The 144,179-nt window shown below is 41.4% G+C and overlaps 6 protein-coding genes across 8 annotated transcripts; 5 read left to right on the top strand and 1 right to left on the bottom strand.

Moving 5' to 3' along the window:
- The first annotated feature begins 5,043 nt into the window (after nucleotides 1-5,043).
- On the top strand, nucleotides 5,044-10,960 carry zdhhc15b (zDHHC palmitoyltransferase 15b). The gene is made up of 11 exons (XM_080901521.1): nucleotides 5,044-5,183; nucleotides 5,588-5,614; nucleotides 5,729-5,823; nucleotides 5,909-6,029; nucleotides 6,371-6,440; nucleotides 6,721-6,753; nucleotides 6,842-6,962; nucleotides 7,119-7,251; nucleotides 7,399-7,525; nucleotides 8,091-8,209; nucleotides 9,220-10,960. Exons 1-11 carry the CDS (start codon nucleotides 5,066-5,068, stop codon nucleotides 9,261-9,263), a joined length of 1,008 nt encoding a protein of 335 aa, XP_080757647.1. The 5' UTR covers nucleotides 5,044-5,065; the 3' UTR covers nucleotides 9,264-10,960.
- A 190-nt stretch (nucleotides 10,961-11,150) lies between these two features.
- On the bottom strand, nucleotides 11,151-23,635 carry uprt (uracil phosphoribosyltransferase (FUR1) homolog; the record flags this gene model as incomplete). Its single annotated transcript, XM_080901522.1, has 7 exons — nucleotides 11,151-11,517; nucleotides 13,476-13,574; nucleotides 14,273-14,434; nucleotides 15,351-15,413; nucleotides 15,607-15,676; nucleotides 15,759-15,801; nucleotides 23,409-23,635. The coding sequence occupies 7 exons, from the start codon at nucleotides 23,633-23,635 to the stop codon at nucleotides 11,411-11,413; spliced, it is 771 nt and encodes a 256-aa protein (XP_080757648.1). The 3' UTR covers nucleotides 11,151-11,410.
- Nucleotides 23,636-23,953: 318 nt separating this feature from the next.
- On the top strand, nucleotides 23,954-50,702 carry abcb7 (ATP-binding cassette, sub-family B (MDR/TAP), member 7). Its single transcript, XM_080901518.1, has 16 exons — nucleotides 23,954-24,113; nucleotides 25,397-25,480; nucleotides 25,569-25,646; nucleotides 26,812-26,931; nucleotides 31,660-31,792; nucleotides 34,985-35,253; nucleotides 35,859-35,947; nucleotides 37,167-37,254; nucleotides 39,363-39,537; nucleotides 40,074-40,231; nucleotides 42,296-42,459; nucleotides 42,633-42,762; nucleotides 43,227-43,398; nucleotides 46,809-46,912; nucleotides 47,615-47,722; nucleotides 49,042-50,702. Exons 1-16 carry the CDS (start codon nucleotides 23,964-23,966, stop codon nucleotides 49,258-49,260), a joined length of 2,241 nt encoding a protein of 746 aa, XP_080757644.1. The 5' UTR covers nucleotides 23,954-23,963; the 3' UTR covers nucleotides 49,261-50,702.
- A 12,897-nt stretch (nucleotides 50,703-63,599) lies between these two features.
- Nucleotides 63,600-115,075, top strand: nexmifb (neurite extension and migration factor b). Of its 3 annotated transcripts, XM_080900672.1 has the most exons (4): nucleotides 63,600-63,715; nucleotides 104,214-104,356; nucleotides 109,953-114,147; nucleotides 114,693-115,075. In XM_080900672.1, exons 2-4 carry the CDS (start codon nucleotides 104,263-104,265, stop codon nucleotides 114,931-114,933), a joined length of 4,530 nt encoding a protein of 1,509 aa, XP_080756798.1. In that variant the 5' UTR covers nucleotides 63,600-63,715; nucleotides 104,214-104,262; the 3' UTR covers nucleotides 114,934-115,075. The 3 variants fall into 3 exon arrangements, with proteins under 3 accessions (XP_080756798.1, XP_080756800.1, XP_080756799.1); XM_080900674.1 differs by having other exon boundaries at nucleotides 104,214-104,344; nucleotides 109,953-114,832; XM_080900673.1 differs by having other exon boundaries at nucleotides 109,953-114,832.
- A 5,253-nt stretch (nucleotides 115,076-120,328) lies between these two features.
- Nucleotides 120,329-128,651, top strand: rlim (ring finger protein, LIM domain interacting). Its single transcript, XM_080901147.1, has 4 exons — nucleotides 120,329-120,487; nucleotides 121,534-121,758; nucleotides 125,548-125,652; nucleotides 125,757-128,651. The coding sequence occupies exons 2-4, from the start codon at nucleotides 121,590-121,592 to the stop codon at nucleotides 127,559-127,561; spliced, it is 2,079 nt and encodes a 692-aa protein (XP_080757273.1). The 5' UTR covers nucleotides 120,329-120,487; nucleotides 121,534-121,589; the 3' UTR covers nucleotides 127,562-128,651.
- Nucleotides 128,652-130,855: 2,204 nt separating this feature from the next.
- glod5 (glyoxalase domain containing 5) lies at nucleotides 130,856-132,657 on the top strand. The gene is made up of 4 exons (XM_080901150.1): nucleotides 130,856-131,076; nucleotides 131,469-131,624; nucleotides 131,845-132,000; nucleotides 132,129-132,657. The coding sequence occupies exons 1-4, from the start codon at nucleotides 131,020-131,022 to the stop codon at nucleotides 132,270-132,272; spliced, it is 513 nt and encodes a 170-aa protein (XP_080757276.1). The 5' UTR covers nucleotides 130,856-131,019; the 3' UTR covers nucleotides 132,273-132,657.
- The last annotated feature ends 11,522 nt before the right edge of the window (nucleotides 132,658-144,179 follow it).

Here is a 144,179-nt window from a genome sequence, read left to right as displayed (position 1 = left end):
TTTTGAGGGCTTCTCCTGCTCCGCTGAGTGCCGTTTGCTGATGTCACACCAACTCAACAGCTTTCCAGACGTCTGAGCCATCGGTGGGGTGAGAACGAGACCTTGAGGCTGTGCAGTTGTCCTCTGAGTCTGATGTCAAAATGCAGAAACGGCGTGCATTATTCTCCCCGATTCCAACCTGGCTTATTCATACATGCATAATGCATCAGAACAAGTTTCTAGACATTCTTCACTGCAGTGCTTTGGTGTTAATAGGCTAATAGTGGACTGGATTAAGTCCTTTTCTGGGTTGTGTTAAACTAAATTGCAGATGACGTGCATGACCATGTTCTGTGAAGTCATAGCTGTGTTTTCTTGTACTGGTCTGTCTCCCTAATTACTCCTGTGCTCATGGCTGACTTTTGCACACATACCTTTTGTCTGAATGTGGGCAACTCAAACCAACAACTCTTCAATCACCTGGACGCACACTAATGACAATATGTCAAGATGAATGCAGACTTTCCAGTGTGCGGATGCACACATGATGAACTCCCCGTCCAGACGCTGAAGCATGCAGGGAATGAAATGGAAATCAAACTCAATACTGCATCATCTCGTCGCGTTTTAAAAACCGAGACAGACATGAAGCCTGCAAACACACAAAACTAATAATACCACCATTCCTCTTTCTCGCTCTTCCACACACACGCATATATGCAAGCTCTGTTGCTCCCTCACATACACATGGAAACACACACCTCCCAAATGAATCACCCTCCCAAGTGCTTAGCATCATCAGCATTCCCTGAATCAGCCGTGACTGCAGAGCACAACTGCATGACATGAGAGTCTCAGGGGTCAAATGAAATGCACACTCTAAGTGCCACTTCATCTTCAAGGCATAACAGTGAGCAGCGGCTCAAGAGCGAACTCGAATAACGCTGGATTGTGTCAGCCATTGTGCTCCTCTCGCCACTTAATAAGCCTGCATGGTGGCTCATTGTGAAGCGTGGTCCTTTAGCACTTTTCTCCAGCCATGCATGACTTCTCCCCAAATGGGCTCTTCTCCAGCCCCTACTGTCTGTTTATGTAGACTACCACCAGGGCGGCAAGGAATGCACTTCCAATACGATCTGCTCGCACACATCCTTAGATGAGGAGTCTGCTTCGACTTGCTGATATGAGCTGGGGGTTTTTTTGTTGTAACTTTTACACAGGGGTAAATGTTTTGATTAAAAGGTTGTTACTATTTTGCTAGTCACAATGACTTTGTAGTGGAGGGGTTTGCTGCCGTGCTGACGGATGGATGGCCGCTCCCTGCCTCCAGTGAGCGGTTGAATCAGAGAGGAGCTGTCATCACCGGGCTGCCGACGCTGTTGCTTGAACTGAGAGGAGGGCGGGGTAGTGGGGGGGGGGGGGGGGCAAAGAGAGCAGGAGTTAGATGGAGAGCCGGCTAAGGACGATGTGCGAAGAAATTTAGGGGAAGGAGAAGATGTAGGCCTTGAAAAAGAGAGAGGGGGAAGATCATGTGGGATGGAACAGAAGAGGTCAGTATTGGGTGCAGCTCACCTCACACCCCAATCCCAGAAGGCACTGCAGAGAGGGAGTCCGCATTACGTAAAAGGGGGGAAAGCAGGTGGTACTGTCTACGCAGTCCTGCTGTGGCTTTTGGTCCACAGTTAAATGCTCCAGTCATCTGGGGGTCCCATAACATGGTGAAAATGGGGAGACAATTACGCATTGTGCTGATCTGACACGTCAGAAGATGACGGCATGCCATAAAACCTGAGGCGAAAAGGCGTAAAGGGCTGAAGCAGCATCTCTGTGATGGGGTGGATGAAGAGGAGTAGATGAGACTCGCACACTCATAAACAGACATCAGTTTCTGCAGAACTTTCTTTCTTATTTTCATATCTCACAACGATGAGCCTAAAAACACAAATCTATGTTCAAACAAGTTTAATTCCTGGTATAATTGGATTCCTTGATGTTCACCCACAGTCATTCATTATAAAGCTTTAGTGCCCTTTGATGCCAAGACCTGCAGTCGATGAACACGACTAATGAGCTCCCATTAAACCAACATTTGACTACATGCAAATTTGAGCTTGTAAATAGAGCAATCACTAAAAGTTGTAGTGTAGTAAAACACACATATTATGTCTGCAGTTTTAAAGTAGTCGTGCAGTGCCTCCTATTGGGCACTCCTGCAAAGTGCATGTGGTGTTTGGTGCTTTTGTCCCATTTGAATTGAAAACCTCACCTTTATTTTCTGTGTCTTGCATATATTTCAGAGTGTTGCAACAACCAATCACAGATACAATGCTAATAAATAAAAGCCCAAACAGATGAGGTGCAGCAAGTTTCTGCCTCCAATACACTGCATTATCTTTTATTTTGGTTTCACTGCAAGAATGTGATGAAGAAGCTGTAAGTACTTAATTCCAAAACAGAAAAAACACCGGACATCTGTCAACACCTCGAGAAAGCTGGAGATGCCACACTCCTGTCCAGCTAATAAAACTATAAAACAGCAGCCTGTGCCCATCAACTGCACCAGTAAAGAGAGACCAGTGGGATAAACAAAGCAGTGGAAAGGCTGGCTCTTACAGGGCTAAACCTGAAACCCCTGGAGACAATCCTTTTTAACCTCCTCTGTGAGAAGCCAACGCAGTAAACCCTTACAACTTCCACCTCGTACCTTGATTGTGTAACAGGAAACTAAATTATGACTTAATGGCCGCACACCGAGGCAACCAGGGGGAGATCAGCGGGCTCGTATTTACTGGAATACTCCTCGGATGATTTCCAAAAATACACGACACGACTTTCAGCTTTATTTTATGTGAAAGTTAACACTTTAAGCAACACATTAATAAGAAACAGCAGGAGAAGAAGTCATTCACTGAGCCTTGTTTAGCAGAGAAGGCGAACATTATTCTTTATGTTAAAAGCTAATGAATTGCAGCAGCAGTCAGGTCTTACCTTCAAACAATGCAGGCTGACTCGGCCTTGGCAGGTCAAAACAATTAGCCTAAGTAATTTCGTGTAAGCATGTGTGAGGCCTGCAGTTATTCTGACAAAGATACAGCTGTTCTACACCCTATAATTGAAACACTTCGGAGTAACAAGGGGGCTAAATTGGAAGAAAGTGCTCCGTTAATGTTAAGTCATTCCTAAGGTGAGGTCCAGCTGGGGACCTGTGGTGTGTGTCATCGCACACTTCACTCCCTTCATTTCTACATCAGCTTCTATGACCTAATTTCAAATCAGGGGGAAAAGAAAAGTGTAAAATCATCCTACATCCTGGAGGTGTTTTCTGAGTAGTATTAATAAACTGATTTTCTGATGAAGACAAAGGTTAAATAAATAAAGGTTAAAAGCATACTGGCTTTCATTTTTAAGGTTTTCATATCAGGACATGAGGTCCTAAGTCATCTGATGTAAAGAAAGCCTCAGATGAACTACAAAATGTGACATATTACAGCATGTTGTTATTTATTTAAATTAAGCCAACATTATTTAAGCCAAAGCAGTGGGTGAAAAACTCACCCTTGCTGCTTCCATATGAATTAAGAATGTAAGAAGGTGTTGCTAATCTAACGTAATTGATTATCAGCAAGTGTAAGAAACTCTAGTCTGATCTGGAGCATTAAGGCGTGTGTTAAAAAATGCCAAAGAGGAAAGACACCAGGACTGATCTTAATGAGGCAACTTTTCCAACCCAATAGTCTGGGAAGGGTTATGAGGACACAGCGTCATGGCTTAGGTTCGCAAACCATATCTAAACAAATCCCAAGACTTCTGTGATAATGTCCCTCGTGGACCAAAGTGGAGATATGTCCGTATGACACAAAGCACCACATTTGGTGAAAAACAACCACAGCATATTAGCACAAATAGCTGACACCAGCTGTGAAGCACGGTGGTGATGATTTGGATTTGTTTTGCAGGTGCAGGATATGAACAAAAAAGAAGAGAATCAATGTACTGCAATAGTACAGTCAACGTCCAGGCAGCAACCTGAGTGAAATGCTGTGGTGGGAGCTTAAGAAACCTGTGCTCAAACAAATGTCCACAAACCTCAATGGGCTGAAACAATGGTGTAAAGGAGTGCGGGAACATCTTTTCCAAAACAAAGTGAGACATCGATGAAGCCATACAGAAAATGATTAATTTAAGTAAGTGCTGCTAAAAGTGATTCTATGAGCTACTGAGTCATTGGGTTTACTGAGTTTTCCACAACTTTGTTTAATTTTAAACAAAATGGTACAGTGTCACGTCACATGTTGTTGTCCAGCTCAGGTTCCATTTATCTCATTTTAAGACCCGGTTAAGCTACAGATGTTTTTTTTTTAATTGTTATTTTTTTTATTATTAATGTGAAACCTTAGAATTGACATAGCTGTCTTCTTTCCAAGACTGTACCTGAGGGTACTTTGACAGGATACATAAGGAAAATACATGGTTATGTATTTTTCCCAGGTTTTCTGAAGTGTGCTATTTTGAGCTTCGTTCTTTGCTTGCTTGCAGAAAATTTAGACCTTTCCAGACACTCTGACCTGTGACAGAAGTAAAAGTCCAGATGTTACTGATAACATTAACAACAAAAGGGCCCTGGAACCGAGACAACAAGACACAATTGTTTCATCATTATTTTGTACTGTTTTCAGCTGGGCCGGGTTTTTTTTTCCGAGGGTATCCATTAAAATGTGTGCTCTTTTGTATTTTTGCTTTTTAATGCGGCTTCTTATAATGGGCTTTATGTTCTTTAATTATTGTAAAACATTGCACAGTGCCAATAAACCAAACCTAACCCTGAGTTGACTGGAATTCACCATGTACAACAGCTGTTCCTTCCTAAAAAACAAAACAAAACAAAAAACATGTTAATGTGCCCATCAAGCATATTTGAGTAACTCTACAACAGTAAAAGTAATATTTATCTTAAAAAAAAGAAAAAGAAAGAAGGAACACTAGCCAAACGGTAACTTCAGTGCAGTGAATCGCTCCCCGATGCAACTGATGGATAAATCCCAGGAATAGTAGTCGAACGCGGAAGAGAGCGGAGCTCAGATGGAATATGGCTCTCTCCAGAGGTTTGAGATGCTGTCAGAGGGTTTTCTCGTGGATACCTGTTCTTATTATCACCGCCGTTGTCTTGTGGTCGTATTACGCCTATGTCTTTGAACTATGTCTTTGTAAGTATGGCAAACTGTGTTGGTTTCCCGCGACTTTGATCGTTTAGTTACAGACACCGCAGACTACCGCACAGCGGTGTTGACATAACGTTATAGAAAGAGCAGGAAGTGGCTTCGGGTGTGTGCGTTCATTTACTTAATATACAATCAGATTCTCCTTAAACCTAAACTAATTTCCCATCTTCCCCTACAAGCTCAGTGGTAATTCCTGGTTTTATACCAAAACTGTTGTGCTGTTATTCCTCTTAGCTAAGTACAACCTGACAGTCTGGCTAGTCGTGTTAGCCGGTAAATGCTGTTTCAGTAAACAATAAACAAACTAGTGTTAGCCAAAACAGTTAGCTAGACTGTTGTCAGTCAGCCAACTTGGGTGTATTTCTGAAATCATGTTCTTGTTTTAACAGTTACAATCACCAATACACTGGAAAAAGGTAAGCTACCCTCTCGTCTCAGTGTAATGTGCACTGTTGAACCATGAACTAGAATAACACCGGGCTTGTTTCTGATATATTATGTATTATGGTGATTATTTCTTGTGCTTGCAGTGGCCTATTTGCTTTTATTTCATGTTTGCTTTGTGATGTTCTCCTGGACCTACTGGAAGTCAATATTCACCCCTCCTGCGTCTCCATGCAAAAAGGTCTGGAGAGCTAACCTGAATATCACCAATTAACTGTGGCCTATGCTGAATATGTTGTATGCAAATATCTGTCTGTCTGCTTTAGTTTCAGCTGTCATACTCAGACAAGCAAAGGTACGAAATGGAGGACAGACCAGATGCTCAGAAGCAAATCCTGGTTGAGATTGCAAAGAAGCTGCCTATTTTCACTCGAGCCCAATCTGGAGGTAAGCAGTGAAAGCATGTGAAATCATGTGAAATGTTTTTTTTCTTCTAATTTTCTTTGTCCACCTTATTTGATATAGAGTTGTGGGGGGCAGCACTAACAATACAGGTATATTAGCCGCAATCCATCATCTCACACATAATCTGTGTTTGGTGAAAGGAAATGGGTGAGGGCAATTAGCTTTGTGTGCACTCCGGAGCATCTTCATCCAGAGTAATCAGCCAGTATATCTCTTTCATTAATGCTGATTGGTAAGACTTAAGTTCTGGGCTGCAGGAAGTATTTGAAGGGCAAGCTCAGCTCAAATGTCGTCCATTCAACTCGCCATCCTCTTGTCTCCAGCTATCAGGTTCTGCGACCGCTGCCAGGTGCTGAAGCCTGACCGCTGTCACCACTGCTCCGTCTGTGAAATGTAAGACACCCTTTCCTCCCCAATCTCTTCATCTGGAGATGGAGAGAGGCAATTAGATATTTGTTGGCCAGGGACTGTTGTGATAATTAGAGGATGTTGCTTTTGTTTGCCATGTCATGTCTTGAAGACATTATTCCAAAGATCAATCAGTGCAGAGGTTTAGCAAAGGGAACGAGCCGATAGCTGCCAGTGTACATGTTAAAGAAAGCTGTAAGAAAAGCTTGCCTAACATGAAACAAATGCCATTAAAATGATATAGAAACCTTGTCTTGCTTTTAAGGTGTGTCTTAAAGATGGACCATCACTGTCCCTGGTAAGTTGTAATCTCTTCCTCTTCGTCAGTGTTTAAATGGTGAAATAAATGTTTTGTTCTAAAACCAGAATGTCTTTTTCCTTTTAAGGGTGAACAACTGTGTTGGTTTTTCCAACTACAAGTTTTTTCTCCTTTTCCTTGCCTACTCTATGGTGTACTGTATATTCATTGCGGCAACAGTCTTTCAGTATTTCCTCAAATTCTGGGAAGTGAGTGTCATTCTTGCTTTATGACTCATATTCACAAGTTGTCATAATGTCATTTTGAAGTCCTTATAGTCAGCAGTATTGTATTTCCGCAAGATTCAAGCATTCTGTCATAGTTTATTCTCAGGTTTCTAGCACTCTCATTTCGCTCTTTCCCAGGGGGTCTTGCCAAACGGGCCTGCAAAGTTCCACGTCCTCTTCCTCATGTTTGTGGCTCTCATGTTCTTTGTCAGTCTCATGTTCCTCTTTGGCTACCACTGTTGGCTTGTGGCCAAGAACAGATCCACATTAGGTGAGAATTTGACGCATTTACTGATTAAACCCTCCTCCTTAAGAAATTGATCTCATTTATTTAATACATTAAGCACACATTAAATATGGTATGGAGAATTGAAAGGTTGACAGGGGAAACCTAACTAGTTTCATATCTGTTTTTTAGAGGCCTTCTCAGCTCCGGTTTTTGCCAACGGACCAGACAAAAACGGCTTTAACGTCGGCACGCGCAGAAATCTGGAGCAGGTATTTGGAGAGAATCGGAGATTGTGGTTCATCCCCGTCTTTACGAGGTGAGTTTGTTGTCAGGAGGCAACTCGTTGATTTCTATAATGAGGTGATGGCATTTTGGCATCTTTACACTGAAGTCTTGGCCCTATAGTTTGCAACAGAGTGTTGAAATACACAGAATTAATTCAGAGTGCAACGTGTGCCAAAGCCAGTACTCACAGAACATGATCTGGATCCTCACCAAAAGCTAATGGATACTTCCTCTGTTCACCACCACTTCTCCACCAGGTTCATGGAATTTGGCCTGTTAGTTCTTGCATAATGTTGTGGACAAAGAGGCTGAGCAAGTGTCTGTACCTCAGCTTACTGCCATGGTGGAGGAAGAGTTAGAGATCAGTATAATGATTTAAGTAGTAGACTGAATATTTGAAGTATAAGGGATATGAATAATTGATGGGGAACAATATGACATTGACTTCAGAATACAGAGTAGTTTTTACATCAAGCTGCAGTGGAGCTAATGAATAACATGCATAGTGAAGAATTTGATCAATGGTTGGAACTTATTTAATAGTTAACTGGATCTTTAACAAGCTTCCATCTGTTTCTGTACCTCTTATATGTCAGCCAAGGGAATGGCCACTACTTTGCTTTGAAGAACCGGAGCTCTGAATCCCAGAACCCCTTATTAGCTAACGAGGACATGTGGGAAGAGTCTGATGATGGGTCTGAGGAGGGAAGCTTGGGTGAGTTTATTTAAATTCTGTCATATTTAAAATACACAGAGCTGAAAACGCCTTTTTCTCATTAATGCCCAATATACTGTATATCCTATTCAACTTATATCATCCAGGACAGCTGTCATGACCTGCTGGTCAACATATCTTCACAGTAGCACCTGATCCATGAAATATATGGCTCTTGGCTTCTATTTACTCTAGATGAGATTGCTGGTGCTAAAGACACAAGTAGCTTCCTTCCAAAAATAATTGGCTCTAATACTTTTGCATTTTTTTAATCCATTAAAAACCTCTTAAGAGACTTAATGCTTGAGTTTTTTCCAGAATCTGTTAGTATCTAATTACAGTTATCCTTTGTGTCATTTTGACCTTTGTAGTTGCTTTGCACTGTGAAATTTAAAAACAAAAATAAAGGGTGAGTCATGCGAGTCACAGGCAAATGCTTGCAGGCATCCGGTGACTTTTACTGTATTTTCTAAACAAATATTTTACCTACTCTATCACCTTCAGGTCTTACAAAAACAAGTAATAGTGTCCAGTGAATACTTGTGCTTTATAAGTTATTTGTGCCTGTCTCTTATTTATGTTTTTTATTCCTATGAAAGTCATATTTATTGCTCGAGTGTAGTGACAGAGAAAATATCCATTCAGAGACCCCGACTTTTCCGTAACTTGACTTTCCAAATATGGAATCCCTGCACTGAAACATCCAAAAACAAACGTTGTTGGAGGTCACACAGTAGGAGCAATAAGATGGGCAAGGTTTGTAACCTTGGGCTAACGGCGGAGGGGATGGGACACAGTAACGACACCATGCAACGGCAGATTAGTTCAATATTTGTTCAGTTGAAATGACCTGAAGGCTTCACTATAAACTGCTGCTGTGTTTATATTTTGCTACCACCTGCTGGTCACATGAACCACACTGTTCACTACCAGATGCATCGTTTACAACAAAACCACAGAAAAAATTAATTTACATGCTGATTTTTTTTTTTTTTTTTTAATCATTCCAGCAGAGGATGTGGACCCCTCTGTTACCATAGAGATGGAGGAATAATTTACACTGGTGGAGACCTGGACTTGTATCGCACACACTGTGTATTGAGAGGTAAATCATTCCAAATCACAAGGACGTTCAGACACACCGAAGGGGCCCAAACAAGAGGATTAAGACCTGCGTTTGGACTGTCGTTGCCAACTCTACCCCGATGCTTCACATACTGATGAAAAAAGGAACTCATTGGATGACCAGTGGAAGCATCGCCTCTCATGTCATCATAAAATTTTATTTTCGGGGCAAGTCAAGTGTTTCCTGTTTTACAGAAAAGCAACTGATTTCTTTTTTTTAATTACAGAGAAAATATTTTGCCTGTATTTGTTATTCTTGACAGAGCACTAAACCTTTACAGCTTCTGTCTGGCAGTGTGCAATTTTACAGGTTTCTGTTTGAGAGTTAAGCTTACAGTGTTGCACCTTATGGTTTCTTTGGTGGGGGACGGGAAGGGAACTCGCACTTGTCAGGCTCCAGAAGTCTCATAGTGACTGAGTTGTCTACAAGTTTGAGGTTTACAGCATTTAAACATAAGATTTGACTTAAACATATTATTAAAAAGCTAACTTAACCTGAGCCTTACTAACAAGTATTCCTGCTTTTGGAGTCAGTATCTCCTCAGAATGTATCCTCCTGCTCCTCATCATCCTTTTGAGTACTTTGCACCAACATCTTGGGCACTTCTTCCCCCATTATGGAGTGTTTTATCCTCCCTGTTGCAGTTCGAATGTCATTAGCTCAGTGTCTAATCACAATGGTGACTGTAACAATAAGACAAGCATAAATTTGGTCATAGTTAGACCTGATTACATGTTACATCTGAGTATTATGGCAAACTTGATATGTCTATCTATCAGTGGAGTCATATTCTGAATAGACTGTATATCATGGCTTAAAAGCTGTTTGCTACATTGATTAAGAAGGATGCAGTGATTGGTTAGATTTATGTCTGGGGTTTGAGCATGAGATTTACTGAGACTTTTTTTTTTTTTTAAATCTAATCAGTCTTTTTTTATCATTAGCTATCCCTGGGAAGATAACACTTTGGATGCAGGGGATTAAAAGTTGCTTTTGTTATAGACACAAACATGCATATGAGAGGGCATAGGGTCTTCTATGTCTGTTTTTGATCTTTTTAGATAAATACACTGTACATATTAACTGATCCTCATCAACAGGTTGGTAGAGGGCAGTGATCTTCTGCAATATAATGTTCTGATTATTATTATTTTTTTTACCTGTGTTTATGTATTTTAATACCAATGAAAGCTAATCTTATTCAGACTGCTTTTGTGTATTTAGACAGCGCACCTGGCAGGAAACCACTTCTTTAACAAAGTAAACCCATTTATTCAGTCATGCATAAGAAGTTGGGTTTTCACCAGATGTGTGTACAGTTGTATGTTGAAGCTTAAACTTTTTGTCAGATCAGTTTTTTCCCAAGTTGAGTGACCTAAACTAAATGCTGCTCATATCTGAGAAAGGCTTCTGTTCATTCTACTGAAACTGTAGGTTATTTATCAGGGATATGTGAAAGCTCGTATAAAAACATTGAGAAGGATATGGCTGTTGAGTGTATCATTTAGTCTTTTGTCTATTTATTGTTATAAAAGTCTGCCTTTTTTTTTCTCTCGTGTATCGAGTTTGAACCATACCTGCTGCAGGCAGTGTCTGTATATTTTGTTCTATTACCGGTAAGTGAACTATTGAAGTAACATACTTTAATCAAACAGAACATTTACAACTTGAGAAGGCAGGAGTTCAATGTTGCTAGAGCACATGTGGTCCCCTCTTTAACCCGTCTTTGGAGTATGTGATTGTGGTGCTTCCCTTTTTCCATCACGTCAAAACTACCAATAGTTTCATTTGCTGTTCTTTGTAAACAAATATTCTTTATTGATCCAGCAGATGTTGTAACATGCAGAATAAAATGATCCAAGTTGAACTCTTTACATGGTTCTGTGTAGTCTTTTTATAGTATGACTATACACAGCATAGAATAATATATACATTTGATTAATTTGATATCAGTTTTTGAACTTTGTAAATGAGAAGCAGTACTTCGCACAATGAGGAGAACATGACAAATACATTGCAAAATATATTAAAAACCAAAACTATTTGCAGATCATGTTCCTCGGGTTGTCCTCCATTTAGTCGGTGCCAAAGTACCTCTGTCCGAAATGTGTTGGAGCCACCGGGTGGACTTCTGTGGTCAGAATTGTGATATCTGGGAACTCCTGGATTATAGATTTTGCTCCTAGAAGAAAAATGTACAGTTGGTTCACTTTCTGTCTGAAATCTAAGCCACTGATGTGCTGAATAAACAAAAGCAACTAGCAGCCAAAACCTGAAGCTTTTCTGAGGTAAGACTGCTATGCAATGCCAGTTCATGACCAGGATGGAAAAAAGCAACCATCTTATTTCCCACCATCTTCAGCTGTACTGTGGTGAGGTTAAGCACAGCTCAGGTAAGCTGATAAAGGGGCCTAAAGCTTAAGAAGCAACAACACTGACATATTCTCACTTTTTAGGTTTATACAGCAAACATTAAAAAGTAGATGCATATTTACATGTTCACCTGTTCCAAAACAAAATTATTTATCTGGCATTTGGCACTGTTTTTGTTTCTACCAACCCCCGAGGGGAATAATCTACCTTTAAGTCCACTATGTTCATCAGCTACTCCACTTGCTACCTACTGTGGCTTTTAAGTGCTTTTTTTTATTAAAGGCAGTTGTCTGCTGTAGCTGCAAATGGATTGAGAATGAACAAACACTAAACAATGAACTGAAACTCACTATAAAGTACTGACTAAGCAGAGCTGCAGGGGATCCTGTCAGTTCATTACAACTCCTTTAGCACTGTCAGATACACTGTTAGTATAAAAAATACTAATTATAGATTATTAAAAATAATGTAATGGTAACACACAATGGTCTCATTCCACATGACAATAAGATTACCAACATTGGTGTCCAGGAATCACTTGAATCATCTACTTTATTATTAGGTACATTTTGCTAGTATTAAGTTGGAGCCGCTTTTGCATAAGGTGCTGGAAAAATTCATCAGAGATAGGAGTACAGCTAACTCACTATCACTGTCTCTAACCAGCTTGAGATGACTTGAGCTTTGAGCTCCTGCTGTGTTATCCTGCTGGAAGCAGCCACCAGAACATGTGCACACTGCGCTTATAAATGGATGGAAAATGCTGACACTACCATCCAAATGTCGCTGCAAAAATAGAGACATTAGACCAGGTGATGTTTTTCTCAGACTTCTATTATCCATTTTTTGTGAACTTGTGTGAACTGTAGCCTCTGTTTTCTGTCCTTAGCAGACAGGAGTGGCACCCAGTGTGGTCTTCTGCTGCTGTAGCCTATCTGCTACAAGTTTTGATGTGTTGCACATTCAAAGATGCTCTTCTGCATACCTTGGTTCTAAAATGTCTTTTTTTTTGAGTTGGTGGTTCCTTCCTCTCAGCTTAAAGCAGTCTGACTTTTGACATCAACAAGGCATTTTAACCCATAGAACGCCTGCTGACTGGATTTATTACCTTTTTAGAACATTCTCTGAAACTCTAGAGATGATCGTGTGGAAAATCCCAATAGATCAGCAATTTCTAAAACACTTAGACCAACCTCCTTGACACCAACAACCATGGAATGTTCACTTACATCACCTTTCTTGCCCAACTTGACATGTCTACATGCATTGGGTTGGTGACGTGATTAGCTGATTACATACTCGTGCCTGTGAGTTGAGCACCTGTACCTAATAAAGCGACCACTTCTGTATATAGTGTAGACCGGGGTTTGATTACCTGGTAAAAGGAAATGTCTTTAAAAAGGCTTCATCCCCTTCAGAGGATTAAATAGCTTTTTATATTTTAATGGCAACATGTGCTTAATATATCAACGTTTCATATATTTAAGTGGAATAAATCCATTAAACATCAAAACAATCTGGCCCAAGCTAAAGTAGAGAAAACTATAAATGTGCAGAAGTTACCATAGTTTACTGATGACTGCTGAGCAAGACTTCAGATCAGCAGCGCCACAGAACCTCATTGTTGTTGGCAACAGTATTTTTTATATAGACACTGATGCAGCAGAAACATGAGTGGAGGAGCAATAGAGGACAAAGTGTGTGATCTGGGAGGTAAACAAAACCGAGCTGGTGGCGACTGCACTTGTGTTGAGCTGTCTGGCTTACCATGAGGTGTGGAGAAGAGGCTGAGTAGGATAATATGTTTGGGTTGGACCCTGTGCTCTTTCAGCACCCTCACAGCCTCAATCACGGTGTTCCCTGTACCTGCAGACACAGAACAAATAAGGTTTGCTTCACATTCCTGCTTATAATGACAAATTTGCTGACTCATCTCAAGAATATGTGACAAGTCGTAACAGATTCCCAAGACAAACTACATAATTGCATTTTTCCCAATTCAAATATATCCAACTCATGCATTATGAGCATCTTAAAAGGAAAGGAAAGTGATTGTGTGCTGATTGATGTGCCCATGAGTCTGGACAATTGACAGGCTTTAATTTCACATCCAGTTAGCATGCATCAATGAAACCATATGTTCCATCATTCTGACATTATAAAATATACCTTGAGCCTAGCTTGGTCACTTTTTTTTTTTAAAGCTGAGAACAGAAAAATGCTGCTTTGTGACACAGGGAAACCGGGGCTATTAAGATACTATTTTTGTTGGCACTCATTATGTTATTCAGCAGCCTGGTGGCTATCTCCCAGGCAATGTATAATTAGCCCCATGAGAACTATAATTATCAGAGCAGTGTGAATGGGCCGGCGTGATGTGGAAATGCAGACTTGGTGGTGAAGGTCAACTCAAGGGAGATTTTCCAAAATGAATAAATACAAAAAACTTTTTTTCTTTTTACACTTGCACAGAATTGAACATCTCTTGACATTTACGTGCTACTGAAGGTGACAAACTGGAGTCACCAGCAAGAAAAAACGAGCTCAGCCATCTTGTTACTTACTGAGAATGGGGTACATGAGCAGCACTTTTCTTCTATACACATCTGGGGGGAACTTGGCATAGTAGACCTTGGCTTTCTGTGTCTCTTCGTCACTCTGTATGAGGATCTTGCCAATGCGGATAGAGCGGCAGCAATCACGGAGACCCTGCTCCATGGCCTCACCTGTGAGAAAGCACGTGAAATGCAACTGTGGTTGAAAGGTTGAAATATATTTGTTGCTTAGGGTTAGTTTTGTCTTCATCAGCGGGGATTTCCAGCAGACCTGCACCTACATGTGTGTTGCGTCTCATTTCTCCAGTAAGACACGCTCACGCCATATCGGTTTGTTTGAAATTACAAGAATAATTATCAGCAGCGCTAATCATAAAAATACATTCCGGATTTTCCTAAACCCAAAGTCACCTAAAAATATTAAAGAAATATAAAGACATGGCTGGTGCCATTTAAAAAACAAGCAAACAAACAATGCTATATATAAATGCAGAATTGCCCGCTTTCCTCCACAACCACATAGAAAAGTTCACACACTGGTCACACTGTAAAGCATTCAGTCTTCATTACATTACAGCGCTCTACCATGACATGCTCAAAGTCAACCCACGAGGATGTCAAGACATGACTGTGGTATGGAAAACAATAGAACCGGTGTTTTGACTTAGCTGATGTGTTAACTTTAAGGTACAGTGTTTGAGTTTTATACTTCCTGTGTTTTATTCTAGCATGACTGTCAAAAAGGCAAAACAGGCTTTGCAGACAGCTATGGTAACAGTCTCATTAAACCAAAAGGATAGATAACAAGTGTCACTTCTGGTTGTGTGGTCTGCTGACAGCGAAGCCTTCAGAGACTGTGCTCTCTACAAAACTAAAGACAAATAGCTGTCTCAAATGCCTAACATAACGTTTACACAACGTAGTATTCAAACAAGAGAGTAGTTAGTCTATGATCCAGCGCAAACGATAACCGAGCAAGAGCAAAACAGATGCACAGTATGAGTACACGGTTTCATGGAAGACTTATGTGTACCTAGGAAAGACACAAATTTGTTTTGATAGGTGTGCTAGAGAAGGTTTAACTTACCACTCCTCATAATGCTGACTCCACAGTTGCCTCTTTCAAACTTGACACCCTCATACTTGTACCCTGAGGGAAAAAATGAAGCAGAAACAGTCACAAAATGTAGCTGTTCAGAAAAAGCCCACACAGTCATATAATGCTGGGAGTTAAAACACTCAAACACTGGAGCCCACTGGTCAGAATTCAGAACTCTGTTTTTGTCTAACCTAGTCTTTACACCTGAATAACGACTTTGTTATTACAGAGAGATCCTCCTCACCTGTCGGTGTGGTCACTGTGCACTCAGAGTAGGGGAGCTGGTTCAAGCCCTCTTCAACTACAAGCCTGATCTGGTTTTTTACAACACAAACAGACTTTATTTATAAAATCTTCACACTCTTACAGCATACTGTATTAAAGTCATGATCTTACCAGTCGGTCTGCACAAAACACAAAATCTCCTCTGCTGGTTGTCCTGAAAATGTAAATATGAGTTTGATTAGATCATTTTAGATCAGGGGTTGGCAAACTTTTACTATGAAAAGGGTCATTTTCAAGCAATTCTTAACCTGTAAAGAACATCTGATATTTGCAATGCCTATTTATTTAAGCCATTTGTTATACAGTCATGTGAAAAAGTAAGTTTCCCCATGACAATATGTACTTCTTTGAAAACTTAAAGGATACCCCATGATTCAATAGTTTATTATTTAGCAGTAATTGTTTTCTGTATGGCGTTTTAAGTCTCTCACATCATTGTGGAGGAATTGTCGCTCACTTGTGGCGCACTTACAGTGCTATTTGTTCATTGAGGTTTGCAGGCATTCATATATGCACAATATTTTTAAGGTCCTGCCACAGAATTTAATTAAGGCTGAGGTCTGGACTTTGACTGGACTGCTGCAACATCTTTATTCTTCTCTTTTTCAGTCATTCTGTTGGAGATCATTGTCCTGTTGTGTGACATCAAGCTTTAGCCCATGGCCTGACATTTCACTGTAAAATACTTTGGCATATGGTCGACTAAGTGACTGCAATATGCTTAGGTATATAGCTGCAAAATAAGCTTAAATCATCACCCCTTCTCCACCATGCTTTACAGCTGGTATGAGGTATTTGTGCTGATGTGCTGTGTTTTGTTTTTCGGAAATGTGAACCCTGGCCCAACATTTTGTGGTTTGTTCAGATCAACTTTGAAACAACCCCCTCTGCTAGGTTATTTTTAAAGAGAAGATGTATTCTCCTGGCAACCCTTCCAAGCAAACCAGACTTGTTCAGTCTTTTTCTGATTGTACTGTCATGAGTTTTATCATACTAACTGAGGCCTGTAGAGTCTGAGATGCAGCTCTTGGGAGTTTTTACAGATTATCTGAGCATTGCATGGTTGTTAACACACACCTGAATGCTCCAGACCAGCAAATTGCCAAAATGTCTGCTTTTACAAAGATCCTGACAGTTGATGATGATCAGACTATCAGCACTGCATAGTCCTGTGGAAACTCTTTTTTACATGACTGTATGCATGTCATTTTTTAATTCTTATCATGTGTTAATGAAGAAGGCACCAACTATTATTTGGATGTTTGCCCATCAAAATACCAATAACAGTAAAAATGCAAATCTTTTACTACATGTGACTACTTTAAAGTGGGCTATTCATAATTAGTATTTTAACTTTTCGTTTTCATTACAATAATATCATTTTTGTTGCATTTATAGTTCCTAATGATCTATTTTTTAAGATACATGCGTCTCTGAGCTGGTTGATACTCAGCACTGCTCTGATTCAAATAATCTTATTACTGCTTCAATTTCATCTCTTTTTGTGTGAACAGACGACAACTATTCCTGTTTGTATCAGGTAAAGTAATACAAGGTTATAACTACACAAGACATCTTAACAACTGTAAGATATGTTGGTTCTTTTGATACAATAAATTATTCTCTCCTTGAAAGGCTTAAAAAATGTTGTAGCTGAACCTGTTATGATAGTTACTATGACATTTCCTTGAAGAAGCATCACTTGTTTTAGTCACAGGTAGAGCAGGGCGATATGGCCAAAAATATTTATCACGATATATATTTGAAAATTTGCGATAACGATATAACTGACGATATAATTGATGCGAGACAAAATACAACTCCACAACATTACTAGCGCAAAAAGACAACCTTCCATTTATTTTCACTTAAACAAGAAGCTGGTTTTTATGTACATTAAAGCTTTATAAAAATGTAACAGTGCAAATGCAAATGCCTTGCTGAAAGTTTAACCAAAAGGCATTTCCAGTAGAAATGGGCTGACATATCCTGAGCATAACCATGTATAATATCCACTGAAGTTAAAAAGAGGTGCTTTGCAACATTAAACTGCAGTGTGCAGTACGTATTTTTCGGACCATAAGGTGCACGGGATTATAAGGCACATTAAGCGAAACAAAGCAGTCAGATAAATCAAACTTTATTAAACTCATTCTTCTTGCTTCCTCCACTTCTGTACCATTGATTCATTAATGCTGTATTCTATCACAGCTGCTCTGTTCCCATGTTGTTGCAGTATATAAAGGCGCTGGCAAGATGGCGCTGGAGTGACGGCAGCCTTTCCAAGTAGCTCTGCAACACCGCACCTTTTTTCTTAACTTTAACTTTTTTAGACTAGGTTTTTCAAAGTTTTTTTCACCTTCCTCTACTTATACCTCTTAGATATAGCGATACAAGATGGATAATGCACTTTTCAAAACTTCTGGAACCAGCTCCTTCATTTATTCGAGAGCGGAGCTGCTGGCACTAAAAACAAAGGGACAGACCGGCATGCGACACAACATCCCGGCCGAGCTAAAGAGGAGCTACAGAGGCTGCAAAGCTGGAGCGAGGAGAGCGGATCACCGGAGGCGATTCAAACCATCAATCCCGACAGTGATCATGGGCAACGTGAACTCGTTACAGAATAAGATTGACGAACTGTGCGCTCTGAACAACCACAGACTATACCGTGAGTGCAGCTTGTTTATCTTCACGGAGACGTGGCTAACCGAGCTAACGCCGCAGGCTAACGTAGACCTATGCGGTTTCACATCTGTGAGAGCCGATAGGGACACGCAGGCCAGCGGAAAAAGCAGAGGTGGGGGACTCATTGTCTACGTTAACAACAGATACTGTAACCCTGGACACGTCTCCGTTAAAGTTTCGGTATGCCGTCCGGACCTGGAGCTGCTAGCTGTTAGCTTGCGGCCATGTTATCTACCTCGGGAGTTCAGTCATGTGATCTGTGTGTGTGTGTTTACATCCCTCCGAGGGCCGACGCAACAGCTGCCTGTGAGAAAATACACACAGTCACAACAAGACTTCAGACACAAAACCCCGAGGCTTTCATTATTATATCTGGAGACTTTAACCATGCCACACTGGATTCTACTCTGGCTGCTTTTCACCAGTTTGTGAATTGTCCCACAAGGAGCAACAGGACAATTGACCTACTGTATGCTAATGTGAGAGATGCATACAGAGCCACCCCCCTCCCCCCACTAGGGAAGTCAGACCACAACCTGGTTTACCTACAGCCACAATACACACCCCTCGTCCAAAGGCAGCCTGTCACAACGCGCTCCATCCGGAGATGGACCCCAGAAAAGGAGGATGCTCTGAGAGACTGCTATGACACCACAGACTGGGATGTGCTCCTGAGCCCACATGGTGAGGACATAGAGGGGGCGACACACTGTCTTACAGACTACCTCAACTTTTGTGTGGACACAGTCGCCCCTGCTAAGACGGTACGGTGTTATCCTAATAACAAACCGTGGGTAACACAGGAAGTCAAAGCTGTCCTCAACATGAAGAAGAAGGCTTTCAGGAGCAAAGTGAAGGAGGAGATGAAAGCAGCACAGCGGGAGGTGAAACGCTGCCTGAGGGAAGCAAAGGACACCTACAGGAGGAAGGTGGAGCAGAAGTTGGAGAGGAACAATATGAGGGAGGTCTGGAATGGTGTGAAAACCATCACAGGCCACAACACCAAGAAAAGCACAGTGGGGGGGACTGTGGAGAAGGCAAACGAACTCAACAACTTCTTCAACAGGTTTGACCAGCCCACAACCCCCCCACCCTCACCTTCACTAGAGTCCTCTCCCCACTCTCCTGCCTCCCTCGCTTCCCCCCCTTCCTGACACCATGACACCCCCCTCCTCCAATCCCTCTCTCAGCAGCAAGACATCTCCCCCCCTCCCCTCCTCCCAAACATCTCCCAGTGTCACAGTGGATCAGGTCAGGAGGCAACTGAGGAAGCTTCGCCCCAGAAAGGCAGCAGGCCCAGACAAGGTGTGTCCTAGGATGCTTAAGGCGTGTGCTGCTGAACTTGGGGAGCCGCTACAACGAGTCTTCAACCTCAGTCTGCGACTGGGGAGAGTGCCCGCCCTATGGAAGACATCCTGCATCGTCCCGGTCCCCAAAAAGAACCGGCCCAATGAGCTGAATGACTTCCGACCGGTGGCACTGACGTCACATCTTATGAAGACTCTAGAGCGGCTCTTCCTCAACCTCCTCCGACCACAGGTACAACATGCCCAGGACCCACTACAGTTTGCATACAAGGTGGGTGTCGGAGTGGAGGATGCCATCCTGTACCTCCTACACAGAGCCCACTCACACCTGGATGGGGGAAAAGGCACGGTCAGGATCCTGTTTCTTGACTTTTCCAGTGCCTTTAATACCATCCGGCCCTGTATGCTTCAGGAAAAACTGAACAGGATGGAGGTGGACCCCTGCCTGGTGGCTTGGATCTCCGACTACCTCACCGACAGACCACAGTACGTCAGGCTGAAGGACATCACGTCTGACACAGTGGTCAGCAGCACAGGAGCACCACAGGGAACTGTGCTGTCCCCTCTTCTCTTCACCCTGTACACCTCTGACTTCTGCTACAACTCTGAATTATGCCATATTCAGAAGTTTGCAGATGACACGGCCATCATGGGGTGTATCTGGGATGATCAAGAAGAGGAGTACAGAAGTCTGGTGAGGAACTTTGTCGCATGGAGTCACACAAACCACCTGCAACTCAACACCTCAAAGACTAAGGAACTGGTTGTGGACTTCGGGAGGTCCAGAGAAGGTCCACTGCCAGTTCAGATAGAGGGGGAGGAGGTGGAGGTGGTCAACAAGTACAAGTACCTCGGGCTGTGGGTGGACAATAAACTGGACTGGTCATGCAACACAGAGCACCTGTATAAAAAAGCCCAAAGCCGACTGTACTTCCTCAGGAGGCTGAGGTCTTTTAACATCTGCAGGAAGCTCCTGAGGATGTTTTACCAGTCAGTGGTTGCTGGAGTACTTTTCTATGCTGTGGTGTGCTGGGGGAGCAGCACAGCAAAGAGGGACTCATCCAGGCTGGAGAAACTGATCAGGAGGGCTAGCTCTGTGGTCGGCATGAAGCTGGACACTCTGGTGACAGTGGCAGAGAAAAGGACATTAAAGAAACTGATGGACATTATGGACAATGCTGGGCATCCTCTGCACACGGCCATAAACAACCAGAAGAGTCTGTTCAGTGACAGGTTGCTTCTCCCCAAGACAAGAACTAACAGACTTAAAAACTCCTTTGTCCCACACGCCATCAAACTGTTTAACTCCTCTCTGGAGGGGAGAGGGAGGGGAAACAGGAGGACAAAGGAGGGGGGAACAACTAAGCTGTAGTGCCTCTGCACCTCACTGTACAATACCTTGTGCAATACTTTTTGTAAATAGTCAACAGTGCAATAGACTCAATACTTGAAATGTGCAATTCACTTGTATTTTTATTTTTTTATTCCTATTTATTCTATTTATCCCCTTTGTATATTTTATTTATATTTGTCTCTGTATTTATATGTGTGTGTGTGTGTGTGTGTGTGTATATATATATATATATATATAACAGTTCTGTAACTGTAACTTTGGTCGTTGCTGTGCTTTTTTTGGAAGTCGAATTTCCCAGAGGAACCCACCCGAGGGATTAATAAAGTTCTATCTTATCTTATCTTATCTTATCTTATATTAATGACTAACCTCGTATTGTGGATGGATTATCTCAGTTGTTCTTCTGACTGAAGTTTGGTCCGTTTACAGCATCCTGCCATGCGATTGCATTTGTCTCTAACTATCAGAAACCTTAACGTTAACTTTTTTAAGTGGAAAAGTGTTAGTGTTTGTCCTCCAGCTTCACTGTTTATATTATGCTAACATAGCTGTGTTGCTAGCGATCACGTAGCACATCATTAAATACCAGCTAGCCCAACTTCAGTAACCCTATAAACGTCACTGCTGTTTAGTTTCCTGTCTTCATTTATGTTGGAAGTGATAGCAGAGCTGTACGTTTGATTTTTTTCAGAAATCTCTCAGTCTCTCAGTCAGAACATGCTAGCGAAACTAGCGAGCTAGCTTCCTGCTAACTTCTAACTCCGTTAAATGTAATAAATTTTGTTTTCATGGATGCCTGGAAGTTAAACTTCATAGTTACACCTGGTAAAGCAGCAATGCTGATCGTTTTATTAAAGATGAAAGAATTTAGACAGTTTTTAACTCTCAGTGATGCTGCAGTGTTCGTTTGACCTGAAGGTTATGGAGTTTAGGACCCAGATTACTCCCAGATTTAAGAGCATCTTAGTCCGACAATAACGACGGCCGCTTGCATGTTCTGCAAAAAAATGTGCTTTGTCGTGTATCTGACGGACAAACACCAAACCAGTTCCACATCACTGAAGTTGCACCATTTTTACAAACCAATTCTGGTTCATTTGTTTCACTCAACAATCGGCCATGTGCGTATGAAAACAAAGCCACTGCGCATGCGCGTTTTACTCATATTCTATCGCGATATTTCATTTTCCTATCGTTGCCTAACATTATACTGGTATTACCGTGAACGGTATAATATGGCCCAGCCCTAGTCACAGGCATGGACAATATTGCACATACTGTAGTTTCTTTCACCATGTTGAGTCATCATTGAAGCTATATGGGTCATTTCATATCAACTGACTAAATCTGGAAAAAAATCCCAGCCTGAAAAATTCCCAGGGTGATCATGAACTCAAATTTGCTACATAAAGTGAAGGTCGGAGATATTTGGCCAAAAAAATATGATTTACATAATTTAAGTAGCTCTGTAGATATAGCTGGTTGAAAATGCCCCCAACTTAGATAGATAGATAGATAGATAGATAGATAGATAGATAGTCAGTCACAAAATATCTATATATCTATATCTATATATATATATATATATATATATATATATATATATATATATATATATATATATATATATATCTATCTATCTATCTATCTATCTATCTATCTATATATATATATATATATATATATATATATATATATATATATATATATATACACACACACATTTAAAAAATAAAAAATATTTATATGAAAAAATATCTATTTTATGAGTAAACTTATAACAATATAGAGGTAAAATGTTGCAGTTTCTTTAATAAGAAGCGTGCCCCCCCCCCCCCCCCCCCCTTCTAACATTTGAAAGGAAATTGGAGATGGCATTTCTCTGTGCGCCCCAGGGTGGCTGTGGCTACAATGTAGCTGCCATCACCAGTGTGTGAATGTGTGTGTGAATGGGTGGATGACTGGATATGTAAAGCGCTTTTGGGTCCTTAGGGACTAGTAAAGCGCTGTATAAATACAGGCCATGTACCATTTGGTCATTTGACATATGTTTAAAGAGTGAGTTATTTAAACCTCACGCTTTGTTTTTCTAATATTACATCAAGATCTGAGATGTGCTATACGTTTGCCTGACCTATCTAATATCACTGCAAACTCTTTGACTTCCCCTGGAAATTTACATTCCATAAAATTTTTGGTAAGCTGCCTTTTTTGGCATACCTTCCTGGTTTTCTATTATAGTTCCAGTTCAGTGAAATGAAGAACAGCTACGTTTTTCCATTTACTAATTATAGTTTTCTACAGAGACCATAAACACAAGTCTATATTTTATATAAGGCTCGTTACTTGCTTTTGTACCACAACCACTATGCATATGGCCTGTGTGTCAGTAAACAAGAGCGGGGGACTCACTTGTCTCTGATTATTGTCTGTAATTCACGGATCTGGTCATTCAGAGGAAGCAGCTTAAGCTGGGGTCCCAGGTTGTCCTGGCTGTCAGGCTGTGTTGTGGCATCACTTGGTTCGGAGTTGGATACTACTGCAGGCACGCTGCTGTTACTGTTTGCAAACCGAACTTGCTTCATTGGGTGCTCCTGGCCACTGCTCACATTGTTCAGCTGCTGATTGTGGCATGGCATCCTGAGTAAAAGCAAGAGATATCTATGCTAAAGTCAGCTAGCTTCTTTCCGCCGCGCCACACACGTACTAACGGTGTGTCACAAGGAACACAACGTGCTCTGCCGTTAGCTTCAACTCTTAAACTTCGAGTAGCTACTGCACAGACACCCGCGTTAGGACTTCACTCGCAGATGTACAGACACCGAAACAGGTCGTGTTAAAAACAATTCCTTGCCAAAACGCAGCGATTAGAAAACCTGCTTGCCTGCTAGCTTTGACACGACGTTAAAGAAGGCCGGATATGACGTACCCGGCGTGTTGACTAACTGCCCTCCTTCCTCATACAACATGGCGCTGATGTTGGCACCGCTGAAATGCGGCATTCACTTTCAAAAACGAAAACTAGCGCTTCTCATTCGGCAGACGAGCTCGTATCATGTATGGAATAAAAGTCGTAATGAGCCGGGGGCTGGCCATGCACGCCAAAGCACATATCCGGTGAGTGAGGACGGGGCTGGTCAGAGAGGACACGGTGCTTTTAGCCACCAGGCAAGGGCAGAGAAAAAGTCTTTCTAAGTAACTTTCAGGAATGATACCTAGATAGATGATTTGTTTTCTGGTTTGTTAGAGAAACAGGCGGTTGTCATCTGTTAAAAGAGCCGTTTGGGTTTGCTTTAAGTAGCTGGCTAAGTAGCTAACCCTGCATTAACTTAACGACTTAGGTTACTCACGTTATGTCATAACGTCGTTATTAGTTTTGAATGTATGTCAGCTGAACGGAAAGCACGTCAAAGTCAAACAGGCTTCTTAAAAATACAGTTCAATATGTGTGTGTGTGTGCGCGTGCAAAGTCTGACGCCTGTCAAAGGTCCCAGTCACGTGTTATCGGTCTTTACTGAAAACTTAGATAAGACCGTCCCACCCTGTCAAACCTAGGGTAACTGTCATGTCACGTAAACGCGCTGTCATAAATTATTTGGCACATTTACTGTTTTTAGAAGTTATTCATTCTTAGCTCCAACTCTTCCAAGTTGTCACATTCCCATTTAATGTGTCTGACACTAGAACGGTTCACTCTCACCTCATGTTAAGTATGCCGTTCATCTGTCATCTTCACATGGCAGGTCAAAACAGATAAGAGGGATGTTTACAGTCGTGCTGTGTCTTATAGGAAATGAAAGTATCAAACATGTTAACCTATTTCACTCATAGTCACTGGAGTCTTATTACAGGGTAGGTTTACGCTCAGTTTGATCTTAAATGAACCATACAGATGCTGTGTTTTTAAGCACTCAGGTCCTGCTTGATCCATTACTGTGCTTCAGTGTGGTATATCCTGTTCTCGGTGTTTCAAAACGTTTACCAAACCTTTATTTAAAAACCAGTTTAGGCAACTTCTCTTCTGTTTGTTTGGTTTGCATAACCTTTGAACTCCGACTATGAATGCTTAAAAAATTTGCTGAAATCACACAATGAATTAAATATTTAGTACTTATTTGTTTAAATGATGTGAGCGTAGTGGTTTACCCATTTGCCTAAAGAGGTAAAAAATCCTCCATTTGATTCTGGGAGGAATCGAATATAGAAGGGAAGTGCATCCGGAGTAAAAACTGTGACAAATCAAACATGCACAGCTGCTCTTTGTTTTACATGATGTGAATTTTGGGTTATTAAATTTTACTTGCTTTTATTTACTGCTTTACACTTTCTCTCTGTGTGGTAAACATGATTATTGAAACATTTAGGAACATTGGTAAAATCAGTGCTCTTGTGTGTTTCAGTCAAGTTCACCTCCACACCTACGAACGGCAACATGGAGCACCAACAGGAGCGAAAAAAGTCGTCAGATTTTGGAAGCTGCAAAAGTAAGTGTGTATTAAGAAATAATCACATATTGGCGTCCTGTTATTCAAATTAATTAATATAGGGTAACAGTGAATTCCCCTTCCACAGCACTTACAGGTGACAGACAAACGGACATGTTGGCACGGAAATGCAGGCGGGGGACTAAGCGCAGACCCAAAAAATGTGGTGAGTACGGTACCGTGTTTTAATGATTACTTAGTGAAACTTTTCATGCTTGGATGACATGAAACATTTAATTTTTTTTGTTTGAAAATGCTGACCATTGTTATTCTTAAGATGACAAAACTAAACAGTGTCATATCTGTGAATCAGTTTGGTGTTACGCAGCCTTAAAGCTGATTTAAACTGCTGCATTGAATCTACGCTGTAGTTACATCATAATTGCAAATCCCTCTGAAACCTTATGCCGTAATCTAATGTACACCTACCTGGAAATGTAACCGCATGTTGCGTTGACACAGACTGTCTTATTGCTGGTCAAATGAGTTTTCTCTGTCAAATTGGGTTAGGGGGCTGAACTCTTAAACTCTTAATGGCTTCATTGCCTAATGGGCGAAACGCTAAAATAAGACTCCTGAGAATTTCACATATGTTATGTGACTTGAATAAAAGAGACATTCGTTTTACAAGAACTTGGGTTAGGTATTAATATTAACTCCACATTGAAGAGTTTAACTGAAAGCTGAGTTACATTTAATATTTCCAGATAAAACGAGTAACTGTAACGAAGTTGGGCCTTACAGAAACTTCAGTAGTGCATTAAACTGTTCATTTTAATCCTCCCTCAGCAGTGTCACACATTGCTGATTGTATTTGATTAAAAGCAGGTGCTGGGCGCACTTTCACTGTAATTTGTTAGGAGGTGCTGCCATACAGCAGCGTCGTAACATGGTGCCACCATATTGAGTGGATTAGAGGAATTACTGCATATTCTCCGGCCTGTGGAGAGTCCCTGTGGCAGATGTGTGTTGGAGCGTGGGTAAACAGCTATGCTGGCACCAGTGGGCTCTCGGCCTCAGCTGGGATGACAGCCCAGGTATCTCGTGGGACTTGTAGTGTCAGACTGGATCCCCAAGTCCACCTGGAGACTCTGCTGTCATCGTGGCTGCCATATCTCCTTGGGGACTCCTGTTGACATTTGATGTTCTACGTGCGTGCCCAGAGAGCCATCTTTAGGTTACTGGGATTGTCAACACTGAATGCTAAATGTATGGTGTTTGCCAGTATTGCCCAGTGAGGCACATTAGACTGTTAACATAGCAGTTATCCCACATATTTTACAAGGTGTTCTATTGAATAAATAAAGTTTGCTGCTGTGTCTTTTACACAGCTGAAGGAGGTGAATTCAGCTCAAATCCTGTCTGCGATGCTGTCTTACGTGTGGCCGAAGGATAGACCCGACCTGCGAGCCCGTGTTGCACTCTCTCTGGGCCTGCTCGCTGGATCCAAGGTAAGCTTAATTTCTCTTTTATTTATTTTTATACATATCATATAAAGATAATTTAATTAGTTTGACTGGTGATTAGCCACATTACTTGGACTTACCTAACAACAACTGATATTTTTATCACATTACTTCTGCTTTATGCTTTGTGGATTTGTTCCACCCTGAAGAAGAAGGTTAGCTAACAGCTAATGCCCTCCCTTGTGACATTAGGAGCTAGAGCTGGGCGATATATCGAGTTTTAAAAAAATATCGATATATTTTTATACGAGATATAAGATGTGACAATATCTTTTATATCGATATAGTCTATGTTACGTTAAAGCTATACTTGTGGAGCCGCAAGTTTGCCTCTCTTTCGTCCACTTTTGTCTTTACGCAACGTTACTCGGCCTCGCCCCTCCTTCACTGAATACAACTCCCCCTCCTCCCCCATCGCTTCACCTGCAGGAAGCGACAAGACGGACACGGCAAATCTCCGTTAATGAGTTACTGCGCATCGACCCGTGCGTGGGGCTGGACGCCGTCAACGTGTTAGCTAGCTAACCACGCTAACGCCATGCAGCCCAGAGGCGCTGCACAGCCTAAAATCCTTTCATTTTCTCAAAAGTTGACAGCGCGCCTTATGTATGAATTCTGGTTGTGCTTGATGGCTGCGAACCGATTTTATGTGGTACACAGCGCTCAGCAATCTGTCAAAAAATGTTTTAGTACGACTTTGGTAAGCTACGGAGCTGCAGCGCTTGATAGACTGTCAGAGCATTACGGCTACCGAGGAGCCTCGCGGAGTGATACGTACTGTGCTTCAACGTAATATTACCCTACTGTGTATAAGGACCATAAATGGCACCTGTTAAGAGACGTGGTTACGAAGAGGATTTCAAACTCAATGCTGTCAGTCACAGAGTAGAAGTTGGGAACAGAGCAGCTGTGAAATCTGTCTTTGTTATTGTGCTCAGCGTCTTTTAGTTTACATTTTGACTGCACAATTGTGAGCTTTTTGTTATGCACAAAAACAACATTGTTTTCTTTTATTTATGGAGCATTATTATTTAATAAATGCTCATAATTTATTTTTGAGTAAATTTTATGTACATCTATGCTCTATGTTAATAAAAGTGCCTGTGTGACATCTGGGACACAGCTTTGACTAAGAACTCTCTTTTTGTTCTTCCTTTATGGCTTTAAAAAAAAAAAAAAATCGAGATATATATCTTATATCGCCATCTAGGTAAAAAATATCGAGATATGAATTTTGGGTCATATCGCCCAGCCCTATTAGGAGCCAGATATTCTTAGATGAAAGCAAGATACTTTGACAAAATAAATTCAGCTGATTGTAGACAGAGTTGTTAACTAGCACAAAACCCCTGCAGTCTTCACTCATCATATATTCCCACAGCTTCAGAGTCATTCTTGCATGTTGCTGCTCATTTTAATTTGTTACTGTTTTCAAAAGAGATGCATTTTAGAGAATTGGTAATTGGAAATGAGGATTATTAATTTCTCCCCTGGTAGATGTTTTAGGCAAGGACATCATCAGTATGTTAAGAAACAATTCGGTAAATCATGTACGTGGCTTTTCACAGTGAAACACAGTGACGAAGAGAGGTTATAATCCAAGGTTACCACTGGCTTCAGTTAAATCCACCATTATTAGTTATAACAGTCATCATAAAAATGTGTATTATATTTTACCAAAAAAAAAAAGATTAATCGAATTTGCAAATAATTTCAGCTCTGTTTAATTAAAAATGCTAAAGACAAGAAATCAGTTTTAAAAAGTGAGAAATTGTGTTTGTTTTGTTATGCATGCATGTGTCTTTTTTCAATATAATGTATAAAAACATGGGCAAAAACTTGAATGAATGCTAAAAATAATTCACACAAATACTAATTTGGCTTTTTGACAGCAGTTCAAGCAAGAAGTTTAAAAAAAATTTTTTTTTCTCAATATATAAAATCCAAAATATTTGATATTAAAATATTAACAGAACCTGGGGAAATCTGTGTGCAAAACCAGTGTTGAAAAGCCCTTTGTTTGTAAACCAATGTTATTGGTGTTACAGCAATGCTTGAACATTCTGATTGGCCTGGAGCGTTATGGCATCAGGTTAAGAGGGGTTACCAGTTACACTGTAGATTTCCTGCTGATTTCAGGCTTAAGAGAGGGCACAAGGGTAAACGTGCCATATCCACACTTTCTTTTTGAAAAGTTATGCTGTCATTAAACTAAAAAACGTTCACAGATTTCCAGAAAAATTGAATTTTTGAAATTCAGTACGTGCAAAAATGTAAGATCTGTGAAGCAAGTGTCATGAAAAAATGCCAGTGTCAAGCCAAGTCATTTGAATAGGTCTAACAAACTCTGTGTTAGGAAATGCTTGGTTTTATTATTTGCCACCAGCTTTTTTTTTTTGGCACTGTTGTTGTAGGATGAGACTGAAGTGAAAAGCCTGATAATGTGGATGTGAAGTGCTCTGAAGCCCAACAGATGAAATTGGGGCGTTCAGTATTGCATTCAGGACCTGCTTCATTCATTTTTAATGAAAACAAACCCCAACAAATAAACATTTACAACATGTAATTCTTGCAAGGGTGGCGTCAATTAGTCATTAATTATACCAGCATGTCATTACTTTGCAGAAAGTTGACCTGTAGCTTCACTTTTGTATACAGTGATTTTGCACATCCATTCATTTGCTTAACTGCTTATCCAGTTCAGGGTCATCGGGTCGAGCCTGTACAGCCTATCGCAGATGTCGTGCGACAAGGGGCAGGGTACACACTGAACAGGTCCTCAGTTTATTGCAGGAAATTATGCTTTTTTGTGTAAATTTGATGTATCGTCACTGTTTATATATCTTATTGCTTTTGGTTTTCTGTCATCCAGGAAGCAATTCAATTAATGAGTGTTAGGATTTCAAAAAAATTGTATCATTTTTGGCACACAAACAGCTGTACTGGTAGTTTTTTAGGATGAAGTTTTGCTTTGATCAGCTTGTTTTCTTAACTTTTTGAGAATTTACTACAGTGATGCTGTGTTACGAGATACAAGTGACTCTGTAGTTGTGTACTAAAAGCTACTTTCAGCTACTCACAAGGGGTCGCCACAGCAGGTAGCGCTACTGAAACACAAATTAAGCATATTAAAACGCTAATCTTTTTGACATATATATATTTATTTATTTTAAGAAAAAAAAATGTTCTTGCTTAATCAATTAACCTCTCAGCTCTGACCACCCTGTGTTTAAACATCATGAGTACTCACGATGGGTGATCACCTTTTGGTAAAGATCCCATGTGAAACTAAAACAGTCATGCATTTAAAACAGCGTCTTATGAAATAATTAATGGCATGCACCAATCATCGCGTGATGCATTCCCTCTTCATTTGTTGATGGTCTCTAATTTACACCCTGGAAAACAATCAGAAATTCACAGCTCCTCAATAACCGTGTCCTGCTGCCACTCAGCATGGCTCCCTCTAGTGTGTGCTAAAGAGGAGAGAGCTCATACATGCAATCCAATCTTCTCCTCCCTTTTTCCTGCTTGGCTGGAGTTAACCTGATTTCTGCAGTATGTCTGTTTGAACTAAAAGCACCAGCAGTGTGGATGCAATTTTTAAATCAGCAGAATAATTATGCGGTTAAAGTGCATCACACCTCTGCAAGGGACATTATCGGTGACATTTTCATTTCAAATAAATGATTATATACTAGCTCTTGTTTTTGTTGCCCTCAAAGAAAGCCTTCTCTTTCTGCATGCCTTGCTATAAGCTTAAGCTAATTCTTTGTAGCCCGAAGCCTTTCTCCGCTACTTGACACAGCATCTCTATTATGGGATGACATACTGCGAGGTACAGATTGACATAGTGTCAATTTAATCTCCAGCATTGCTCGTTAATGGATTTGAAGAGCGCATCCAACCTTATCATGTATTAGTGGTAAAATTGAGGACATGTTTTGGCCCTGTGATAATAGGCTCAGGCTATTTTTGTGTCATGTTCTGTTGTCTTGGTAGCAAAGTGGCAGATATTGTTTTTCCTTGAGGGACTCAGAGGACTTCTATTGTCTGAGCATAATACCCAAGAGTATTAAGCAGGAACCCTAGAGATGTAGCTTTTGCACTTTAAATGGGCCATTATTAGGTGTCCTTCATACATCAGAGGTGGCACAGGTTTATTTCACATATGCTGGTCATATTTTATTAAATTTATACCCCACAGAATTCGATGGGGTAAAGGAACATAAAGTAACCCCCGTGTTAGAGGTTGAGATGTTCAAATGAAATGGTTTTTAAAAATGAAAATGCTTTGCTCTGTGATGCCGTGTTTTCTGTCTGTCCTAATGCGCAGCGGACCGCCCAGCCTGAGTCACACAGCTGTCCCTGTGCTTTTAATTAGCCCTAATAACCATTTCAATTCCATTAGCAGGAAGCACCAGCCTCCTCTCCAGCACCAGCACAGCCAGTCACAATGAAAACATATGTATGCATGCACACTACCCAGCATACCATACCATGCATACACATAACTGAATGCACCTGAATGGTAATCTTGGTTTTTACTTTGTAACAGTGGAGTTTTACTTTCTAGACCTGTGAGGTTTGCACACACAGAGACACCACAGAAAGCCAGAAAAAGAAGACTCTGGACACATATGTCAGTTTAATAGGCTATTTGAAACTGTTTCCTCCTCTGAGTGTTTTGTCCCTCTCTCTCTCCCTTCCCAGATCACCAATGTGATGGTGCCCTTCATGTTTAAGTATGCAGTGGACGAGCTTAACCAGATGTCGGGACACATGCTGAACCTAAATGACGCGCCAAGCACTGTGGCTACCATGGCAACGGCCGTGCTGATTGGCTGTAAGTCCCAGACTTGTATTGCACTGGCAGGTGCCGCGCTCATCAGATGGGACTGTGGGACTGCCTATTATCTACAGGCTGACCTTTCTCATCACATTCATATCAATGCCACGGCACAACCTCTGCTACTCGCTCACATTATTTACATTATGAGCTTCGTTCTGTGTCTGAGTTCCTTTTAATCCTCACGACCCTCTCGTGAGTGCTGAGGACGATCATGTATGATACCTGTGAGCTCTCAAGGCAAACAGAGGTGAATAGATTTATAAAGCAGTGGAGAAGAAATTGCAATGTCCTTTGAAAGTGGTTAGGTAGTTATTTTTTTCGTGCTGTGGCGAGGCCAGGGTTGCTTCTTTCTAGAGCTGGGCGATATGAGATTTTTTCATATCACGATATGTTTTTTTCATTTCAGGCGATAACGATATCTATCACGATATAAGCCAAATAACTATATTTGTAAGATTTAAATGTGCCGTTGCTCACAAGTAAAATGTGAAATAATCAGCAGCTTGTTTTTATTTAAATATTTATTTCCCATAATAAGTTCAACAGGGTAGATGTACTTAAGGAACATGAGACTTTTTCAGATAGATAAAGGCAAATATTGCAAACTACACAAAAGGCAGCCGCTAAAGCGTCTAAGTTTCAAAATAGAACAAACGAAACAGACTACTAAATTGTCAATTCCACTTAGAAACAAAATATTAATTCTAAAAATAAATCTTAGTTTGTTTTACAGAAGAACAGACAAAACTGACTAACTTTTGTCAATATCCAATAAACTGAGAACTAAAAGGAAATTCTCAATCTCTCCTTGTTGTATAGCTGAGCTTTTCAAACAGTTTTAACAGTTACTTTAGTCTGACAAAAGCCGAATGACGAATTAGCGCTTCCAGTCAGAGACTGAGGCTACGTCCACACGTACACGGGTATTTTTGAAAACGGAGATTTTCCGTTTTCGTTTTAAAAAATAATCCCGTCCACACATAAAGGGAGAAATGAAAGAAAACGCTGCTATGAACATGCCAAAGCAGCAGGTGGCGCTAGATTCCTAACCGTGCAGAAATGTTGGCCAATCAGAAGTCTAGAAGCCTCGGTCTGAAAAAGTAAACAAAGCTGGGGCATAGAAGCAGAACCGAGTCGTGTGTGTGGAGGGACAGTAACTGTGTGTATATGTAAGCATTTAAACACTGCAGAGAGTACAATTAACAGTAACAGTATTGTAGAAGTTAATTTCACCGAAACAATAACGTGGCGCACAGTGTGACGCATGCACCAGTTTATTGTATTTCCAGACTTGCTTTCGGCACAATTTACAGTGCGCGCTACTCTGTTTTTTGTCAGACTTGAAATAGCCGAAATACCTTCACACTACGGAACTTCTATGGCTCTTCCGTTCGACAATCTCTCCGGCGTTGGAACCATCATCTGTTTTCTCTTCGGTCACGCTCGGTTGATTTTTCTAGTCGGCACACTCATTTCCTCCATTAGGCGCTGGCTCCATTACCCGCTGGCTGCTTCCCAAACAAACACACGTGCGGCTTGGCACTTGTGCTGTACGTAACAAGTCACGCGACGTGACGCTGCGGCTGTGATTGGTTCGGCTCTGCGCTACTTAATTTGGATTGGCTGACTTTTTTTTTTTTTTTTTTTAAGAGGACAAGAGCGGCGAGGTCTATCGCGATAGCTTAATTTCTCTATCGAGTAAAAGTTATATCGCGATACATATCGTTATCGTTCTATCGCCCAGCTCTACTTCTTTCACTTCTTTTTTTGGGGTCACCTTTTTCTTCTCTTTGTCTAAATGCTTCTGTGAGTACAAGAAAAAAGTCAGGAGTGAGATGTGAATGTGACGTGCCTTCCTGATTAGCGTAGGATTTCTGGGAACTGCTGCTGGAAAGCAGTATAAAATGAATAAACATGACAATACTAACAACCACTGTAAGTCACTGTGGCCTTCACTAAGATCAGCTTGTAAGCTCTGTATGCTAGCCCTGTAGCCACTTGTTCTAATAAGCCCACTTAGGTCTTATACACTAATACTACAGTTGAAGCACATGACGGGGGCTCAAGATGAGATGAATTGGGGTGACAAAGAAAAATGAATGAGGAAAGAAAATGAGGATGCTGTTACAAAAGGGAGATTTCATTTTTTTAAGATTCTTCTTTGTGACACAGAGGACACAGTGCTTGTAGGTTGCAGTGTCTGGTGTAATTTGGCTGAAAAGGGTGCACCGTGCTCATCCTACCTTGTCAGATGTGGACACATTGTTCATTAGATGAGCATTTCTATTTAACGCCACATTACAGCCCCACGAAGAGCGGCAGACAGAGCGATTATTGCCCTGACTTTGGTCTCAGCAGATGTGCCATGTATTCACACAACTCAGTGAAATCACCACAGGAAGACCACATGTCATTCAAACACAGACTAATATCAATTTGTGACAGTCATGCTAGCCATCTGCTTGTAAAACAATTTATGAGCAGTGTGAGAGCTCAGATGAACTGACTTTTCTTTTTAGTATTTAATTGGAGTTGCTATCGGACTGAACAGCTCAGTTTTCTTGCTGTATATTAATGATCCTTTGAAAAAAAAATCTTATTATTGGATAATTTCTTTAACATAAAGACATGCTTGCTTCCACTTCTCTCCTTCACTGAAAGTCTAGACGCTGCATTCAAATTAAGCCTGTTTATTGACAACTTGATCACACCTTAACATTTCATTCTTATAAAACCTTGTCTCTGTTGCTCTGTTCTGTCGGTATACACGCTCAATGCCTTGCTGAACACTCGGATACCCTCCCTCCCTTCAGTCTGCAGTGAGCTGGCCCGCTATAGTAGTGAGGCTTCAGACAGCATTCTGCTTTGTAATTACAGAGGGGAGACTGCTGCTGTAGCATTGCAGGGCTTGCAGACCAGAGATGATGCGAAAGACTTGTCTTGCCACCTCATACGATCCGTCTCCTCAGAGTAGTCAATGAGCCTAAAACCTGTCTAGTCTTAAGTGCCTCAATGTGCTGCGTTCTGTTTAATAGGACAAGACAAGTGTGGGTCATATTCTTGTTTTGCTGCCTTTTAACAGTCTCCCGTGCTCAGGATGGCAATAGTTTCTCACTTTCTGCAGTTTAAACCTCCCTGCTTTTCACAGCAGGTGTCCTAAACTCTCCATCTCCTCCGCTATCCCAGATGGTGCCTCACGGGCTTGTGCAGCCTTCTTCAACGAGCTGAGGAACACCGTGTTCGGCAAGGTGGCCCAGAGCTCCATCCGACGCATAGCAAAGAACGTCTTCCTGCACTTGCACAATCTGGATCTGGGTTTCCATCTCAGCCGACAGACAGGGGCGCTGTCCAAGGCCATCGACCGCGGCACGCGGGGGATCTCTTTTGTCTTGAGCGCACTCGTCTTCAATCTCGGTCCCACGGTCTTTGAGATGGCCCTCGTCAGTGCCATTTTGGTGAGTTATAGGTGTAAATGAAGACACAAACTACCACACAGTGTGCTTATGCATTCTTTTTCAGCTTTTACTTCTTATTGGTGTTGCTGTTTCAGTGATTGATGTTAACATCACCTTGCCACTCCTCATAGCCGATTTCCCGGAAATTAATTTCACAGATACTATCTCATTTACATTTTAAATGGAATATGAATCCCTGTGAACTTTTGGTGGGCCCATTAGTGCTAATGATGAAACCTAAAGCTTTCTTGCATCTTAATGTCCTCCTGTGGAGTGTGCCCTAAACAGATGCCCCTTCTTCCACTGAAAGATGGGCTCATCTTTTAGTTCGTGCTATTACTCCACTGTGGATGATCAGATTGCCTGTAACAAGTGCAGACTCCACTGGCCAAATAGCTAAAGCGTCATCATGAGTACTTCTTGTCTTTTCCTATTCATTTGTAACCATTGCTTTCACAGTGGAATGATCAAAAACAATACCCTCTGAAAGTACCGTGTGACGCTAATAGATTGGTCTGATGTGGTCTCTTGACTTTTATCACAGTGCTGTTGAATTACAGCATGTAAAAGATGCTTCTTCCTGCCTGTGCTTTTCTCCTCTGCAGTATTACAAGTGTGGCGGACAGTTTGCAGCAGTGGCCTTGGGTACCTTATCAGCGTATACCATTTTCACAATTCTCGTCACACAGTGGAGGTAGGATTGATGTTTTTTCTGCTTTTTTTCTGTGTCTGCCTGTTGTTCAGATTTGTAATTGCTTCAAAGAGATTCGGTTAACATTTCTGTGGCTCTCTGCATTGTAAAAATGCTCACTTTGAAATCCACAAATCAGCCACGATTAAAGCCATCGACAAATTACATAAGATTGATTACAATGCAGTGTTCTGCTGTGAGACCTTGGGTCCTAGCATCGATGTGGTTGTTTCTTAGAAAAGTCTCAACCACTTACAGAATGTTTTTGAAATTGGATGAATATGTTAAAAAATGTTTCTTGGTACCAGAAACTTTTTGATTTCCAATTACAACCAGTTTGTCAGACAATGTTTATCTATTTGCAAACAAAGTCTGCACAAATTCAGTTGGTTAAAAGGACTCTGACTACAAAGTGGTAATCAAAGACCAGAGCACACAACTGGAATATTTTATGGCTACACTGAAAGCTATGAAATATTAGCTCTTTGCTCCAAGAGGCTAAGCCATCAAACGATAGTCGATGGTTTCCCAAATTGCCTAAATTTTGCCACCAGCCAAGTACAGCCTCCTTGTCAGCACCTCTGTCTGATAGTAACGGCCTCACATTGTCCACCCACGTTGGATAAACTGCTCATTAACTGCTAGAACATGACAAAGAGCCTCTTTTTAAAACTTCTCAGAGCCCAGTCTGTTCGAATGCTCATGAGATGTATTAAAACAAGCCTGATCCGTGGCAACACCAACCCATTACACATAAGGATTCGCCAGAATTTGCACCAAACTCCCGTTTTCTATCATTTTTGATAGGAAAAAAAAAAATCCAATCACTGTTTTGATTTTCAGTTTGTCGATAATGAAATGCATGTAATAGCATTTCATTTTCAAAAGCAACTTCATCGTGGCAATAATGAGTAGACCAAATTTACAAGCTGTGCATTACTCACATTAAGGACTGGAATTACCAGTCACACTGAAGCTATTATTTCAAAGTAGGAAGATTTCTCCCAGGGAAGAGAGTCAGCAAGACTCTACTCTATTAAGAAAGAACTCCTGTGAACATTTAATTGATACTGTTGCATGTAAATTACTTAACCAAATAAATTTCAAATATTTACTTCAATGGAGCTCCAACTGCCAGTGTCACAGTCCGGAAAGGTCCATGACCCGGGTTTTTGTACTGATGCAAGTGACTGCCATGTTGTTCATGTGTCTGTGCACACAGGACTCGTTTCAGAATAGAAATGAACAAAGCAGACAACGAAGCAGGCAATGCAGCTATTGACTCGCTGCTCAACTACGAGACTGTTAAGGTGAGTTTTAAATGCCCCACACACACGCACCTGTACACACCTACCAAATCTGCTCCTTGAGCTGACTTTGACCAGGCACATCGATATTAACAAATGTGTATGTCACCATCTAAATATTTATATTATCTATTTGAGGTCTATAATACAGTGGCCCTGAGAGGCCAAACACCAGCAATAAGAAAAACGCTGCAAAAGCACTCAAACCTTGGCTTGGAGAATGGTTGTTATTATGTTAGACGAAATTTCAGGAAAATGATTTAAAGCATGCTTTTGTATATATGTATAAGGTCAGAATGTTTGTAAAACATGGATTAATTATTTCAGAATCATTTTTATCTGTCACAAAAACCTCAAATTATCCCAATTCATAGACTTGGAATTCTTTTGCATTTCTACTTGAATATATCAAAATATTTGATTAATTCTCTGTTGGTTATTCCATCAGCTATTTTCTTTTCAGCTCTAACACATTATAAAAGCATAATTTCCTGTGTTTTTACTTTTCTCATATTTCTTTGTCTTCATTTCTTCCTCTTAATTCTCTGCGGCACTCTTCTTCTCAGTATGAAATTGTCCACCATTTCTGTAAATGTCACTTCAGTAGCTACAAACAATGAGACATTTATCACCGGACACTCAGGACTATTTTCACGGTTTAGTCAATGGCCCAAATTGTGTCCCAATTATAGTTTTGGACTGAAAGGTATCTGCCACTGGGGGCTTTAAAAATATAATAGAAATGTCATCTGAAGTCCTGGGTGGTTTATGAGTGAGAAAGAGTCTCACCTGCCTGATGTGATCAGTAAAGATTACTGTAAACTTTTCTCAAGGTCACATTACCTTAAAACTCTATCTCGTTCAGTTTTAAATCTCTTTTTAGGCAATCTTTTAGTACACAGCACAAACACAAACATAATCAGTGTCGCGTTTCATTGCTTCGTTGGCCGTTGCAGATATATTTTGGATACCATGTTATTTTCTTTGCCGTATTATTTTGCGTCCTGTTTTTCTTAACGTTTTGTTCTGTGTTATTTTGTGTCATCTGTGTCAATGCGGCCGGATTTAGCATCACTCTGAGCTGTGAGTGTGCATATGTAATTAGATCTCCGCCCACTCAGAAATCCGTTCCACTTTCACAAAGGGCTGGATGAGAACCTGAATACGGCTCCTTGCACTGCTTCGGTTTGTCCTCCATGCGCTACTTTCTAGTCTCGCTTATTTGGTGCATTTCCTTATATGCAAATCAGTGGCAGGTCTGTGTCCGCACAGCACCACTGCCGTTAGCTAGAGAAGCAAATCGCCCACTTAACCAGAGCAGAGAAACAATGATGCAAGCTAAACAAACAGCCGTGCAGCAACAATATTAGGTAATTGGCAGCAGAGTTGAGGAGGATTGTTATGATTATATTGTTGTTTTATGTGCCGAATTTAAGAGATGTGCAGGAGAGTGCTGGTGGCTGAGGCGCTTTCTTTTTTCCCCCCCTTTAAACGATAGCTGTATGTCTTAATCAGAATTAGTGCTGCTTGTGTGGTGTAACACTTAAAAGAGCTATGTGCACTCCGTTAGTAATCTAGGTGTCTGTGTAAGCTGCTACAGATGTAAACACAGAGGATGATGACAATGTCGGTGATGAAAAAGCTGCAGCAATTCTTGTTTAACTTGCACGGGATGTTTAGGCTTTTCTCTCTCTTTTTTTTCTTGTTCCAGTTGTCGAATAGTTGTAACATTTGTTGTGATTCTGCTATTACTGTTTTACTGCCAAATCTTCACCATGCAAAGATAAGGCAGCTGTATTGCTTTCCACATCCTTTAAAATCTAACGGGAGCAGATTAAGAGACAGAGACATGAAAAAGTGCTTTAGAGGCCAACTGAGACCCAGACTATGCCCAGAGCGGTCACAGAGAACAAATGCAGCCTCGAGGCAGGCTGCGCAAAAGTGTCTATCTGGCCGACACGGCTCTCCATGCTTCCTTAACCTTTAACCATTACCATATTTGAGTCTCTCCCTCTTTCACTCTCGACTTACTCTTTCATTCCTTTTGTGAATGTTCTCATTGTCTCCGTGGCCTGTGCTCTGTGTCTTAATACTTCTCATCTCTGCTGCAGTATTTCAATAATGAAAAGTACGAAGCTGAAAGGTATGATGGATTCCTGAAGATCTATGAGTCATCCTCTTTAAAAACCACGTCCACACTCGCCATGCTCAACTTTGGTCAGAGTGCCATCTTCAGCGTCGGCCTCACCGCCATCATGCTGCTCGCTAGCAAGGGCATTGCAGCAGGTGAGTGTGGAGCTTGGAAAGGTGATACGTAAATGTCTGTTGTGGGCTTCCGATTTCTTTTGAGCCATAAATTGAATTGGATCCATGTGTAAAGGTAAAAAAAACCCCAAAAAACTTGCTAGACTGACTTGAGCTGAATATAACTCTTCATGCCAATGATTTGTGGTAAGAACACAATGGAAATAGGGTTTAGACATAAATAAGTTTAAACATCTCAAAACAAAATCAAATGGACCGATGAAACTGGAAAAGAAAAGTAAACTCTGCCTGAACTGCATAATAGAAACTAAATGAGAACAAAACACAGCAAGCATGAAAAAGTGGCATGAATAGGATATAAAATAGCTTTGATGCAGAAATTGAAATCACAGGGGGTGGAGATGGTTTGTCTACTTTCTCAGCTTGAAAGAAAGAGAAGGAGGAAAAAAGGTTTGGCTGTTATTTATTTTTTGGATCTTGCATCCAAAGACGCATACATGATACAGTAGAGCAAGAGCATGTGCATCGCTGTAAGCTGTTCTGTTGCTTTTCTATAGGTACGATGACGGTGGGAGACCTGGTCATGGTGAACGGGCTGCTCTTTCAGCTCTCCCTCCCTTTAAACTTCCTGGGTACAGTGTACAGAGAGACCAGACAGGCCCTTATAGACATGAACACTCTTTTCACTCTGCTCAACGTCGACACCAAGATAAAGGTAACTTATCGGCCTGTCACGCGCTTCTTCACATTTATTTTTTCTCCTCCTGACGGTAGAGAACGGAATAGGTGAATCAGAGCAGAATAAATGAATCTCCACAGAGTTGAATCTTAAAAATTGAAGATAAAGGCAAGTCCAAAATGTGATGAAGCCTGTTACCCATCCATTTTCTCCAGCAGATTTTTAAAAAAGAAGCGAGCGGTAAAAGATTTTAACAGCAGACTGAGTTTCTCTTATTGCTGCATGACTAACCTATGCACGTGTTGTAAAAAAAATGATAGGTTGCAGTCAAACATAGTAATTACGTGCTTCATGTGACTCAGGTGCTTCCTCGTCTATTGCCACTTGTAGTGCATGACATTGCTCGCTGCATTAATGCGATCAGTTTGGGGATATCATGGGAATTTCTTGTGGATCTATCGGCTGCTTACTTAGTGATTTATTCAGTGTTTTTTTAATTAGAGCATCCATAATTTAGTCTGAGTTTTGTAGTATATTAAAAGCTTTCTTTAAACCCCCTCCAAAAAAACTAGGCCTTGTTTGCCTTGTTTTTATAGTTAATTTCACTCCAGTGTTTCAGTTAATTTGTTGTGTTGCAATTATCTGTTGGACTATACAAATGATAAACTTGTTAACTTGCCTAATATTTGTGTTGTGTTCCAGCGCAATTATTGATTATGACTAGTGGTAGCAAAACAGACAGAAACAAAGGAGTGTCAGTGGGGAGAAATGAAAGGTCAAACTGCACTTAAGTGAATGGCTTTCTGTTAAAATTGCTACACTCATGTAATTTTGGTCATTAGTGATTACTGAGTGCGCTTTCAAAGCACGGTATTGGTCTGTCTCATCCTGTGGTTACAGGAGAGGTTGAAGAAGCTGGCAGCCTCTTAAAGTAAATTTTTTGCCTTGTTAATGTTTTTTTTGTTGTTAACAAAAGCCACTTCTGCCTGCAGTGCAGCTTTCTCAGTGTCTCCTTTATTGTTCCCCTGCCAGCTGAGGGTGCAAATAACAATTCTATCAGTACTTCCTGAAAAATGACTAAAATAATGAAATAATTGTGGGATTAATCTACCACCAGTGCACAATTTCATCCTATAGAAATTAGGAACGTTTAGACAGATCCTGCTCTTTAAATTATAAAATGCCCAACATTTGTACAATTTCTAATCTGCAAACCTCATATTTATTTGATTTTCTTATTTCATGGGATGTTTCATTGTATGGATCGTTTTCCTTTCTTTGTTTTAGACAGCCTATGTTGCGTCAGAAGAGTGCACTTAAGTGCAAATGGGCACCTCCTTCCTAACAATACAAAGGCCATTCTCATCTGCAGCCTGTAATTACAGTCAGAGAAATGAATCTGTCCAGTTACTTTTCTCTCATCAGTAATATTCCTCTCCATTGTAATTCCCAGTGGAATGGCGCTGCCCAGCAGGCCATTACTGTCTGAGTATGTGGGGGTTTTGTTGGGGTCTTTTTTTGGTAACACACTGGCCAATTATGTAGATGTAAAAAAAATTTAAAAGTCTCCCTCTCTTGAAGCTGCAACACTAAATAAAAGACAAATTATTTTGGCTTTTTTCCCATGTCGCAGGGTGTGAAATTATCATCTGTTTATACTAATGGACTGAGTTATTTGTATTAATTGACTGAGGTGGATAGTGTGTGATTATGTTGCTATTAGGTGGTATAGACATTGAGCAGAACATGCTTTTACTCTGAAGCTAAGGACAGCGTTTTATTCACTGCTGACCTTGGCTGCATCGCTGCACTGTGACTGAGCTCAGTATGTACCGAAAGTTTTCACGCCTATTGATCCTTCAATCACTGTGAAGGGCAGCGTGTGAAGATTCATACGGCCTTTTTGAAACGACCTCTCAAATTTGCTGTGAATGTCTCGCTTTATGCAGTCCATGTAGGCTCCGTGCTCCAGCAGTATGCCTCTTTACAAGGTGTTGGAGTAATGTTGCATCATGTTAAGCCTTCTCTGCCAGTGGCTGTTCTGGATCCTTCCTTCTTTTTCCATTTTGCCTGTCTTAACCCTCTGATGGTGCGCTCTAGGAGAAGGATCTCGCCCCACCATTAACCATCACACCACAGGAGGCCACCATCCGCTTTGAGGATGTCTATTTTGAATACCTGGAGGGCCAGAAAGTCCTAAACGGAGTGTCCTTCGAAGTACCTGCTGGGAAGAAGGTGGCTATAGTTGGCGGCAGCGGGTCGGGGTAGGTAACCTTTCCAAGATCTGCGCTGTACGTTAAACCTTTAACCCAGCCCGTGTCATCTTATTTGCATGTCTTAGACAGTCTTATCACATATCATCAGTAGAGTGGGGGGTGTAGCTCCCCCAGCTCACAGACAGAAGGATGCTGACGATTGGTTCCATGTCTGGTTGCAGGAAGAGCACCATTGTGCGGCTTTTGTTCCGCTTCTACGAGCCCCAGCGGGGGAACATCTACATAGCGGGGCAGAATATCCGAGACGTCAGCCTTGACAGCCTGAGGAAGCTTTTGGGGGTTGTTCCTCAGGTATGAGAAAATCCATCACAGAAATAAACAGAAATGAAAAAGTGTTTTTATCAGCCACACAGAGATTTTTATTTATTTTATTTTGTGTTTTTGGCGGGGGTGGGGTGGTGGGGTCGGAACCTTCTCCTCCTCAGAAGAAGCACATGGACCTTTTGTCTCTAAGTGGTAAAGGTAATAATATATTGTTAGTGATTAAGCACAACAAGGGGGCAGCAAAGAACAATGTAACATTAACCATTAACAATAGCATTCAGAAATGAGCTGAATTCAGTTTGGTTTTCACTGCAGTGAGCTCAGAGGCTGATCTGAACAGATGGTACATGCACATATTTTTGTCATTTGCTTCCTTCACGTTCTCCTTCTTTGTAACTGCAGTCTTCTGTTTCTTTCACTGCTGCAATTAAAAAAAACCAAAAAAAATAATCTCTGAAGCCTTATTTTTTTCTTAACTGTGTTTCTGTCAGGATGCCGTTCTGTTCCACAACACCATCTTCTACAACCTGCATTACGGGAAAATCAACGCCACGCCAGAGGAGGTCTATCAAGTAGCTCGTCTAGCAGGCCTCCATGACGCTATCCTCAGGATGCCCAATGGCTATGACACCCAGGTTGGGGAGCGGGGCCTCAAGCTGTCAGGTTAGCTGCATCATTATGCCTGCTGTTTAAGTACGCTCTTTCCATGCAAGCCACGGAAAAGCCTTGTTTTGCTTTTTTCTGGATGGTATACTACACTGGAAAAAAGAAAATCACACCCATTCTCTTAATAATTTGCGCGCTAATAGTTCCACATTATAATATAGTAGTTATACAGAAATCTAAGACTGGCTGTTTCTCTTGTTTGTTTGCTTTTTATTATTTTCACTGAGGAGTATCCACTGGTTCCATTCATTTATTTTAAAATCACACAAAAAAAGAATGATTCATGACAAATGGAATTTTCTAAGAAGAAAAAAAATGGGCTTCTTATTTAGTTATTTATGTTCAAACAGCTAAAAGTCCAAAATCAAAACCATTGTTGAAACCATTTGTTGGAAAATGTTATAACAATACATGTTTTGAGCCCTATTTTGCTTAATCAGTTATCAACTACTTTTTGTTTATGTTATTTCACTGGATTGTAAATTGTATAACTTTATAAATGTTTAATTAATAGCGAAAAATAGATTTTTTTTCTAAGATGAAAATATAAACGTAACACAGTTTAACTGACTATATACACTTAGAAGCCACATCATTAGGCACGCCTTGCTAGTACTAGCTTTGACCTCTTTTTTTGGTCTCAGAACTGCCTCATTTCTTCATGGGATGGATTCAGAAACATGCTGGAAACATTATTTTGGTCCATATTGACATGAAAAGATCTCACAGCTGCTAAAGATTTTTCAGCTGTGCATTCATGATTGGAATCTCTCGCTCTACCACATCTCAATGGTGCTCTGTTGCATTGAGATCTGGTGACTGCGAAGGCTGTTTAAGTGCAGTGGAATCACTGTCGCGTTCAAGAAACCAGTCTGGGATGATTTGAGCTTTGTGACATGGCACATGTTATCCTGCTGCAAGCAGCCATCATAGGATGGATACAATACGGATACAATAGGGATGGGTATCGTTTAGGTTTTATCCAATACCGGTGCCAAACCGGTACTTTTGAAACGGTGCCGGTGCTTAAATGGTGCTTAAACCGGTGCTTAAAGAATGGAGAACACAAAATCGGTCCAAAAACCTCTCATGTTCAGCTGTTTTTTTGTAAAAAGATAACAATGTTAGCCTTTTCTGCAGCTATGGGGCATATATGGTATCACTCTTGGCTGGAAGCAGTGCTTAAACAATGGAAAAAACGCAAACTTTATCCAAAAACCGCTCATGTTTAACTGTTTTCCACTTTTTCTTTGGTCATTTTAGCCTTTTTGGCCAGGGTGAAGGGAGTATCTGCCATCAAACAAGAAGACAGCCGCATGTAGCTATGATGATGTTTGCTAGTTCACCTTACATGCATTAATGTAATAACGTGGTTAGCATACTCAACGTAAATTACACACGAACAACATTAAGCTACTCACGCAGAGAAGAACGGCTGCTGCTGCTGCCATCATCATCTGTCATCATTTCTGCTACACTGGCAGGGCTAGGGGCCAGGACTCTCCTCTTCGTGTTTTTGGGGGATGTTGCTAACTCCGGGTCCGATAACAGGCACCACACCCGCAGCTCGGTGTGAGGTCTCACAGCAAGCTATCAAATACGGCGCATTTCTCGGCTTTTAAAAAAAACGCTATGCGTCGCCAGGTGTTTCATCGGATTTGAGGTGTTACCTCCTTTGACAGTATCACAGTATCAGCTTAAAGCACTTGTTGCTGCTGAGTTTGCATATTTTGCTGTGAAGTACAGCCAGACTTTTGCCCGCTTTGCCGTGGTCATTTTTAATCTGTAGCTCTGCTCTAAAAGAACGTACGTACCTGGCCCCGCCTACTAGCCTCAGAAACGTAAAATGATTGGCTAGAATCTAAAGTGTATCACAGCTCAGGAAAAAAAAGCACCGAAATAAAGCACCGAAATGTGCGCTGCTTTTCGGTCTGGTTACCGTTTATGTCAGATGGCACCGGATACCGGTACCCATCCCTAGTCAGCAACAGTACTCAGGTAGACTGGTGGCTTTAAACCATGCTGTGTTGGTATTAGCAGGCCCAAAATCTGCCACCATTTCACCCCATCACTAGCCTGAACTGTTGATACGAGTCAGGATTGTGCTGCTCTTCTCTTCGTTGCCTTCCTATCAACTCAGAGCAGTCTGACTATTCCCCTCTTATCTCTGGCATCAACATTTTCATCCAGAGAACACAGGATATTCTCTCTCGCTCTTTCTTTTTTAAGATCATTCTCTATAAACCCTACAGATGGTTATGTGGGAAAATTCTCAATATATCAGCAATTTGTGACCAGCCCATTTGACACCAACAGCCATGCCACGTTCACTGTAACGGCTGCTCAGTTTGAACTTCAGCAGGTCATCTTGACCGTGAAGTAGGGCAGAATAAAGAGATGAAGCAATAAGTTCTCATTGTTATTTAAGAGTTGCACATGTTGTAGCTTTTCTTTCAAATAAATTCTGTTGTCTTTGTTATCAAATTCAATGAAATGAGCACATTGTTAGAGACATTAGTTTCAGCATAGTATGTTTATATGAAAGTACCATGAATGAACCAGGAGCATTGTATCATATAGCTGCTGAGCTGACTTTCCTGACATGTCGCCTCTGAGCATGGCTTTTTGAAATAGTTTTAACTGTGATTAATCTCTCGCTGTACTGTCATTACTTCAACATTTTCTTCAATTTAGAGTCTGAACTTGTTTAATGGCATGTTGCCTTACAGTTAGTCACCCTCATTTGATCTACACATGACTGTGTAGTATTAGGTTCCTAGCATCACTGTGCAACTCATTTAGCCCACGTAAACACACATAGTGTGAGCATTTTCACTCAGCATTCAAGATGCAATTACTGGCAGCACAGATTTCTTTATGTGGAGTGACAGAGTGAGTGAGAGAATGGACAAAATAAAGACGTGACTAACTTCTCATTAATTTCACTGCGGCTGTACGTGACAGCTGCCTGTGAGTTTGCGAGAGGAGGAAGGGAGTGGGGGGTGGGGGACGAGGAAGGAGGCAGTCTGGGCTCTCAGACTCCTAACTTTCTTCATTTCTGTTCTCCACTGCCAGCAGTATTTACTCTCCCCGAACACCGCTCGCTTTCAAGTGGCCGCACACGGCTCATATGTAATAAAGGCAAAGTCAGGCACAGCGGGAGAAATCTTTGCGTCCTGCTGATTTTTCTTCACAATTAAATCAGGTCTGGTTTTTTTTCCTTTCTTTTTTTTTTTCTTCTTCCTTTTCTTACCAGACTGAAATGTGTAGCATTGGTATAGTCTAGGTGTTGGCCCTCAGTTTGAGGTAATTATCTAGCGAGAAGGGTCAGACAGAGACTTGCAGTAACGCGTATTTCAAAGGTTTTGGCATTCGCCTTGCTATTTATGACGTCTGGTTTGTTCCAGGAGGGGAGAAGCAACGGGTCGCAATCGCACGGGCGATACTAAAGAATCCGCCCATCCTCCTGTATGACGAAGCAACCTCCTCCCTGGACTCCATCACTGAAGAGGTCAGTCTGACAGTGACAGACACTAGCACCAATTTCTAATATACCCACAAATGCCCGCTCCTGGCTGCACGCACACATTAGCATGTCTGCATACACATTTAACAGAACAAACACCCACTCAGTCACCTGCTGTAGGTACACAATAATTCAGCTCATTCCTGCGTCACATACCTGCTGCGACATACACCCGCTGCACACACACACACGCACGCATACCACCCCCATGTTCTCCCTTGCCACCTGCCACTGTTTTCTCCTACTTAATCTCCAGCTCAGCTTAAACCACACAGTCTTTGTAAATGTTACATTTAATGAGAAAGTTCAGCACGCCCTCACTGAACTTCAGGGAAAAGAGTGGGGCAGTAGACGTGGTTGTTAATTGAGTTTTTTATTTCCTCTCTCTCTTGCTTCTCGTCATGATGGTGTTTTTAAATTATCATATGTAAACACTGCAAAGAAAAAAGCATATGGAGGTGGATGTTGCTGAGCAACATTGTGTTGACTTAGCTTCTCTTTCAAATCAAAGTTTGCGAGTACATTTCATATATTTCCTGTCATTCATGCTCTCTTTTTTCCCCCCCTCCTCCCTTTCTTTTCAGACCTTTGTTATTGCAAACTTGGAAATATTTTCCTTTGGATTACGGGGGTACTCTTGTAAAGCTTAACAGTGTAGTAATGTTATTTGTCCTTGTGTGCATCCAGAACATCCTGACTTCAATGAAGGAGATGGTGAAGGACAGGACGTCTGTGTTTATCGCCCACAGGCTTTCCACCATCGTAGACGCAGATGAGATTATAGTGCTCAATGAGGTGAGAACTCAGCCATTTATTTTTTTTACTTGATCTCATTCTGCCCTGATTAACATCTTCAGGTGTAATGCAATTTCATACGACTGCTGAGTGTGCCCAAGTATAAACACACAGTGTGTTAATTGCCAGTCCAATTAGACGATTTTACATTGAAGGATGATGACCCGCACTGCGTGACCCCCAGTGCACCGCTTGTGCCAGCAACTAGAAATAAGTTAGCAAGTCGTCTGTCTCTCTCCTTTCTTTTTCTTTTTTTTTTTTTTGGCACTCATTTATTTACCTTTCTTGAATGTACGTGATAAAAACATGCTTTGTTTAGCTTCTCTCATTAATTTCAACAACAACAGGACACTGTTGGTAGAAGTGAATGTATTATTTTCTCCATAAGGGCTCATTAAACCAGTCAGACTCAACTGGGTGTTTTGGTCAGATGGCGTGTCTTGTTTGTCTCGGTGACTAATAATGTATGGGCCAGCTTCCCAGACACTGATGAGGCCCTATCCACGACTAAACATGTCTTTCCGCGGCGCTCGCCATACAAATGGCTTTATGCGGTTTTTCGGTCAGATGCGTTTAAGTCAGGGTGGAGGTGAGCAGCGATACTTGGTGTGCTTTGCTATTGTGTGCTGCATTACAGAGCTGTCCCAGCTGCTTGGGCTCGGAGACGTTGCAGAGCACAACACAGTGAAGTCAGTTATTATCTGGAAAGAAAGATTTCAAATAAAATGTAACACAGGTGAAGTGACATTTTCCGCCAGCGCTCGAGTCAGATGGGATAAAATGAGAAGAGGCTCTCTTTGAACTGCGGCGAGTTGAGCCTGTGCCGTTCGTGTTTCCCGAGTCAGATGGCGGGGATCAGAGGGTCGTGGCGAGGAGGCATGTTTGCGTGTGATGTCGCCACGGCGTTTGCTAGTGTCACCAGCAGAGGACTGCCTGGGGTGCTCATTAAAATAACGAGCGGAAGCAGTCACATGTTCATCCTGGGTGCACTAAAGATGATGCCAACACCTCTGCATGCTCATGGGCGGTGGGGGGAGGGGGGTGCTTTCATTTGTGTGTGACTGTGTGGGAGGGCTGTGTGGCATGTGTGTGGATTTGCGTGCGTGTCTGCGTGTTTTGCAAGAGGAATGCAACAGTTGTTGGGGAGGCGGCAGGGATTCTTATTGGAGGGGGGGGGGTGTCTGCAAAGAGAGTGGCCGTGAAGAGATGCTAGCTATGATTCTGTGTTAACAGCCCTTTTTATTGTCCTGTGAAACCCCCCACCCCACCATTTAGACTTTATTTTTTCCATATAATTTGGTTTCCTTTTCTCTGCTTAGGGTAAAGTGGCGGAGCGAGGCACCCACCAGGCTCTGCTCAGCACCGCTGGCAGCCTATACGGAAACCTCTGGAACGCTCAGAACAGCAGAATCCTGAACAGCAGCAAGAACTCGGCCGAGCCGCGGGCCGAGCGGCTGTCCCAGAAGGAGGAGGAGAGGAAGAAATTGCAGGAGGAGATCCTCAACAGTGTGAAAGGCTGTGGGAACTGCTCCTGTTGAGAGAAGCTGCCACCCACCATGTTTGTTCATCCCTCACAGATGGCCTACACTGGAATCCCTGGTCTGCGTGCTATTGGGCAGGCGGGTACATCCCCCACTACCCCACTACCCACTCCAGCCAAAACCCTGTTATTATGACTATCTCTCCTCCTCTCCATGGAAATAAAGGCCAGCGCTCGCCAAAATGGAGGAGGAGGAGCAGGAACAGGGAGCAAGAGTGTTTAGCACTGGCTGATGTCCAGAGAGAGAGAGAGAGAGAGCTTATATGCCAGTTGTCTCAGCTGAAGCAAAGCATAAGAGACCTTGTATATCACATACGTGCGTGCAAGACATCTGTTAGTCAACATGGTTGCCCCCTCCTCCTCATTTTTTTTTTTGACATCAGGTTTATTGACATCTTCCTCTGCTCTGGAAACAGATGAGCATACATGTAATGACTTTCATATGCCTTGATAATGATGCAGTTTGTATTGATATGATTTTTAAAAACAATTCTTTACAAAAGGAATGAAACTTAGGTTTGGTTTTTATATATAAAGGGTGTATACGTGCAGCAGGCTGTGCTGCAGTATGTTTGCCCGTCACGTTGTTCTCGACATTTATTCTGAAAATGTGAAGATGTGCAGATGATCTGATCCCAGTAGAAGGTGATATATGTATATTTTTTATCTTGTTTGCACGAGTTATTTTGTGCAAACAAGTTCATTATCCTGTTCACACAATTATACGATAAAACTGACTTGTGGAACGTCAATGCCTTTGTACATCATTTAGATGGCGGCACTCAAAAAAACACTGAACAGCTCCCCCGTGAACTGCTCGTATGTCACGGTCACTTTCATGTAAGCATAACACTGAGACTAAGAGGAAGGAACTCTAATAAATCATGGACGGGTCTCACTACAATTTGAGCTTCATTTACAGGTAACATCTTAAAAGCATTTTTTTAACCATCATATCCCTTAGCCTTGGTTGACAAGCCTCTTCTGATGCAGTTATTTGGGAAGATTGATATTTTTTTGAGTGTATGACCAAAGTAAAGACTCTTTCCGTGTGAAGGTTACGTGTAGATTTGGAAAGACGGACAGTGCACACACACCCTCTCTTTCTGAGAGTTGCTTTAGTTACGAAGCATTTTTTTGTTTGGACCATTGCTATAATTTATCTAAAAATGAAGAAATTTATCACTGGGTGTCTTTCACACTCTGCTTCATAGTGCTTTGGACTATGTTGGTGTGTTGGTACAATTCAGATTAATAAATGTTGGCTTTTCTCTAAATAACAATGATGTCGGCTCCATATGCTTGTTCTGTTTTTAATTTCAGAGCTATGACGATGTATAAAACAAGATTATAGGCATTTATTTTTTCTATCATGGTATCGGGGTTGACACGTCTAAGAGCGATCACAAGATGACACTCAGAGCAGTGCACATTTCTTAGTCATTGATTTTTACTTTTTTAAAGGAATAGTTGTGAAATGTGCCTGTTTCCCAAAAGGTTTAGAAGAGACGTTTAAAATCATATGTGGTTTAAAGCTACAGCAAATTAGCATGTCTTGTCTAATTAGTACAAAATATATACATGTGTTATATGTTTTGTTTAGCAGCTGTTTTTATGCCAGACCAGTTCTCAGTCGTGCAACACATAACATGAATCTAAGTGCAATACCAAACTGGAGTTGATAAAATCTGATCATGAATTAAAATCTAAGGTGTCTAAACTCATTAAAGGTGGTGCTGGGTTGAGATTAGCCGACGTTCATGTACAAATGTGACAGAAAATGGATTCAGGCTTTTTGTTCGTCTGCCAGAAAGTGAAGCAGGCTATTTACAGAAATATTCAGCTGTCTTTATTTTGCTACTTTGACCTCCAAAAACATTCAGATTAATGAGAAATGAATGAAATGTTCGCCTTAAACGCTCACTGCTCGATTCAACGTGTCAGCTAGCATAACAGTTGAATTTTATTTGCATTAATCTATATTTATATTTGTTTTATTTGCCCTTCAAGACATCAATGTATCACTAAATTGTCTCAGTTCAGCAACAAAAATCTGGTATATCTTAAAATTGCATTTTTAATTGACATAAACCTCAGTACATTCAGCACCTTGTGATCTCGACATAAGGTTGCTAAACAATCACATTTCTGACAAAGTTTGGTTGCAGCTTGTAAAGCTGGACTAAAAATTGATTCCATGCTCATTCTATACATGTGTGCAGTTCAAAAAAACAGCATCTGTGGTGGCGTGTGGGTGTAGTGCACACGGCATGGGTCACTTCCAAGTGTGGGAAAACTCCATTAATGCTAAAGAACATTAGTCTGTACGTTTTGGAGGAACAATACGCTGCCATCTGGATGACATCATTCTCAGGGAGCGCTTTGCTTACTTTAAGACAATATCACTAAATAAAAGACAAAAAGGCGTAAATCTGCCGCTACATTTTTGAAATGAGTTGCTGGCTTTCATTTAAAATATTTATTTTCAAAAACCACAAAAACTTTTAGCATATAAAATATTACAAATCCATAATTACAACATAAGGCCCCATTTTTGTAAAGGCTCAAGATTAACAAGGAAAACTGATGTGATCTTAAATATAAGAATTGCTTTTAATACTTGGATAGAAATCAATCTAGAACACATGAATATCACAAAATGCTGTGTTTCCTCCCTTGAGATACTCTGTCAGGCACTTACTGCAGCTGCCTTCAATTACTGCTTGTTTGTGGCCAGTTTTATACATAGTAGTCCATTTTCAGAGGATCAGAAATAATTGTAATTAGGCTTACTAGCAGGAATATCAGATTCACTGCTTGTGAGTGATGACGTCATTAGGTTTAAAAACAATAAACCTACTAAATAAGACACTTTAGGAGATTCCCCAATGATTGTGAATATAGAGGATTTACAGCAAAATACAAACCATTAGTTGCACCCAGATCGGGCTTTTCCAGGAGTACCAGCACAGTTCTGGAAATAATTCTTTGGACAGCTCGAACTGAGATGACATTGTGCCAGAATAATGGCAAAAGAAAAAAAGAGTGCCGCATTATCTTTGAAACATGGTGGAGGTGTTATCATGGCATGGCTGCCTGTGGAAACCACTGGTGTATATGGCTGTACTCTGTTCGGATTCAGACAAACACTGCAAAACTGACTGATCAGCACTTTACTGTGCAAATGGTTAGCCATCCAAAGCACGCCGCAAAAGCAACCCAAGAGTTTCTTAAGGTGAAGAAATGGGATATTCTTAAATAAACAAGTCACCTGATCTCAGCCTAATTAGAGGCCAGTTACTCGAGATGAAACGAAATCATGAAAAACCCATTTTTCACTGATTTAAAATTGACTGTGTTAATGTTTCAGATGAAAAACTATAAAAATTGTGTCTTTGTCCAATAAATTATGGATCTAACTGTAAAATGACCCATAATAAATATCTCTGCGTTACATACTGGATCTGTGTCAGCCACAAGAGTGGTCAAAGAGATTGTTTCAGCTTTTGCATTTGGCCCCACTAAAGCAGATACGATCTGTCATTAGGAGCGAAGCATCCAAGCTTGGAACGCAACAGTGGCACTAATACGCTCTTCTTGTGTTCATTGTCTGGTGGACAAAATGACACTGGATTCCCCTCAAGAACCCCTGCAGCGTTCTGGATACTCCTCCGGGACCGGAGACATCAGACAACATTTTTTTCTGTGAGGCCTTTCGGCAGGATTATAATTGAAACTGACAATAACAAAAACATTCCCATAACGTGACAGACCAAGCCCTGCTGCGCTGCATTGTGAGGCCTCCGCCACCTTCTGAGGAAGTCACACATTACAGATGAAAGTAGACTTTGATAAAGCCCTGCTTAAAAGGAACCCAACTGGATGATTACTGGTTGGATGGGTCTTCTTTCATGCGTCAGATGTCCAGGCAGTCGAGTTGATGTTAATGGTGTCCTTCTCATCTAACCTAGGCAGATGAGATTATGAGACTATTCATTAGCGGCTCCCAACAACGTTCAGCTGCTGCCCCTAACAGGTTATTCACTAATTATTCAGTGAACATAACTCGCTATGATCTGCCTGGGTTCTGTGAAAGAGCCTTAGATATAACACCGACTTTTATGTTTTTTCCCTCTTCTTTGCCGAGGCAAAGCTTTGTGTGTGTCTGATACGGTCAAGGACATAACACTCTCAAGTATTGAAGTTACTAAGCAATCCGAGATGGACTTACACAGGCGGGGTGTTTGCTTTCTCGCTTTTTTTATGTTTAGAAACTGAAAATCCTAAAAATCTTTTCTTCGGTGACCTTTAATTGTCTGCATGCTGTGCATGTGATTAGCACTGTTTTGAGCTGTTTGCCTGCATGTTTTAAGGAGGTAATAATATGGGAAGGCATTCCCCTCTTTACTATGCAGCATTCTGCAAGCGTAAAGGAAGGCAGGCGTAAAAAAGCCTCTATTAATGACCTTAATGTGGACCGAAGCAGGCGAGTGAGCCTGTAACGCAAAGCACGACCTTCTAACTGAAGGAGAGATTTTCAAAGAACATGCTGCTGATGTACAGATAGGATGATGTCTTCTTGTTGCGCCCACTCTTTCTGCCTGTACATGGTTAGAACATATTATCCTTCACGGTGATTCAGTGCAAAATTAATATGTAGATCTCTTGAACATGCCCAGAGAGCCACGTCTCCGGTCCCACGACAGCCACCCAGAGCGCACAGGTGATAAAACGCATTCAGCCACACACGTCAAATCCCTGCTGACCCTCCCCTCGGCCTGTTGCTGAACTCCTCCATGCTTATTTTCATCGGGATGACAGGCAGACCAGGCTGAGACTCAGGGCGATCCCTCTGCAGCAGACAGTTAGCTCGCTCCCATCCCACTACAATGGAACCAGCATGTGGCCAAGGGCGTTTATGCCTTAATAAATATGCATCGATGCCTCAGAGAAGATGTAGTTATTTCCACCGTTTTGTGTGGGAGTGTAAATTTATGTGCGTAATCCCAGTGTACTATATCAATGCTCCTGGTCAAAATGAGAATGAATATTCACACATGCGCGCACTTGCACGCATGCAGCTGCTTCTTTTAAAGTCAATAAACACACATACGACGGCATTACCATCTCTGCACAGATACAATGTGCTGCACATGACGCAACCTCTGAGCAGATGATCCAGGACACACATTTTGCATGTGCATGTGTGTGTGTGTGCAGTGTTTGCTGCAGATACCACATTTAGGAATGTATTTGGAATTTCAATATGTTTGGTCCTCACAGACAAGAATAATTCTCCATTTTTAGCATCATATAAACAGCTGAATATTTTCCAAATCTGATCATGCAAAGTTAAATAGCTCCCTTTTTGAAGGCAGTTGTACTCCTTTTGTTCTCTCTTTTTCTCTCTTTTTTTAAAAGTTTGGTCTCCATTGGTTTGCAATAATGTTGTTACTTTGTGTAAGATGCTAAAGGCTGGCAGATAATAGATGGAGACCCAGTAAAGTGACTACGGCTGCTGTCAAGAAATCCCAGTGGAGTTGTTCCATTATTCACAGTGTGCAGAGTGGCTTCAGGAGGGAGGGGGGGCGGCTGTGTCTAAATGACATCATCATCATCAGTAGCGTGGATCAGCAAAAACAAACAAAAAAAACAACAACTCGGTCAAAGCTACAGCACTCTTCTGAAAAGTAGCGCAGAATTAGTGTCTACTTTAGGAGAGATGATCTTTTCCGAGTTTCAATCTCCATAAGAAAGGTCATGTCTAGAACTACTTCTGGCATTAAAAGTTTGCTTCCTGCGAACGTAATTGGTCGTTCATTTCAAACTTTTGAAATGACACGGTAATAAAACTTTCTGAAATCTAGTTGTGTTAAAAAAAAAAAAGAAATAAAAATTTTAATGTAAAATAAAAATACAAAATCAAAGCTCCATATAACACGGCTTTGAAATCAGACACATGAGAGCTGCATGCGCTTCTTCTGATTGTGGCCTGTTATTGTGATAAAGACTTAAAACTGATTCACAAGATTCACCTGCAGCCTGATCGCACATGTTCAGTTCTGCTATTTGATTTGCAGCCAGTGCATCTCATACAGAGGCGGCAAATTAAGGTCCAGGTAGCCCCCCACCCCCCACCCTTCTTAGACTGCTTGGTCAGGCACGCTGATGCTAATGCAGAGATGGATTCACGCAGGTTACAACTGTCATAATCTTATTGGAGATTTCACACCGACTGTCAAACCTGGTGAGCATCAAAGCCTGAAATTTCAGCATTTACTTTCCCCTCTCAGTGAATAACAGCCTTTAATTTTACATTGGCTCGAATGTCAGAATCACCCCCTGTGGATTTATTTAAACTTTAAACTGTGTTAGGTAGAAACTGCCCATTTTTCATATTTAATTCAGGACGGCCTTTCAGCTGCTTAATGTGATAAAACACTATAAAGTTACAACAACAAAAAAAAAAAATCTTTCAGGGTGTGCTGGCCACTCGTATTTACACTACATGTGATCACCTTGTTATTAACTCCATCCTTCATTAAATCACTTTAAATTGAATAAAAAATAATGAACCACACAAAATAATAACAGCTGTATAAATGGGGGCTATCTGCTCAGCCATGAGACTGCTAATATGCTTTTTGTTGGAATATATGCTTCTTTGTGAAAGCAATTAAATGAGAGCCCTTGATTTACAATCTAGTAATAAAGGGAGATAATCCTGTAGAAAGAACAATGCCACTCTCTGTAAGAAAACACAGAAATAGCATGATGCTCCCACTCCACACCTGTGTAACAAGAGTTTGGACATGTAAAGCTTCCAGCTGTGATGGGCAGCTGTTTGGGCCTTCCATTTAGAGAGCTTGTCAGTGAAGCTGTTTCTCTGAAATACAGAAATACAAATAATATGTCATTCTTCTTCTGGTCCCTACCCATTTTTCTGTGATTTACATCACTGTGTGCTTTTTTTAAAAAAAAAAAATTCTTTAAAGCTGCTGTCAGCTGTGCGTGTATGCATGTTAAATGTTTGTAAGGAGGCTGGTTTTGGAAAGAGGAAATACAAGTTTTTAAATCTGGGTGCAGATTCCAGTTTGCTCTTCTTGATCTTCATGTCAAATCTTTGCCATGCACTCAAACACTACATGTACATTTGCACATTGACCAGTGTGCAGCCTTTGGCCTGTCTCACCTGTCTCATGAAATAGATATGTGAAATGTTTCTTTGTGCTCTATGATATGTTATTATATTGTAATATCCCATATCATCTATGGGGATGCCCTGCAACAGACTGATGACCAATCCAGGATGTGCCCCACCTCTCCTCCTGACACCAGGGATAGGCTCCAGCTCCTCTTTGACACTGTATGGATGGATCTTCGGTGATCAATATTTATTTCTGCCATCATCGCTGATAAGCCAACATTTTCACGTCCTAATTTAAATGTTTAAATTATACATTATATAATTACATGTTCTTCTGACACTTTTTTAGGTACGCCTTGCAAAAACTATCTTGGACACGCCTTTCCTTTTAGAACAGCCTAATTCAGCACGGCATCGATTCAACAAGGTGCTGGACAGATTCCTCAGAGATTTTAGTTCATACTCACATAAAAGTATCACAGAGTTGTTGCAAATTTATCAGCTGCACATCCATAATGTGAATCTCCAGTTATATCACATCCCAAAGGTGCTCTTTTGGATTTCGATCTGCTGACTGTGGAGTTCATTTGAAGACAGTGAACTCATTGTCATGTTGAAGAAAGCAGTTTGAAAAGCTCTGAGTTTTACCACAGAGTGCGTTTTCCTGTCAGAGGATGGTACACTGTGGTCATGAAGGGACACACATAAGCAGCAAAGATACTCAGGTGGGCTGTGGTATTTAAATGTTGCTCAGTGGGTAGCAAAGGGGCTAAAGCGTGCCAAGAAAATATCCCTCACACTGTGCAATCTGATGATTTGTCCTTAGCTGACAGTAGTGGCAGCTGGTGTGGTCTTCTGCTGCTGAAGCCCATCTTTGACATGCTGTGTGCTCTTCTGAATAGATTGGTTGTAACAAGTGGCTATTTAAGTAACTGTTGCCTTCTGTGAGCTTGAAGCTTACAGGGCTTTCTCCTCTGACCTCTGGCAGCCTCTTCGCCCACAGGACTGGATGTTTTCTCTTTTCTCTGCAAACCCTAGAGATGGTTATGTGGGAAAATCAAAGTAGATCATCAGGTTCTGAAATACTCGAACCAGCCCATCTCATACCAACAACAATGCCAAGGCACTTAAATCTCCTTTCCTCCCAATTCTGATGCTACCTTTAAACTTCAGCAGGTCATCTTGTTGATGTCTACATGTGTAAATGCTCTGAGTTGCTTCAATGTGATTGGCTGATTAGAAATCTATGTTAATGAGCCGTTGACCACCTACCTAATACAGCTGTTTTCAGGTGTATTTGTTAGCTGTATGAGCAAAATGTAAGTTTCAATGTGAGTCTTTACAGCTGAGCACATTTTTCACATTAATTCCACTATGGCAGTATTTATTACCTCTGTTTACTGTAAAGACACAAAGAAACTCTAATTATAGAGGAATGAAAACGTTTCTCTCCTGGCAGCTTTGAGTTTATTTAATAACTTACTGCACTGAGAGAAGCTGTAAGTTAATTTGTCTCTTTCTTAAAACACATCTGTACTGATGTATGCAGTTGAAAAGGTATTTTAAGAAGTATGGATATAATTTCTGTTACTATGGAGTCACTATGGAGATCATCAGCGCTTGTACTTTACTTCTACAGTGAAAACATAGGTAATCAAATAAATGCTATCTATTTCAAAGGTAATTTGCAGCGTGTGTGTTTGTGTGCGCTCTCTTTGAACGCGTTTCAAAGGGTTATAGATAGACATGGTTATGAGGATCTAAGAGTAATATCAAATATTAAAGAATACCAATCTGTCCTTGTGTGTGACTTCAGTAATAATGTGACTGGACGAATTATATTGGAGACATTACAAATTGATCACACAAGAGGAAATAAACTGTTTAGTGTACAGCTGTTTGCAGACAGACATCGTGCCATAGGACAAGAATCAGCATTTAAATCTAAGCTATCAGGGTGTAATTTTTAATAACAACCTAAACAGCAGTGTTGCGTCTTGTTTAATATGGATACAGATTTCATCTTCTCCAAATGTAAAGATGATTATCCAAAGCCTGCCATTCCACAACCAAGTTAGCTTGTTGAGTGCTATGCTAGCATGATCTGTTGAGTTATGACAGTAGCATACTGGTCCGGACGGGATTCCCGGCCGCGTCCTCAGGTCATGCGCGGCTCAGCTGGCTGGAGTGTTCACGCACATCTTCAACCTTTCCCTCTCTCTGTCTGTAGTCCCAGCCTGCTTCAAAATGGCCACCATCGTCCCTGTACCCAAATCCTCCACCATCTCCTCATTGAACGACTGGCGACCTGTAGCCCTGACCCCCATCGTAAGCAAATGCTTCGAGAAGCTGGTCAGGGACTTCATCTGCTCTGCACTACCCGACTCACTGGACCCTCTACAGTTTGCATACCGCCACAACAGGTCCACTGATGATGCCATAGCCCTGACACTACACACTGCCCTGTCACACCTGGAGAAGAGAGACACGTATGTGAGGATGCTGTTTGTAGATTACAGCTCAGCATTCAATACCATCGTTCCCTCGAAGCTGGACAGGAAACTGCAGGATCTAGGACTGAGCAGCTCCCTCTGCAGCTGGATCCTTAGCTTCCTGTCTGACAGACGCCAGGTGGTCAGACTGGGCAGCATCACCTCATCCCCCATCACACTGAACACTGGTGCTCCACAGGGGTGTGTACTGAGCCCTCTCCTGTACTCACTCTACACCTACGACTGCACGGCCACTAACAGCTCCAACATCATTGTGAAGTTTGCGGACGACACTACAGTGGTGGGTCTTATCACCAACGGTGATGAGACGGCTTACAGGGAGGAGGTCAGCGCCCTGACCCACTGGTGTCAAGACAACCATCTCACCCTCAACGTCGCAAAGACAAAGGAGTTGATAGTGGACTTCCGGAGGTGCAGAGAAGTACACACCCCCATCACCATCAACGGCGCTGCTGTGGAGAGAGTGAGCAGCTTCCGGTTCCTTGGAGTACATCTGGCTGAGGATCTTACGTGGTCAGTACACACAAACAAAACAGTGAAGAAGGCGCAGTAGCGCCTCTTCTTTCTCAGGAGACTGAAAAGATTCGGCATGAGCCCCCGCATCCTCAGGACCTTCTATCACTGTGCCATTGAGAGCATCCTCACTGGATGCATCACCACCTGGTATGGCAACAGCACCGCCTACAACTGCAAAGCTCTCCAGCGAGTAGTGCGGTGCTCTGAACGGATAATTGGAGGTGAGCTTCCCTCCCTCCAAGACATCTACAGGAAGCGGTGCCTGAGGAAAGCGGGGAGGATCATCAAGGACTCCAGTCACCCCAGCCATAAACTGTTCAGACTGCTTCCATCAGGAAGGAGGTTCTGCAGCATCCGGTCCAGTACCAGCAGACTGAGAGACAGCTTCTTCCATCAGGCCATCAGACTGCTGAACACGTCATAGACACCTCAGCTTCACTACTGGAACTTCAACATTATGCACTCCACACTGTATATAAATGCCACTTGTTTTGCACATATTCAACTCTGTATATTTTATATATTTTATTATTATTATTATTATTTTTTTCTTTTTTTTACTATTTAATTTGTAAAAATGTGTATACACACACACACACACACACACACACACACACACACACACACACACACACACACACACACACACACACGTAGGAAAATATTTAGTATACACATCCAGAAATGCATACACTATTATATATTGTACATATATTTATTAGTTTCAGGTTGGCCATTCTTGTATTTTGCTCGTTTGTGTTGTTGTGTTTGCACATCTCTGTTGCTTGTGGGGCTCGCACACAAGAATTTCACTCGCATGTGCTGTGCCAGTGTGCCTGCACATGTGATGTGACAATAAAAGTGATTTGATTTGATTTGATTTAGCATTTCTTTGTAATGACAGCAGACTGACACGGAAAAACTGAGACATACCGCTGGAACTGAAATTTCTTTGGAGATTGTAAGTTGAATACTATGTATTCTTATGCTTATTTGAAAAACAAAACAAAACAGTGTTTATAGCCTGTATATGAAAGGTTGACGTGGCTTTAAAATCTAAGAAGACTGCACTAAATGTCAGACAGGAAAATGATCCAAAATGAATTAAAGCTGGTTTTGGAGTGGATAAAGCAGGCTAACAATTAGCTTCTGGAATGACCCTCCCAAAACCTTGACCTCAGCCCTATTTAGAATTTGTGGACTATGCTTAAAAGCTGGGTGTGAGCCAGGAAAGTAACCGATTTAAATGAACTCTACAAATTCTACCAAGGAGAGTCGTCAAATTTCCTGTCAGAATTACGCCGGAAGCTTGTTGATGGATTCTAAAAGTGTGTGGTTCAGGTAAAACTTGCTAAGGGACATTTAATCAAACATTAGTGGGGGGTGAACGTATGGACTATGGATTAGATGGATGAGAGAAAATTTCAAATATATTAAAAGTCTTGTGCGCCCAATTCATGTTTAAAGTTATTAATGATATACGCTCTACAATTATTCCACTCTGTAAAAAGAACAGTTCAAAGAAATCATTAAAATTCCAAAATGACCATGACATTCATGGCCATGATGACTATATATAGGCAACAGATAGCTATAGACTGAATACAACAACCTCCTGAGAACTGAAGAAAAAACATTTTTCAGTTTAACTGTTTTGTAATTTCCTGCCTCTTTGGAGCTAAAAGAGGACACCCAAGCATGTGAGATATCTTTGGAAAGGCCAGGACGTCCTCTGTTTAGTACATCAGGACTTAGTAGAGTAGTTGAAATAAGTCAAAAGATATAGACCAAAAACAAATGTCCATAATAATCCACTGTATGTAAAACTGTGACCCAGTTTAGATAAACAGTAATCGCTTTATTTGGCTGACAGAATACCTTTTAGTTATAACCTGATTATTCAAGTTTAACCATGTTAAATACAATGGGAAAGACATTTTTAAGCAAGTGAAAAATGAATCAATCGGAGACGTTTTGTTTGTAAAATATTATAAAACAAATAAAAATATCCACCAGAAGTTCTCGAAATCAGACCCTTTATTTTTCAGACTATCGTCAAATCATCATATTTCAGGGGTTGAAAGAAGAAATGTTTAGTATTTGTTATTCATTAAACAGTATGAAACCATAATTGTCATTATACCAACCAATTAATTTAATGACTAACTGTTTTACAAACTGACAGCTGACACTTCATGTTTCAGTCCGTTGTGCAAAAATGTTGAACATTTGCTTTTTGCTGCCTTTCCTTGTTGTGCACATCTGATGGAAGTCTTTGTCATTAGCAATAGCAAACTCTAATTTTAGAGAGGTGGATGTGAAACACACAGATTCTAGATCTGACCAACAGTCACTGCTATGTACAAAAAGACCACCTCCAGGGAAAATTTTATTCTATTTTATTAGGCAAACACTACAATCGAAGATTCAACAGATCTGTCTGCAGTATACAACTGAATATAAAGTTAAAGCGGGGAAGGGTGAGTCCTTTGTCCCACCTGTAAAACTGTCAGAACCCAAAGTCCAAGACTAGAGTCAGCAGTACTGTGGGTCATCTAACCTATTTAGCATGCTGACAAACTTGCATAGGGTTTGGCAGTCATCCTCCTACATCTTCCACCCTGTGCAATCACCCGCCTTCAGCCTGAAGCATGTTGTACGCCCTGGCCTGCACAAAGAAACACAGGAATGAGAAAATGTGAACAAGTGTTTAGGTGGATCTTAACTGTGCAGCTCACAGACCCTCAAAAGAAATATCTATTATGGAAGTGTTGATTTCTAATAATAATCTAAGCCTGGACGGTGTAACACACATGCACTAAACAGGTCCCTTACCAAAAGAAAAAAAGTGACAGTGTGGAGCAGAAGTAGACTACAGTAGAAACGCAATCAAATACCGTGGTCTACTGGCTCACAGCAACTGTGTAAGACACGCAGAAAACCACTCCCAAATCAGTGCCACTTACAAATGTGGTGAGTTAATGATGCCTGTCTACCTTGTCACATGTGAAGGATGCACTTTGGCCTCTGAAAAATGAAATCAGGCTGTTGCCACTTTTTAAAATAACATTTTATGTTTTCAGTTTGACAATCGATCAGTATTCAGGGAAATAATTAAATAAAACATTTATTTGTGAACATAAGCTGAAAATTGGACAGTGACATCTAGCCTTATACACACACACACACACACACACACACACACACACACACACACACACACACACACACACACACACACACATATATAGGATTGTTTTTGTTTTACATCAACCTGTCCACCCGATGACAAAATTACTCTAACATATGATCTTAAATCCATAAAAATACTCAAAAAACACTGTCCCCTCTTGAATAGACGTTAATAACACAAAAATAATCATGTACATGCAAAACACGTTTTTTTTAAAGTAATGGTTTATTGAGTTTTGCTAATCAAATTCATACTGAGAGAGCGAGACAGATAGAGAGAGAGAGAGAGAGAGAGAGACGCTCAAGTCTCCCCAAATATCGCTTCCAGTCCGGTACGCATTGTGAGTGGGCCTATCACACAGCACAGCAAACATGAGTAGCCTATTCATTATTCATGTCATTGCAGTTGCCCTGTTATGATACAGTCCTATTTGGAGTGGGCTATACCTGATTTGCTCAGCGCGTCCGTCAAAGCAGTGCGTGGCCCTGCGTCGGCTGGCTGTGCGCGCTCATAGGTCGGACCAAGAAGAATCGGAGGGGGAGCAAGTAAAGTGCGCGCCTACGAGACTGCGCGTCGCAAGGAGGGGTAGAGGTTCAGCTGAAAAAAAAAAAAGAAAAAAAAGGAAGGCGAAAAAAAAAATACACCGTGACAATGGCAACATCAAGCATCTCGTAAAAGGTAGATAACAGGCGAGGGGGCGCCACGAATCGGGAGTTTGAGAGGCGACGGCCCCTGTTGGTCCCGAGAAAAGCGGCGATATTAGGACATGCTGGCTGCCCTATAGCGCGTTTCCTGGAATACGAATTCTTCCGTAATTGAAAATGGAGCGGCGGGGGAGAGGAGAGTCGCGCTGTCTCCATCATTGAGAAGCGCGTCCACCTGCTATTACTGGAGGCCCGGGCTGCTGCTGCTGCTGCTGGTGGTGGTGCTGGTGGTGGCGGCAGGGGAGGGAGGGTTGGGGGACATGCAGGGGAAGTGTTTGCCTTTCGGGGGAAAGACGCATCTCTGATACTGTCCAGGGCAGCTGAGAAGGATCCCATTGCGACGGGGGAAAAAACGCAGTTTGGGCGCACACGCTCTGGAGGTAGGCAGAGAAAACGCTATTATGCTGCTATTCAGCGTGCCGTGTGTATTTGAATAGAGAGCGAGCTCTATTTGGTATGCACAGGACAGCCTGATTTATACACACACACACACACACACACACTGATTTATATCCCTGCCTTCTTGATTTGGTCTGATCGGACATTTTATTCAAAGGGGGAACTCACACCATGCATGCGGTGTAGTAGCAGCCCTACCTCCTTGGGACAGCTGTCGTAGCCTACATTCATTCGTCTCTGCTCCATCGATTACCTTCTCCCTGCGAAAAAAAAAATACCCCCACTTACTTAAAGCACAAGCTCCGATCTATTCGCTTAAGGCTCACAAATTCAATCCAAATACAGATGCCACGTGTGGTTGTTCGCGTTGATGCCAGTTACCTTGCACTGTTTGCATGTTTTGAAGGCAAACACTGGCCTGTGGACGTCATTTTGAAGCAACGTAATGCATCCCGAGCAGTACACTGGCCCAAAATGAATAAGAAATGAATAAAGGGGGAATAATCTATAGTCCAAACTGATGAATGATTCATGAATGAGCTATGGAAACCTAATGGGATAACACATCATCTCTCTAGGCCCCTCCACTGTGATGGCGAATAAATGATTCATAAACGGTTTATAAGCACAAATCCTTAAAATTGGCCTAAACATGACGATAGCAGAGGCTCACACGCAGGTGCACCAAGGCATGTGTGAATGCCTGCACTGTGGGGTCACTGGATCAGTAGCTTACTGTGTCTGTGCTCCCCTGTAAGGATGCTTCATGACAGATGTTTACTGGATGTCCCAGTCTACCACACTGTCAGCCAGACGAGCTGCTCTGAGAAATAATGAGCTGCAGCCCAAGATAACAGCCTCTGTGCTTGGTTGTTGTGGAGGTGTAACTTTGTTTTAAATAGGGATTTAATTGGATTAAATTTTAACGAGCTAGAAATGTGCCTGCCTGATATTTATTGGAATGCCTTGTAAGATGGGATTTTCAAATTTAAAAAGAAGAATAAGAAGAAAAACTTGGCAAATTTATCGCCACAGTTAATGATCTGTTCAGCTCACAGTTATTGACCCGACATGACTTGGTTGTTGATTTGTGTTTGAAGCCTTTGTAGCCTACTTGACAGGGTGCTTTTGACTTTGCTGCACGTTCTGAGAACATTGTTGGATTATTAGGTTAAGGAAAATATGTAATATGTGATGTTAAACTGCAGATGTCCAAGGGTGGGGAGTGGGGGCAGGTTTAGTGAGCTGTTAGTAAAATGTCTGTCCATCCCCACTCCTCTAATGTGAGGACAGGAGTGGAACCCAGATGGAAGGCCATGCATTGATTGAGTCAAAGAGAGCCTATAAGAGGGCCAAATTGAGTTGACACGTTGATGTGGGTGTCATTATCACGTGTGACGGCACAGTGCGCCATTGGACCCGAGGCTATGTGACGTGTGGAGGGGGAGAGGGCCTTGTTTGAGGATCATAGATACGGAAATGATGATAGCTATCATAACAGCCGTGCCTTAGTTCGGCGGCGTGCCACCGAGTGCGCCGTGGAGATTCGTCTTTTACGGCATTTGCCACTCACATCTCCTTCTGGTCAGCCTCATTGCTGTCACCAAAGTGCCATTTTCCGTTCGGTTGAAATTGGGTGAGAAATTGAGCCCAATGACACATTTCAGCACCGTGGCATGGTTCCACGGCAGCGAGGACGGCACTGGCAGGTTTTCTGAAAATGTGTTTAAAATGCTATCCGAGCGTTATGTTGCAGCAATAAAACCAGCAGCTTGTGTACATAGTCTCTTATCTTCCCCTGTCCATGTGTGCACCGTGTCTTCTCCTCTGCTCAGCCTAAAGGCACATGTTGGGCCTCTACTCTCATGTCTCTTGAATGGGAAAGAATCTCAATTACACACAATGAATGGCTCCTCATCAGTAATCCTTTTCCCTACAAGTGCTCGCATTCTTCATATCTCAGGGTCTTGCTTCTGGTTGACAGTGTGTGCATGTGTGTACCGAGCAGCAAACATTTATTTGTGTTATTGATCATTTTTCCGTAATTCCCCAGTCGCTTATGTTGCATTATCCTGCTAGAGCACAGGTGAGAACATCTCATTAGGCATACAGAAAGGCCATTCCTAGCTCGTATGGAGCCCTGCTGTGTTTTATGCTTGGAGCGCTGTGGTTTTCAGTATAGAAGCACCTTAGCCGAGTCTCGGTCTGTGCAGAAGCACGCTGAGCTCACCGGGGCCGACTGCATGTTTAAGCACACTGTGCTTATGTCAGGCCACTGTATGCTGAGGCCTGCTGTCTCGACCGCAGCCCTGTGCTGGGGTTGTGACGGGCTGGCTGTGGCCCAGCGGAGGCAGTCTTTCTCTGTGCTGCTGCTGCTGCTGAGTTCTGTAATTAAAGGCAGAGGTAAGTCCAGGAGAGAAAGCTGAGCTCTGATTGCTTTTCATGGCCGCGAGGAGAGAGCTGCAGTCTGTCCTGAGGGACTGAGGCGCTGCTGAGCTCTTTCACCGCCAGCTCCGCTCCCCCCCCCCCCACCCAGACAGGAGCTGTTCCAGGGAAGACACGCACATTTGTTTTCGCATACTACTTGCGTGCGCACAGACGTAAACATACTCCAATGCAATCTGCAGCACGCACACAAACACACCATGAAATGCACAAATACTGTACACATGCACTGGCTGAGAGAGGGAAACATTTTCCCCTGTAGCTGAAAGTCAAACTGTGCTAAACTGCTTTAAAGAACGCCCCGTTTTAAAGAACTCAAGTGTCAGTGTGAGGCGAAAACTATTACAGTGCCGTCATGTAATGAACTAGAAACGACGCAATCAGAAAGACATTAAGGAACTCACCTTTTCATTGGCTGCTCTTCAGCATTGACGGAGCAGTTCATGTGTGAGTGGGCTTAGTAAGTGTAGAAGTGAGCCCACCCCTCCCCTCCTCTTTCCCTTCCATGGCAGCAGCCAAACCTACTCTGCACTCGGAGGGCAGAGCAAACACGGCCATGGGTCTGGATCTGGGTGGGCCCCAGCGCTTTTAAAAAAGATGAGAAAAATGGCCTCAGTGCTCTCCTCTCCTCTTTCTGTGGACTCATTCATGACAGCTGGCTGGTTAAAGCACACTGAGGGTTTAAACCATCACATGCCTTACAAGTCGTATCAGAGAGAATCCCATGGAAAGCAAAAGCAGAGTACTTTGAGGATAGGAGCTTTAAAAAGAAAGAGAGAGAGCGAGGGAGGGAGGGAGGGAGCGTTTGGATGCCATTTAAATGCTAAGTCCGGCCACATTTTTTTCTTTTCCTACGTGTTCATGAATTAGTTCTGCCAAGATAATTAAAGTAATGCATCAGGATTTCAGCCATTAACAAATAAAAGTCCAATTAAACTGGGGTCTATTAAACCACTTTCCACATTGCCTACTTGATCTCAATATGTAGGCTGGTGGCCACTGGGACCATGAGCATGCAGGCTTGACGTTCATAGCTCATTTCCTGCTTCCACATCACACTCTTATATTGCAGATAGACAGATAATGTGAAATTTCCCCTGTTCTGCTCTCACACACTCTCCCGGGCCCCCTTGTATTTTCAGCTCGTGGGATTCTTGAAACAGATAGTGAGATGCGATGCTGGAAAATTTGAGAAGGATACTGAAAGAGGCGGAGATCTAACGCAGTGGACACAGGTGCGCCGTTATGAATGGTGTAAAAATGGCATATTCACAACGTGACTGGAAAGAGAGGAAGGTATATGACAGGGTTGGATTTTAATTGGTTTCACACAATGTGCTCCTATGCATTGTTTCCTTTGTAATGGTGCACACAGTGGCAATAACAGCTCAGTTTTTTGTTATATAATAACAGTAATAGATTCCTCTTGTCTGCAGTGCCCCTGGTCTAATTCGAACATTTTTTTTTCTAACTAGATTCCTCATGTTTGAGCCATTTGGAGCTCTACATTCATGGACACGTACTGTCAGTGTCCCGAATACTGGATAATAGGCCACATTTGTTAGCCTTATTTTTGATTTGGTGGTTGAAAATGAGTGGATGTGGGCGGGTTGAAAAAAGAAGGACTGATAAAGTGAAAAAAAGGGACCAAAACATTAGGTAGGATGCAAAAAACAAACAAAAAAACAACCCAAAACAAAACAGAGGAGCTGCCTAGGAGATGGGGGACGGACATGGTGGGAAGATTAGAGGAAGGGCTGGATGGACAGACGGAGGGAGAGGGGACAGAAACAACAAGAAAGACGTAGTTAGTGTTGGTGGTGGGGGTTCGGGGCACGTCTTTCCAGTACAGCCAGTTGGAACAAACAAACGGTCGCGAGACAGACAGTGTTGTTTCTAATGGGAGAGAAGCTCGCTGTGCCCTGGATGTTTCCCTCCACCTTTCATTTTCTAAATGCTGTTTTGTCTGTTCACCACTTAACAAGCCACCAGCGCCTCAGAAAAGAAAACCACGCTTTATTTGCTGCTGTACATAATTACCAGCCATTCAAGACAGACTTGTTTGCTACTCTAAACGATGTTGTGAATTTATGTACAAATAAGAGACAGGCCATATTTTGCTGTAAATCTTCTTCTTCTTTTTTTTCTTTCTCTTCTTTTCGCTCCCCAAGTCGAGTATTTAAAATTTATGGCGTGGCCAGCGTTCGCTCAGAGATCTGCTGCAATTCACTTCAGTTTAATTGTGCTGCTGTTTGTGGAGACTGCGGCATTTGTGCCCTAATCAAACATTAGAGGTAATTGAATCAAATGGCTATTTTTAATCATAAGTTGTGGTTGATGCAGGCGAGCATGATGGGAAGAAGCGAGAAAAAAAAAAAAAGGTCTGTGGAGCAGATGCAACGGTCTTTCTGTCAGATGGAGTCAGCTGACGGATGGCGCTTTACTTTTCATTTACCATAGCGCGCCAGAGGCAAAACATAATCCATGCATACTGCTTCTGAGCAGAAGTCAAATGAGAAATGTTTTTGAATATCTTAACACAGAGGATGTGAATTGCGTTGCATACATGAATTTCAAGTTGGATCTGACCCTGATCTGTTGGATGATGTTGCTGATGATACAACAGCATGACTGCTATTCTACTACGGGTAATAATTATAATCATTCACAGCTAGTGGTCCTTGTCACAGGAGTGGGACACAATGGAAATAATAATTAGGACTTCTCATTTCAGATGCATCGCAGGAGAGTGTATGAAGTGTGTACTTTGACTTCTAGGATGAACAGCTGTGTGTATACTCGCCTGTTTATCAGTGTGTGTGTGCTTTAGCTCTAGCAAGGCCCAGTAAGATTTCTCAGTCTCCTGGTTCTGGGTTTTCTTCTGCTTCGGGACTCCTTTTGTCTCTCGCACACTCACACTTACTGTATATTTTCCATCATGACAGTGACCCAGTCTCTGCTGTCATAAACAAGCAGCTAATTGTAGCGTAAAGATACTTGAAGGGCCAGGATGTCAGCTTCACATTTATTCTGGGCTCACCCCTGACAGCAGCACTGGGTGACGTACCGAAGCTCTGTCATGCGCAAATAGACATTTTTCAACTCACTATCTCTCGGTGCTCTTCTAACCTATTTCCCCAAGTCATCACTCAGCAACACTGACAGAATACGACCCGCATATATCACAGTTGAGCCAGTAAAATGCTCTCCACGAGGAGTCAAATATGCACCTCAGTGTAGCCGCTTCTGATAAAAGGGCTAATTCATCATTTAGTCACACAAAGCCTCAGAGATTCTTTGTAATATTGGTTCAAATTCAGCATTGCTGCATTTCAATGAATAATATCCAGGTTTTCCAATGCAGGTATTTAGCTGCGATTTTGAATAAAGTGCCGCATTTATTTGTTCCGTTTATGCATCTCTTTGCATTTTGTACTTTCATTATGATTGGTTGTGCTTTTGTATGAATAATCACTGAAATTTGTCCATCGCAACAAGCACCAGAACCAGCCAGAAGGCGGGCACCGAATGCCTGTGCTGTTTACTCTGTCTTTTCTTTTTATATCATATACACTGATTAAAATTGTTCTTTAGCTCATTGTAGAGCGTGTAATTTAATTAAAGTTGCTGTTTGGTGGCTTTGGACTTGGGCTCAAGTAATTAGTGAGTCAATCATTTTCTTGATTGTTAGGAAAATAATCTGCAACTAATTTGAGATCTGTTTAAGACATTTTTAAGCAGAAATTATTAAAAGAAAAGAAAGAAAAATCCTGCTTCGAGATAGTCGTCTTAATTGAGCAGATCTGCTGCTTTTCTTTTAATAATTTAAGGGTAAATTGGTGCGTTAGTGGCACAAAAGGGGGGAGTCGGTAAATAACGACAAAAAAAATCGGCGGTTGCGGCTTGTTTAAGGCAAAATTAAACTCAAAATTTATGAGGATTGCTTTGTTTTTTACAACTCAGTGGAAGGAACAGTCATTATTGTGTGATACAAGAATACAGTTTTTTGAGGGTGGGGGGGGCTACAGATGTAAGTGTAGTCACTAGTGGGGAAGTGAAGTGGAAAAATTACATTTAATAAGATGCTACCAGTGATGTCAAGGACATGCTTGGCCCTCATCGCTGTTATTACTTCCAGTGAAAACACATTTTTGTTGCTCCTGTCGTCGTTCTGTTTCTGTCACTTTCGGCTAAATACTTCGGGAACATCACAAGACCAGGTATCTCCCTTTTATATTCAAATAACTTTGTGTATTACCTGCTCCTCTGAGATCTCCCTTTGAGGCGTGAGTGTGTATATGCACTTGCATGAGTGCACGTTTTTTCCTTTTTGCCTTTTGTGTGCAATATTTGGGATTTGCTTATGGTTTATTTATGCGGGTAAGTCCACTGAGAGAAACTCTTTGTCACGGGAGAGCCGGTGTACAGTCTGTATGCATACTTTATAGCCATATGATCTAATAGGTTTAAAAGCTTATTTTAATCACTCTAATTGCTGGAGAAATTGTGGGGCCCAAGGAGTAAAACATTTTCAGCTGTTCTGGTCTTGCCCAAGGATCAACATTTTTTGGGTATTGATCCACTCTGAGTTGCAGATTATTTTTGGTATGCAGCTTCCCTTTAATTGGGACGAACTTTTGTTTGGATATTTATACTCAGTAAATGTAGATAAAATGTCTAAGCAGTTGTATGGTATCCTGAGTTTGGCTGCCCGTAAAATTATTACCAAGAAATGGCTTAGTGTGAAAATTCCATCACTGGGTGATTGGCATGAGACTGTACATGGGATGTTTAAAATGGAAAGAATTACCTTCATTAAAAGACTCCAGTTTGATATATTTAGTGAAATTTGGGGTAAATGGAAACACTACATCCGGTTAAGGAGACCCGATCTTGTTTGAATCTCTGTAACTATATATGCCACATTTCTGAATCGTTATGTGTTTATATGTATATGTTAGTATGTATGAGACTACAAGTGAACACATATGTAAGTAGGTATGTGTATGTATGCTTAAGAATATGGGTGTGTGAGTGAATATGTGTGTGCGAGTACATACACACTAGAGGGTACACCCGTCTGTTTTTCTTATTTTTATTTATTTATTTATTTTTATTATTTACGTCTGTTCTTGATTATATGTTTATTTTGGATTATTTGTGTTTATATAGGTTGTTTAATAAAAAGAGAATAACAAAAAAAAAAAAAGCCGCTATCAAAGATGTATGCTGCTGCGGTGTTTTGGCTCGAGTGATGAGGCCTCTGGAGATGCGGGTTCTTCGTGTGCATTGTGCATGCTGTACTGTATGTGCTACGTGCTCAGCGTTCGTGTGTGTATGAGTGGGTGGTTATTACTCATGTTGTGGGGACCTAGATCTGTTTACACCGTCATATAATGGGGACTTGTCTTCCTTATGGGGACAAGGCAGGTCCAGTACTTTAAGGTGAAGAGCTGTTTTAAGGATAGGGGGTTTGTAAGGTTAAAGTAAGTCTCCAGCAACTGAACTGTAGTCAATATAATGTCCTCTGTAGTTATAGAGGCACAGAGCTGTATATGTGTGTGTGTAGATATATAAATATTGCTTTTTAGGGGCTGCCTGTTCTTTCAGAAGCCCTCTGTGCTGACTCTTAATACCAGTGTACCGTGAGTCTACCTGGACTTAATGACCCGACTGAAGATTAGGAGTAACAAACAGTATAACACACCGTCTGTTTTTCTCTCTTGTGCTCTTACAAATCAACCCACCACTATTCAGACTCCACGGTGAATGCAGTGACAGTGTGCCAAGCATTCAAAATATGAATGTGCACATGCACGCATGCGCACATGTGCACATGCTTAGTCTTGGCCCCTGACTTCTATGTGGGCACGGAAGTTTGTTTGTTTTTCTGTTGTATATGCATGAATCGGTCATGTAGTAATAAAATTAGTTGTGTCTTTTTTTCATCGCGTGCTGCACAAAACGATAACGGGCGAGCACAGTTATTTACCGAGTGCCTACAAGGAAAGCGTATTCAGAGGACAAGGGCTCCATTGTTGAGAGAAAAGCAAAAAAAAAAAAAAAATGGTAACAATTTACACTTTGACTCCATCTCTGGGGGCCTTACCAAATGTTAATTTAAGTTCCCATTATAAAATGTATTTAAGTGAGACTAAGAATTAATTCCATTATTCTTGGAGGCAGCTGGGGCTTCTGGATCCGTTGAGATGGTTTTCTGCTCCCTCCTGAGACCTGTGGGTTTTCCCATCACTTTTAAAATCAATTACCTTTCTACCTCCCTCGCCTCTCCAACTCTCTCTAAGTACTCTTGTCATATTCTTCATTAGAAAACCCACCACTTCACCTATAGCTCACTATGAACACCTCAAGCGGAGCGCTGTGTATTTTTAAGCGTTCGTGGCACATGTGAGTGGCTCACTGTGATTTATTAATATGTCTTGCACAGTGGCATATAGGTGTAGGACCGCGCAGCTTCTTTCACAGCATATAGACAGTGTTGCTGCCTCAGATATAAATAGGAAGACAATCTGTGGCTGGGTAAGACCTGTTAGTCCTATTTGACACTAAAGCCACAACAAAGGTATTGCTGTGCTGCTGCTGCTGCTGCTGCTGAGGAGCGTCTGCAGCCCTTGGGAGAGATCATGTTATTTTCCCTTGTGCGCCATCTCACAAACATCTCACTGCACTAACTGAGGGGAATGAGCATGGATGGGCTTGACGGCTGCTTCCTATTTTAGTCATCGGCAGGTAGGCGGATGAGTTGAACTGTGGAGGATCTCTGTGCAGCGAAGTCTTCGTCTAATTAGTTTGTCTAATTATGTCTTTGTGCTGGAAATTTCTCAAATTAGTGGTATCGTGCTGAATGTGAGCATGCTCATTATGGTTGTCATGAGAATTGTTGCGGCAGTTGGAAAAGAGACGAGAAAAGGGAGCGCGGGAAGGAGTGTCACTGGACCCAACAGCTCCCCTTGGTCTAAATCCCTTTATCTAACACAAATATCTGGTAATGGGAGATGCAGCACCCTAGCTTTGTCCCAGGAATTCGCGGGGGGAATGTGACACCCCTCCCTTCCTCCGTGTGCAGGAGCTGCACCTATTTGTGGTAGACCACAGAAAGGTCCCCTTTGATTTCCCTTCCTTGTGTGTCAGCTGCAGGAGTGTCAGGGAGCATCAGGGATGTAAGTGTCTCACATGAAGATGCTTTTTGATTTTCCCTCCTCGTGAGGTGCCACTGCATCGGGAATGAGGACCCCCCTCCCTTTTTTTTCTCCTCGCCATCAGCTACAACACCAGGGTGTTTCTCCTGGTGACCAAGTGGAGGGAGGGGGGGACGAGCGTCCTGCATCACCTGCCAGCGTGCGCGCTATTTTCCCTCTGCATGGCTTCTCCTCTTTCTTTCCTTACTTCATTTTTCTCTCCCTCTCTTTCTCTCCTTTTCATACAGTCCCTCTTTCTCTCTCTCATTCACTCTTCCCCCCATCTTGGACCTACAGTAATTGGTATTCCGAGTGGCAGCTGGGATCCATACAAACATAGCAGACAGAGGGAGAGAGCGCGAGCGAGGCAGAGTGTGTGCGAGGAAGAGAAAGACATGCAGGCAGAGAGAAAGAGAAAGCCAGCAAGTCAATACGCTGGTTCATTAGAGCACTGAGTCACAGTGGCCGCTGCCTCGTTTGTTTGTGTTTGTCCAATACTCTGTCTTAAGCAGAACCCACCGCCTCTGTCCGCTCACACTGGCAAACCTGACAGCAACACACCCCAGGCTGCCTGGTCGCCTGTGATATGGGCTTTTCGGTGCCTGTGAGTATTTGGACATAGCGGCTTATGAAATAATTACCAAATCAATAGCTCTGAATTAAGCAAAGCCAGGCCTTTTCTCGTGATTCTCAGCAGCCGCCGCGGCCAGGGCTGCAGCGAGGCCATTAAGGCTGGTGGGAGTGATGCTGTAAGTGTTTGCTGTGTGCTCTTTAATAATCACGCTGTGATTGAGTTATGTTTAGCATAACTGATTATGTGTCAGCAGTGCAGATATTTTTGACCGGATTACCCGAGGTGTTGATGAGACTCGAAAAAAGCCCCCAAAAAACCAAAATAAAACCAAAAGCCTTGCTGATCTTGTTATGGCAGCGAACGTAAAGAAGGCAGGCCAGTTCTGTGAAATGGAATTTAGAGATGGGGGAAAAAGGAGAGGGGCTCCATTAGGAAACAAAAAATAGGATTCTGCAGTTATTGAAAATATGAAAGTGGATGTTCCGAAAAAACAAGAGAGAGGAGTGTTCTCTGGTCACGGCGAGCTGAGAGCAGACCACTTGTCAGGATATTGAAAGAGAAAGAGAGAGCGAGAGAGAGGGAGAGGCAGGTTAAGAGAAAGGGCTGAAATGACCTGTTCCTCTCTTCGAGGCCTGTTTATTTTGGAGGAAATAGTAATATGTCGGTGGCTATGTGTTGTCTGGCTGGGCTGCTAGCTCCCAGGGCCCTCATGGTGCACAGTGACCTCTCATTACCACTGCTTGAGGGAGCGTGAAACGGAGGAGATCACTCCAAAGGGCAGCTGTGTAGATGCGCCTAACCTTTTAAACCATCAGGATACGTCAACCATACAAATAACTCATTAACCTTATCCATTTAAATGAAAAGCTCCCACTTTTATCCCACACCCCGTTTTCTACTCTGTATTAGATTTGTTTAATTGGCCATTGCACATGATGAAAATGGCAAGTCCCTTTCCAATGTGGTATGGTCAAGAAAGCCTTACAGGAGGCCAATGGGGATTTGTCCTCCTGCGCCCCAACACTTAATGAAGCTGGTTTAAGATTTGGGGCAAACAGAAGAAAAATACGGGGTTGTGAAGGTGAAAGCGTGTTAGCATGTGTGTGCGTGTGTTTCTATGTTACTTAGGAAGCGGCCTCCCACTCTGTCCAATAGCATAGGAGGGTATTGATTGGAGGAGCTCAATAGCTTGGGCCTTTTAATCACCTCGCTCAGAGGCTGCTTTGTCCCACAGGCTTAAAGAATAAGTGCTGTTAATACCCCTGTGCATATGCACACAGCCACCCTCTCCCAGCTCCTCCCAGACTCACACAGGCTCTAATCAATAGGCCTGATTAACACCACTTCTCATTTGCCCCCCCCCACCCCCCCCACCCCCCCCACCCCACCTCCCTTCCCACCAAACATTTTGCCAACTTTTGCTTTAATTCAGGCGCAGTCTGGTAACATTTGAAGCCCACAGCCGTGGAGTTTCTGCTATTCTGACGTGAGATTTAACCTGCGGCACCTAGAGCTGGATCTGAGCGCATCAAACGACAAATGCTTGTTCAGTGAGTCTAGAATAATGTGCTGTTCTGACCCAGTTGTAAAGAAAACATTTAGACTTACACATCAGGTTTCTAAAAATGGCTTTTCTCTCACTCTCACTCTCTGTTTTGCACTGTCTCCATCCCTCTCCTCCTCTCTCAGTCTGTCTCTCTGCCTTCTTGGCTGTCATTTCTCTTTATATTGTTTAGAAATGCTGTACATTGTGTTACAGGGTTGTGACTGATAGCCTGCCAATTTCAGCTGTGGCACATCAGAGAGGCTACCCCCCCCCACCCCCACCCCCCTCACCGAACAAAGAGAGAGACACATTAAAGCCGTGACAGTATGCTCCTTTTACTGCTCTCGCTGATTCCATACTGCCCGATTAAGTGTTTCGCAAGAAAGCTGGGTTTTTATTTATTATTGGGGACGAACACTGAAAACACACAGTGGCCAAAACTGCAGCGCAGAGAGCGTCTCGATACGGGAAAAACACAGAAACTCCCTCTTGGCGTGGTTTGCGCTGTAGACGTGCCGCAGCTTTACGGGCAGCAGACAAGAATTATTGTTCTTTCTCATCAGCGATTCCGAGGCCATTAATATTTCCATCTGCGCGGCCTATCAATAAGCCTCTAAGCCGGGTTTCGAAAACTAATAACATCAATGACTTTAAAAGGGAAAACAAATATCAAAGAAAGGAGGCGTATTAGCAGCCAGAGATGGTGAATATCGAGATTTGAGTTAGTAGACGGAGCGGTGTTGTTGTTCTGTCCCGTGCCCTTCTCATTATTAGCCCCAAACACATACAAACACATGACTGACACCCTTCTCTGCATTTTCCTGCCTTGTCTCCCTGGCTCCTTTCCCGCTGCCCTCCCTTTCCCATTGCCTCATTCGCTCTCTTTTTCTCTGTGTATCTCCTTTCTTCTCCTTCTGTCCTCTGCTACCCCCCTCCTCCCACCCCTCCTGCCCCTGTCCTTTGGTTTTGAAGCCAAGTAAAGGAGTCGCTTTCTGAAGCAACGGGGAAATAATTTGTGGCTCCGAGAACAAAGGGAAGTCTTTACTGTGAGAGTAATGGAACGGATTTTTGTGATGTGGATGGAACCGTCTTCATTTTAGCCTCTCATTTTAAAAAACAAAATACTCGTAAAAGATTAATTTACTGAGAACAATAATAACTCTGTTATACAGACAAAACAGATTTTTCTTTTATATCAGGATTATGGTTGGTATATTTAAAAAAAAACACAAACACATAAATATATATATATATTTGTGCTACAGTTGCATTTTTGGTGGTTTCAGCAGAGTTGTAAAAGTTTGCATCTAAATTCAAGCTACTGCAATATCACCACAGTTTTAAAAAAGGCCATGTGCAATCCATTATCATCACATATTGACTGCAAATTCCTCAAAGCCCTTAGGAGAGCCCCATACCCACTTATTGAGCTGTTATCAATGAGCTGCTTTTGTCTTGGCTCAGAAGACTGGACATATAAGCAGGACATTTATTGTGTTGAAAATAAGGAGTTACGAGGCCAGAGATGCAGTGGATGTCTGCTGAAGGCTTACTTCAGGCTCCTCAATGTGTATTTCCTCTTCATTATTCAGGCTTTTTAATCCAGTAACTGATTTTCTGCTTTCACAAGCAAACTTGTATCTTTCTAGTATCGTAGATGTGTTGTTTTTTTCTGCAGTACTCTTTCCTGGAAGTAAAAAAACAATAAGCTAACCGAACACCAGCATGTAGAGGACGGAATAGAAATTTTGTAGCTTTTAAAAAATATGCTGGCATTAGCGAAGTGAGGGAATTAGTGACCCTTTTGTATTCAAGATTCTCGCAGTAACTTGAAAATCCACCACTTAATCATTAAAGAAAAAAATATGTATACATAAATAAGATTTGAAATAATTTCAAATTAAGTAAAGTAGTGGGTTTAAGTAGAGCCCTACGATTTAATGACCCTCCTGACCTTATTGCTTTCTGGCTCTCTGGTAGGTGCTAAAAATCTCCTGGACTTTTCGTTTAAGGCATAAAGATGTGTATCTGGGCATTCAAAGCAGATTAATGCTGGTAGAAGACCACAGATTTTGTCATTATAATTGTCGGTCTGCTCTTTCCCTTGGATCTCTGTGTATGACACACTCAAATAACTCTATCAGTTAGGACTATCAGATAGCGTGCTATTATAGTACCCTGGATTTTATAGTAGTGTAATGTTTGCATTGTTTGCAGGCTGGACCGTGGCTAAACCTTTTTTTCTTACTGAAACTTAATATATATCTTAGTATACATACACTTACACTTACCTCAACTTGCCATATTGTTCAATTGCTTGATAATGTAGATATCGCAAGTTCAAATCGAATAGGGAGGAATTATCCAGTGAGCAGCAGTTCTCTGGGCAACAATGCCTTTTTGCTGCCAGAGGTCAGAGGAGAAGGTGTTGAATGCATTAACCTGATAGGAAGGTAACAGTAACTTCAATGAGCACTTGTTACAGCCAAGGTATGCAGAAGAGCATCTCTGAATGCACAACACATATCTTGAAGTAGATGAGCTACAGCAGCAGAAGACCACACCAGCCAGTCAGCTGAGAAAAGGAAACTGAGGGTACCATTAGGAGACAGCCACTCAGTTCGTTCACATTTATAAGTAAATTACTACAGCATGTAAACGTCCTTGTAATCCTGCCGTAAAAGAAGAGAGACAACATCCTATGAATGTTTCCATCTCCACACCTACTTAGGTTGTCAGTTTTGGGCCATTTGAATTGATAAAATAAACTTTTTTAAGCTAGCCAGTGTCGGCTAATTAGCGCTACCGTTACTTTAAAGATGAAGACTTTTTTCGCCCTGCACTTCTAATTTCTCTGCAGTTTTGTACATTTTCATCCTGGTAGCATCATAAAGAAAGGGATTCTCCACAAGCTACATCAAAGTTTGGGAAAGATGGGGTCTGGCAGGGCATAGTGATTGGAATACTGTGCTTGGATGCAGTATTGGAATCCCAAGTGCTCAAAACTGACAGTTTCTTCACAAATTTTTATTTTTTGTTCACTTAAAAGGAGATCTAAATATTTATGGCTTTTTAAAAAAAAGGAAGAAGAAGAAAAGTTGACAGGCATGTGCTACAGTTCTATCCAGTGTTTGGCTGGCAAGCTGCCCTCCAGCTCTCCGCGCCAGTCACATAACCGAAAGCTATGAGCTTAAGAAGTTGCTATTGTTAAAAAAAAATAACCTTCTCTCACATCCTGCAAACAAGGAGCAGTGTGATTGTTCTTTTGGAGTTGGGTTTCTGGCAAGATATGGTGGTGGTTGAATATTCACTCTTATTTCAGATTTGTCTGGTTTCGTCTCCACCATCTGGGTCCTTAACATGCTAGATGCTTGACTTTGTTCTTTTGATAGGTGCTAACTTTGTCTGCTGTTTGGTGCTGGGCAGGTACTGAGACATATGTGGTTTTAATGGAGCTTTTTATCTTCAAAAACTATGCCTACAAGGTTTAATGACAGCAGCTGTGGCAAAAGCATATGCTAAAACACAAAGGCTTAGAAGGTGTGGTGATAATTCTTGTGATTAAAGCGTTGTCAGGGACCCCTTATGTTACACAGTTTAGATTTATAGTAATTAATAATGCAGGTTTGAAGAAACTGACTGCCAACCTACAATTATAACTTAGTGAGTGATATGAATTGCTATCATGTCTCTTTGAAGACATGTCAGTGATACTTTCAACAGAGCCAGGTTAGCTGTTTTCTTTAGCTTTTATGCTAAGCTAAGCCAAGCTGATAACTAACTAATACCTGTTTGTTCAGCTCTATTTAAAACACCCTAACATAAATAAACTGCTTGTTTAAAGTCTTTCTGTGATGTTTCAGAAATTACTTTTTCAGCAAAAAACATGTTAAGATAATAACGCAATTAAATATATATGATTAGTAAGATGCTAGCAATGCAGTTTACAGTTTTCCTGATATTGCAGAAATACCTAAAAAATAATACTTTTTTCATCTCTAAATGAGGTTAAAATACTAAATGAGCAAAATATGACAATGAAATATTCAAAAACTGAATTTGCAGTCTAGACAGTGAGTGAAAGCGCTGAAATGATTAATGGTTTTAGCCAAACCAATATAACTGACAGATAAGGTGTGTTTTTTTAATGTTGTGAAACAGTAAATCCTAGTATGAATACTAATCAGAAAAAAAAGAATTGGCATGATTGGTGCAGCTCACGTCAGGCCACAGAGAAGAGGGAGATGTGTTGTTTTTGTAGCAGCGGCACAGAGTCCTTCAGCCTCCTGCCCCCTCAACACTGAGGGGAGTGACTTAGCTTCCTTTCTGGTAGCTGTTAGAGTCACAGCATTAGTCATCTTTAATTCTCAGCCATCAGCACAGTCTGCAGGGGAACAGACCTTACAGTGACACAACTTTACCATCCCTTTGTCACCAATAATTAGACATAACTGTCTAGTGATGTGCTGTTAGCGCACTGGTAACAATAAAAACATAGTCCAGGTTTGAAATGCAGTCATATTCATTGTGTTTAGCGCTGTTAAAGACTAGATTATTAAAATGACACTTACAAACAGTTAAAACATATTAAAACTGTTATCAAGAAAGCTGCAGGGCACACTTGATGGGGTTTAAATCTCCACTGTAGACAAAAATATGAGTGCTTATAAACCAAAAAAGTCAGTAGATTAATATGTTGCTCTCAATGCAGATACCGGCTCACTACACTACAGCAGTAAAGACATTTGGCACTGATTCTTCTTATTATTTTAAACGTCTTTGTTTTCTTTTCACACACAGCTCACTCCATATACATATCAGCTGTTCATGTGGAGACTTAATTATTTTGCAGTAGGTGAAAGAGATTTTATGGTCAGATGTAGAAGCTGAAATAAAAAGGCTAAATTGCAGTTGTTTATGTAACATATGTGCAAACAGCAGCTTTAAAAAATCGATATAGCCTCTGTTTGTGAAGACCGGTTTTGAAGCCTTGATTTTAGCATAACTGCCAGCTTGAGTTTTTGAGGCCAGAATTGAAGATATTTGTGAAAGTGTGTGGAGAGCTACATTATTCTCTAGTACTGCTAAGTTTGGATAGCAAGCCCCATCCACCGACTTTACAGGTAACTGGTATTAATGCTAAGTAGCAGAGAAATCATTTGACTGGCTGTTACAATTAACCACACAGCAAGCCATGTAATTAATTAAGTAACGGCATTAAAAATGTTCTAAAAGATGCCATTAGCACAAACACGGTCAAGAGGTCAAGCTGCATGATTTGTTTAGCGGCCTAGTCGGCACCCACTTGTCAACCAAAGCAGCCACAGTCTAAATAATGTATAACTTTGGCACGTTAAATGAGGGAGTAAAAATCCTCGTGAAGGGTCCTGAAGGGGCTAAACTGTCTTAAAGTTTTTGTACCAAGGTGTAATGACTGGTATTTTAAGATGGAGTAACTCACTTTCAGAGACAGCCTGAAGTGGCAGGTCGGCCTTGGCTTCATTTTTTTAGGTTGCTGCTTGTTGTTCAGTGAAAGTGCCGACACCCTCCAGTGGCTGCAGTGAGCGTACAAAGGACTTGGTTTTAAAAGATGGATCAGCAAAAAACTTTTCACTTTAGTACAAAAAGTAGTCATAGTACTTGGCTAAAGCTTACTAATTCTTTTCTTCTGTTCTTAATCCAAACAGTAATCAGAAACTGGCTTTAGAACTTCCTTTTCAGTGGTTTTCAAGATTCAGACTGATGTGCTCTTGTCCGACTGACAGGTGTTAGATGTATTTGCTTTGCGGGCATGAAAGAACAACAAACTTTGTCATTTGCTTCGTATTGTGCAATTCAAAATGTTCAATTTTATTCAGTTCAGTTTTATTTATATAGAAATCACAAGTCACAACAGCAGTTGCACCAAGGTGCTTTATATTGTAAGGACAAGACTACAATAATACAGGGAAAAGCCCAGCTATTAAGTGTCCCCCTTTGAGCAAGCACTTGGCGACATTGGGAAGGAAAAACTCTCTTTTAACAGGAAGAAACCTCCAGCTGAACCAGGTTAAGGGAGGGGGGCCATCTGCCACCACGAATGGTTGGGGGGGTTGAGGTGAGGAATACAGGGCGAAAAACACACTGTGGAAAAGAGCCTAAGATTAATAATAACTAATGGTTGACTGTGTAAGCACATAAAGAGTAAAAAAGGTGAATGAACAAGAAACACTCAGTGCATCATGGGAAGTCTCCCAGTAGACTACACCTACTGCAGTGGAACTAACAGAGGATTTAAGTAGAGAGAGTGTCTGTCTCCTGAATCCAAACTGGGAGCTGGTACCACAGCAGAGGGGTCTAAAAGCTGAAGGCTCTGCCTCCCATTCTACTTTTAAATACTCTAGGCACCACAGGTGACCTCACAGTCTGCGATTGATACGGTATTATATGATCTTTAAAATAAGATGCGAGAGCCATAATTTAAAAGCCAGAAGAAAAAAGTGTTTATCCTCTTAAGTCATGAAAGGTGACAGTGGCACACCTAGTGTCGTTGTCCCATCAGGTAGTAGCTTCAGGTAGATATTTGGTTAACCCTTTAAAGCCTGAACCATGAAATAATTGCCTGAAATGTCTATTTTACTGAACCAATTTACTGAACCATGTGACAAATTTGTTTTAAAAAATTAATGACATTTTAAGTTAATATGTGACTTTTAATTTTTAGCTTTTTTGCTACATCTGGCATTTAAAAAAAATTGCTTAAAAATGTATTGTGTGATTTATTTAGAGTAAAATCACCCTGATGATGCAGAAATCTCAAAAACTCACAAAGAGCTCTATGTATCAAATATGATGCACTATAGGCTTTAAGGGGTTAAATGGTAATCATGAAAACCCAACAGAATGTTAACTTTGAAATCTAACACACAAAAAATACTACCGTACAAATGAATCATCAATAGAAAACAATGTAAAACAGCCTGTAGGTGTTTGGCTCTCACTGCTGCATCATCATCATTCATTAAGCTGTAAAAACACAGTAATGGTGTTATCACAACAGGGTCGTTGAAGCTTTTCGTCTTGTGGTTTGATGTTTTTAGAAGTTTGGGCGATCGGGCCACATCCTAAAGGATCCTCGAGGAGCATTAAGAAGGATCCTCCATCATCATTCTGTTTGTCATTTTCTCCACATTACCTTTACCATGTTCAAGCGCAGGGAGCGAGCGTGTGAAATGGGACGTTGTCCGTGCATACAGCCATTAATCACAGGCGCAGAGGTAGTAAACAGTCTTTGATGGTCATTAGAAAACAGTTCTATTACAGAGGTTACTATGTCTAGTGGTTAACCTTCTCCTCTTTGATGTATAGCAGCATGGGTGTTTTAGAGCAGGAGAGGAGGAGGAGGAGGAGGAGGGGAAGCATCCTCACCTAAGCTTGGAATGTCCCCCTTCAGCAGCTTTTGAATCGTTGTGCAATCATCGTGCAACCTTTTGTTTCCCTCCCCCCAGTGCTGCTCCTGCTACCCCCCCCCCCCCCCCCCCAACCATCATTCCCTGCCACCCCTTGTTCTCCCCTCCCTCCCTCCTGTCATCTGAAATGTGCCCTGCATAAGTGGAGGCAGCTGCTTAAGTGCTGAGAAAGGGAGGAGAAGGGGAGAGTGGAAGTGGAAGGAGGGAGGTAAGGGCCGAAGAGAGAGAAAGAGAGAGTCTGACTCACAGTTAGCTTTGCTTTCCCTCCCTGAATGCTGCAGCATCTACTCCTCCCATTGCACTCAAGGTCTCTCTCTCTCTCTTGCTCTCTCTCGCTAACACACGCACACATCCACTGGCATTCATGTGCACAAACATGCGCACAGACACACGCACATTTGCAAGCATAACTAAGCTCTATTCAGTATTTTACTTGAGGTTCGGTGGTTGTTGAGAATAATTTTGTATTGTGCTGCCTTGGCGCATTATTGATTTGAGAGGCTTTATTGTCATCTTGTTTTTTGTTATGAAATTTTAATGCGGACCCTTGTAATTAGGGTGGCTGTATTTGATGCAGCTGCCAGCCTTATCTGTGTGCTGGTGGTGGCGGTGGTAGATGCAGGGCTACTGATGCAATACAATAAATATCACATGGTTAGTGACAATTGTCTCTGTCAATAAAATGTCAGATGAAATATCTCTGGAGCTTGAGGGCAATTTGGCAAGGGTTTGTGCCTGTGTCTTTAGTGCTCTTGTGACAGTGGGCTTCATAGCTAAAAGCACACTCCCCTGCAGTGGAATTACATAGTGGCGGTGACGCCAGCAAAAGCTCAGGGCTTTTATCAGCTGTCATTCACACAGGAGAAGCTGGATAGAGGCAAGGCCACCACGGCGTGGAATAGGACAAAAGCCCAATGCTAGGCTGTTATTGTAAAGGGAAAAAACAGCATCTAACAAGGTCAGAGAGGCACTGTGGTGAAGTTGGTGCATTGTTTCAGTGACATAACAGTACTGTGGCCTTGATTATGAACCACAAAATGCACTTTTTAAGGAAATGCTGATCTTCACGTCTCTAATCAGCTACTTAATTTGCTTTATAACATTTTGGATGTGTCACCTGTAAGGTAACATGTTGCACAGTTTTGCATATCCAGCAATTAAAACAAGGTAGGGTATTTGTTAAAGAATAAAACTGGACACTTGCCATGATTATTTTGATATTTGCATTTATATGTACTTTAAGTTAATGCAAAGATTTTACTTGAAAAAAATAACACCACGTGTTCTTTTATGTCAGTTGCTAACATTTGAGTATGTTTGTTAATAACAGTAATCTGGAATATGTTTGGGACTTTTGGTTGACCATAAAAAAACGTGAATACGTACAATAGGAGAATGGTAAGCAGCAGCTCAGTTTCTATTCTATTTGTATAGCACCAAATCACAACAACACTCACCTCGAGGCGCTTTATAATGTAAGATATGGACTGTTTAACAAAGCTTACAGTAGCTGCATTCTCAGGCAGTCTCCCATCCAAGAATTAACCGGGACCAAACCTGCGTAGCTTCTGAAATCGGGCGTGTTCAGGGTGGTGCAGCTGCAAGAGAAACTCATTTTGACTTTGACTGCAGTAGATTTTGTAATTGGTTTTTCACAATGTGACCCTCATTTGTTAGCTCCTGTAAAAAAAGAAAGAGAGAGAGAAAAAAATCACACAAAAGGTGTTAATTTTTTTTATTCAATATTTTTTTAAGAAAATGAAAATTTGAAATGTACATGGAGGCAGTCAGCTTCACTGACCTTGGGCTTGATGAAGTAAACTGCCAGTGCTGTTAATGTAAGCTATGACTTCTAGTGTTTTGGGTAAAGTGAATGTATGACAGTATCCCCTCAGATATACATCGGCATTTAACTACTGCTGTCCACATTGGTCATAATTTGCATATATATTCAATGCAAAAAATACACTTGATAATCACAGTGTCCATTCAGTAATTATCAAACTGCGTGTCATTAAAACGGAATAGTTCATTAAAAGTTATTGTAGTAAGCTACATACACTACCGTGCAAAAGTCTTGAGCCATCCCTGTTTCCTTTACATGTCAACCAAATCAAGACTTTTTTGGTAGTTTTTTGAGCAGTAGTTTGGGCAGTGGCTACTTTTTCACTGTCTTTTTTCAGTTCACTCCTTATACCAGACCATTTTCAGACAAATTATTTTTGTTTGTTTGAATAAATAATTTCAGCATTTTAAAAAAAATGCATCTAACTGGTAAAAAGGAGTGTTTTATTTACACATTACAGAAAACGTAGCAAGGAACCATTTTTAATCTGTGTCTTTAGGCACTTTGTTACTAACAACTTGTTGTTAAAACACATAATATTTCCCATTTTTTCTCAAATTTATGAAAAATGTCAAAGATAACAGTATTTTTGCACCAACAATATGATCCCCAAACAGCTATTTGCAAAACAAACTGCACATCTCAGCATGGTGTGCAGTGTGTCCCTAAAGAAATTGAGGAAACTACAGTGTCAGGCCTAAAACCTTCTAAAACAGATGAATGTCAGAACTATCAAAGGTAAATGAACTGGACTGAACATCGGCGTCAACGGGTTTTATGGCGTGATGAATCCAGATTTGAAATGTTTGGTTCTATAGATATGTAGAGAGGAGGTCAGGGGAGAGTGTTGAGAACTTGGTGGATGATCTGTCATGGTTTGACGCAACATATCAGTGGTGCTGGCGATCTTGTTAAATTGATGAAATTATGAACGCAGAAATGTAAGGTCAGATTTTGTAATAACACCTAAAAAGCATCTGTTTGGCAACAGCTTCATTTTTCACCATGAAAATTTTTTTAAAAGCACACCTGGACAGAAAAACATAGAATGGACGACCATCAGTTGTGGATTGGCCTCCCCAGATCTGTAATCAAGAATAAGGTGGTGATACCAAATACTGACTTTCGAGCTTGTTAAAATTATACGAATGATTTTCCCTTATATACTACATATGTTTGCGCGGTTAAATAAATCTGATCCTAGCAAAAAATACAGAAATAATAGATGGCTCAAGAGTTTTGCACAGTACTGTATGCAGCAGTGACAGTGCTCCTGCATTTTTGCTTGTTTGCTACCTGTGATCTAAAATCTTGTGAAAAAAGAAGAGCAAACGTTCGGTTGAGGGGGCTTTACATCTAGAATTACACAGTTCTTTAATCATATGATAAGCTTGTATTATTATAATTATGTGCTTGAAGCCCGTGTTCATCCTTTCACAACACTGTTAATCCTGATTTGGGAACAATGTTGTGGATGTGGAGCCATTTGGACTTTTGGCAAAGAGGTTTTATCCCAAATCAGTGGATCCTCTTGACCAGGGGAAGAAAACACTAAAAGAAATGAGTGAATGTTGCTCAAAGTATGTAAAGCTGATTTTTTAGAAGTTACTTCAATGATAGAGTAGAATAGAAAACAACAGATAGCAACTTACCAGCATAATAAGAAGCATAGTATTAAATGCCTTTACTGCTGCTTTATGTGGTTGGAGATGAATTCAGATCCTACATTAGCATTAATTGTTTGACCCAAGATAGTTAGAGTCAAAATTTCTGACTCTTAAAAACTGAACTGAGAAAAAGTTAACGGTCTGTGTGATATTATTAGGGTTGTCTTAAATATTCATGACCGGGGGCAGACCCACAGGTCGCTGTAGCTTGTGAGGTTCCTTTGTCAGATCACTTGGACTTAGAAAGAGGATGCGGAAAATATTCCTTCCTTATTATTCATACATCCCAATGATTATGACATGTGCAGAAATGTGGCTTTCAAATACTACACCAGCTTTTCCACCCAACAACGTGTTTTCATGAAATTGCTTAGAAACAAGTGCAAGCCTCAGGTAGCCATGGGAGCAGTGGAAATAAACGATAGGTCAGCTGCGCTCCATCTTAAGAGGGTGGGGTGCAACGTCAGATCAGCTCCTGTCACGACCGTCCGTGTTGGGGTTGTTGAGTCTAAATATACACTCAACAATCATTCCTCTTTGTTTGCGAGCATGTACACTAAGCAGTTTTTCAAAGAGAGGGATTCCTGCGCAAGTTTCTGTGTGTAGTTGAAAAGAGTGTTTGGCAGTCAGTGTTCAGTTTTGTCCAATCAAAATACTGTGTGTTTAGACTCCCATTAGGTTTTGGATCACAACAACTATTCTTCCTGGGCTGCATGTAAAAATATACATTGTAACAATACAAAGCAGCAGCACTTGGGCACAATTACATAATGACAACACAGCTCTCAACATCCACATCCTGTGTGAAAGCAATCGCCTGTTTTACTATAGCAATTTACATGATTGCATTTCTGCTACCCCCTATAACAATCTCATTCTCCTGTTAGAAAAATATTATTTTGGTATCCAAAAAAAAAAGAGAGACGCATCATTGGTTTGAAGAAAAAAAAAAATGCCCTGAGATTTTTTTGCTGGGTGAATCTGAGGAATGGCTTATTGCTCTGGTCTGCAGAAATAAAATGCATAGATTTATGTTTTTGTTAATTCTGCTCCCACCTGAATACTGCAGTAACCGCAAACCTCCCCAGAGTCTGCCTTCGTCTAATTAAAATTAAGCATGCAAGAGGTTAAAGAGTAAAAGCTTAACACGTAAGTGTATATGCGAGTAGGATAGGTTAGCATGTGCACAAGTTATACCAGTGAATGCCAAATAGCTTTGATAGCCTTGTGCTAACTTTAGTAAGACAGAGCGGGCAGAAACACATGCAGATTAATGCACAGTTCTCCAGTTCATATATACATACATATATATAAGTCGATCTAGCAAAAGTCCTGAAACAATAACACATGTCCTACTCAGTATAAATGGCAGGTAACAGTTTTCTGAAGTGTTGATTTTTTTTTTTATAAGTAAATAATTGCAACAGGGTAATTAGTTCCTCTTATGTGCTGTTTGGCTTTGAGCCTGCGCCTCACTAGAGTAGATGTGAATTTGTGACGTGACGGTTTTGTCATACAAAGTGAAGCGAGAATAGAAGGTACAAAAGAGGCAAATTACCAAAGACAAGTATAACATTTGTTTGTACAAGTGCAAAATTCACAGGACATATTTTGATGTCGCTGCTATGGAGAAAAACAGCGTTCACGTCTTACCTTTTATTACCACATAGTGCATTTTCCTCAAATTGACAAACACAACATTTGACAACAACGGTTCTGCCTTTGTTTTTTGGGGGTTTTTTTCTTCACTGCTTGCTATATTCAAAATGCCTACAATGAAAGACAGACTGCGTTTACACCGGTGTTGCTCAGTAAATATGACTGATGTGACTTTAATTATTTTTAATAATCAGAATTATTAGTGCAAAGGCTAGCTGAAGGAATCAGGATGAGTTGTTGTTTATTGTTTTTGGTGAATTATGTGTAGAAAGATGCTTTTTTTTCATTATCGTGTGGAGAATCAGAGCATAGACAGAAGTTAGGCTAAGCTCTATACATGTCACAGTAATTGGCAGGTAAGCCAGGGTAATCAGATTATTTCCACCTTAATTTGACTAACATGAGCCTGGATGTTTAGGTGGCAGTTGATATAATTGTAGTAACACCTTAATCTGGATGTAATGATAATGGAAGGAGGCTTACCTACTGCCCTGCATTTTAACATTGAGATCATTGCAAATTATAAAAGCAAAAAAAATTTGCATAAATAATAGAAGCTAGAGATGCTCTTTGAAGGGCTAGGTACTGGGGGGGATGTGTGCTTTCTTGAATTTCTGTGCTTTGGGTGTTTTTCAAAAGGCTCATCAACAACAGTGCCGTTCTGTCGTTATTTGGGATATGAAAGTCTATCCGTGCTGCTACTCGGGGAGCGTCTCTGAATGGCTGCCCTGGGCATTGAGCAGAACAAGGCACAGAGCGAGCTGCAGCAAGCAGCTCTGGAGAAACAGCAACACTCTGTTATTCAGCCCTTGGCCTGCGCTCTAGAACATTGTGTGTACATCTGTAATCTTACCTACCCCCTGGGCTCGCGCAGACCCCCACCACCACCTCTACCGCCATTTTTTTTCCCTTTATTCCTTCTCATTCACACTCATTCCTTCTGTCCATATTCTCTCTCTCTCAGTCTCCTTCTTACTCAGTCGCTCACATCATCGCGTCATTCCCTTTTCCTCTTACACAAAGATATAGTCAAGCAAACACACCCACACGCTTTCTCACACTGACACCCATACACACAAAAAACACCAAGGGCCTTGAAGATACGCCACGTGTGAGATCACAGTCTTAATGTGTCTGGGCCACTACAGCCTGCTCGATTTTTCTACTGATTTTTAAAATGACATAAAGACTTTTGGTGTGTTTTAAGGGCCGTCAGCAGCTTATATGTAATGCTGATAAATATATTATTTAAATGTAAAGTACGTGCTAGAAAAAAAAGTTTTTTTTAGCTGAAATTGAGCTGGAGCTGCGAGTGTTTAAATATACATGAAGGAGAGGGCTACATGAATACGATCCTGTCCTGGATGGTGAGCAGTTATGAGCTGTGTCATGTATCTGCGCTTTCAATTGCTCTGTGCGGGGCTTTCATCAGCCTTTGCCTCTGTCACTGAGACATTCCTCACTCCCTCCATGCTCCCGGCTCCACTTCACAAACTGTAATAAGGCATCGGTACGCTCTCTCTCCATTGCCTCGGCTGTTTTTGGTGCACCGCTGCATCGCAATCCATGTAAACGTACACTGTAGGTGCGCGAGAACGGCTCTTTTCTCAGCACTTCAGTCCTTTTCTGTGACAATGCAATGCTGCACAAAGTGATCAGCTTGTTGAAACAAGGCTATCTTGCGCATTGACAATCCGTGTGATATATTGTCATCGTCTGCCGGTTATTATGTACCGCTGTTTCCTTGGGGATTAGATGTGACTGTCATGCTCGGGCTTGAAGACATCATATCATGGTCCTGGCGGCACTTTAATAAATCTTTATTGCTTTCATTGCATTAACAATCAGCCACCATCTGACGCAATTGCACGTCTTTACTCCAGCATACACTAAGTCTACCCTTAACTATTTTTTTTTCCTAATGGGAGGCATTATAAAACACATCTTTTAAGCTCCCACAGAGTTCAAAACAACAAGAGTGTATTTTTCCCTCATGTCTTTTTCTTTCCTCAGACAGTTGCAGCTTTCACAACTGAATTTGAATGCCATGCTTTTAGTGCCAGGGTTTTTTGATTATCCACAGACAGGGAGCTGTGCTGGATTCCATTCCTTTCATCATGCTTTAACCAGTGTGAGCTGGCTCCCCTGTCGTATTTTATGAGAGGTGATTTTAGTGCCTCTCCTTTATGCAGATGATTTTGGCTGCTGCTCCCCAGTCTAGTCTTCAAGAGGTGGATATTGGTTTTGACAAGAGAGCTAACCTTGCTACCTTCGCTCTCACCGGGCTGTCTTCCTGACTGCCTCGCCACACTGTGTATTCTGGGCCATATGCTAATGCGAATTACACTTAGTGAAAAGGAGGATGCTGGATGCATCTACAGGTGTTTGCAGAATGAGGCTCAGTGACAGGAATATTACACCGGGCTGGAACCCTCATTGACCCTTTGCACTCCCACGGGGATGACAGCGTCTTTATTTATTGCCACTGGGCCATATATTCTCTTTATGTGCAGTAATGCTCCCAGTTAATATCCACATCAGATGACAGGGATCCACATGAGCGCATTCACTCATATATGTGGGTTACGGTGGATGCGGAGCTTGTAGACGGGATCATGAGCTGTCATATGCAGGATTTGCTCTCTTTATCAATCCACTGATAAGTGTGCATGCTTCTTTTTCCTAAAGCAATGAAATGTGTGCAGGTAAGCTACGCAAGGAGTACCCTTATTCAGTGAAGTTCCCTGGTAAGCTGCTCATCCTCTTCATGCCTTTAAAGAGGCACAGAAGGTTGCAAATGTAGTCAGTGGGGATAATGAGCGATCGGATAAGTCTGGTATATGCAGCCATATATACATATCTGTACAGACACGCAGATGCACTGCACTTTGACACGGTGACTGAACTTTTATTTTGTAGTCGTGCTTGCCTAATTCGGCTTTGTTGAGGGAAACGGAGCAGTCACACAGGATCATGCTTATGTGATACTGAAGCTTGAACTAAGTCAGTCATGCAGTGGGTGATAATCATGTATCTCTCTCGCTCTCCATTTTCCTGTTTCACTGACTAAGTAGAGAACTTTGCATGATTGCCTGGATGAGTGTTTCCCCTCAATGTCGCACCGCTATTGTCCACTTGCCCCTCCTTCATCTGTGTAATTGTATGCGTGAAGTTTCAACTGTAAATCCCAGCTGTTGGCTGATTGTCTGCTCTGTAGTGCTATGTATTCTGGGAAGCCATTGGCTGAGGGGTATTGGTTTTTTCTCAAGCTGGAAAACATAATGAAAGATAACACAACGATGAGCTAGGTAGTTTGTTTTTTCCTTTTTTTGCCTGATTCTCCAGTCGAATAGATTGCAGGGGGAAAAAAGACAGCATTTGTCCCCCCACCTCCCCCACCCCTTTCTCTCTCCCTTGCTCTGCTAAAACAGATAGAGTAACTGTGTGGAATAAAGGAGATGCTTTTCTCTCTATCACACTCCATCAGCATTATTTACCAGACCTGCCAGTTGCTTTGTACAGCACCTCTCCCTGCCAAGTAGGCGACTGGCGTACGACCAGGGGCTAGTGACAACAGGCTACAGTGGAAAGCAAGGAGAGCTGTGTGGACGAGCCAAGTCTATTCATTCCCCTAGGCCGCTGAGTGAAGCGCAGAACTCTATCTGCTCTCACTGAGGAGAACATAGCACTTTATGGATTTTTTTTATTTTATTTTATCAGACGCTATGCTGGAAATTATCATAAACCCAGCCATCTCTTTGAATCAGACTAGACATACCGGTGGAGTGTGGTGGTATTAGTAGGTTTGTAATGGCTGTGAATAACCACATTTGTTAACCCTGATCTAAAAGTTAAAGGCTCAGGAAAAAAAACTGCGAGGCTTTGAAATTGTTGCGTGTGCTGTGTGTGCTGAAAGTGAATCACGCGTGTCAGAGAGGCTGTAATAAACGCATGTTTCCTTTGTCATTCCCAGCCACAGTCCCATCAGCCCTCCCTGCAGAACCTATGGAAACATCAGCAGTCGGGGCTTGGAAACAGAAAAGTGATTTTTCTTCTTCTTCCACAGTGTGTCACAGATGGTGGGAAAGCCTTTGTAATGCTAATATAATATCACACTGTGTCGGCCTAGCTCTGCAGTTCGCTCTGTGTACCAAGCAGCCTGGCTGTGGAGTGATTTACCAGTATGGAGAGAAAAAGACCTCCCTCGGTTCACACTGAAAAGGCTGTGTGGTTGGCGGGTCCTGCTGCGACTGGGTCCGCCTTGACTTTATTGATTCCTTGGTCCATCTAGCGCTGCGTACTGTTAATTAACTGTGTTTCTGAATGTTTGTAACATTGTGTGTGCTTATGAGAAAGGATTTTACAAAGAGGGTCCGGGCATTAACAACAGTTGAAAAGGCTATAGAAGGTGATTTTTTCATAATCATCAGAGACAAGCTGCTTATTAAGGCCAGTTATTTTAGACAAAAAAAATGCACATGGTAGCACAATAAAAGCTTAAATGTTTGCATCTGGCATTCTTTCAGCAAGTATTTGTAGTAAAAATCAGCCTATTATCTAATATAGTGCCTCTTACTACCAATGTTATGCCACCTCCCAACAGCTAGCCAATGGCAGGCCACTTCCTCAGATAGTAACCAATGACTCTGTGGCAGTGAGTCAGCTGCTGGAGAGGAGGAGACAGGGACATTGATGTCTCTCTCTAGCTGTGCCACGTCACACTGTTGTCGATTCGATTTCCAGCCCTCATCCCTGGTATTTGAATCACAAGGGGGAGCGTTTCATATCCTTGCTGGGAGAAGAAGGGGGATCTTGTCTATCTGAAAGAGCATGTTGGATTAAGGGGGTTATTTCCCCAGAGGGGGGGATATGAGTGTGAGTGTCACTCAAGACAGCACTCATTCTCACACAGCCTCTGCCTCTGCATGTTGCCAGGGAGCCCCAGCTTTGACTTCTTCCCCTCTCCCCCTTTCCTCATGTAATCCTTAGCGTTTTCTTTTACCCCCCCCCCCCCCCCCCCCAACAACTCCTCTTCCTCTGTCTTGTATGCACCCTCTTCCTCATCATTGCGACAATCCCTTCACACTCCCTTCCTTCTTCCCCTGCTGGTTCAGTGCTGCCCTACAGGGAATGGAGAATTGCGTGGTTCGGTGGATGGTTGTTATTCCAATCACACCTCTGATGTAGCAAGGGTCCAGTAAAGTAGAGAATAATTGGCAGGTTCCAGCAGCCTTTCCATTCTAGTAGCGTGCATGTGTATTTGTGTGTGTGTGTGGCAGGGATGAGAGGGGCTTGCTTTGGGTGCAGCCTTCAGAGGTCATTTCATTAATTATTAGCTCCTGTGATGGGTGCATATTCTGTTCTCAGCACGCGTTGACAAAACACCTTGCTTTTAACGATGAAGATAAAAAAGAAAAAGAGCGATGGTCAGTTATGCAAAAATAAACCCACATTTTCTTCAAAACGCCCAATAATGTGTGTTGGATAGCTGAAATTTGGCTGCAGTCTTTTGTCTCTTAGCTAGCTTGCTCAATATTCAATCCTCCCCTGCATCATAAATCATCAACAGTATTTGTGTCTGTGATTTTGTATTTTAGATAAAAGAGTGGTTTTGGAAGTGGAGCAGGTGTTGGGTAGACACGCAACTAATTAAATGAGGGTCATTCGGGGTCAGGGGGGCAGAGGGCAGAGGTCACAGGTCGCATGTGTTCACCCTCTGCCTTCTCGAGAGTCACTGACTGATAGGACTCCGGAGGTGATCACTGATACACATCAATGGAGCCAAGCAGGGCAGCTAATCAAGCATGTGGGGTATGGGGATGGGGACAAGCATCAGGGAAAATAAACCAGTGCTATCTGCTGGCAAACACATTGACCCACAGACTTAATGGAACATGTCTCCCATAGGTGCACTGCTCTATTGATTAGCCATTCTTGGCAGTTGTAGCCAACACTGATATTGAGTGTGATTTTTGCTTTTTTCCACCATCTCTGCTGTTCTTGCAGAGCCTGAATTAAAATGGTACAGTATATTTCTGTGTTGCTACAGGTGCTTTTGCCCCCCCCCCCAAGCTGTGATTGCCTGACACGGAGGCCAGCACCATAGCGACCATCATCACTTCCTCTGATGCCCTTTCCTTGTGATCCAGCCTCACCTTTAAGGGCTTCTCATTATGAGGGACTCTAAGTTCTTACATGAGGAGACGTGCACACTTATGTGCACAGTATAAATGTTAGTACACACACACAGACATATACACACCTGTAGGCAATACATAGCCATAGACAAAGACTAGTGCGTGTTTGTTCATAGCAAGGAGCACACAGACACACACACAGATCTGTTAGCACGGCACACATTTGCTCGAATGCAAAGAAAGAGTAGGTAGTGACCATGAAAACTGCATAAATGTCCATTATTCCAGCGCGCATGTGTGAAAGGTTGAATAAAGTGGTGGTAATAAAAAATATCGATCACTCAGCCCACAGCGTGCCTGACAGGAAGCGTTGTGGCAGAAACAGGCATTGACAGAGGGCCTTTGCAGGAATGTAAACCTGCAGGACATTATGTCATTGCGTCAGCGCTGAAGTAACAGCCCAGAGTCTGCAGAACCTGATTTAGATTCAGCAAAGCAAATGAAGCGTAGCTCTAATAAATGCAGCTGTTGGAAATAAGATAATTGCATCTCCGTTGCTGTTGCAGCAAAGATTATTTGATGCATGCTCTCTGTGCAAGCGTGAGAGCGCTCGGGTTTGTGTGTGTCAGTCAGGAGATCGAAGTGATGGTCATGATTGTTAGTTTTGGCTCCGTGTTTCTGGGGGGTGGAAGCATCTTCTGTATTTATCAGCAGTTACTCATACATCAGCATCTTTTTAACTGTACTGAGTGGGAGCACTGCGTACATAATGAGTGTGTATGGGAATGTGTATGTGTGTGTTTGAGCTCGTGCACAGGGTTGCTTGTATGCAGAGCCTCATTAAATACGCAATTGTTTCATAAGACTGACCCTTCAAGAGCGGTGGGTGGACCAAACGCAGATTTGCTCAAATGAGCAAATGAATCTGTAATGTGGAAGCTTATAGTTTACCGTGTGTGTGTGTGTGTGTGTGTGTGTGTGTGTGTGTGTGTGTGTGTGTGTGTGTGTGTGTGTGTGTGTGTGTGTGTGTGTGTGTGTGTGTGCACGCTTTGTGTGTATAAGCATGTTCAAACATACCATACATTTCTAGTTTCAGTGATCAAATAATTTAACATTACACGCCTCACACAGCCTTCCTCTGCGCTCTGTACTGGGCTTGTTATAACAGCCTCAGGCTGGTCGACATTTTTTTTTTGTTAATGTCATCACATTAACTCAGCACTGCTATGCGCTTATATACCATAAGGAGACTGCTGTACATGGAAGCAGGATATATCCATATGTTAGTGAGGATGCCATCGCTCTGTCTCATTAGCAGCAGTGCTGAGGCCCTGAGCTGCTTCTTGTGCTCCATTGGGACAGCTGATGAGGCCTGACTATATGACCTTTAACAACCTAATCAACTTTTAACACCTCGCCTACTGCCTGCCTTATTGCCATTCTTCTCTCTACCATTCACCGGGCGCTGCCCCATCCCATATTTCTTCTTTTTTGATAAGCAGTAACCTTGTTTTGACTGATCAGCGGTCCATGTATGAATGAAACAGCATTGTAAACACATGCTGCTGCAGTCTCTGGAGGCACGTAGGGATTTATTGTAATAGGCTATCTCCCTCCTCACTCTTGACCTTCCCTCTACTTATTTTTCTCCTTTCCTTATCTCTTACTGTCTTCTTCACCCCAGTGTTGGAGAGCTTGGGATGTATAGAAAATAAAAGAGAAATATCAAACCATGCAAAATTAATGTACCATGTGGTAGGTAGTTAACTGTGTCGCGTAATTAAACTACAAAGGAGAGGTAATTACAATCTGTTACAGTTACTCAGAAAAAAGAAATTACAGCTATGAGTGAAAATGATGATTACACATGCATATATAAATATTTTTCTCAGTGCATTTTTTGTTAATGCTTTTGAACAAAGCGGGTCGGCGCCATCAAGGGCAGGATAGCTTATAAGGAGATGGCTTTACGTCTAGACACGCTCCATTTATCTGGCAGCATGCTCTTAGAGTTTGAGTTTTGTTTTTGAAAGCAAGCAGCCTGCCATGCCTGTAACCAGTCGACCACACGGCAGGTGGTCATGTCATCAGACGAGAACACCTTTCAGTGCTGAAAAGTCAACAGTATTTTCTTTCAGGAATAAGGAAAATGCCAGGGGTGTCAAACATAAGCCCCGGGGACCAGAATGGGCCTCACACAGACTCCAATCCGGTCCACTGGAAGGCTTTGGAAAATGCAGACAAGGTTATAAAGGATGGACTTTAAACTGTAAGTTTTGCAGCTTTCCTCCTGATAAAACCCTCACCCATGGTATTTCATATTAAGTAATAGATAAACAATGAAATGACAGTAGAAGTCTTGTTTTATTTTTTTTTTACAATGGGTGCAAAAATGTTTTGTTTTTTTTTTGTTTTTTTTTATTGGAAGTGACATCAGAAACAGCAGCATGTGACATCACGTGATGGCGGAGCTTCAGTTCATCCTTTGTCATCCTTTTTTTTTTTTTTTTTTTTTTTAATAGGACAGGGGGAAAGAATGAAAGAAAGAGGGGGAGAGGAAGAAAGAAAACCAAAGGGGAGAAGAGACGGTGAGAAGGGGGGGAAGAGAGAAAAAAAAACAAAAAAAAACAAAAAAAAAAAACTCCTGGGTCACCTGTATGGAGAGAAAGAAAAACAAAAAAAACAGGGGAGACAGCAAACAACAAAGAGCAACATAATAATAAAAAAAAAAAAAGCACCATCACAATAAACTAGCTAGTCATAGATATCAATAGTTACTAAATAATAAACGATATTGTGCAGCACGCAAGATAGACAGCGCACAGTGTGCTTTGAGGCAGCAGCCAAGAAAGCTGTAGTCCGCATCTGTGAATACCCGTGTGTACACCTGTGTGCATACCTGTGTGGATCAGCATGCTTGCATTCCAAAGGTTTCTCCATGTAATGATCTGCTAGAGAGTGTGGGGAGCCACAGCCCCGTCCTCTATGGTATCAAGCAGGTATGGAGGAGATCAAAACTCCAGACATCCAGAGGCCCCCAGAACACAAGAGACCAAGGAAGACCCACAGAGGGGCAGCCGCGCCACTGTCCCAGTAAGAGCTGAGGAGAGTCCCAGATGAGAGCTCATTCAGCAGCCGCGGAGCAGAAGCCAGGGGGAGTTGCACTGACGCGCCCGTGAGCTCCGCCGGCAGCCAGCTGTGCCTGAGTGACCGAGCCCCAGGTCGAGAGGCCGGGGGCACCCCACCTCCAAAGTGGCCCAAGCGAGCCCCAATAAGCGGCCGCCAAGGAGTGAGCCGGTGTGTACCCGGACGCCCACCCCCAGATACAAAGAACCACCAACGCACCGATACCTGAGGGAGTCCGCCACCGGCAGGGGAAGTGGTGGTGGGTGGAGATAGGCCTCCAAACCTTGGAGGGCCCGAGATGTCCCCAGAGAGGTGGCGTCTGATACCCAACCTGACATATAGACACAGACATACAGGCACACACAGACACAAACATCCATTCCCACCCTCATGCTCTCATATGTACTTCACACTCAACCGACGTGGAGACAGACATAAAGGGACGCTGTATACACGATCACACTCCCCAAGCGTACTCTACTAACCGGGTCTAGGTACCCTTGCCCCTGGAGGGGGGAACTGCACCCAGACCCAGGTGGTGTTACCCTTTTCCCTGCGGTGGGGAGAGGCAGACCGCCCCGACTCCGCAGCAGCAGGGAGGCCCCAGACCGCAGTCGGACGGCCCACTCCTCCTAGCCCCCCCGCTCCAGTAGGCCGCAGAGAATGGGGGTGAGAGAAGACTCCAAACCTCCCTCCACCCGCTCATTGTAGTGTTGATGCATGTGTGTTCTAAGGTGCAATTAAAACCCAGGAGGGCATAGAGCTACCTGCCAGAGAGCAGCAGGTAAGCGCATAGTCCCTCCTGCTAGCCCTCAATGTCTACGTGTATTTAAAATTGAGAGGTGGGCAACGACGCCAGGGGTGAGGTGTACACCCTGATGCTAACTTGGACTCCGTGTATCGTGCCCACCCCCAAGATCCTATATGTATGTGTAATGAGGGTGTGAGTAATGTGAATGTCTAAGTTGTGGGATAAAATTGAGGCAGAGGCAGCCAGAAGGGGACAGAGGGGGGGGGTAGCCTCCTCTGCATCCTGGTGACATACCCCTACTCCAAGGCCCTGCATGTGTGGGTGGTTGTGGTGGAGCAGGAGGAGGGAGGCAGCAAAAATGTTTTTAAAAAAAGAGTATGTTCTGTGAATGAACAAAAAAATTCCTGCCTTATAATTACAGGACAATCTAGTCAATGTGCTACCTGAAAATCTACCGTAATATAATTTTACAGACTTTTACAGTCAAAGACTCATGCTGCCAGATTTCTTTCTTTAATGTTGCAGAATTTCTATATTATGTAGGAAAACTGAGATGTAATGTTGAAAATGGGCTTCTTTTTCTCATATTGAGATATTTTAGGGATTAAATGTTGAACGTGTAAACAGTTAAACTCCTTTACACTGACAGAAAGGATGGGTTTCACTGGTCTGCTCCACTTAAGCTGAAAGTGGGCTCCATGTGGGGCATGATGTAAACTGAGCTTGACATCCCTGCTCTGTGGGTACTGCAGAGTAAAGCGTGCTAATAGAGGTGAAATGCTTTCAGCATCAAAATGCTCAAACCTGGAAATCATCGACAGCTCGCAGAGAACTTTTTCAGCTTTGCTGCTCCGTTTAAACATTTGCAGTTTGTTAACAAGTTGTATAACTCTGTCAAGTCTTCAAGTTGTATTTTTTTACAGCATAGCAGTTCTATGCAATCTGTCATATTTTGCATTTGAAAAGTAGCCTCAGTCCATTCCTGTTTCTGCACTTTATAGGAAAACAAACTAAATGTGTGTTTTTTTTATTGTTAAATGCTGCGTATCTAAGTCATTTAATAGTCCACTTATCTGCAATCTCCGCCTGTTACAAAGTGCATACGTTTCCATAATCATTTTAAATAGGAAAAATCACTTTGCTGCGTGCAGGGTAGAACACCTCCTTTAATCTGCAGCAATTTCCTGTATATCGATCATTTCCGCACATATAAATGATCCCATTGTCAGAAGCTTGTATTAAAATAACCTGCAATTATTTTAAATAAATCCTCGAGAACACGCGATGATATAAAAGAAATTATGTTTCTATCTGTTTAATATTTAAAAAAAACACCCTGAAACCTGACATAGGGGATTAATGTTGCAATAACAGGCACAATTCGCTCAAGTCATTTAATGGAGTAGTTACTGCGTGTGATTATTACAGCATTTGCGAAAACAGAGCAGCAAACAACTTGAAATGAAATGCAATAGTAACAACAGTAAAACAATAAGGCCTTAATGCTTCTGTATTGTGTCCACAGCGGCTAGAAGTGAATGAACGCTTACTTAAACAATTTATCGAGCTGCGACTTTAACAGAAATTAAAGCGGTATTATGCTGCATTGAATTATATTTCGGCGGCTTTTCCAACAAGAGACCAGAGATCTTACTTAGCTATTCCTGAAGACACGGAAAGCATTTTATCCAGGGTTAGCTAAAGAAAGATTAAAAGCACAGGTTTGGAAGTCTGAGCCCTTATTACCTTAATAACTAAATAAGTAAACATTAACCGTAATCAAAGATATTTAAAACGGTGACGGTGCACGCTAAGGCCATGGAGGCTTGGATTAAATCCCATCATCAGTGTCACTCATACTATATTTCAGCAGGCTTGCAGTCATTTTAATAGGAAGATAGCATTAATGGCTTGAGCGTTTTCCTGCCATACACTCCTGGGCCTGCACCTTCATTTTGGAGTATGCAGAGGCCTGAGGGGGTAACAGTAGCTACAATTGTCCAGATCTGTCTCTGCAGGTTGTGCTGCACTGATAAAGATCCAACTCTATAATCCTGATTCATAGTGAATCTTTACCTATCAGATGCTTCCTGGGCTCTCCAGCAGCCCGTGATTGACAGTGATTATCTCAAACGCAGGCTGTATCTCTGCCATCACCGTGGCCGTGTCAGGGGGGTTTTAGGTGAGGATGTTGGATCAAATACAGCAGCAAACAGCTGACAAGGAAGGTGCACAGTAGCAGAGGCGCGTGTAGGAAACACCATTGAATTAAGATTTGCAGATAAGGAATCTTTTTTTCCCTCCCTCTCCATGTGTCAGAGACAAAATCATTGAGATTTCTCCTCAGCAGCAGCAACAGCAGCACCGGCCTAACCTGCAGAGCACGCTCATGACACGAGTTAGCCGGTGTGAGCTTTGTGTTGAAGAGGCAGCTGAAACACAAACAGCGGGACAACACGGGAAGCATATGGTGCTAGCGATGCAGCAGTTGTTGCTGTCAAAAACATAAATGCTGCTGAACACTGTTACTGCAGGTGCAAATTAGCAACACTGCTAATGTGTTCACCGTATTCGATGTCAGTCTTGTATTTCCTGGTCTAATTGTATGAGGGTTTGCATAATGGCCTTTGTTACAGCACGGCATTAAAAGAAAGATTAATACTGTGCCGCCATATCGACCAGCTATAATTGCAAACACTGATGGCTCACTCGTTTAACATGTTGGCATTCAGCAGGCGGTCATCTGCAGCAGTCTTTGCAATGTGTTCATTTGGAGCATTTATCAGAAGACGTGGCAACACGAGTTGATGCAAATGGTTCGATGAAAAAGAGTTTTCTGAGGTTTGCTTGGCCCTCGAAAGAGGAGAGCTCTGACATATGAGCTGCGAGGATGCCCGCTGACCATTTGACAGAACAAAGCTCGCGTTTGTGAGACAGAAATGGAAGGAAGGGTTGGAAGGGAGTACCTACTTCTTCGTCTTCCTGTTCACAATAGCAGGGCAGGTCCACGTGTGTTAAAAAGCTACTTAAATTCTCAGTGTCATTCACGGTGTGGCTCTAAGCACTAAGGTTTTCTTCCCAAATTTAGAAAACCTGAAAGACGAGTCCAAACTGCTTTTACTGTGTGGGTCTGTGAATACAGTATGTGATATTTTTAAAATTCATGATGTGTGTACAATTGTGTGTGTGTATTGGATTTGTGCTTCTCTGTAGTCCTACCACGTAGTGCTGCAAGCTCACGAGCTCGGGAGTATTACCATGAGTTGCGTGTGAGGCAGGTTACTCAGCCTGTCTGCAACCAGTGAACCTGCTCTGAAACCGTATACCTGCGCTGAAAACAGGAGTCGCCATTTCAGCGCTGTCTGTTTGGATCAGTGTTCCCTGTGGCACTATGCCCTCTTTGAGAGCTCCTCTGTTGGGGATCTATTCCTTAGCCCCTGACTCCATCCCTCTGTTGGCACAATGGCCCCTTTGTACTTACATATACTACTGCTGTGGGACCTTGCCTCGTAGTTTTTGGCAATTATACACAATCCCACTCCATCTATCCCCCTCGTTGCCGCTTCATTGACGAGAAATGCAATTGGATCGAGGAGAAATGCGGTGAAACGGAGACCCGGGAAGAGGCTTGCAGGAATTAGATTGTGGCGCTGATAAGTTCCATATAGAGCAAGTAAACATGTTCTTATCTTGTTATCCAGCTTACACATTAACACATGGCGCGTGTGGAGGAGGGTTTAAAAGGATAAATCAAATTCTAATCATTCTGTTTGGCTTTTTCCGCTCGCTGCTCTTTGTCTCTATTTCAGTTTCTCATCGTGCAAAGGACCCCAGCCCACATGCAAGAACAATGGAGGGGGGTCAGAAGTGCTAGCTATTTTCCTACACCTGCTGAATGCTACAGAAATGAGTGCACAGTGATTATGTGCCCTAATGTGTGGTGTTTAAAGAGTGGTTTCCCGCAGCAGAGTTAAATGGTGGTGCCCTCTGTGAAGTATTAATGATGTGGATGGATGAATCAGGTCGGCACAAACCTGTTGACGGCAGCCGTGGCGCTCTCTTAAAGCTGCACCCAGACATCAGGCTTAACCGCTTGGCAAATTGGACATGCTTGTTGGCTGTAGCTCCAATTTATGTGCACTCTCTATTGCAGTTAGTCCATCTTCATTATTGAAATGGCCTCTCGTCAGGTCTTGACAGAGTGGTGGAGATGGTAAAGGGTGGAGTGCGCGTGTGGTGGTGGGGGCACATACAGAAGAATCATGAATAATGTGGAAAATAAACACATTTGAAGCTGGCAGAAGGGGTGTTGGGAGTGTTGTTAAATGCCTGGCTTTCATTTTCTCTCTGCTCCTCTCTCCCTCTCTCCATGTGATTGTATGTGCAGCCTCTGCCAGTGGATGTTGATGCTGATCCTCAGCCTTGGGGCTTTATCTAACACACATGCAACCGAGCATAAACACAGACACACACACACAAGCAGCTCTCAGTGCTGAACTCTAGCAGCACCTCTGTGGCTTGACCAGCATCCCAGCTGTGTGTTGTGTCACAGCCATGCTGGAGACACATTGCTCGGTGGCCACAGCCTATATTTAATAGGTTGCTGTTGTGGCTTCGCTATTCACCTCGGGATCGTTGCATTGGTGATGGCCGATAAAGCTGAGCCCAGCTCAACCGCGTCATCCCGTTTGGTGGCGATATCCGCTTCCAACTCGCGCATTGTTGCAGGCAACACGTTTATTGCCGGATGTCAAATTTCAGCTCCTCGGTGAGGCGAATTGATAGGAGATGGCCTCAAAACCATTTCGTAGCTCTGTAAATGTACACTTAAGCCCAGGCTTTGGGTATAACAGTGCTTCTCTTTGAAGAGAAGAACAGGATCTAACTGAGTCTACCTACAGGGTCCCTGTACCTGCTGCACACATGAGTAGATGTGATGGCTCATGAGGTAATTACCCACTGAGCTGGTCTGTAAGCTGAAGCAGGGGTTCCCTTCAGGTAGCGCTCTCGCTCAGGTCAGTGAACAGCTAATGACATTTAGAAGAAATAGGATGAAAGAGGTGGCAGTTGGTTGTAGTCAGCCACACACTACCTTTGTCTTATTGTCTGCCGTCTGTCTTAATCTCGCAGCCACCCTTTTCACACCACAAGGAGATCGTGTTATTAGATCCCCTCCCTGGGCTCATTTGTCATCCTGCAGCACCACTCCTCTAGAGGAGGACTGCAGGAGAGGAAAAAAGAAAACAATATAAGCAGGCAGGAGGCCACAACATCAAATGTTCATCATTTACCAGCCCAGAGTCTCTCTTATCGCCATTATTCTTTCACAATCACAGCAGATTAATATGCTTTCTTTTTGTTGCCCCTCTTACTGTGTCTATTTTTAAAAGGCCGACAAACTTCAACCTCTCTTCTCTCCTCTACCCTTTAACATGTTATTTTGTATTACGCCGTACCCGGCCCTCGCACGCGTGTACTCTCAATCATCCCCCACCCCCACTTTTCACCATCACTTGCTACAATAAAAAGTATTGTCAGTGTTCACAGTTTGCTGTCACCGCCTCAGTCACATCTCTTTAATCTCTCCTCTTTGAGCTCCTTCAGATTTCGTGCTGCTGAGGCGCACGAGAGGGAGAGAGTCAGCTAATTACAATAAACAAATATGCTCAGAGCCGCCTATGTAAGGTTGGCATAGGTTAACAACTCTGCTATAAATGTTAAATGAAGCTTAAAATAGGATCGTATGGCATACAGTTGCCATAGCGATCCAAGCTGCGATTCTTTGTGTACTTTCGTGGTTGGCAAAGTTTAAATTAATCTTAGACACGAATCTGTGATACGGAGAAGAAATGAGTGATTGTTTGATGCCCCAAGGGCCTGTTTGATGCCTCTATCGCGTTTGGAGCTTTTTCTTGAACCGCCACAACTTTGTTTGTCTGTGCTTAGCGTCGGTCTTTTGTTGTAATGAAATCTAATGCACTGCCGTTGATGCCTTTCTGCCTCAGACGCATGGCGGTCGCCCTTTTTTACCGATTGCCTTCTTACTCACGTCTCTTTCTATTTCTCTTTGTCTTTCAACAGGTGGGACAGTCAAAATGATGCGTGGGTGGTGCAGCGTTGAGCCGTATTGATGGATGTGTTAACAGACAGCAGTCTCACATTGATTGTGAAGACTTCAGAACCTGAGAATCCAAATGCAGTGGAGAGCACAGGTAACTATTCAGGTATAGCTCGTTAACACAATGTTTTTTGTGTTTTTTTTAAGTAACTCACATGAATGCTAATTTTGCTCTTTATTTCTCAGCTTTAAACATTTAGAGAAACTTGGTTGCAGAAGAGAGTTTTTTTTTTAATTTGTCCAAGAATATTTAAGCACTCATTAAAATAAACGAAAGCTTATTAACAACAGTTTCTCTCACAACACATTTAAAACTTTGAAAAGACAATTAGTATTAGCACATAGCACAGAATTAGCGTTCCTTGAATTAGCTTTTCACCCTCAGTTTTAAGCTCTTTTACAAGATATGGGGAGCGTGAAACACATCCTGTGTGTTTTTTTTTTTAATGAAAAGTGGAAAAGAATTATTAATTGAAGCTTTTTAAGCTGTTGTTAATCCTCTCTGCTTATGCTTCCACAACGCAGAAATATAAATCTATCTTTTCTCATAAAAAGCTGCAAATATAAAAGTGGGTGGAGCCATTAATTCTCTCACACACATTTATTAGCATCGTGAAAACAAAAGGTCTGCATCATTGTTTTAATAATAACTGTATTGTTATTTTATTTTCTTGTTATATTTCAGTTTTGGGCTTCTGTTTTTTTTTCTCTGCAAAATCTCAGAAACCGAAACCTTGATTAGTAATTATATATTTGCAGGAAAAAAGGTTGCAAATGCTTTGAAACTGCTACGATTTCTACACTGCGCATTGTCGTCTGAACTTCATTTACTCTACATAGTTTCACTTAACTCTTTACCCCTTGAAAGCCTACGAGGAGTAACCCTTGAAGTTCCTGTCTGACCTGAGTGGTTTCTGTCATATTTCAGGCCTGCCTATATAACGCAATGACTTGTTGGTTCCTAAGAAGTTAGTGAAGGTGGTCCCTGCCTATGCAGCTACCCTTGAAAAAACGGTCTTCAAACCACATCTTTATTGATATAAACTGAAGTGTCAAAAGTCATCATTAGACGTTGTCTAATGGGGAAAGGATTAATCAGTAACACACAAAAACATGCATTTTTGGAAGTAAGGGAATTTCAATAATACAAACTCGCCCTTATGGGGGATAGTCAGATGAGAGTCAGATGTTGTGATTAAGGAACACCTGACTCCAAAGACCGTCTGCAATTTGACGTTGGAGTGCGAGATGGAATCGAGCCTGTCTCCAAATAAAGACAAACATCTGGTTAGTGCCAAATTCTGCCCTCATGAAGAAAGAACCAACTTTCACAGGACTTTAAGAGGACTTTAGGAGGAATGTTATGAAGATGGGCATAACTGTGTCCAAGTCAAGGAATTTTAGGACTTTTGTAGCTTTCCTTGCAAATATCATACCAAGGGCACCAGAAGAGAGACAGCAAAACACCTTCGGAAAGTTATACAATTTGCTAAATTCACTTGTTCCCTGTCCACTATGAAAAACGCACACAATTATTTATGAATTAGTCCAGTTCGATTTTGTTTTTTTTACTTTTTGCAACCACATATCAATTTAGAAATCCTGGTATCTCCAAAGGGTTTACAAATGTTTTTTTCTGAAAGGTATATGAGCTACTTTTGCTGCTGCCTTATTCACAAGGGGTCTCCACAGTTGCTAGCTCCACATGTTTGATTTGGCAGAATTTTTATTTTTGTTTTGCACCAGATGCCTTTTCTGATGGAACCCAAAGGGATCTGCGTCTCTTTCCTGGATCAAACTGGAGAGCTTTCAGTGCTAGGCAAATGTGTAAGCCATTACAATATGGGGTCACTTTTCTTTTAGCTGAATAAATGGTTTTTAAAACCAAATCTAACTCAAAAGAAATCAGATAGCAGTGCAATCTCTTCCTTTTTACTGGACAATAAGCCCTACTGCTGCTGTGCATATTCAGTCATTCACCCACCACCTACTTCTCCCCATAGTTTCTACCAAGCACCACTGATCCTTCGATGAGGTTTATCTCGGTGTTTCAGCTCTGGTCAGCCTCAGTTGGAACTGAGACAGATTATCCCCAGCACTTGCCTGCTCCTTGAGAGGCAGCAAGAGGAAAAGAGAGCAAGAGAGACGAGGAGAGGTGGAATGAGAGCATTAAAAAAAATACAGGAGAGAGTAAAAGCAGCTCCATTGAGCAGGAATAGGGTAGTTCTTTGAGGAGGATGGCCATGAATCATGCCGCAGTTACTCACCACTTATTACGAACATCCTGTACTGGCCGGATTGATCCCCCCCCCACACACACACACACACCCCACCACAACCCCCACTACCATTCACAAAATGTCATATAGTGAAGATGGAGCAAGCGGCTTCTGTGGCTGGCCTACCAGCTGGATGACTGAACGCCCCGGGTGGCTGAGCTGCAGAATGGCTAGCTCTGCATTTTACGATTGTAAAAGCCTCCATGTAATGGGGATAAGAAGCAGGAAGTTGGAAGGAAAAAAGGGTGGAAGAAGGGATGAAAAGGGGGATGGAAAAAGGAATGCTTTCTAAAAGCCATGGCAAAAGGGGAAAAGGCCATGTCAGCTGTTTTCATTTGCATTGTGTGTCATATTGTGATATCTGAAAAATGTGTTCCTTTGGCCATTCCTTTGGAGAAAATGCATGAATTTAATTTAATGTCAGTGACAGGTGTTTCTGTTATTCTTAGGCTTTTCTGCTTTCTTTGCTTTATAATGTAGCTCTAATTGGAATGTAATTAAAGAGAAAAAAGGCATACACGTGTATGCGCACGTGTGGCATCTGACACACTAATAGATAGGCACACAGGCGCCAACTAGTCTCTCCCCTCATGTCCATGACCGTGTCCCTCGGCATGGGCTTGTTACCGTGCAGAGCTGCCTGGCACAAAGCAGCCTGGGCCTACCTCAGGTGGACGAAGCCCCGAATGTTATGGCTAGAAAAAGAGATGTGTCTCGGAGAGCTCCGAGTGCTAACTGGTCTGGTCTGGTCTGGTCTAGTTTGGCAGTGATCGGGCTGTCTAGCATGGCTGGGCTTGGCAGTGTTGGGAATCAGAAGATCACCACCACCTGCCAGCAGCCGGGGTCCTTCCATATGCTCAGTGGTGAATGTCCACGCCAGATTGCATGAGCCATGTCACATCCAGCCTCGGTTTCTATTCGAAGAGCTTCTCTCCCGATAACACCATTAGAAAAGTACAGCCGTGCTTGCAGGATCTCAGAGTGTATAAAGCTTGTTTTTTCTTTTTTGCTACTCTTTCTGTAAGCTAAATATTGGATTCTGGCAGCAGCGACTATTTTGGATGTGTATCTTGTTTACATTTGCCAGCTCAGATATTGTAGTAACATTATGTTGTACCATATCAGTGAATAGGAAGCTGCCGATCCCGCCTTTGACCCCAAATGTCAAACTCGATTTGTCAGCTACAGTCATCGCTGTAAGACCCAGTGTGTGTGTGTGTGTGTGTGTGTGTGTGTGTGTGTGTGTGTGTGTGTGTGTGTGTGTGTGTGTGTGTGTGTGTGTGTGTGTGTGTGTGTGTTTGTATACCTGTCTGACTGACTGATCTGTGGCACATTCTGAACAGCTGAAGAGCTAATGGTCCAGCTGGAGACAGATGGCCTCTCGATAACACTATACCCCCAAGCCAATACTCACACTCTATCACTCTCCCTCCCATACACACACACACACACACACACACACACACACACACACACACACACACACACACACACACACACACTTTCTGCCCCGCTCAGCACATACAACACACACACACACACATTGGACAGGATAGATTGTTAATCCATTATAAACCCCGAGGAAACACATTTCTCAATATGAGTTTAATGTTTCACGGCAATTTTGACCAATCTTTCGGCGATATTTGGTGGCAGCTTAAGTTACACGTGAGCACAGAGGGATGAAGGAAGTTAATAACCTCTTTCCCTTTTCCTGTAACTTCCTCATTTCGGTGGCTTTGCACCTTTGTAGGGCGAGCGATAACTAATCTCTGCTTTATATTTGTCTTGTCTCTGCGTGCTGGAAATCTGCTCTGTTTACATGTAATTCACGATGAAGTGTGCTCACGAATGGAAAGCGTTTCCTTTTGTAGTCCTCCTCTTTATAGTAAGCGACCGTGTAAATTTGCTAGTATTCTATCTTAAATATAGAAAAAGGGTATCTGTCATGACTCTCCGCAGAGAACATGTGTCAGTCCCATGCTTTAGCTCTGAGGTCATTTTGGCTCACAGACTGAGAGGACCTGATGGCGAACGCCTCGCTGTGATGCTTCTGCAGCCTCTGACGAGTTGCTGCTATAACAGTTCTCTGACGATGAGTGGGAAAGAGAGGATGGATATTTCTCTAGAGGCTTTCTTCATTAAGAGTGACAGTACCGTAGTCGCATGCTTTTAGTAAGCACTGTGGCTGCTCCGGTGTGTCTGCAGGCCGCAGACCCATAGAGACCAGCTCTCAGAAATTTCATTACCTCATTAAATCACTCTCAAATCATATCCATATTCAAAGATTTACTCACCGCCAATACAGCAACGCTGAATACGGTTTGCTAAGCAGTCTTCCCCTCAAGCATTTATCACTACCTCAATAATGATTAGGCGCATCCATTCTAAAATGGGGGTTGTTGCTAGTTAACCTCTGTGAACACATTAATTGCTGTGCTAGGGTTTTCAATTTTATTTATTTTTTTCTCTCCCTGGCATCGTTTTAAAGAATATCTGGCAGCAGCTTGGGATTATAGAGGGAGGCAGGTGTGGATGGTATTGGTTATACAGTCTCCAACATATGGGCCTGTCGTGTCCCATGTGTACATACCTGCCTCCGCTGCTGTCATCTAATTATGCAGAGCAAACACAGCGATCTGCCTGCTGCTGCAAGCCACTCCTGCGAGTTTTGATTGTTACTCATCAGATGGATGTCTTCAACTGATTAAGACATTGTCACAAGTGACCTGTGGAAAATCACCAAAATCTACTTTTATTTGAGTCATTGTTTCGGTCGGTCTGTGTAATTTAATGGTATCTTGTTACTTAAAAGCTAGTAGCTCTGCGTCTGCACAGAAACACTGCAGGGTGGGGGACATAAAGCAAGGTGGCTGCATTAATTTGATCTCGTATATACTGCTCGGGCAGGAACGACAACAGGCTCTTTGCATTATCACCTGCAAGCATGTGATACAATTGCTCGTTTTGTTCTGTCAAATAAGCCAATTAAAATTCTTGCAGCTCTGTATATCTTTCACTTTTGCCAGCATGCTAACATTACATAAAGGTGACTCCATTTCATCTTTGATCTTCTTTTTGTTTTAAGTGCTCTCAGAGTTTGGTGGGATTTCTTTATGGCTGTGTTGCTACTCACCGAGTCTCAGCTTTCACATGTGAACATCAAGCAAGTAATGAGTAAGGAATTGTCCAACTTGACATTGCTAATACCTTTTATTGAATCTGGAACCAAAACTGAATTATTAATGTTTAAGGCTGGCATCATGAAATGACATTTTGAGCTCTAGGGGGTTAATTGACACTAATTGCGTCTGAGCAGCTTAGAAGAACGTCGGAGTAACTAAAAGAACAAAAACAATGTAATTTAACTTCACACTTACATTTCAAAGAGCTGAAATCTTTTTTCTTTTTTTCCCCCTGCAGGGCTATGTGAGCAGAGTAGCAATCTGAGTCTGTGCGGGCTCGTCGATGCTGCTCTCCCTCCGTCCTCGCCTCCACCTGCCGCAGAGACTTCACAACAGGCCTGCCCAGCGCATCAGAGGACCACTCCTACATCGCCAGCCCTCCCCTTGCCCCTTGGGACTGAGCCCACTCTGGGCCTAACAGTAGCCCCTTCCTCCAATGACCCTCCAACTGTGGTTCCCCATCTTCACCACACGCCCGCTCCCTCATCACTCTCTAGCCCAGCTGTAAGCTCCTGGGCGCCAACAGGAGACAACCAGAAAACGTCCCTTCCATTACCCGTTGCCCTCCCTCTATCAGCGACAATGATGGAGCCTGGCACTGTGTCTGGCCTGACGGAGGAGTGTCTTCTTCAGCCTAACCGAACTTGCCTCGGCTGCTTCATTGAAACACGTGATGCCACTGACCCTAACGCCATCCAGAACACACCCCACGACCCCACCGCCAACCCTGACACGGAGACTGGTCTAAGTGTAAGGATAGGGGATGTGAGCCGAGAGGACTTCTCTGACATCAACAACATCAGCATTCAGTGCCTGAGCCACGCGGGGGAGGCAGTGAGTCACTATGGAGAACAGCTCCTCTCTGACCAGCTACTTAGCTTTCCTCTGCCAAAAGCCCCAGGTGAGGGCAAGAGAGGGGATGCAAACAAAACAACAGGGGACTGCGATGACCCCGAAGATGATGCAACAGCTAAGAATTTGTATGAAGGACTGTTACTAGACAAGGTTAGTGGAGAAGAAGTTCTCCTGGCTAACGCCAGCCAGGACTGGGGCTACTTTGAGTCTTTTATCAGTGAGAGTAAGATGGAACTGCTGGACCTTTGTTCTAAGAATGAACTGTCGGTCAACCTCTTCTCAGAGGAAGATGTCGACAATCTGTTTGACGATGAAGACGACGATTCAACATTAAGCAGTGATGTCTGTTCGCTCAAGATTCGTTATGAGTCTTTCCAGGACAACATGAGGGAAAAAACAAATGTTCTGCAGGAAGAGACGCAGTTCAACTTCTTCCCCAGTGTCCTGGCCAACTGTGCCAAGAAAGAGGAAGGAGCAGCAGTCTTGAGGAGAACCGCGGAGGATCTTCAGCCCAAAACTGATGAACTGATCCTGGAGGGAGCACAGGAAGGAAAAGCCGGGGACTGCAGTGCTAGGAGTCCACTTGATGGTTCCCACGGCTCGCCTATGTCCACTCCCAAAGTCAGCTACCTAATGGACTTCAATTCCACAGAGGAGTCAGGGGAGTTCAGTGATGACAGCTCCTGCACTGGCTCGTCCTCAGACACCCTGCAGGAGGGAAAGTTTAAAAAGAGCCACTCAAAGAGATTCCTCAGTCCCTCGAACCCTCTCAACTATGGCTTGCGTTCCAAAAGAAAGGTTCGATACAGCGATGATTACTTATATGATGTCGACTCGCTTGAGAGTGAGAAAAATGCGGAGAAAAAGGAGAAAGCCCCTGCTGGTCAGAAAGAAGAGGAGGATGTAGACTGGTGCCCCAAAAAACGCCGGAAATCCTGCCGCAAAGAGCCACCTGTGGTCATCAAGTACATCATCATCAACAGGTTTAAAGGAGAGAGACTCATGTCAGTGAAACTGGGCAAGCTGGACCCTGTGGATGCGACTGTGAGCTTAAATGCCGACACAGTAAGCAAATATGAGACACTGGCTCCTCTGAAGCATTTCTGGCAGGAGAAACAAAGAGAGAGACAGGAACAGCTTAAGCTGGCTGCCAGAGATAAACAACAACGCGGTTTTCATCTAAACGGACGCCACCATCGCCCTTTTAATTCTAGTCATCCCAAAAGGAAATACAAGATTGCAAACCGGCTTAAAGTTCAGAGGATTCACACTGTGGAGCAATCAGCAACAGCACAGTCCTTCCCTCTCTCTGATCGGGGCCAGGGAGGTGTCACTAAAGAAGAGGCCACCCCCACGGTAGGAGGAATAATAGCAGCCACAGGCCTCCCAGTCACATTAGACACAAACTCCATCACACACACAGTCACAGCCAAGAGCCGCTCCCAGGAGAGGGAGGAGAGGGAGGGGAGGAGATTGGGAGGAAATAAAACAGTCAGGATAAGGAAATTCAAAAGCGAAGCCAGGCTGAGGAGCAAGAAAATAAAAGAGGCAGAAGGAGAGGAGGGGAGGAGTGTGACGAATGAAACGGATGCCTGTGTCACTGCGGCACAGATTGAGGACCTCACTGCTGGGTTAGATGAGGCAGGCATTAGCTCAACTACAGTCAAACCACATTTCTCTGACAATACCGCCACCGCTCAAGCCGCTAAGGAGAAATTCCCCTTTGTTTCATCCACCTGCTCTCCTGACAAAGCTGCCTCCTCCTCAGAGGAGGTGGAGACGGGTGTCCCTGTCATCCCGGGGGGCTACCTGCAGACCCTGTTAGATGCCACAGACTCCTCAGGTGGAGCAGCTATCTCTTATTTCCCCCAGCAGTCCTCTAGGCAGCAGTATTCTCTTGGGCTGTCCCTGGAGGAGAAACAGTTTTCTTCTCTGCAGCTCGCTCAGAGCTGCGTCCTCTCGCCTCCCTCTGAGTCCGAGCTCCAGCAGTCTCCTCAGAACTGCCCCAGCTTCCCCCAGATGTGGCACCCACAGCTCTGTGCAAGTCACAGCCAGAGCTTTGGGTCTGAGACGCCCGAGACTCCCATCTTACCCAACAACTTCCCAGCTGCTGTTCCCCTGAATGACAGTCTGCCAGTGTCTAACTACAGCCAGCTGAGCCCTGAGGCTGACAGGCTGCTTTATGAGAAGAGCTACCTGAGTGAATCTGGGCTGCAGCCCGGGGCAGATCTGCAAGTGTGTCAGTCTGCCTGCGTGGAGGGCCAGGTGCAATACCAGCGAGGGTCCCTGTGCACAGACAATGGCAGGCTCATCAGCTATGACTCAGTGGGCTCTCTGTCAGCCTCCTCCAGCAATTACAGCTCACTCAGCCTCAAGTCTTGTGAGCGAGAGGGTGAGGAGGAGGGCCGAGACAGCTTCTTAGCTCATTGCAGTCCTAAAGTGGTGATTCAGCAGAGTGTGGATGCCCTTACCCCACTCAGGGAGTCCTCAGACCTGCTGGATATCTCTAACTTCACCCCTGACAAGTTTAGGCACTCATCACTCTCAGAGCTTTCCCCTCCTGAGACCCCAAATCTGTCCCCTCAGGTTGTTGGGCGTGAGATGAAGATGGCAGGAAATGTTGGAGAATACCAGGATGTGAATGATATAAGCATGGACTGCAATAGGGAGGTAAAGTGGAACTGTGATGTCATACAGCAACAGGAGCGCACGGCAAGCGCATACCCGGTGGAGGACAACCAGTTTCCGCTACACAACTTCAACAATCAAGATGTCTTAGGTTTAGATAAAAAAGAGATGGCAGCTACAGAATTTGATGAACAGAATGGAGCGAAAAGCATAAAGTCAAAAAGGAAAGGCAGCTGCAAACAAACAGCAGGAGGACAGTGCCCGAAAAAGGTCCGGGCTCCGAGAGCCCCCAAGTCAGAGAAGGTCAAGACTCCCAAACAGAACTCTCGCTCCACCAAAAAGATAAAGGCCATGTTAGAGGGTAAAGCAGCAAAGAACCAGGCAGGTGGCACAGGCCTGACTGACAGTAGCAGCATTGGGGACTGGCCTGGCACCGGATGGTCGGAGAGTAACAGCCTGGTGGGGGATGACCAGAGAGAATTTGAGGAGCCCTCCAATATTCTGTCCAACATTGTCTCTGGCATGGCTGAGGTCCAAAGGTTCATGATGGCCTCCATTGAGCCACTGTGGAACCCCATGTCGGAGGCCTGCATGCCCTCTGAGGCCAACAGTCTCAACCTAAAGACCCTCAAAATCTTGGCAGGTACTGAGGCTGACCTGAAGAAAAAAGGAGCTGTGCTCACAGGGGCTGGGAGAGGCAGAAAGGCAGGGGGGAAAGGAGGCAAAAACCAGGCCAAATTCAACCCCTCTCATTCTTTATTCCCTCAACTTGCTCTAGGCTGTAACATGTTTGATAAACCCAACTTTATTAACCCCGGGCCTGCTCACAAAAAGCTGTACCGCCACAAGACGAGTGCAAAGTTCCCTCGGATTGAGACACTGAAGGGGAAGCGAGCTGAGAGAGACCCAAATAAGGACATAGCACTGATGACCTCTTTTGAGAAACTGAGGTAATATTTTGTTATCAGCTGCTGTTGTACCCCCTCCCCTCCCCCTCTCACTTTCCCCCACTACCTGCTCAGCCCTCCCTCCCAAACATACCTACACTGACGCTATGCCAGAGCTGCATGAGTTCTACGTTTCCCCCCTGACTACTCCCACTTCCTTTTAACCCCCTGAAGAGGAAATTAATATCTGCATGAGAAACTTCTTGTACTTTGCAAACTACCTATTGAGTGATTGTGTCAAGCTTGATTGAGATTTGAAACGACCATGGCTGCATTTTTCTTGCTTTTGTTGTTTCTGCTTTGTTTGTTCTTCTTATAGTTGTTTTTTTTTCTTTCCTTTTTTGTTTGATTTTTGTCTGAAAAAGAGAAATAAGCCTTGAAAAAAGTTCTGTCGCCTTTTTGAGGAACTTTGTTTTTGTATTTTCTCAGCAGAACTAGCTTCCCTGAATTACATATTTATTTCCCTTTTCCCTAAAGATGTAGCTATATACATAAATGCATTGAGTGACATCTACGCACCCCTCCTCCTCATCTGTTTTTGTATGCAGAATATGGATGTCCTGTTGTTGCTGTCCGTCATACACTGCCTGGCTCATTTCAAGAGGGAAACCTTCAATAAATGAGCCCAATTTAAGCCCGAGACATCTTAAACACGAGATGGGACCATTTTGTATTGATGACATATCAGACATTGTCTTTTCCCCCCCCTCAAAGTTGGAATGGCTACCCCTTTCCTTTTGTCAAGTTTTTGTTTTCTTCTTCTGGAGTTTAGAGGAACTGGTTATCTAAATTAACATTTTTACGCCTTGCAAATTCATAAAAGCTCCACCCTCAGAGTATTTTTGTCAATGTTGTTGTACAGGGACATGCAATATTTGCAAAAAAGAAAAAAGAAAAAAAAAGAAAAAAAGATAATTATAATCTTAAAATCATTGTGCCAAAAGTAACAATGCTGTGTAAATGACCTCTTATATATGTGTGAATATTGGCTGTTCCTCTTTTCTATCCATTGGGATATTGGCTGCTCGGGTTGGAGACTCCTTACAGAGACTTGCAACTACAGGAATTCTTTATTTGAGACTTTTCTCTCTCTTCTCTGATGAAAGGCACCAACAGCTGGCAGTGGTACACCACCACTCACTAAACCAAATCAGAAAGACTCTGAATTCTCCTCGTTTCCCCCCACTTTGTTTGCCAAATCAATTTACCTCAACATCGCCTGGCACTGAGAAGCAACAAAAGAGAGGCAAAGGGGAGATCTGCTCTGAAGGCTACTGTAGAGGAAGGAGATGAAAAAAAAAGAGAGAGAGAGCTGTTCAAATGAGCTTTCTCTGGACCAAGAAGAGTGTAGCGCAGATGTCTGAGGGTAAGCAAGAAGATGATTTGTCATTTGGGGCTGTGCCTCACTGAAAAGCTGTTTGTACTGGAAATTTAAGGCAGTAGAGATTCTGATGCGCACATCAGTCGCGAATGGACATTATTGCAGTCAATGTGAACGTGAAAGCAGTTTTCAGTACAAATAGAAACAGTAATCTTGTAAATGAAGGAAAGCATGTCTTTGCATTCACTCCATGTGGAATTTTTACTTCTATCTTACCTGAAAAAAAAAATGGTAATTTAAACAGTAACTTTTCTTAACATTCTCATGTAATTTATTTCATGGCGCTGCCGTATTTCAGTCTGATTATTTAGCTCATATTTCCCATAATGTCCATAATGTTTCTTTCTTTTCATTCTACTTCATTTTACATCATTGACTGTCCTGATTCATGGGTCAGAATTCTGGCAGAAAATATTGTGACCAGAAATTTAAGGCTAAATACAGGCACAAATTGAAAAGAAATATATATTATATACATTGCGTCTATCTGATCCAGCGTATTCACAGGCCATTGCTTTTAATTACTTTGGGCTCATTCACTACCTCACAGCTCTGAAATAAACATCTAGAAAGCCACTTAAAAATGAACCATACAATCACGCTTAATCAGTAATAAAATCGCTTTGATTTTATACACTAAACGAATTTCAGGAGAAATGCAGATCCAATCAAACACTTAGTATATTGTGTAGAAATATGTGAAATTAGTTTCACTGTCTTTTAAACAATGTTATCATTTTTAGCAGTAATTACATGAGACTGCATGGAGATGTACGGACAAACTGATTGACTGATTGATTGATTTTAAAACAGGCCTTGTCACAGTGGATATGGCTGTTCTGACACACAGGTTATATTAATTGATTGCTTGCATACGGCAAGAATCGTAATCAATCTTTCTGTGTCTCTTTTTTCTCTCTCTCTCCTCTCTGCCATGATCCTTTGTTTCTTTTCTATAGTGTATCAGGGTTAGGACCAAGACAAGCTGCTGATGGGAAGCTCCACATGGGCTGCAAGCCCATTTAGTCTGCCTTCTCTCATTTCTGCCTATTGTCAAATTGAATGTACTTCTCTGAGTTCATAAATTTTCTTTCTTTCTTTTTTTTCGGTTTGTTTTTAAAATGTGCCACTGTTGAGCTGCCTCATGTTAATGGTGCTAAGAAAGCTGACAATTGTTTTCTTTTCTTTACCGTTCAGTTTCGATTTCTTTATTTTCATTTTTCGGTATGTTTCATTTCACCAGTGTTAATGAAAAAAAAAAAGAAATGCAAAATAGATTAGGTTCCTAACCCTCTTTATGAATGTATATTATAATGTTATGTTTGATGTATTCACTTCATGATTCTTTGACACTGATTGGAATTACTTTTGCTCTTTTCATTAAAAGATTACCGAGCTTTATATATACTGTCTAGAGTTGTTACCAGAAGGAATCTTAATGAACTCTTGACACTACAAAATCTTGTATATTTTTTGTGTGCCAATTTGTAACATATTTTGTAAGTGTATATTTTTCTTAGAAAGTGCTGTGAAGTATTCGTGTGTGTGAGTAACCTTTTATGCGCCTCTATGGGCAGTGGAAAGGATATACAATGACAAGTTTCTGGTTTTAAAAACCAAAATATGAAAGTATCAACAGAAAACTAGAAATATTTACATTTTGTTGGGAGTTTTGTAATAAGACCATGATCTTGTTGTGAGAGTGTTGTGTTACTGTGCAAAACACAAATAAGCAAAGAAAAAAAATGAAAACTTGGAAAAAAATATAATTTGTGAACAATTTGCTGTTTTATAGATTTTCATGTAAATTATTTGAGTATTATTTTGTTTTTTTGTTTTGTTGTAACTGTTGCAAAGGTTTTAAATATTTGTGATCAAGCCTGTATGGTGATAATGTAATATTGGTAACTTGCTGAGTTTTGTAATAATGTTTATGGAGTAAATATACAAATTAAAATAAGATTTTGAATGCTGCTTTCTGAAGAGAGTTGGGTTGTGTTTTTTACCACCCACTTATTGCTTTTAAAAATGAGCTACATTATATTGGAGTAAATTTGCAATTCTCTGTTAGCTTCTCTAGCTTATCTGCTAGGTTTTACTAGCTTCGCTAGCTACTCTTCACTCCAGTAGGTTATTTAAATCTTATTTTAATTGAAATTAAGATTTTGAATGCTGCTTTCTAAAGACAGTTGGGTTGTGTGTGTGTGTTTTTACCACCCACCCATCGCTTTAACCAGGAACTACATCACATTAGAGTAATAAAGTAGTAGTTGTACAAATCTCGATTCTGCTGTTAGCTTCTAACAGCATCTTTAGATTATCTTCACTCTACTAGCTTTTAATTTAATTTAAATAAAATTTAAATGTATAACTTAAAACGGTATTTTTTTGAGAGTTGGGCTGTCTTTTGTTTTGTTTGTTTTTTTACTACTCACCCATTGCTTTCAAAAGGAACTACATCACATTGGAGTAAATTTACAAATCTCTAATAGCTTCTCTCCTGGCTTTTCTAGCTTAGCTTCACTCTAGTAGCTTATTTAAAGCTGATTTGAATATAGTACCCATCCATTGCTTTAACCAGGAACTACTATCACGCTGGAGTACATTTACAAATATTCACTCTACCAGCATATCTGCAAAGAGCTTCACTCCATTCAAAACACAATTAGTAAAGGTTATGATGTGGAGTATTGTGGAAAATAAAACTAATATTGCAGACACTACATGAAGATGTCAAGAGTAAAGGCCACGTAGCATTTCTTCAAAGTAAATATTCCACCTTTCCCTGTGATACTACTAAAATAACAGTGATGTGGATAAATCTGATCAATTCCATTCAGTTTGTCCGTGCCACAAAACGTGTAAATGTAAAAACAACCTTAATAATTCCAATTAGTCTTTCCCTGGTTGTTATATTGGACGATTCTTAGACGAAAGTCGTTTTAATTTCTGCACAAGTCTGGCTTTGGCTCATGTTATTTTAATGTCATATCTAATTAGCACTCAGGGTCAGGCATTGCTAGAGTGACTGCTCATCCATAACTCTGAGCTGGGCTGCTGTGGTCCACACTGCAACTCATTCTGGCATGCTTAATTGGAGCTGGAGATACAGTCTGAGACCATAAACAGATCCTGTGATGTATGCCTCCAAAATTGTCAGCTGGTATTAGCATTGTTTTTGTTCTTTAGTCACCCGTAGCAGATAAGGGAGCGAGCAAATTATAAGATGGAATGTCTAATGCAATGGATCAGGTACACCTGTGGTTATTAAATGAGATGCTTGTTGTTTTGTCAGTATGTGCTTATGCTGCATAGACAGCCATAAGCCAGCTTTGTCATTAGGACAACTGTTTTTATCTTTAAAAAAAGAAAATTATAGAGCTATAAAGCAACATTTTAAAGGGATTGACATGTTTTCATAGTTCAGGTTTATTGAGTGTAATCATGGGAACCAAAAAAAACAAAATAATTACGCAACACATTGTTATACATTTTGGCAGATTTGCTGTAAAACAAAGGGAGTTCTTTTAGTAGAAAGCTTTACGGGCTAATCTGATGTGCGGAGTTCATTAAAAATGACACAGTACTTCTGCTGGGTAATCCATTCTCTGTGTTAGAACAATGAAGCTGAAGCCATTTCAGAGGCTTTCAATAGCTGCCCAGTGGGTTTTCTTGATGGTATTTCCAGGTAATTTTCACAAATTTGTGTCTTGTTAGTTTGTGAGCAATTTTTCCCCACACTGGTTTACAAATTACCTGTAAGCACTACTACCAAACAATCATCACTGGGTTTCTTCTGGTATGCTGTAGCAATAATGCTCCCTCCTGGCCTTAAAAATATATACAGGGACTGATATAAGTCTCTGGTGTTTCTTCCTCACTTCCTCACTTGGGTTGTTTCAGGACTTTAAATGCTTTGACTGTCTTTTAGACCCATTTTTTGTTTGTAGTTGGAAGCCATTTGAAGTGGTTCTACAAAAGCTTTATTTCATTTATTACAAAACACATCTTCAAAGACACAACAAATGAAGACATGGCTATTACTTAAAGCAAAGAATCAAACTATAGACACTGTAGTTTTGTGGTGTCTTAAATGGTAGGCCACATCAACGTAATGGCATAATGAAGTCACCCTACAAGATAATAACTAACTGGCAAAAGGTAGGTAGAGCAAATCTTTCAGCTGATGAGACTATGAGATGAAAAATACTTTATTTATCCCAAAAGACTTTATGCATTTATGTCTTTGGTTACAGCAGTTGAAATTTTGAACTATAAACTTGCATCATTCAGTCCCCACATTATTATTATATTAAATGCATTCTATCTTGTTTTTATGTACAACATTCACAGGGCGTATAATTGTAAAAGATGTAAACAATACGAACTATACTGTATGAAACTAATGTTTCGTAAATTCTCAAATAAGATATTTCTTTTGTCCGCCAAACAGCTAAATCTCATTTGAGAATTTATGCAAAAACACTGAGATTTTTTTCTTCATTGTTTTAATGTATTAATTTCTAACTTTCCTAAAAAACAGTTGTATTATGCTGGCCATTTAAAAATTCAAAACTCTACCTAGTATTTTGCATTAGCCACCGCACAGCGACGCTACAGCTCGCCAGCGGAGCCCCCTTGTCAACAAACATCCTTGTTCGTCTTTTTTTTTTATCCAAAAATATTTATCGCCCTGATTTTAGTCTCTCAGGAACGCTGCGCCTGTCTCACCCGACCTCCATCGCTACGCCTAAACGCGAGACATTTGCCAGTGCCTGTAAGGAATTACTCGGGGTAAAACCCAAATGTTTCGTCCGTTTCCGGAAAATCATTTTAGGCTTCCTACAAGAAAGAAAATGGAATCTGGCAGTCGCACTTAGCTAAACAGTGTATCGTTTCTGGGCGAATATTAAAAGGGCAGCTGGGTTGTACGATAACGCTGCCGTTAACATCGCCAAGCAGGTAATTATTAGTGGTTTGGTGACAGATGGTGTATCCGTTCTAATTAACTTTACTCTCTTTAGCTAGCTAATTTTAGCTGGATCGCTTTGGTTAGGTTATGGCTATTAACGTCACTGGTTGACGTTGTTAGCTTGCGGTGATACTAATGGTAGTTCAATGCATTTTTAATGAAACCGTGATGTTTATAGTCAATGTCCAGTAACGGTAAACAAGAATAATATCAAGTTCAAAAGACGATTCCAGCTTCAGCTTTGTTTTGCCTCATATATTCACATGGGGCTGATGTAAAAGCGAGCACTAGCACAAAGTTAAAAGCTAATGTTGAGTAAGACGTTCGTAACGCTTCTAACTCGGCTAGTTGACGTGGAAGCTAACTAGTGTTAGCGCAGCATAACCGGGATTGCTTTGTCATTGAATGATCTTGTTTGGATGATGTTGCAGTCACTACACAGTGAGTTTCTTGTTGTTTGATTTACAGGTCATTAGACACACGATGGGACCTCTTTTATGGCTGAAAATGATGGAAGTAGCCGGCGTTAGCACCTATGTAGCATGCTAATTGGTCGCTAGCCAGCGTAAGCTAAGCTAGATGATGCCATTTTGTTTTTATCTCGACTTTGACTTTGAGCAACATATGGCTTCATCGTACGACTTACAGCCACATAGATCATTATATTATTTGAGTTATTTATACGACTTCAAAATACATGTGACATTTTCGAGGAAATCGTATTTTGCGTTTCGATATGGGCTCAACTTACAAGTGTGGCTCAATGTTATGCTTTGAAGACGTTACCGGTGCTAACATTTGCTAATGTGTCGTTATTCTTATTTGATGCTGCGTGGTGCCTGGTTATGCCTAATTTTGATGCCCAGTTGCCTCTCTTCTTAACTGTCATCACTACAATAACTGCTATACTTTGTGAAAATACTTGATGTATCAAATAATACATTTCATGAGTGGTTGGTAATGAATCCCAGTTGCAGGAGGGCATGCTCATGTCTTTTAGATCAGCACCTAATCCTTTGTTTACTTTTTTCTGAAGCAACTGGATCTTGCTGAATATTGGATCATCTCTAGTCCGCCCTCCCTTCTGAACCAATGGAGGGGTCTGACAGCGTGGAACAGAATGGCAGTGAACTGCCAGAGTCACAGCGCAGGAGGCAGCTGGACCGCCTGGACAGGGAGGAGGCCTTTTACCAGTTCGTCAACAATCTCAGTGATGAAGACTACCGTCTCATGAGAGACAACAACCTTTTGGGCACTCCAGGTAGTAAATCTTTAACCTGTCTATTCTTTAGTCTTGTTAAAACCTCCCAATTAAAGTATTAATGATTTACACAAGTAAAGAGTACTTTTTCTTTTCTGCGCTCCCTTTCTATGTTCTCTGCTGAACTCGCACCTCTCTTTAAAAGTTTTCAGCTGTTTAACTGAGAGGAAGGTAGGAATATGCTATTGATATGAAGAAAGTTAAATAATTTCACACACAAGGCACCTTGATTGAGCAGTAAGCATTGAAGATCACACTCACAGTGCAGTATTTTTCACATACAGGCTTTCTTTTTGTTTTTTGTTTTCAAACCCAGATTTCTTGGTGGATAAATCTCTTGGCCGTTTGTGGAAAGTAGAGTTAGTTTATCTTTGAACAATCTTTTGTAGTAATTGTAGTTGGAATGTGTTTTGTTTTGGGGGGTTTTTTTTGGGGTTTTTTTAATAGTAGCTTTACCTCTAATGCTATTTTTTTTTTTTTTTTTTTTTTAGTCGCGTTATTCAGCTTCTGCTCAAACTGCACGATTGACTCGCAGGGGTTAGAAGTTCGTAGGTCACGATGCAGGGGCTCACACTATACGGCCCGATGCTCTGATGCGACCTGAGTGCTCAAACTGTGCGTTCATAAAAACGAAGGTTATAACAGAAATTCTGTCGCTCGCTCTCCCTCTCTCTTTCACTCACACAGACACGCACACCACCACCATCAACTTTGCTAAATTGCTAATGAAAAACACTGATCAGGCAGCTGTGATTGAGCAGCAATGTAGATCCAACTATTTTCACGGCTGTGGTTGTGATAATTTTGTGAGGCCACATCGAAAAGGCTCGGATGAGCTTGCCATAGTTCTACAAGTTGTGTCTCCATCGCTTGTGTCCAGATCACACGCTGCACTGCCGTGCTGCGCAGTCTTTTTCGCTGACATTTGTGTTTGCGCGTGTGCAGTGTGAGAAGCTGCTTTGACACCCTCACGACGGTCGCGAGGATTTCAAACCTGTTTGAAATCCTCACGACCAAGCGATTAATGATCAGGAGCTGGTCGTGAGGGGTTAATTGCTTCTCGTTACCCCACGTATACTACACGATGCACGACGCACGATGAAGGCCAAAATCGGGCCGATCGCCAAAACGGTCGCACGACTCAAAAATCGGCCAAAAATCGCACAGTGTAAGCCCAGCATTAGTTAACTAAAACACGAACTGTCAACAGGCATTTCTTATAAAACGCTATTCATCAACCACACAGTTTAAAGTGTACAACTTTCTAGTTATATTTTATTGCCTTTACCAAACTATGTGAAATAGTCTGATGCCCCAAATTATGGTTTGAAAATAAAATCTGATGTAATGGAATTTCCTGCACTAAACTATATGCTGATGTCAATATGGTTTTCCGCATCATACATATCATATGTAGTTTCTATTTTCAGTTGTCCTGTCACTGAGTAATTTTCTCCTACTTTGTCATGAGAGAAAAAGATGGTCCTTTTCGAAAGCCCCTCTTTTGGTTCATCTTATTTTAGCTGTCTTCTGCCAGTTTTATTGATATAAAAATTTATGACCTGTTGGTCTAATCTCTGTCCTCCCATCTTTACATAGCTCCTGCTTGTCAGTAGAAGTTAAAGTAAATGTTAAGCTTAAGTACCTATGGCTAGTTTTGGATTTGCCGCTATCCTTGAAATTTCACCTCCTATGGACTATTGAAGACATCCAATCCATTTCTGTCCCAGGAGAGTGGGAAAGTAAGTTTGGAGCGTGTAGTGGAGCACCCTACAAGGAGAGGGCTATGACTGGAGAGTGTCGTGCCCTGGTAAGTCTAGAGGTTGACCCTGTGCACGAGAAAATGCTAACTTCCTGGTTTGAGACCGGATGTGGGGTTGTACATTTCCGGTTGCTTTACTTTGCGGTCAATCGCTACTGCGAAAATATTCTCCAAAATCATGTCCAAAACTCAAAAACGGAAAGATCGCGTTAAATTACAAAGAGCAGAAGGTGGGAACACTCACCACTGTTGTGTCATAAAAAATCTAATGATCAACTTTGACGTGTAAGGAGTTTCGATGATCAGTTGTTTACACCACTCAACACAAGCAGAACTGCATTACAAAATCAGAAGACACATCGTCCACATTCAGAAGCACATCTCTGTATAGTGACTGGTCTTATGATTTAAACAGGCAAATATTCAGCATTCAAACTACTGGTGAAGAATAGTCAAACCAGATGTTTCCCCGTTATGTTGATATCAGCTAGTCAAGTACACACCTAGACAGCATGTTAACAAACTGAAAAAAAGCCACACAAAAAATGAATGATTGCTGGTAAGGGTTTCTATACATTAGTATTTACGAAGGGTATGTTGTAACTTACCTTCAAAATTACAGTGCTCCCTCGATGTAACGCGGTTCACCTTTCACCTTGCTGTTTCGTGGATTTTTTAGTGCAAGTTTGCAGTCATGGCGTGGGTTCCCTCTGGTACTCCGGCTTCCTCCCACCGTCCAAAGACATGCAGCTTGTGGGGATAGGTTAATTGGATAATCCAAATTGCCACTAGGTGTGAATGTGCGAGTGAATGAGAGTGCGAATGGTTGTCTGTCCCTGTGTGTTGGCCCTGCGACAGACTGGCGACCTGTCCAGGGTGTATCCCGCCTCTCACCCTATGACAGGTGGGATAGGCTCCAGCCCCCCGCGACCCTGAAAAGGATAAGCGGAAGCGAATGGATGGATGGAAGTTTGCATGCTTATTTTTTTACGTCGCATTGCGTCCTGCGTCCTGATCGCTGCAGACGATCTCCTCCGTGACGTCTCTCCTGTACAGTACAGAATCGCTGCATCGATCGCTAGCAGTGTGACTCTGAAGTGCAGTACTGGATGTCCACGAAACGTTTTGCACCGTCAAAAAATAAAACTTGCTGCTTGATTTCACCCATCGCTGGTTATTTTTAGAACATAACACCCGCGATAAACGAGGGACAGCTGAGAAATATAACATTTGAATCCCTTTTCTCTTTTGCTCTGAGGCGCAGGGAAAAAATACCGACAAGTCGATGAACATCATTTACAGATATATTGGGTAAATGCCCAAGACATCTATAGAAATGTGAGTCTCTTCTTTGGTCAGCCCCTGGGGCTGGTCTTCATCATCATCATTTAGTAGGAAGAAGTGAGCAAGTCGCAGGAAGGGCAGGGAGCTGGGCTCCTCCAGGCCGATAGGTGGTCTTGGTCGAGCCCTGCCACCAGTGGGAGGCGGACCAGTGGCAAGGCCTTCATCCATATCAGTTTCAACCGTCCTTCCTCTGCCTCCAGCAACAACCGGAAGGATGGTTGCTGCTGGCCGCTTGATTTGTTCATTTGCTTAACTTGTTTTGGCCGGTAAACAAGGTGCGAATAGGACACCGGAAACAAAGCTCCCCACAGGAGTTTCCGCACCGGAAGTAGCATATGCTAACGTGCACATAGTCAATTGTCCTGTTGCTGTGATCAAAGGAAAAATGAACAATCAAAATATATGTACTGATTATTATTAATAATATATTTTTAATGTATTTATTTTAGGTTGCTAGCTGAAAGATATGTAGTTCTATGTAGCTTGTTCTTCTGTCAGCTTCCCCTCTTTCCTTGCATTAAATCCAATATTTGTTTTTATTGTAGGGAGTTAAGTTGGCACTTTCTACCAGCTGCTTGAGAAGAGGAAGCGAACTTAACCCTTAAAGAGTAGATGGACTGCTGATGATTTATTTATTTTTTCTTTGTTAATAACAGAATGTTATTTTGTGATGTTTCTTCCAGGCGAGGTAACACAAGATGAGTTATTCAATAGACTACAGCAAATCAAAGATGGTCCTGAGCAACAGAATAACACCGCTGGTACTGAAAGTGTAGAAGATCCAGTTGGTACGTTTGATATTTCTCTATATATTGTTTTGTTTTTTCCTCATTCTTTGACTGCTTTTATGTCAGAATATGATTTCTCACTTGCTAATTCTGCTCATTTTCAGAACAACCGGAAAGCTCAGAGGATCCTGCCAGTGGTGATAGTCTGCTTGACTGGCTGAACACTGTGAGGCGCACAGGCAACACAACTAGAACCGGTCATCGTGGGAATCAGTCATGGCGGGCTGTGAGCCAGACCAACCCGAACAGTGGCGATTTTCGCTTCAGTCTAGAAATCAGTGTGAACCGCAATCTGGCTGAGCAACAGGCAGCTATTGAGGGAGAGCAGGAATCATCAGAGCAACCTCCAGAAGAATCATCAGAGCAACCTCCAGAAGAATCATCAGAGCAACCTCCAGAAGAATCGCAATCGCCAGAAGAATCGTCAGAGCAATCGCCAGAAGATAGGTCAGAGCAACCTCCAGAAGAATTGCCAGAACAGTCTCCAGAACAAGCTCCAGAGGGTCAAGAAATAGTGGCAAATGCTGAACCACCAGTTCCCATGGAGACAGAAGTGGTAGAAGAACCAGTTGTAGATGAGTTGGCGGTCATAGTGGAACCAGAGCCTGAACTAGAAGAGGTTGTTTCACAAGAGCTTGTAAGTGAATCTCCCACCTCACCTTCTCCCCTGCCAGTGCAGCCACCACTCTGTCCTTCTCCACGCAGAGGGCAAAGGAGACCCCGCAGCCGAAGTCCAGAACCACGCAGGACTCGGGCCCGTTTAGCCAGGAGCCGCTCCCCTCTCAACTTGGATCAACTTGATGGACTTCCTAATCCACGGCATTCTTACATCTCTCAAAGTGCCAGTTCTTCCAGCAGTGCTCCCCCTGTACCTCAAGTGGAGGGTAGCTCACGGACTCGACAGCATGTTCTTTCAAGACCAAGCCACACTGATGGAGATGCTCAGCAGTCTAGGGCAGTTGCAGAATCCATTCCAGAGGCCCACAATGTTGCCTCTCAGGAGGTAGAAGCCTCTGGGGGCGAAGGGGGCGCAGCAGGGCGTCGCCCCCCTACTATTATGCTTGACCTTCAGGTGCGCCGTGTGCGTCCAGGTGAATATCGGCAAAGAGACAGCATTGCCAGTCGTACTCGCTCGCGCTCCCAGAACTCAAACAACACATTTATGTATGAGAGTGAACGTGGTGGATTTCGTAGGACTTTCTCGCGCTCTGAGCGTGCTGGTGTGAGGACCTACGTCAGCACTATTCGCATCCCCATCCGAAGAATCTCCGATGCAGGTTTGGGAGAGGCAACTTCAATGGCTCTCCAGTCTATGATACGGCAGATCATGACTGGGTTTGGTGAGCTTGGCTACCTCATGGACTCTGACTCTGACTCTTCAGATTCAAACCGTGGAGCCAGTGCTCCTGCAGAAATAGAAGCCCTCCATAATCCAGATGCTACACCTGCCGATGCTCCTGCTGCTGATGTTGACGAGCAACCGGTTGCTGCTGGAGGCAGAGGAAGGACGGTTGAAACTGATATGGATGAAGGCCTTGCCACTGGTCCGCCTCCCACTGGTGGCAGGGCTCGACCAAGACCACCTATCGGCCTGGAGGAGCCCAGCTCCCTGCCCTTCCTGCGACTTGCTCACTTCTTCCTACTAAATGATGATGATGAAGACCAGCCCCAGGGGCTGACCAAAGAACAGATTGACAACCTCTCCATGCGCAACTTTGGAGAGAGTGATGCCTTGAAGACTTGCAGTGTGTGCATAACAGAGTATGCAGAAGGGAACAAGCTACGTAAGCTTCCCTGCTCTCACGAGTACCATGTGCACTGCATAGACCGCTGGCTCTCCGAAAACTCCACATGCCCCATTTGCCGCAGGGCTGTCCTAGTGTCAGCCAACAGAGAGAGTGTGGTGTAACGCTTTGACAGACTGAAGGCCTTTTGTCTCAGCCGAAGTAATCCAATATCTCCCAAGTCTGTAAGAGGCTGTGAGAAAACGTGTTTCTGCTGTTGAAATGTATTTCCTTCATACTATTTGTGAGTTTGATCGTATTGCAGACAACAGGTTTTATTTGGGGTGCTCCTTACAGTGACGATGGAGAATATTTAGTTTTTAGTTAGACATTTATTATTATTGCAGTCCAAAGTGGGGCACAAGCGATGCATGCTGTCTATCAACCCGTAGTGGCTGTGCAGTGTTGCGTTGCATCAAGCCATGCGCACAAGTAGACTGATATCTCATAAAAATAAATCCTCTGATTATAAATGCTGCACACTTGCAGGTAGTTCAGGCACTTCAAATCTGTTCTCTCAACTCCCGAATGGCCCCTTGTATAACATTAGCTGGGTATAGGTACAGTTGCTAGTTACACCAGTTCAAAGTATTAGCTGTAAATAAGCTTGTAAAATAATTTTGAATCATACATTGTATCACTGAATTGGTTTCGGATTGTAAATGAACTCATTTGAAGATCTGGGTCATGATGGTCTGCAATTACTCTCTGAATTTGATTTTAAATGTTTAGGTGCTAACAATGTATACAGCAGAATTATTTACAGATTGTGATGTCCAAAGGATGGAGGACAAAGTGTTTTGCAATTTACAGTGTGACTTGTGCTCTCCATTCTTGTTCACCCTAAATAAAACACTTTTTTTTTTCTTCTTTGTTTGGTTTTGAGCGGGATATACCATAAACTCGCAGAGGGAAAAAAACCCCAGAATGTTGAACTTTTTAGGTTTTTGTTTTTTTGTTTGTTTGTTTTTTTGTTTGTTTGTTTTTTTTTTCTCCAAAAGTTAAAGTCTGTTTTGGATTAATATTGTATTGTTACTTTCTTGATTATTGTAATGCCAGATGTAATCGTATGAGAAAATGAAAGCTTTTTCATTATGGGTAATGGAGGCTTTGTCAGTATCAAGTTGTGAGTTCCCCACCTCTAAAATATTAGCAGGCATGACACAGATGCAAAAGGACATTTACTTTTAATACTAAATGATGTCACAGTTGTGATCCTTTTGTGTGTTATTGTTCTTCTCGATTCTTTTTTTTTCTACTAACAATTGGATTAATTAAATATGAAATAAATTGTGGTCTTGGCAGAGTGAAATAATCACAGATTGAATAAAATGGCAATCCAGACTTGCTTCCTCAGCTCAAGCCACAACAGATCTCTTTACCTGTCAGTCCACCTTCATGTTTAAGTTGCAGCTTAAGTTATTACCCCAAAGGTTTGATATATACCAAGTCTGGGGTGGGAAAGTCTCCATTATTGTTCATTGGGTTTTGCTTCATAGGAAAGTCAAGTTTCTTGACCACTGTGCCCTCCTGCCTCACGAGCAAATGCTCCATATCTGTGTGCAATACATGCAATTGTAAAAGTAAGGAAATGAAGACTTATTACCCATTATGTGTTGAATTTATTTTATTTAGAAGTTCTGTAGGTTTTAATAGCACTGTTGATGAACAGGGACACTGGCTAAAGGAGAAAAAAAAAAGCAACACTTAAAGCCATCCTGTCACATTTCTTATTTTATTGTTTGATGTCTTAGCCACAACTATTACTTCCCTGTGTGGAGCATAAAGGTTTGAATGCAAGATGATGTTGAATACCATTAACATGTAAACAATGTATGTTCCCTCATAGGCCATGCTTTAGTTTTGGCCTTGTTCTGTGATCCATCCAGTGCAGTATGTTAACTGGGTGTTAAATGAAAACTAACCGCTGAATTAAACAAGTTGTTATGCTATGAAATGCTTTGCCAGTATGCATTCTCTACACTTACTGGGCTGTCTGATCAAATGAACACGTCCACAGCTGTAGTCACTGGCCACTTCACTAGTTACACCTTGATGGACCCCCACCCCAATTTGACTCCAGAACTGCCTTACATCTTCATGGCACAGATTCAATAAGGTGCTAGAAACATCTCTCAAGAGATTTTGGCATCGTCATTGACATGACAGTGAGACTCAGCTGCTGCACATCCATGATGCAAATCTCCCATTCCACCTCATCCAAAAAAATGCTCGGTTGGATTATGATCTAGTGACTGCGGATGCCATCTGAGTAAAGCGAACAGTTTATGATGATCTGAGCTTTGTGACACGGTACTTACCCTGTTGGAAGCAGTCCTCTGAAGATTGGTACATCATGGTCATAAAGGGACGGACACGGTCAAGTGAAACAACGTTCAGTTGGCACTTAGGCGTTCTAAGTGTGTTAAGAAAATATTGCCCACACTATTACAGCACCAGCAGCAGCCTGAACTGTTGATGTGAGGCAGTTAAACTGTTGATTCATGCTTTGATGGCATTTATGCCATATTCTCATCCTACTATTTGACTATCGTAGGAGAAATCGAGACTTATCAGACCAGGCAACATTTTTGAAATCTATTGTCCAATTTTGGTGAGGTTGTGTGACTTATAGCCTCAGTTTCCTCATCCTCTTCCTATTGGCTTTATCAGTCTAAAGCAGCCTAGCCATTCTCCTCTGACCTCTGACATTAACTATGTATTTTTCACCCAGAAAACTGTGACTCACTGGACATTTTCTCTTTTTCAGACCATTATCAGAAACACTCAGATCAGCCCATCTGGTACAAAGAGCAATGCAACTTTCCAAGTCACTTATACACCTTTCTTCCTGATTATGATGCTTGGCTTGAACTTCAGCATGTGATCTTGACCATATCCATACGCCTAACTGCACTGCAAAGCTGCCATGTGATTGCCTGATTAGATATTTGCATTAACAAGCACTTGAACAGGTGTACATAATGAAATGGCCAGAAAGTGCACTTTATTTGTACTTTGCCAGTCATTTATTAACGGGCCTCTGAGCAGATCCTTAAACTACCCTGTGATCAGAACAAGTAGATGGATCATGAGCCTGCCTGTCAGCAGGCTCTATATCACAAACCAAAAAACTGACCCCTTTGTTTGAAATTCAATACTGCATATGTTACAAAGGTGGAATAGTGTGAGCATTGTAATGTGTGCATTAAATGATGGGCTTAGTGTACTTAGTAGTTTACCCTGAGCACTGTCCTTATTTAAATAGAGGAAAGCAGTACATCAATATGACCTCAATAACAAAACTCAGACTATTATTTACATTAAACGCATGATTACACTTTACGGCAGGGCAGCCGTACCTGCACAGGTGTACCTGTCAAACGATTAGTGTTGTTATTACCCCTCAGAATCCCAGCCGACAGACAAAAAACAATGGTCCTTGTTTATGCCCATGCACTCTGTATAAACTGCATGTTTCGACAAGCATATAAACGTACGGCCATTGTGCTGTGGTAAATGTTTCACAGGACACGAGTGGAAAAAACGAGGAAGTAGCCTACCGCTGTCACATTACGGCAGGATGGCGCTCCGGGCAGCTGGAGGTCGTTTATGGCAGTTTCAGAAGAGCTGTCTGAAGGTAAAATGCGTTATTATCTGGCTAAAGGGCTAACAGTGCTCACCTATCACCACTATTGTCCCGTAAACTTTGGCAGGCTGCAGATGTTTAGACGTAAAAACAGTTTAGACTTCCGTTTTTAGGGAAGCGACGGAACCGAATTGTGAAGTTGGTTAATGGTGTAAGTGGCTCGAGTTTATATTGACGAGCTAAGGATATGGGCTAACAAGCTACGAGAGCTAAATCGATATTTTTAAAAACCAGTGCTTCCTTTCACCTCTCACACGTCTACGGGCTGAAGCACATACTCACCACGGAGCGTCGCTGTTCGCACTCAGCTCAACTACAGCCACTTATATTCATGGCGACAAAGTCAACTCCTAAATCAAAGTTTGTTCTCTTTTCTCTTGTAGGTTACCAGCTTTCAAACACTAGGAACTGTCAAATACAAAAGAAGCTGTCCCGTTGAAGTGAGCCATCTGGATCATTTGGTGCTTACAGTGAAAAGTGTGCCAGATACCATCAGTTTTTACAGCTCAGTTCTTGGCATGGAGGTGGTCACTTTTAAGGTATGCACAGTAAAAACCCATTGCTTTTATTATTAATGCTGTTGGGCATGTTTCTATTAAATACGCTTGTTTATTATAATGACAAATAATTGCATTGCAGTAGAAAAAGTGAACTGCCATGGTTTTTAAAAAAAATGTCCACTAGGTGGCATGCTTTGATTGTGAGTCTTGAGCCTGGAGTCTTCTGTACACCCACTCACATCTTATCTGCATTTTCAAGGGAAACCGCAAGGCTCTGAGCTTTGGGCAGCAGAAGTTTAACCTTCACCAGCGGGGGCAGGAGTTTGAACCAAAAGCTAAGCATCCAACCTCCGGCTCTGCAGACTTGTGCCTCATAACCAAAACCCCTCTAGCTGAAGTAGCTGCTCATCTTAAGGTAGTTCACACAATTCCTTAAGTGGTTTTGATTTTACAGGTCACATTATGTAACCATTTTGAGGAAAGGAAGTTAGGAAAAAAATCAGGGCTTGTTAAAATGGTCTGTGTCCTTTTCTCCTCTTGCAGGCTTGTGGAGTCAAGATTGAAGAGGGTCCCGTGGAGAGGACGGGGGCTGTGGGGACCATCATCTCACTGTACTTTAGAGATCCTGACCAAAATCTTATTGAAGTGTCAAACTATAACCAGTCAACAGCAAAGGACTCTTCTTGATACTTCTTTGGCCTTGGTTACTGACATGTCAAACAACTCACCAGCCCACCAAACTCATTCTAGTCTGGTATACAACGCAAAATTATTGCTTTTACTATAATTGTATTTAGTTTAAGCTGTTATTTTAGAGTCTGTTATGAGTCATTAGGACAGGGTGTGGGTGTTCAGCTCTGCTTAAGTTTCTGTTTTAGTTGTGTTTGGACAAGGCAGTGCAGGCACAGTTTAGTAGAAAAAGTGAAGAATACTACCAGAGGATGTTTATCCACAAGTTTTAAATGGGCGCTTGTGACGGTTTTTATATAACTCTGTCTGTGACATTGCTTTGCAGAGGAAAATAAAAGGTTATAAAGTGCACCAAAGGCTCTGTTGGATTTCTGCTTTTTTTTTTTTTTTTTTTTTTTTAATAAAATGTTTGGAAACAAGAAAAATATCTGCTCCTTCTGTTACCATTTCTTGTGTTGTTTTTGTCACTATGAGTTCTTAAGCCATTTATTAATGCAGCACTACAGTTGCATTACTCAGCAATGCAGTGTTTAGCTGCACATTAGTTTAAGAGTGAAAAATAAAATCCTGGGATTTAAGTTATTTACATGCAAGAGTAGTACTAAAACCATTTTATAAGTGTGCTGTGGTAGAGGCTGTGAGATCGCAGTAAATCGATAGTTACGGCACACTAACATAAGGCATCTAATCAGATTATTTTGTTGGAGAAAAATTACAAAAAGGTCTGATGTCGACATTATGTAGTCAGTGTTGATTTATCGAAGAACCAAAACACTGAAATGGCCAAAACATTTGAAAAACCCTACCTAAAAAAGCGCTGTATGAACTAAAGTACTGTGGCACTTTCACGTTGCATCTGCAGCTGCTTGGCCACGGAAATCCACGCCATGAAGCTCCCGGAGTGCCGTGTTTGTGCTGATGTTTTGGAGCTCTTCTGGCAGCTTATATTGAATTGCTAAAATTACTGCTGTATATGTGAACTGTATATAACATAATATTGAAGCCCTTTCATGAACAGGTAAGCCCTTTCTCTAGCTTTTCAACCCCACAGTGAGACCATTTTTTGGCTCACATACAGCGGGGAAAATAAGTATTTGACACATCAGCATTTTTATCAGTAAGGGGATTTCCAAGTGGACTATTGACACAACATTTCCACCAGATGTTGCCATCAAGCCAAATATTGAAGTCATACAATCAAATCAGAACATATAAGTATACAAGTTAAACCATAATAAATAAAGTGAAATGACACAGGGAATAAGTATTGAACACACTTTATTCAATACTTTGTAGAAAAGCCTTTGTTGGTGATTACAGCTTCTAGACGCCTCTTGTATGGATAGACCAGTCGTCTGCATTGCTCAGGAGTGATTCTGGCCCATTCTTCCACACAAACGGTCTTTAAATCTTGAAGGTTCCTTGGGCCTCTTTTATGAACTTTAATCTTCAGTTCTCTCCATAGATTTTCTATGGGATTTAGGTCAGGTGATTGACTGGGCCATTCAAGCAACTTGATTTTCTTTCTTTGAAACCACTTCATTGTTTCCTTGGCCTTGTGTTTGGGATCATTGTCTTGCTGAAATGTCCACCCTCTTTTCATTTTTAGCTTCCTGGTAGATGGCAGCAGATTTTTATCCAGAATGTCCCGGTACATCTCTCCATTCATCCTGCCTTCAATAATATGAAGTCTGCCAGTACCCCTTGCTGAAAAGCAGCCCCAAACCATGATGCTTCCACCCCCAAACTTGACTGTTGGTATGGTGTTCTTGGGGTGGTGAGCAGTGCCATTTCTTCTCCAAACATGGTGTGTAGAATGACTGCCAAAAAGTTCAATTTTGCTTTCATCTGACCATACTATAGTCGTCCAATAATCCACAGGCTTCTCCAAATGCTGTTGCGCAAATTTTAACCGAGCCTTGACATGCTTTTTGTTCAGCAATGGAGTCTTGCGTGGTGAGCGTGCATGGATGCCATGGCGGTTCAGTGCATTGCTTATAGTTTTCTTTGAAACAACAGTACCTGCTGATGCAAGGTCTTCCTGAAGTTCTGTCCGAGTGGTTCTTGGCTCTTGGAGAACCCTCCTGATTATTCTTTGGACTCCTCGGACAGGGATCTTGCGTGGAGCACCTGATCGTGGCAGGTTTATGGTGAACTGATGCACTTTCCATTTCCGGATAATGGCCCCCACAGTGCTCACAGGAACATTCAGCATTCTGGAAATGCACCTATAACCATTCCCATCAAAATGCTTTTCAACGATAAGATTACGAAGATCTTGAGAGAGTTCTTTGCTTTTACCCATCATGAAGTCTTTCCTGTGTGCCTTCTGGGTAATGAGGAGCCTTTATAGGCCATCAATTAGGACTAAAGCAGCTGATATCAATTAGTACTGATAGGGGACAGGATTTCTCTATCAATACTGACAGATTTCAGGTGATCTCCTGGCTTTCTATGTCATTTTGCCCCTTGTTATCTCCATGTATTCAATACTTATTCCCTGTGTCATTTCACTTTATTTATTGTGGTTTAACTTGTATACTTATATGTTCTGATTTGTTTGTATGACGTCAATATTTGGCTTGATGGCAACATCTGGTGGAAATGTTGTGTCAATGGTCCACTTGGAAATCCCCTTACTGATAAAAATGCTGATGTGTCAAATACTTATTTTCCCCGCTGTATGTTATATAACAATAAAGAATATGTTATATTCTTTATTGTTGCTTCAGACATACACAATGTCCCATTTAAACATGGCATATGAGCTACAGTTATGGCCAAGAGTTTTGGCAGTGGCACAAAGTACATCATGCACTTTGCCTCTTTAGCTTTTGTTTAGATTATTATTATTTTTTTTTTTTTTACACGTTTCTATGATTTAGTGAAGAACAATCACAAGGACGTTATAAGTTAAAAAAAAAAACTTTATTAACAAATAAATACAAATTCAGTTCTGGTAGTGGTGCCACAGCTATTATCATCTTTTATATTCTCATTTTTTCCCCCATTCAAAGCATTTAAACGTGTGATTTCTTTTCATGTTTGTAACAAGACACTACAGATGACACTACAGTTGCTGCAACCCAAAACTGCACACCAGTAATTCACGCTTAGAGTTCATGGAGTAGTAAATATACAAGGGCTGTGTTACATTTCAGTTTTACAGGGAAGTTTGCCTTTAGTTATAGTAATTCACCTTGTTCCTGAAAATCTTCTTGACTAGTGACGTTTGCTTTTATTGTCTTCCACTGATTTTTAAACCTTTAGCATGAATGCTCATTGTTCTAGTTTTTTTGTTTTGTTGTCAAGGAAAAGGCCCACTGATGACACAGATAACCCACTTGTAAACACCCCCTCTGCTACCTGACAACAGAAGCAGTATCGATGAGCGTGGGGAGGGTTGATGTTGCATCACTGTTATATTGTCTGTTTTGATGTGGGTGTAAAAAGTATAATAGCTAAACCTGTGGTATTCGTGCTTATTGTGTTTGAGTTCTCGGACTTGTTGATCAGTGTGTCCCAATACAAAAGAATTCATGTTGCATCATATTAAGGGTTTTCCTCATCGTAGATGATATTTTTAGCTGTAATCCTTTTCATGATGAAACAGTGTAGTGTATATGGAATTATAATGAATGATGTGTGATACAATGGAGCCTATCCCAGCTGTCATAGTGCGAGAGGTGGGGTACACCCTGGACAGGTTGCCAGTCTGTCGCAGGGCTCCTTCCTTCTATCATTTCCTTATTATTGTTATTGCTCATGTCAGTAATATTGTCTTTATAAGCGCAAGGACCAGGTATGAGGAAAAAAAACTATATTTCCCAGCACTATTTCGTGTTTTATAACATATTTTTATGATATTTATTCCATATGATAACCCCCTCAAACACACAAATTCTCTATTAATATTTGTGTGTAGTTTTTTAACTTTGTCTGTCTTTTATCCACTTCACCAGCTAGACTGGATTGTAGTTATATAAGAATGATGCATCAACAAACTTTTTTTTTTCAGTTGCGAAAGGCCAGCACAGCAGTTAAGAATGTAACAAAGTCTATATCTGTTAATCCAAAAGTCTTTCCTATCTCACTAATAGTTCTTTTTTTTTTTTTTGGCAATTATTTGTTTGCATCAGCACATTTTATGACCTGTACTTCAACCGATAGTGTTAGTTAAAGTACACAAGCATATTTGTTTTTATAATCAAATCAGATACTAAAACATGCATTTGGCTTTTAAATTATCTAATGGGTGCGATTAATTTATTGACAAACCAGTTAGGCTCTACTTTATTGCATTACTAGCTGGCGGACTCTTTAAGCACCTCTGGGATATGTAACACCAGAACATGTCAGACAATGCTTTTTTGCGTTTTTTGTAATTTTATTTAGACGAAAACACACAAACAGAAATACTGAAATTGTCTTCTTTGAATAACAATAGAAACAGATATATAGATTAAAACCAACAAACTTTTACACTGTTTAGCAATCCATTGATCGGAAATGCACAAAGCATTGTTAACTCTTAATACATTGTATATACAGCAGCAATACAGGAAAGCATTCGTTAGATAGAACCCACTTATGTTCCCTTTGTAATGAAACTTATTATCTCAAAATATTGATTTCTTCATGAATCAAGATAATATTAACATACATCTATATTACAAATATTAAAAATAGTGACATGGCTCAAAATGTATTTTGCTATATTTGAGCTCTGCAATATGCAAAATGTAGATTTTTCTTTCATATTTTGATTTAAATATATTTATGTGCAAGAATATTTGTGTTGTTGCTATGCTTCTGTGTTACTATAAAACAAACATATTCAGCAGTTCACAATATCAGCTCCAACGAGTGTTAGCAAACTCTCAACTTTTTTCTTTTTCAGTTGTGAAAGGCCAACACAGCAGTTAGGAATGTAAGTCTTTATCTGCCAATCTCAAAGTCTTTCCCACCTCACTAATAGTTCTTTTTGTTGGCAATTATTTGCTTGCACCAGCACATTTTTGGACACATGTTTAATCCTCACATTAATAGCTACTAAAGGAAAAAAAAATAGAAGAGCATTATCCAGCCTTCATCTTATAAAGCAAAAATGTTAAAAATTCTGTTGCGTACCCACAGTTAAAGAAAAATTTACATAAATAAAACACAGTTGTCTGTTATGAAACTGTTTATCAGCGATATAAGACCCTATTGAACCGAAAAACAGAACAGACATTGTGTTTTAATGTTATTATTATAACTGAAATCAAAATGCTCTTCTTTCTGCTATACAGCAGACCACATCTGCCCATAACACTATTTATTACTTCAGTTCCTTAAATTATTACTTTTGAGCCCTTGATGATAGAGGGACATTTTTTGGAATTATTATAATTTTTAAATGGTTCATCAAATATGTTTCTTAAAGATTGTGTATTAAGGTTCAAAGTTTACATTTATGTCATACCTGGATTGGTTCCTTTCAAATCCATTGCACTGGGGTACAGAGGGAAAACTGTGTCCTTGCCTTTTATGATCAGATAATACACCATCGTTTTTCAGTTTTACACAGTTATATAATTAAATGTTTCCATGTGATATAAGACCCTATTGAACCGACAACCTGTTCAGGTGTAAGTACCCCTTCTTGCTCTATGCAAGGATGCAATCCCCTCACCCCTGTAACCCTGCAATCCCAAACTGAATAGGTGAAAGAACATGGATGAATATGAATATTAATGCATAAGAGGTTGAATACCAGACAAAGGTTTATGAAATAGGGGAAACCACTGAAATTGCACCAAAGGTAATAAGTTGGTACTGTTAGCTAAGTTTAAAGATTAACTTAAAAGTGCCTTTTCTTTTCTTCTTCATTAATCTCAATTTGATTTGTTTTAATTTGTGAATTATTCATTTACGACCCAAACTCAAGTTTATTCCAGTTCATTGTGTGAGACTGAAGTGGACGCGTCATTAAACACATATAAGCTCAAGGAGCAGGAACGAGGAAACCAGCACAGCATTTCCCAGCACCATTTTGCATTTTATCACATCTTTATGTTTGCACTCCAAATAAACACACTTGAAAGACAAAACCAGCTATCAACTTTTTCTTTCACTCTGTAGATGTTCTGATGGTTTCAGTTGAAGTATATGTGCATATTTCTTCTTATAATCAAATAATCAGATACTACAACATGTATTTGAACTATCTAATGGGTGTGATTCATTTATTGACAAACCAGCAAGGCTCTACTTTATTGCATCATTAGCTAGCTGACTCTTTAAGCACCTCTGGGATATGTAACACAGAACATGTCAGACAATGCCTTTTTGCATTTTTTGTAATTTTATTTAGATGAAAACACACAAACAGAAATACTGAATTTGAAGGACAATAGAAACAGATTTAAAGATTTAAAGATTAAAAGCAACAACCTTTTAGGCTGTTTAGGAATCCATTGTTTGGAAAACCACAAAGCATTGTTAACTCTTAATACATTGTATATACAGCAGCAATACAGGAAAGCATTCGTTAGATAGAACCCACTTATGTTCCCTTTGTAATGAAACTTATTATCTCAAAATATTGATTTCTTCATGAATCAAGATTTCATTTTCATTTCATTTCATTTTTATTTATTTCACACTTGGTACTACAATCAAACAAAACAACCACATCTTCTGTCAACAAAACACAACAACCATGTGTGAAAAGGAGCAGGAAGAAGAAAATATTCTTATTAAACCCTGCCCCCTATCTACCATCGAACTTATATCACCGGTGGGCACCAAAAATCAGGAACAAACTAATATTGACATTTCTCTCCGGTCGAATCCCAAACCAACATCACATTCATTCGCATTCTTCATACTGAGTTATCGTTTTAAACATATAACACTTTTTAAAACATTGTAAATTTATACAATTCTTTAAATCATAATGAAGTGAATTCCACAGTCTTATACCCCTAACCGTTGTGCTCATTAATCTTTGTGTAGTCCTGGCTAACTGATGTTTAAAATAAAATTTCCTTCTATTCTCTTCTCCCCTTGAACACATCAAAAATACTCTTTGTAACTTAAAAGGTAAAATATTATTTTTAGCCTTAAACATAATTAATAATGTCCGTAATTTCACTAAATCTCCTAATTTTAATAATTTTGATTCTATAAATAATTTATTTGTATGTTCTCTATATTTAACATTATGAATTATTCGTATAACTTTCTTCTGTAATAGGTTTAAAGGTTTTATGGTATTCTCATATGTATTCCCCCAAACTTCAACACAATAGTTGATATATGAAAAAAACAAAGAAAAATATAAAATACGCATTGTTTTATAATTTAATAAATCTCTTATACTACCCAAAATATAAATACTTTTGACCATTTCCTTTCTAATATGTTCAATATGAGATTTCCATGTCAAATTCTCATCCACTATTACACCCAAAAAACGAAATTCAGTAACTCTTTCAATCAATTCTTCCTCTATAAACATAATGACTTTATCCTCCTTTACACGATTGCCAAATATCATATATTTCGTTTTTGTCAGATTCAAAGATAATTTATTTACATCAAACCATTTTTTTATTCTTAACATCTCAGAAGTCATAATTTCAACCAAGTCTTTCAAATTCTCTCCAGAGCAATAAAAATTTGTGTCATCTGCAAATAAAATCGAATTTAACCTTTTAGATACGTCACAAATATCATTAATATATAAATTAAAGAGTTTAGGTCCCAAAATAGAACCTTGAGGAACACCACATACAATCTTCAGTCTTTCAGAAGTATTGCCAAAATAATAAACATATTGCAACCTATTCTCTAAATAACTCATTAACCAATTCAATGCTACTCCTCTCACTCCATAGTTATACAATTTAGAAATCAAAATAGAATGTTGTATCGTATCAAAAGCTTTTTTTAAATCAACAAATACTCCCACTGTGTATTTATTATTATGTGTTGCAGATGAAATATCTTCAATAAAAGTCAACAACGCTAATGCCGTTGACCTATTTTTACGAAATCCAAATTGGTTTTCATGTATTAGTTGATATTTTTCAATAAAACTATCAAGTCTTTGTGCAAAGAGTTTTTCTAGCAATTTTGAAAACTGTGATAAAAGAGACACTGGCCTATAATTGTTAAAACTATGCTTATCTCCTGATTTATATAATGGTATTACTTTTGCCACTTTCATTCTGTCAGGGAATACTCCTGACTGTAGCGAAAGATTAAAAATATAACAAAGAGGAGTACTTATACAATCTATTGTCTTTTTAATTATGACCATGTCTATACCATCACAATCAGTAGATTTTTTATTTTTACAATTTTTTACGATTGCTACTATTTCTTTTATGGTAGTATCGGCTAAGAATATGGAATTAACCATTCTATTATCACCTATCCAGGCTTCCTCATCTCCTGGATCATCATTTTTCCTGATTAGATTTGCTAAAGTAGGTCCAACATTTACAAAAAAAGAATTGAATTCGTTTGCTACTTCGGTCTTATCTTTAACAACTTGATTATTATTAATAAAATAATTAGGCCGAACTTTGGGTGTGTTCTTATTACCCAATACCTCTTTAAAAATATTCCAAATGCCCTTAATATTATTTTTGTTTTCCTGAAAAACTTTATTATAGTAATCTTTCTTAGCTTTCCTCAATATTAATACCAACTTATTTTTATATAGTTTATATTTCATTTCCGCGTTTTTAGTTCTATATATTATATACTCCCTATATAAATTATTTTTCTTTTTACACGCATTTGCAAGACCCTTAGTTATCCAAGGTTTCCTATTTATATTCTTTTTCTTATGCTTAAATGATATCAATGGACAATGTTTATCATACAAGGCCAAATATATATTTAGAAATACTCCGTATGCAATGTTGACCTCATTAACATAAACCTCCTTCCAGTCCGTTTCCATGAGATCTTGTCTAAACCTATTAATTGCTTCATCATTTCTTAACCTTCTATAACTCACAAAACTAGCTTCTTTCTTTCTTTTCATATTTAAATCGAAAATAACAAAGACTGGTAGATGATCGCTTATATCATTTATGATGAGGCCACTTTCAATATTATTCTCCAAACTATTAATAAAAATATGATCAATTAGTGTTTCTGATTTCTCCGTTATTCTACTCGGCTTTATAATTAAAGGATAAAATCCTTTACCATATAATAGTTCAAAAAAATCTGACGAAGCCTTATCATTTGTCACTTTACAAAGATCAATATTGTAATCACCACACAAACATACAGTCTTATTTCCCTTAACCTTACTCAATAAATTTTCTACTGCTTCTGTAAATAACTCAATCTGTGATCCCGGTTTCCTATATATACACGTTACAATTATATTACTTCTCTTTTCTATATCCAATTCTACTGTCACAGACTCCATTAAATCATCCATAACAACAGACATACATTCAACTTTTTTACATTTCAAATCACAATTAACGAAAAGTGCCACCCCTCCTGCCTTTGTCTTAATTCTATTCACAAAGTACAAATCGTATCCTTCAATACAAAAATTACAACCCTTATTCTCATCTAACCATGTTTCAGACAGAGCAATTATTTGAAACTTGCCTCTCAGACTATACAGAAAATCTTCAATCGAAGCAAAACTTCTATAAAGACTTCTGCAGTTAATATGAATTAAAGAAAATGTATTGGTTATATCAACCTTATCCCTGAATTGCTCCTCTGTAAAATAATCACATGTGACATTAATTGTATTAAGCACATTCCTTTCAGGGTCAATACCTACTTCAAAATCATATGATTTATAATCTGTGTCATCAAACATAATGCATAAATTATTCTAGCGCTATCTATTACCTCATAAGAAAGAAAAGGAAACAAAAAAAAGAGAAAAAAAGGAGAAAAAAAAGAAAAAAACTGAAAAAGGAAAGAAAAGATCCTAAGCAATCTCACATTCATTTATCAACATATTTTAAAGTCCGTTGATCTTGTTATCTTCCATATCCAATTTTACAATTTCCTTTTGTCCTTTTCCTCCCGAAGTAGCATTTGACCTTGCCAAAAAAAAAAAACTAGTTATAGCCATAATTGGTCGCAACCATTTGTCTATCTTAATCATATTATCACGTATAATTGTCCAATTCCTCAAGTTCCTTAATCGTTACAACCTTGGCTTCTTCTGGTGTTCCATTCAGTTTAATCATCACTTTGCAATTCCTGGTCCAGGTTGCTTGAATCTTTTTCTCCTTCCGTAAAATACGAGCTTGTCTTGCAATATCTGCATTTCTTCTTGTAAGATGTTCATTCAAATATACTCCACTTCCTTTCAAAAGGCTGGACCTTCTCAGCAAAGATAATATTAACATACATCTATATTACAAATATTAAAAATAGTGACATGGGTCAAAATGTATTTTGCTATATTTGAGCTCTGCAATATGCAAAATGTAGATTTTTCTTTCATATTTTGATTTAAATATATTTATGTGCAAGAATATTTGTGTTGTTGCTATGCTTCTGTGTTACTATAAAACAAACATATTCAGCAGTTCACAATATCAGCTCCAACGAGTGTTAGCAAACTCTCAACTTTTTTTTTTTTTCAGTTGTGAAAGGCCAACACAGCAGTTAGGAATGTAAGTCTTTATCTGCCAATCTCAAAGTCTTTCCCACCTCACTAATAGTTCTTTTTGTTGGCAATTATTTGCTTGCATCAGCACATTTTTGGACACATGTTTAGACCTCACATTAATAGCTACTAAAGGGAAAAAATAGCTACTAAAGGGAACAAAATAGAAGAGCATTATCCAGCCTTCATCTTATAAAGCAAAAATGTTAAAAATTCTGTTGCGTACCCACAGTTAAAGAAAAATTTACATAAATAAAACACAGTTGTCTGTTATGAAACTGTTTATCAGCGATATAAGACCCTATTGAACCGAAAAACAGAACAGACATTGTGTTTTAATGTTATTATTATAACTGAAATCAAAATGCTCTTCTTTCTGCTATACAGCAGACCACATCTGCCCATAACACTATTTATTACTTCAGTTCCTTAAATTATTGCTTTTGAGCCCTTGATGATAGAGGGACATTTTTTTGGAATTATTGTAATTTTTAAATGGTTCATCAAATATGTTTCTTAAAGATTGTGTATTAAGGTTAAAAGTTACATTTATGTCATACCTGGATTGGTTCCTTTCAAATCCATTGCACTGGGGTACAGAGGGAAAATGACAAAAACTGTGTCTTTATCAAATACTTATTAAAGACATACCTTTTATGATCAGATAATACACCATAGTTTTCCAGTTTTACACAGTTATATAGTTAAATGTTTCCATGTGAAATAAGACACTTAATGAACTGACAACCTGTACAGGTATCCCTTCTTGCCCTATGATAGATAGGTGGGACCCCCCCCCCCCCCCCCCCCCCCCCCCAACACAACCCTGAACTGGATAAGTGAAAGAGAATGGATGAATAAATGAATAAGAGGTTGAATAAGAGACAAAGGTTTATGAGATCGGGGAAACCACTGAAATTGCACCAAATGTTATTCATTAACAAGCCAAACACAGACACATTTGTCTATTCCAGTTCACTGTGTAAGACTGAAGTGGACACATCACACACATAAGCTCAAGGAGCAGGAACGAGGAAACCAGCCTACATTTCCCAGCACCATTTTGCATTTTATCATATCTTTATGTTTGCACTCCAAATAAACACACTTGAAAGACAAAACCAGCTATCAACTTTTTCTTTCACTCTGTAGATGTTCTGATGGTTTCATTTGAAGTATATGTGCATATTTCTTCTTATAATCAAATCAGATACTACAACATGTATTTGAACTATCTAATGGGTGTGATT

Source organism: Rhamphochromis sp. 'chilingali', assembly GCF_963969265.1.
Source record: "Rhamphochromis sp. 'chilingali' genome assembly, chromosome: 13".
NCBI classification, from domain to species: Eukaryota; Metazoa; Chordata; class Actinopteri; order Cichliformes; family Cichlidae; genus Rhamphochromis; species Rhamphochromis sp. 'chilingali'.
The sequence above is the reverse complement of the archived record's forward strand: the minus strand, read 5'-3'. Positions and strand labels throughout refer to the sequence as shown.

Bases quoted from the DNA above. Each gene is read 5' to 3' on its own strand.
- rlim (XM_080901147.1), top strand. From the start codon at position 121,590: ATGGAGGGGTCTGACAGCGTGGAACAGAATGGCAGTGAACTGCCAGAG. The intron at 121,759-125,547 runs GTAGTAAATCTT...TGTTTCTTCCAG, and splicing joins CAACCTTTTGGGCACTCCAG to GCGAGGTAACACAAGATGAG. The intron at 125,653-125,756 runs GTACGTTTGATA...GCTCATTTTCAG, and splicing joins AAGTGTAGAAGATCCAGTTG to AACAACCGGAAAGCTCAGAG.
- nexmifb (XM_080900672.1), top strand. From the start codon at position 104,263: ATGGATGTGTTAACAGACAGCAGTCTCACATTGATTGTGAAGACTTCA. The intron at 104,357-109,952 runs GTATAGCTCGTT...TTCCCCCTGCAG, and splicing joins GAGCACAGGTAACTATTCAG to GGCTATGTGAGCAGAGTAGC. The intron at 114,148-114,692 runs GTAATATTTTGT...TTTTGTATGCAG, and splicing joins ACCTCTTTTGAGAAACTGAG to AATATGGATGTCCTGTTGTT.
- abcb7 (XM_080901518.1), top strand. From the start codon at position 23,964: ATGGCGCTGATGTTGGCACCGCTGAAATGCGGCATTCACTTTCAAAAA. The intron at 35,254-35,858 runs GTGAGTTATAGG...TCTCCTCTGCAG, and splicing joins CCCTCGTCAGTGCCATTTTG to TATTACAAGTGTGGCGGACA. The intron at 42,763-43,226 runs GTATGAGAAAAT...TGTTTCTGTCAG, and splicing joins TTTTGGGGGTTGTTCCTCAG to GATGCCGTTCTGTTCCACAA.
- zdhhc15b (XM_080901521.1), top strand. From the start codon at position 5,066: ATGGCTCTCTCCAGAGGTTTGAGATGCTGTCAGAGGGTTTTCTCGTGG. The intron at 6,754-6,841 runs GTAAGTTGTAAT...TTTCCTTTTAAG, and splicing joins ATGGACCATCACTGTCCCTG to GGTGAACAACTGTGTTGGTT. The intron at 6,963-7,118 runs GTGAGTGTCATT...GCTCTTTCCCAG, and splicing joins ATTTCCTCAAATTCTGGGAA to GGGGTCTTGCCAAACGGGCC.
- glod5 (XM_080901150.1), top strand. From the start codon at position 131,020: ATGGCGCTCCGGGCAGCTGGAGGTCGTTTATGGCAGTTTCAGAAGAGC. The intron at 131,625-131,844 runs GTATGCACAGTA...TGCATTTTCAAG, and splicing joins TGGAGGTGGTCACTTTTAAG to GGAAACCGCAAGGCTCTGAG. The intron at 132,001-132,128 runs GTAGTTCACACA...CTCCTCTTGCAG, and splicing joins AAGTAGCTGCTCATCTTAAG to GCTTGTGGAGTCAAGATTGA.